Source organism: Giraffa tippelskirchi, chromosome 2 (assembly GCF_054371585.1).
Source record: "Giraffa tippelskirchi isolate mGirTip1 chromosome 2, T2T-mGirTip1v1.2.pri, whole genome shotgun sequence".
In the NCBI taxonomy this organism is placed as follows: domain Eukaryota; kingdom Metazoa; phylum Chordata; class Mammalia; order Artiodactyla; family Giraffidae; genus Giraffa; species Giraffa tippelskirchi.
In genome coordinates, this window is record NC_137276.1 from 138,742,424 (window position 1) to 138,864,319 (window position 121,896).

General features: G+C 39.7%; 4 protein-coding genes and 3 non-coding genes across 41 annotated transcripts; 5 read left to right on the plus strand and 2 right to left on the minus strand.

The window, feature by feature from the left end:
• The first annotated feature begins 35,297 nt into the window (after window positions 1-35,297).
• On the plus strand, window positions 35,298-35,404 carry LOC145539963 (U6 spliceosomal RNA). Its single transcript, XR_014078100.1, has one exon. It is a non-coding gene; the product is annotated as a U6 spliceosomal RNA (small nuclear RNA).
• Window positions 35,405-54,133: 18,729 nt separating this feature from the next.
• On the minus strand, window positions 54,134-56,161 carry ACTRT3 (actin related protein T3). The gene is made up of 2 exons (XM_081570827.1): window positions 55,915-56,161; window positions 54,134-55,267 (listed from the first exon to the last, which is right to left on the minus strand). The coding sequence occupies exons 1-2, from the start codon at window positions 56,112-56,114 to the stop codon at window positions 54,349-54,351; spliced, it is 1,119 nt and encodes a 372-aa protein (XP_081426953.1). The 5' UTR covers window positions 56,115-56,161; the 3' UTR covers window positions 54,134-54,348.
• Window positions 56,162-58,118: 1,957 nt separating this feature from the next.
• On the plus strand, window positions 58,119-58,191 carry TRNAV-AAC (transfer RNA valine (anticodon AAC)). Its single transcript has one exon. It is a non-coding gene; the product is annotated as a tRNA-Val (tRNA).
• A 1,669-nt stretch (window positions 58,192-59,860) lies between these two features.
• MYNN (myoneurin) lies at window positions 59,861-78,556 on the plus strand. Of its 7 annotated transcripts, none has more exons than XR_014077029.1 (9): window positions 59,861-59,938; window positions 60,814-61,110; window positions 64,922-65,712; window positions 66,415-66,574; window positions 70,992-71,170; window positions 72,043-72,126; window positions 72,997-74,637; window positions 75,029-75,349; window positions 77,158-78,556. XR_014077029.1 is itself a non-coding variant. In XM_081570795.1 (8 exons), exons 2-8 carry the CDS (start codon window positions 60,845-60,847, stop codon window positions 75,289-75,291), a joined length of 1,830 nt encoding a protein of 609 aa, XP_081426921.1. In that variant the 5' UTR covers window positions 59,861-59,938; window positions 60,814-60,844; the 3' UTR covers window positions 75,292-76,831. The 7 variants fall into 7 exon arrangements, 2 of the variants coding, with proteins under 2 accessions (XP_081426921.1, XP_081426922.1); XR_014077025.1 differs by having other exon boundaries at window positions 72,997-73,083; window positions 75,029-75,354; XR_014077024.1 differs by having other exon boundaries at window positions 72,997-73,083.
• Window positions 78,557-83,432: 4,876 nt separating this feature from the next.
• Window positions 83,433-100,987, minus strand: LRRC34 (leucine rich repeat containing 34). 11 transcript variants are annotated; one of them, XM_081570826.1, is made up of 12 exons: window positions 100,884-100,987; window positions 96,558-96,607; window positions 95,988-96,102; window positions 95,360-95,388; window positions 95,199-95,263; window positions 93,995-94,078; window positions 91,031-91,156; window positions 88,753-88,848; window positions 87,325-87,479; window positions 86,807-86,962; window positions 86,065-86,191; window positions 83,433-84,510 (listed from the first exon to the last, which is right to left on the minus strand). In XM_081570826.1, the coding sequence occupies exons 3-12, from the start codon at window positions 96,059-96,061 to the stop codon at window positions 84,307-84,309; spliced, it is 1,116 nt and encodes a 371-aa protein (XP_081426952.1). In that variant the 5' UTR covers window positions 96,062-96,102; window positions 96,558-96,607; window positions 100,884-100,987; the 3' UTR covers window positions 83,433-84,306. The 11 variants fall into 11 exon arrangements, with proteins under 11 accessions (XP_081426952.1, XP_081426951.1, XP_081426948.1 ...); XM_081570825.1 differs by having other exon boundaries at window positions 91,031-91,159; XM_081570822.1 differs by having other exon boundaries at window positions 95,360-95,478.
• Window positions 100,988-101,038: 51 nt separating this feature from the next.
• On the plus strand, window positions 101,039-121,388 carry LRRIQ4 (leucine rich repeats and IQ motif containing 4). Of its 19 annotated transcripts, XM_081570803.1 has the most exons (8): window positions 101,385-102,202; window positions 102,287-102,452; window positions 106,437-106,524; window positions 106,636-107,683; window positions 112,582-112,755; window positions 113,993-114,131; window positions 115,632-115,828; window positions 121,225-121,388. In XM_081570803.1, exons 4-8 carry the CDS (start codon window positions 106,664-106,666, stop codon window positions 121,372-121,374), a joined length of 1,680 nt encoding a protein of 559 aa, XP_081426929.1. In that variant the 5' UTR covers window positions 101,385-102,202; window positions 102,287-102,452; window positions 106,437-106,524; window positions 106,636-106,663; the 3' UTR covers window positions 121,375-121,388. The 19 variants fall into 19 exon arrangements, with proteins under 19 accessions (XP_081426925.1, XP_081426928.1, XP_081426935.1 ...); XM_081570799.1 differs by lacking the exon at window positions 102,287-102,452 and having other exon boundaries at window positions 101,039-101,424; XM_081570807.1 differs by lacking the exon at window positions 102,287-102,452 and having other exon boundaries at window positions 101,851-102,029.
• TRNAY-GUA (transfer RNA tyrosine (anticodon GUA)) lies at window positions 102,915-103,004 on the plus strand. The gene is given in 2 exon segments: window positions 102,915-102,951; window positions 102,969-103,004. It is a non-coding gene; the product is annotated as a tRNA-Tyr (tRNA).
• Window positions 121,389-121,896: the final 508 nt, after the last annotated feature.

Here is a 121,896-nt window from a genome sequence, read left to right on the forward strand (position 1 = left end):
ATAGAATGGCTGGGGAGGAGGGTAGATGCCAGAGTGAGAGCAGATACTGTAAGTGGTTTACAGAGTAAAACCATAAAATCTCAGGACTGAAACAGATCTGAGACTTCAATCCCATTTTTAAGCACTAGAGTGAAACTTTTCTTTGTACCAAGTATTAGGTATAGTCATGGTTCAGAAGGGCCTGGGTTTTATCTTTGAAGAGATCATGGTACCCTAGTGGGACTATCAGTCAAGATGCAGTTCTATCAGGATGGCATTTAGTTACATCCAAGTGAAAAATCCACTTACAGTGGCTAAACTAAAGAGAGTTGTGTTCTGGGCTTCCAGTGGTGGTCTGGTGGCCTGGACTACCTGGTGGTCCAGTAGTTAAGAATCTGTCTTGCAATGCGGAGAACACTAGTTTGATCCCTGGTCCAGGAAGATTCCCACATGCCTTGGGGCAACTAAGCCCATGTGCCACAACTACTGAGCCTGCATGCTGCAACTGCTGAAGCCCATGCACAAAGGGCCCATGCTCCACAACATGAGAAGCCACTGCAATGGGAAGGCTGCACACTGCAACTAGAGAGTAACCTCCGCTTGCCACAACTAGAGAAAGCCAGCACAGCAACGAAGACTCAGGGCAACCAAAAACTTTAAAAATAAAATAAATAACATAATTTTTTAAAAGAATAGAGGATTTTGTTCCTCCACAGTTAGATCCAGAAATAGGCAGTTCAGAGTTATCCAGGCTCATCCAGGCTCAAGCTCCAAATACGTCCACCTTCACTAGCATAGGGCTTGTCACTCAAGGCTGCCAGGTAGCAGCTTTATCCTCAGCCTCAAGCCACCTTTAAAGACAAAGGAAGGAGAATGAAGAGGAGAGAGAAAGCTGCCTAAATTAGGAAAATAAAGCTTCTCCTGGAAATCTCAGGTAGACATTCACTTATGTCTCCTGGTCAGAATTGTGCAGCAAGGTCATCCCTACCTGCAAAGTGGTCTCAAAAGGCAAGTATTTAACCTAGGCATATTGCCCCTCCAAACAAAACAAGGATTCTGTTGTAAGAAAAGAGAGAATAGGGGTTGGTTGGTGATAAGTAGTGTCTGCCATAGACTAACAAGTATATTGACAATTATACTACAGTGTGGTTTGTACATAATAAACTTTTGCAGAACATAAGACTATCTATCCTCACATTAGGGGAAATGTTGAGCAGGGCTTCTCTGAGGAAGTAATATTTGCACTGAATTTCGAAGGGAAAAAGAAACTGCCAAAGTAGACAAAAGCAAGGATTGTTTCAAGAGAGGGATAAAGAGGGTTAAGTGGGCATGCAAAAGTGGTTATTTATCAGAACATTTTCAGTTGCCACTGACAGAATGACAGCTTAAACCAAAAGTGCAGAAGTAAGGTTTCAGGTATGGCTGGCTCCAGTAGCCCAGATGATGACCCCAAGGCTCAATATCGTCTCTTTTTTCTTCTCTTTGATTCTGCAACAATCAGTAAGCATCTCCAGGCTTATGTTCCATCCTATCAGCATGCCCAGAAGTTCCAATTAAGTTATGATTATGCATCTAATTGGAAGAACTTGGGACATGTGTCCATAACTCTGACCAATCACTGTGGACAGGAAAACAGGACATGCTGATTGGGCAAGGCTGTGTTCCATATTCAACTCAGGAGCCCTACCCAAACCACTTGAATGAGGAGTGGGAAAGAAGATTCTTTAAGGGAAAAGTGGGGGTAAATAAAGCAGACCAAAGTAGTGAATGTCTCTAACAGAGAGCAAACTACATTAGTGATATTTAGAAGGTGTAAGGCATTAAGGCATGAGAGAACAATTAACTGATTTTGGTGAGGGCCAGAAAAGACTCTGAAATGACACTATAATTCAGGCCTGAGTGTCTTTGTATGATGTTGGTACTAAGCAACCTGATGACCATACATGTAAGACCTGGGTGGAGATGAGGTGGGGGGAGCAGGGCTGAGAAGGTTAGAGGCAATAATAATAATAAAGAACAATTATATTTCCTGGCAAGTCAAGGAAAAGAGACTTCAAAGAGCAGGAAATATAGGTCTAAAATTTAGAACAGACCACTGAACTGAAGATACTGATTTCTTTCAATCTTCAGGCCCATTAAAAAATATATTTACTTAAAATGCAAAGATCTCTGGTTTTGAACTTTTCCAAACCACATCCTACCTCAGTTGTCTCTATCCTACCTCAGTTGCCACTTTCAATTCTATAGTGTTTCCTTGCCTCTTCCTCTGATATAATTAACATCTTCAAACCACTAACCAAAGAGTTAAATTAGCCACAGTTTGAGTAGAGATTGGAATCTGCAGCTTCAATGAAAAAAATTACATTTAAATATTTGAACCTACAAGAAACCAATAAGCTGTCTATAAGTCAGGCTTAATTAATGTGTAGCATTTGTGTACTCCAAAACTGTATGAATAAATCTTCAGAGCCAAATTAGTATTTTAAAATATGAGTTGGCCAATACGAGTCAGCATACAAGCAGAAATATTTCCATTCTGAATCAACATAAAGATTTACAAACTTTAAACAGCATTTCTCGTACACAAATTTGGTCTTTCAGCTGCAACCATTGTAACAGAGATTTAGTGACCTGGTTTCAAAAGAACACAAAAGGTTTTTTTTAAAATATCTTTTAAATTTACATTAGTTGTGTTAATCCCTTAAACTGGAAGTAATTTTGTTTTGAATATATCTCTGGAGGTATATGTAATTGTCAGCAGCTCAATAAAACCACTCTTACATATTGATAGAAATATTACTCAAAATGGATAAGAAATCTAATTTTTATGTATGTTAACAACAGATTATTCTGAAAGTAGACCTGATAAACATGGCCTGTAATAGACATTGTGAGATGTCTAGCCAACAATCATTGTTCCATTTTCTCTTTTCTTGTAGAACTTGGGTTGCTTACAGGTCCCCAGATAGTCTCTCAGTCATGTCCAACTGTTTGTGACCCCATGGACTGTAACCCACCAGGCTCCTCTGTCCATGGGATTCTCCAGGCAACAATACTGGAGTGGGTTGCCATTCCCTTCTCCAGAGGATCTTCCTGACCCAGGGATCAAACCTGGGTCTCCTGCATTGCAGGCAGATTCTTTACCATCTGAGCCACCAGGGAAGCCCTTCCCAGGTGGCACTAATGGTAAAGAATCTGTCTACTGATGCAGAAGACACAAGTTTGGGAAAATTCCATGGATAGAGGAGTGGGGTGGGGGTGGGGGGGAAGAGAGAGAGAGAAAGAAGTTCCTCACTCTTAAAAAGAAGCACCCTTAAGAGAGAGACCATTTGTTATCTCAATAACCACCTAGATAGCAGGAGAGACACTGTTGAGCCGCGAAGTCAATCTTGAAGCCACCATACTGGCGGACTTTTAAATAAGAGAACATTATCTCTCTATTTTTTTTTTTGGTCTTAATAATTTGGAGCTGGGTCTTCTGTTACTTCTTGCCAAAGGGTCCTGTTATATAATTTTATTTTATTTATTTTTTTTTTTTTATAAATTTATTTATTTTAGTTGGGGGCCAATCACTTCACAACATTGCAATAGTTTTTGCCATACATTGACATGAATCAGCCATGGGTTTACATGTGTTCCCCCTCCTGGACCCCCCACCCACCTCCCTCCCCATCCCATCCTTCTGGATCATCCCATTGCCCCGGCCCTGAGCCCTTGTCTCATGCATCGAACATGGAATGGTGTTCTGTTTCACATATGATAATATACATGTTTCAATGCTATTCTCCCAGAACGTCCCACCCTCGCCTTCTCCCTCAGAGTCCATAAAATTGTTCCATGCATCTGTGTCTCTTATTCTTTCTCGCATATAGGGTTATCGTTACCATCTTTCAAATTCCATATATATGCATTAGTATACTGTATTGTTGTTTTTCTTTCTGGCTTACTTCACTCTGTATAATGGGCTCCAGTTTCATCCATCTCAGTAGAACCGATTCAAATGTATTTTTTTTAATGGCTGAGTAATATTCCATTGTGTAAATTTTATTTTTTTTACACTATTAAAATATTGAGAGATTAAGAAACATAATAGCAAAAAGTTACATGATTTTTAAAAAGCAAAATACATTTCTCTTCTAGGAATTTACCTTCAGAAACATTCATGTCCCATGCAGAGAGATATATTAAGGTTCAGATTTGTTCACTGGAGTATTGTTTGTACTAGCAAAAGAGCAAAAATGTAAATGTTCTTAAATAAGAAAGTGGCTAGGGAATTCCCTGGAGGTCCAGTGGTTAGGACTCGGCATTTTCACTGCTGTGGCCCAGATTCAATGCTTGGTCAGGGAACTAAGATTCCATGGTGTGGCAAAAAAAAGTGACTAAATTTTTTTTAAAAAATGAAATAATGTCATTTGCAGCAACATGGATAAACCTAGAGATTATCGTACTAAGTGAAGTAAGTCAGACACAGAAAGACGAATATCATATGATATCACTTACACATGGAATCTAAAAAAATGATACAAATGAACTTATCTACAAAACAGAAATAGACTCACAAAAATAGAAAAAAAATTACATATCTTAATTACTTTTCTGTACACCTGAAACTGACACAATATTGTAAATCAACTATATTCTAATCATATATATATATATAAGATATATATATATATATATATATATATATATAAGATATATGTACTCTTTGGCTTTACAGATTCAAAAATTTGATCTCCACAGTGCACCAGAGTTTTCAGACTCAAGAAGACTACTTCTTGGCAACCAAACACACAGGGAACTGATATGTAAATCATAATGCAATTTAGTTATTTAAATAAGAAATATGACCACGACACATAAAAGAATGCTCATTTTGGCATGTCCTGTACTTTCCCTGTTAGCAATTAATATTTAAATCATATTATAACCAGAAGGTTGCTTGGCGAGCAGTGAGGAATTTGAACTAAGAGAGTTGTTTGTATGATTCAAATATTTAACGGCCCTGGATTTTGATAGTCTAATTCTGTCCTTTTCAATTTCTATTTTTTTATTAGTGGATGGATACATTTTCAGGAAAAAGTCTTATGGGGAGCACATACGTAGATATGTAGGTATATATACACCTCTGCTTCTCTCTCTCTCTGCTCTGATTGAAACTCTGGTAGTCTACCCAGAGCACACATACTCAGCCACACATTCCTCTTCTGGAAGGAGCCAGAAGAGGAGCTGGGAGAAGCATCCTGAGGAAGGAGACAGCACTTGCAGAGACACAGAACCATGAAAAGATGCGCCCCATTCTATAAAGTGCAAGGGGTTCCGTTAAGATTGCTATGCCCCAGTAGGATGAAGCCCCAGCTGCCGCAGCTGCCGTCAGCTTGATAACAGACCCTCTGAGTGCTTTCTCTTCCTTGTTTCACATCCCATTGCCCTATCCTGGGTACTTCACCTCTCAGATAAATTACTTGTACTCCAATCTTCATTTCAGCTTCTGCTTCTGAAGAAACCCAGACTAAGACGTTAGGCCACTGTAGGTGAGGATGACAAAGGTCTGAATAAGGCAAGGAACCCGGAGACAAAGGAAGTGAATAGGATATACATTCAGAAGATGTTAAAACTATTCACCAAGTAAAGGAATAGAGGTGAAGAAGGGGGGTTTGGGGAAAGATGATAGGCTCAGAGTTGAATATGCTGAGTCTGAAACAACCGAGAAACAGCCTAGCGGAGGTGAGAAGTAGGATGTTGGATGTTATCAGCTGGAGCTCAGAAGACTGGCCTGAGATAGACATACATACTCGATATAGTGGACATTGGTCATTTTTGTACTCGGTATCTAAATCTCCTTCCTATTTGGGGAAAATATAAAATGAATGGAGGCAGGAATCAGAGTAACCTGCATGGGAGCAGATTTCCTCTCCCACCAGGGTACAGTCATGTGACCAGGGCTTGGCCAATCAGGTGGCCGGAGCTGGGATTTTTGCACATTGAGGGGATGGTGCACAGAGCCCAGAGCAGTCTGACTATTCAGGGTGGGCAGGCAGAATTGAGAGTCCAGGGCAGCAGATGAGGTTTCTGGAGTGATGGCAGCAGCAATGAGGTCCTCTCTTCTACAGTTTCTGCCAGTGATTGTAGGGAAGGGAGCCAAGAATCTGTGCTAGTTTACCATCATGATAGGAACTGCAAGTCAAATTCCAGCTTTGTTTTTTGAAAAAGGACCAATATTCTTTTTCTTAAGATGAGAGATAGGTACATGAATGTCTGTTTTATTTGTTTTATTGTAAGCATTCTTATGTATTTTAAACACACTTTTGTATATACACTTCACAGTAGATTTTTCAAACAGAGAAATAAAGTTTTTGAACAGAAGTAGCAATGTAGAAATTATGTTAAAGGATGAAAAGGATATAATGTCTTGGATTTGCTTTGAAATAAAGAAGAAAATGAAGATTCACAAAACATTGATAACTGTTGAAGCTGAGAGATTGGTATGGTGGTCTTTGGGACACTTGTTTATATTTTTACATGCTTGAAAATCTGCCTAATTACGAAATGGAAGTATGGCAGGGTCTGGAAGACAAATGAGAAGTGGGGAGAGATGATATAGAAGCATCTCCAGGGCTCACAAAAGCACAAATGGAGGAGAACCAACTCTCAGAAATAATCCAGAGGAAACCAAATGCCTCATATATTAAAAATGACCAATGCTCAGATTTTGATCAACCTCAATCTAGAAACCTGGCAACTGATTAAACTTTGTTGACTCAGAAGACTAAAGCCTTCAGAATATCTGAAGACTTGAGTCACCAACCACCCCAGTTCACTTTCCAGAAATTCAGACTCCCCAGATCTCAGATTCCCCACTCACCTGTGTATCACCAGGGGTTCACAGTTTTCTTTGGTTAACTATGGCTGTTATTCCCCCTCGTTGGTAGCTAGTGTCACTCTGGATTATTAATTCTACTTTTCTTCTCCCAAAGCTGAGAAAATCTTTTTTCTGCAAATGGATTTCTGATCTTACTTGCCAACCTCGGACGGCCAGGACTTTAAGATGTCATTTTATTTCCCTACTCTTTATGCTTTACAGAACCATCTCCACCCCACCCCCACCTCCATCCCTAAGAAGAGAAATTTGGAATGCGTTTTCCAAGGGCTGGCTGGAGGGTATTTGAGTGACACCATCCTGGGCCACTAAAAAGAACCAGCTCCCAGGGGTGAAATGAAATCTCTGCTTTTCCAGGATTCCTCCCCTCCTGTTGAGTCTTAAACGTCTGGGACACACTGCCTCATCCAGTTTTATTCACCCTTTTATCCCAGTGTCCTAAAGGGAATTTGATCAAAAGCAAATCTCAGAATATAAACCGGCCTCACCTGCAAATTTTATTACAAGTACGTTGTTTGTTTGTTCGATGCAGATTGGGGAAGGATGGTGGAAAATCAAGAACTATGGGAAGACGACGGTCCTCACGGCTCCTCCACTGTGGGCTGCTTTCCAGTTGGTGCAACAGGAGATCTGGGGCCTGTGTTTGCTTTTCTTGGCATTCACAGAGGTGGTGTCTGTAGCTGAAGACACTGGGGCTGTTGCCAGAAGCCCTGCTGGAGCTAAGACTGTGTGATTCCAGGTTCCAAGATCTCATCTGCTCACAGCAATGGGGAACATTTTGATCTTGGCAAATGCTCTCATGCCAGAACTCCATGTCCACCCGACTCTTCTCCCTACTTCTCTGACCCCAAGCAGACCCGTGGAGTGACCAATGGACACACACAGCTTGGCAGCACCACCATCTCTGAAATTCCCGTATCTCCCCAGGGAACTTACCACAGTGGGCACAAACATGATGACAAACTGCTAGTGACTTGGCAGCACATTAACCAGAGGTCTTTCCCTGGGAGCTGCCCCCACAGACACCCCCAAGGTGGATGCCTACTCAGACACTGAATGCTTCTGCCATGCAAATTAGCACAGCCTGAACAAAATCAGAAAAACAAAATGCATCCCTTTAAATGGGTGATGCGATCCCCTTCTGTAGGCCTATTCTTCCAGAGTCTGCCTCAGCTTTCTAGGGGAGTTCATGTTCCTTTACACATGGCCCAAAGCCAATCACTAAACAAGATAGTGGTTCAAGGGCCCAGTCATTCCTACTCAAAACAGAGCTGCTCTAACCGGCATTCCTTGTTCTGGAGCTCCGGGTCTGAATGACAAAGGGCTTGTCAGGTCTGTGTCCTGGTCTGATGGCTCCATCTGGCCAGTCCTTCTCTTCTGCTTCTGCACCCATCCTGTTAGCTCCTCAATATGCCTTTTGCACTCCTCGCTCCATTTCAGCACCTTGTCCCCAGAGAACCCAACCTGCAGCAGGACCTGTGCGTCTGTCTATACCTTCTGTCTGTACCCTACCCACATATCTTGTACCTCCAGAAGACTTACCCTTCCTCATCTACACTCAACGGCCTCTGCTAAAATGACTTCTTATCTGCCTTTTGACCTTTAGTTCTTTGACCCTCCCCCATTCGTGGTCCACCACCCACCATTTACTTTCCCTTTCATCACACCTCATCCTGGACCCCATCTTAACCATGACTTCACTAGCACCTGACTTCTCCCCACCCTTAGGCCAATCCCCAGCCCTGGGAAAACTACAGTAAAATGGCCTTTCTTCCTTCCTGCTATGAGGCTACTGAAAATCACGTTTAATGACTTAATGACAAATCCACACTATCTAACTTTAATTGGGTCCTCAGGGCTGCTTAGTGATTCTTTTACTAATCTCTGTAGACTCCCACTGCATGGATGCCAAATGATTTCCTCTCTCTTGACTTCCTAATGTCCTTTCCTCCTAATTTCTCCTTGCACCCTGAGGATGAACTGTTAACTCTCTTCTTTACATGTTGGTCAAGTTTCTAGTCACCAAACTTCCCCTGCAGTGGGTATGTGTTGCTTTTACCCCACTCCCAGATCCAGTACATGCAAATTTTCCTTGGAGGAATACCCCCTTTTCCATGCCCAGTTCCTGCAGCTCCAGTGGGATGGCTCCCACTTCCTCCAAAGCTGGGTATGTGACTCAGGCCTGGCTGCCCAGGGAACAGTAAACACATCAGAGGTGGACATGGGAATGAAGAAAAGCCACCGCAATGAGAAGCCCATGCATTGCAACCAGAGAGTAGCCTCCACTCTCAGCAACTCTCAGCCCCGCCAAGTGCAGCAATGAAGACCCAGCACAACCCAAAAAAAGAAATGTATGTATATGTTTAACTGAGTCACTTTGCTGCACAGCAGAAATAAACACAACATTGTAAATAAACTATACTTGAATTAAAAAAAAAGTGATATGTAATATATATACTTTTCTCCATCTTGTTTTTTGCACTTAATAGTATATCTAGAAATAGTTTTATTGTAACAGTATGTAGAGATAGTCCTCATTCCTTTGTAGCAGCTTAGTACTTCATTTTGTCTATATACCATATTTTATTCAACCATTCTCTAACTGATGGCCATATGGGCTGTTTCCAGTATTTCTTTTGCTATTACAAATAGTATTATAATGAACACCATTGTGTGGTCTTCTTTTTTCTTGGTCAAAAAGTTTTACAAAATATTGTCAAATTTTTCCAGATAGAGATGATGCCATTTTGTTCCCCTTCCTTTAAGATATCCCAGTTCTACAGATTTAATTTGTGACTTGCTTTTTGTGAACGAGGTTAAGCAACTTAACACAAGTTGAGGGGAAATGTATATTTCTTTTTCTGTGAACTGTCTGTCCTTATTCTTTACCTATTTTCCTATTGAGTTCTTGGACTTCTCTCAATTTCTAGAAGTTCTTTGGGAATTCAGGCTTTTTTCTGTGTTCTGAGCAGCGAATACTTTCACTGTCTTTTGACTTGGTATGTTATTTTTGCTACAAAGGCATTTTTTATGTATGTAGTTGAATTTGTCAAATCTTCTCTTTCAGAGTCTCTGAATTTTGAAAGGCTTTCCCCATTCAACATTTATAAAGGAACACATCAGGTTTTTCCTTGTCGTAGCATAGTTTTTTGTTTTTTTGTTTTTAATTTATTTGGCTGCATCAGGTCTTAGTTGTGGCACACAAGATCTTCATTTCATCATGCAGGATCTTTCATTGCAGTGCACGGACTCTCTCCAGTTGTGGTGTGCAAGCTTAGAAGTTGCAAGATGCGGGCTCCAGAACTCGGGCTTCAGTAGTTGTGGCACACAGGCTCAGTTGCTTCGTGGCATGTGGGATATTAGTTCCTGGATCAGGATGGAACCTGCATCCTTGCATTGCAAGGCGGATATTCTTAACCACTGGACCACCAGGAAAGTCCCTACTAGCATAGTATTTTTTGCATTTTTTTTTTGATCCACTTGGAGTTTATCTTATTATATAGTATATAGTTTAAGGTATTAATCCAACTTCATCTTTTTCAAGTGTTTTCCCAATCACTAATTGTTGATCAGGAAAACTGAGGAGTAAAAGTCACCAGAAACCAAGATCAAAGAGAAAAAATCATGAGATGCTTAATTGAAGGTTTTCTTAAGGCTGTGACAGAAGAGTTGACTCATTGGAAAAGACCCTAATGCTAAGAAGGATTGGGGGCAGGAGGAGAAGGGGACGACAGAGGATGGGATGGCTGGATGGCATCACCGACTCGATGGACATGGGTTTGGGTAGACTTTGGGAGTTGGTGATGGACAGGGAGGTCTGGCGTGCTGCAATTCATGAGGTTGCAAAGAGTCGGACATGACTGAGTGACTGAACTGAACTAACACTACTTAATTATCTAGCCCAGGTATACAATGCCAACTGCCAGATATTTTTATTGAGCTGAACTTGAAGAACATTAAAGCCATGTAGACTGTGGTAAGAATATGAGGGTAAATCATTGATTTCAGAGTAATAATGTATGTACTTCTTAGGCTTGAGTTGATGAAGCTTCCCTTTCTCAACAAATGCTACAAAACTTTAAAATCTTAATTGACTTTTATTTTTTTTCCTTTCAAATTCAATTATTTATAAAGGTCCTTAAAGTATTCTGGGTTTAAATTTTATATGTATCCATTTAGAGTTAATATTAGCACTTTGTAAATTGTAGAAGCTTTACAATTACCTAAGTCCCTTTAGCCTTCCCCCTTCTTATGCTGTAGTTGCCATTCACAACATCTACATACATTTAAACCTCCACTAATTTTATATTTTTGCTGTCATAGTCACATATATTTTAAATAATTTATTAGGAAAACCATGCTATTACTTTTACCCAAAAGTATTTGTCCTTCCTTCATTCCCAATGTTTCATTTTTCCCTCTTGAATCATTTCCCTTTAGCTTGAAGAGCTTCCTTTATCATTTCTTTTAGAAAAGGTCTGCTGGCAATGAATTTTCTTAGTTTTCTTCCTCTGAGGATATCCTTATTTCCCCATCACTTCTGAAGGATATTTTCATTAGATGTAGAATTGTTAGTTAACAACTCTTTTCTTTAAGCACTTTAAAGACGTTATTCCACTGTCTTTTAGGCTCTGTGTAATGTGTTTTTTCTGACTGCTTTCAATTTTTTTTTTCTTTACCTTTGGTTTTCAGCAGTTTGATTATAATGTGTCTGGTGTGGTTTTCTTTGAGTTTATTTTGTAACCTTATGTATTTCACCAAACTGGAAAGTTTTCAGCCATTATTTCTCAAATATTTTTTCTGCACCATTCTCCTTCCTTGTCTTTCTGGGACTGCAATGGCACACATGTTATGTCTTAAAATATTGTCCCGTAGGTACTAATGGTTTGCTTATTTTTTTTTAACCTTTTCTCTCTCAGTTAGTTTACACTGGATGAATTCTATTGGTTAATGTTCAGATTCACTGACTCCTTTCTCCATCATCTCAATTCTGCATTGAGCCCATCCAGTGAATTTTTTTTTCACAAGTATTTTTCAGCTCTGAAATCTCAGTTTGGCTCTTCTGTATATAATTTCTATTTCTATCCTCAAATTTTCTGTCTTTCATTCATTTCAAATGTGTTCAATTTCACCTCCTGGAGGAAGATTATAATCACTGCTTTAAAGTCTAATAATTCCAACATCTGGGTTATCTGCACGTTGGAATCTGTTGGTTGTATTTTCACTTGAGAATTGGTCATATTTTCCTGCTCCTTTGAATGCTGAGTAATTTTGGATTGTATTTTAGACATTTTGAATACATGTTATATTATGAAACTCCAGTCCTATTGGAAACCTCTATGGAATGTTGACTTTTTAAAATTTTTACAATCAAATAACATGGTTAGATTCAAACTCTAAGTTCTGTCTCTCCTTCAGTCGATTATTTTCAATGTCAGTTCTATTCTCAGATCTCTTGCTGTGCTGCTTTGTTCTATGCCATATGTGTGCTTCTCAGGGGTTAGTCACTGAATTGTTTAGTAATTTATGTCATAGGTCCTTTTCAATATGTTTGTTATACAGCTTTGGACCTTTTTGTGCATGCAATGCTCAGGCTCAAGTTATGAGATTCTAATACGTTATTTCATTCCATCAAGTCTAAGCACTATTTGGTTGTTATAATATAGTCATAAAGTATATATTTTTTTCCATTACTGTCCTTTATGCCATTTGTTGTTATTCTCCTACCATGTCAACTTAAGAGTGATTTATATTTGAATTACAAAACTACTAAAATTAATTTTCTTTTCACTGTTGTTAAAATAATTTTGTTTAAAAATTTTGTTTTGTTTTTCTTAATACCAAAAGCCCCTACAGATGAAAAGCATTCTTCCCCCACTTGAGTCTCATTTCAATCCAATTTTCCTTCTTAGTCTCCATTTATCTCACTTTTGCTAAGAGTCTTCTTTCTTGCCTTTCCATCTCCTCTGAGGATAACAGATGGATCTATCTTTCATTCACCAAGCATTTATAAAGTGCCTATCATGTGCTGGATACCGTTCTGGACACTGTTCATTTAAAAAAATAACTATGGACACTGGACTACATAGGTTACCAGAGAAAGTGGAGAAATTAATCCTCTGGAATTTTTAACATAATCAATGGTCTATTCAAGATTGCTAACTAAAGGATGGCTTAAGGTGAGAATGGACAGTCTCTTCTCAGTGTTCTGAGTTCAGTGAACTCTCAAGACTGAAAGAAGAGGGCGACACCATCAAACAAATCCAAAGTATCTCTAAGAGAAACCAAATTGTTTATAAGCTATAATCTCTCAAGTTTTAGTCTTCACATATCATTGAAATTTTACATGTTCCTACTTATGCTTCTCCCTAAGGCCCCACAAGTTTTGAAAGGAAAATAAAAGCCATGAACTCTGAGAAGTACAATACTATAAGCTAATGGTCACAGTCCAAATATCCCACCTTGTTGTCTTTGGGGGAAATGTTTCATATTCAAATTGTTCCCATCTTTTCCACACTGGTAAAGACAATGTGAAACATTTATAATGAGATAACTAGGTAGTAAAATAGTTTTATTGTTCTATGAACAAATCCCTGGTAAGTTTGAGTAGCATAAACATTTTTCACATCAAACAGAATGAGACTTCATTAATGAGATGAGCACAATATACATCTGGTGAAATACCAATTGCTTTTTATAAATACATAATAAAAGTCCTGTAAGGGAATATAATTAGCTTGCATGATTCAACCTGAGTTTATTTCCACTTACTATCTATGTGATCTTGGGTAAATTCTTTAACCTCTCTAAGTCTCTCTTTTCTCAACTATAAATTTTAAAGAACAATGGCTGTTATAGTTTGTTGGAATTCAATGCCTAACATGGCAGATAATTAACATTAGATGATTATGAATCCAAAATCAATAAAACTTCTGGAAGAAAATACATGCGTTTCTCAGAAAAGTGTCCTTGGGAGAATTTATCCTTAGCAAATTATATATTTTATTAATTGGATGAAATAGAAGAATTTCTTAAGATGCAATGTAGGACAGAAGAACAAATCTTCCCTTTTAATAAATGTATCCTTACTTTGATATCCAACTCAATTAGATTAGTCTGGATGTTTTTGGAAGGGACCTGACTATAGTAATGCATAAAAGTTTGTCTAATAGCTGGCAATGAGCTTTTGCTGACAATGAAATCTGTTTAATTACTCTAGCAGCTTCTATATTGGCTGCTATGCTAGGGTCATTGGAGAACTCGACCCTATGGTACTTGGGATACAAGAACATCTTCTGCTGATTGAAGCCTGTACCCTGTGGAAATGTTTTAATGTGATCCTTGAAGCATGTCCTAAGAAATGCTGTCAACACATATTCTTCCTTGTCAGGCCTTTATTTGGTCAGGAATACTCAAGAGCTCTGTCTTTCTGCCTGTGGTTTACCACACTGTCTCCCATTTGCTTTCAAATCTGGTGTAAGCTGTGTTCAATGAAGCAGAGGTGGCTGAAATAGAGAGCCATCATCAGCACTGCTCCTCCAGAGAAAACTTCCCATCAGATAAATCACTAAACCAGCTACCATGTTTTGAAGCACAGAAGCCACATCCTTGCACTCTGATCAAGCACTTGCAGAAAAACGTGTTCTCAACATAGTGAGCGAAGGGGCATGCCCAGCGGACCATGAGGAAAGCCGGGGTTGATCACAAATGCCCAGTACAAAGAATTTTCAAAAGAAGGAAAAGGCAACAATAAAAGGACAACTTATTTATAACTCATGCTATCACAGGTGATTTTTTAAATAACAAAAAAGTTAAAAGTAACCACTTTTAACATAACATAAAAGTTTTTTCCAGCTACTATTTTATATAAGCTAAAAGAAATGCCATATCTTCCTCGAAAAAAGTCAAACAAAAAGATTATAATTATTCACACTCCTGATAGCTGTGACTATTCGTATTTTATTTCTTTGCTTCAATACATTTATGTTTGTGCATGTTTGTATTTGAAATAAAAAGAAAAATGAAAAAAAAATTAAATGTATGACATAATCCTTAAAAATCTATAACTGCATATATAAACAGACTGTTGTATACTATGAATTGATAAATTAGGGTAGATAGGTATTGAAAAACATAAGAATTTGTCATTACCAAAAGTGTGTTATTTTTATTTGTTTTTAATGCATAGGAATTCCCAAGGAAGAAGAAATTACTTTAATTGGTCAATGATCATCTGACCGATTAAAAATCATAATGACATTTTTTTACCAGTTCTGAGATTGGAAAATTTCTAGCGCACTGTGCTGCCCAAAACAGCTGGAATTTAGAGTAAAATTAGGGCTTATATTTCTTTGAATAAGGGGTAGATTTCTTAGAAATGTGGTCATTGGAGAAAAATCTTGATTTCATTAAAGTAATTCTAGTTTTACAGTCTATATTAATCCAAGGGAAAACTTGGAAACCATTTGTTAACCTATTTTAACCCATTTGACCCATTTTAACCCACTTGAAGTAAACTGGAATACCTGTACTTCATTTACAATCAATTTTAGGCATTGATTAGTCCTTCCATATTGAGGAATAACACTTTCAGAGTTGGAACTTTCCTTTGAAATCACAGAACGTTAAAAGGGAATGAAACTTCTCAACTTGACTGTAATAAGAGCCACACTGGCCTTTCCCTTTTATTCTTCTTCAGTCACTAACGGCTACATGGGGCAGGATAGTCCATCCCCAAAACAGTTCAGAACGGTTTAAGAGTAATAGACCTACATACCAGAACCCTAGGACATTGAACTAGAGAGAGAGAGATGAAAGGATATTTCTGGACCAAAAAGAAAATGGTCACAACAAAAATTCATAAAATACCTAGAAATAAGCACAAGAAATGTTTGGGACTCCTGTAAACACAACAATAAAACTAACAAACAAAAACAACAAACCTAAGACAGACCTCATTCCTAGATAGGAAATAAGCAATTCTCAAAAATTTTCAAATAATACCAAACTAATCTATATGCTTATTCTGAACTCAAACTGTTCATTGTGGTTACCTCCAAGGAGTTGAAGTTCTCACCCATGTAGCGAATGCAGTGCCTGGAACCCTTTTCCAATTGGGATTCCAGGTGTGCTGTGACACAGGACTTCCTAGTGCTGATTAAGTCTGGATGTTGGTCAAAACCCAATTTACTGATGTATTCTTTGCTTTTTCTATTTCTCTGTTCTTTTAATGTTAGTGTGTTGAAAGTAAGCTAGATAAATTGTATATAACGAGTGGCTTATTTTGTTAACAAATCCTTTGAAACTGAGACGAAAGTGAAAACTTAGGGCAAAAAATTAATTGGCACTGTGAGCAGGATTCGTGAGATAGAAAGCCACTCTTTAAGAAAAAAGAGATTAATGTTGATGGAGTTTTTATTCCCACATGGGAAGATTCACCTTATCGCTCCTTAGCTAGTGAATGAGACGTATTCACTGGATTATGTGAGAATTGGAACCTTAAATTAAAGCAGGCCAAACCTTTAGAGGGCTTCCCTGGTAGCTCAGCTGGTAAACAATCCACCTGCAATATAGGAGTCCCCTGTTCGATGCCTGGATCGGGAAGATCCGCTGGAGAAGGGATAGGCTACCGACTCCAGTATTCTTGTACTTCCCTATAGCTCAGCTGGTAAAGAATCCACCTCCAATGGAAACCCAGGAAGACCTGGGTTTCTATCCCTGGGTTGGGGTGATCCCCTGGAGAAGGGAAAGTCTGCCCACTCCAGTATTCTGGCCTGGAGAATTCCATGTACGGTATAGTCCACGACGTCACATAGAGTCGGACACCACATAGCAACTTTCACTTTTCCAAGGAGTTGAGGGCTTCCCTGGTAGCTCAGATGGTTAAGAATCCTCCTGCAATGTGGGGTTCGATCCCTGGGTTGGGAAGATCCCTTGGAGAAGGGAATGCCAAGGAGTTGAGCTGAGGAAAATATTTGCAATATGTATGATATTTCCTGAATGAAATATGAAGTATGAAATTTCCTGAATAGTATTGATAAGAAAACTAACTCCATAGGAAAATACAGACAAAACATGTGACAGGTCACAGAGGAAGAAATACAAATTGGTCTTAAATATATGAAAAGAAGCTTAGCTCATTCATAGTAGGAAAATGTAAAATAAGCATCTAAGATACCCTTTTTCACTTACCAAATCGGCAAAAACCAAAGTTTGATAGCGCCCTTTTGGTGTGACTGTAGAGAAATAGGAACACTTGTATGTTAGCTGAATATTATGACATTCCTTGCATATTATAAATTAGTTACATTTCCATGGAGGGCAATTACACGTCTATTAAAATTGTAAATGCATGTATTCTCTGATCCAACAATTCCACTTCCTACAGATATACTCACATACATGCAAAACAACACAAAGTTAATAGCTAAAACACTGTTTAAAAGGGCAAAAGATTGAAAACAGCCAAATAACCTTTGATTGGGGACTGAGTAAAAGACATGGTACAGCTATACAACTGAATATTATTCAACTGAAAAAAAAGGAAAAAATTCTTTATATACTAACAAGGGAAAAGTACCATGACATATTATTAAGCAAAGAAAGCAAAATAAAAGAGAGTGTTTAAATATGCACATATTTATGTATGCATGCTCAGTAGTTCAGTCATGTCTGACTGTTTGTGCCCCCATGGACTGTAGCCCGCCAGCCTTCCCTGTCCATGGAATTCTCCAATGGAGTGAGTTGCTACGCCCTCCTCCAGGGGATCATTCCGACCCAGGGATCAAACCGGCGTCTCTTAAGTCTCCTGCATTGGAGGGTGGGTTCTCTACCATTAGCACCACCTGCATTACCTACTGAGAAAATTTAAACTAAAATTTAATTGGACTTTTTTTTCCTCTATGAATTATTTGGAAATGAGCCTTTTTATACCAGGAAATACTTTGTAAATATATTTATGACAATCCCTATTTTTTAGGAGAACCATATTACAGAGCATCATATTTCATTTAGAAATAGTCATTGTTTTCTCATACTTAATTTTAACAAAGTTTATCACATTATTGTAATTTGGAAAACAAAAAATTTCCAGATATTTTGAATATACTAACCCCTCTTTATACTGAGACAGGTACAGGAAGATAAAGAGGAAAATAGATTTCATGTTATATTATATATATATACACAACCTATATTTATAAAGAAACAGAGGTTAATTTTTAGACAATATTGCATTACCTCAATCCCTTATCGTTGATTTAAACTCATCGCAAGGCCAACATATCCCACAACAAACTGATTCTTGTTCAGGTATAAAGAAATAATATGTATTTAAATAATGCTCTCTTTACTGACAAGGGGGGGATATTAGCACATTGAAGTCAATGGACTTCTGCCCTTGAAGAAATGTACTGACCTTGTGTATGGAGAAAATTCCATGGTGCCTAATGGTGAAGGGCACTGGATTTCGAAGTAAGACCCATCTAGAGTGAATCCAATGCCTATGTGGTCTTGGGTGAGTTACTTCAAAGGGGACTATTTCCAAAATCACTGCAGATGGTGACTACAGCCATGAAATTAAGACACTTGCTCCTTGGAAGAAGAGCTATGACAAATATACAGCATATTAAAAAACAGAGACATTACTTTGCTGACAAAGGTCCATCTAGTCACAGCTATGGTTTTTCCAGTAGTCATGTAGGGATGTGAGAGTTAGACCATAAAGAAGGCTGAGCACTGAAGAATTGATGGTTTTGAACTATGGTGTTAGAGAAGACTCTTGAGAGTCCCTTGGACTGTAAGGAGATCAAACCAGTCAATCCTGAAGGAAATCAGTCCTGAATATTCATTGGAGGGACTGATGCTGAGGCTGAAGCTCCAATACTTTGGCCACCTGATGCGAAGAGCCAACTGATTGGAAAAAAACGCTGATGCTGGGAAAGATTGAAGGCAGGAGGAGAAGGGGACGGCAGAGGAATGGTTGGATTGCATCCCCGACTCAATGGACATGAGTTTGAGCAAGCTCAAGGAGATGATGATGGACAGGGAAGCCTGGCATGCTGCAGTCCATGGGGCTGCAGAGTTGGACACAACTGAGCGAGTGAATAACAACAATTTCCTATCACACAAGTTCCTCATTTGTGTGAGTTTTTATTAAATAAAATAATACACATAAATAGGTAGCCTAGACATCAACTTAAACTCTAATTATGAACTCTGTGTTCTTTAAATGTTTCCACATTCCTTTCTATGCTTGCAGAGAGAAAAATAAGGAGACCACAAGACAGGTAGAATATTGGAGAAATCAGTGGCTTCTATGATACAATTTGTGGGGCTTAAAAAGTTTCTGCTAGTCAGACACCTCTCACCAAAGGGATCCATAAGTAGTCTAAGTCAGCCAGTTCCTCAAGCTAATCCCCTGTGAACGTGCAAATATCTCCAGAAGGGGATTATCCATTAACTATTCACATTCAACATAGCACATTAAACAAATACTGCTTTAACTGCTAGTATCAGAAGTCATCTTAGAGAACAGACTCTGTTTGGTGAAGACAGCCATTTCAGTTGTGAAAAGAATCCTTGGGGCACAGCTTTAATGAGGCAGGAAAAGACCAAGGAGCAAGTCTGTCCTGCATAAGAGCAGACAGGGATTTGTGGACTTCGGGAGCAGGCACTGGTCACAGGAAAAAGGAAACTTAGAAGTAGGGAGAAAGGGAACTTTGCATCCTCCTAGTCCAGAAGACTGCAGCTGCCCGGAGGCCACATGCTGCTGCTAAGTCGCATCAGTCGTGTCTGACTCTGTGCGACCCCATAGACGGCAGCCCACCAGGCTACCCCGTCCCTGGGATTCTCCAGGCAAGAACACTGGAGTGGGTTGCCATGTCCTTCTCCAATGCATGAAAGTGAAAACTGAAAGAATTCGCTCAGCCGTGTCCGACTCTTTGCGACCCCATGGACTGCAGCCCACCAGGCTCCTCTGTCCATGGGATTTTCCAGGCAAGAGTACTGGAGTGGGTCGCCAGTGCCTTCTCCGAGAGGCCACATAGCCAAGGGTTTTTGAGTACAGGAACATCTGAAGTTCACTTGTAAGTGATTTGCATGCCTTCATGGCCCCAAGCCCTTCATAAGATCTCATGCACAACCCTGAGTTGTCAGGACTTTAAGCAGCAAAAGATTTGAGTGATGTCCAGGAAGATTACACTTACAGAAGCAGACAGAAAACACAGAGAGAAGGATAAATGCACAGTGGAGAAAGTTTTCAGAAGCAGAAAGGCAAAATCCAAGGGCCTCGGTCTGGAGCACAGCCACCACAAGAATCCTCAGACACTCTAGGGATGGGGTGGGTCTAAGAGATGCCTGCATTCCCTCCATGTATGGGGTTAGAGGTTGAATCCATTTAATTAAGTCTCAGAGGATGGAGTGATCTGTCTGCATGTCAGTTGCACTAGCTTTTTCTTTCCAACTCTTTAACTACTAGGGGTACAGCTAAACACAGCACACAGAGGGCCTAGAACCCAGGGCTAACAGGAGGAGGGCAACACAATTCAAGGTTAGAGGAGAAAACTTGGGAAGGATATCTAAGGGACATAAAATATGGACACCTTGGCAGGAGATAGTTGCTCTAAATAGAGAGGATGCCTGTGATTTGAGTAAGACTTGTGCAGATTACAAATTAACATTTCAAATATTATTCACTTAGAGTTAAATTTGGTATATCCCATGTGGTAAGTGACCAAAAACCAAATGACTGTGATAAATTACTGAGAAGAAACTACTAAATCTCTTACATGGCAAATACAATGGGAGAAAAACTGGATCAAACAAGCAAACACGAAAATTGTACTATTTCTTCCCAGCTCTCTGTTTAAAAGAGCTAAATTAAGCCATGAAATGATAGTATCTGTCTTAATTCTTTTCTGTTATTAATTGAACACCTTCTTGGAAACATGTAGATAAAAGTCCCACCTTGGAGAATTTGAGATAAGAGTGAATGGAAAGAAAATGAAATTAACAGGCTTTACCAGTTCACACTCATAATCATCACTCTTAGTTTGTTCAAGCCTACAAATGGGTAATATTAAATTGAATCTTTAATGTATTCTAATGTGGGGAGCTTACAATCATAAGGCCTATTCTTAGGTCCACACTTTTCTTTGTACATAGTAAGGACCATAAAACCAGGTGAAGAGCAAAAGGCTGTTGTGAAATAAGATGAGAGTCTCATGTGTTATATAGAAATTCAAGCTGCTTCTTGTGATGAAAAATACATAGACATACACTGCAGATTGTCTTCAGCTACATGTAGTAGACCCCATAATGCATTAGTTTACAAGCATGTTAATATGATAAAAGAAAAGATGAATGTAGTTTTTTGCCTGGAGGAAGACTTCTCATAAATAACAAAATTGGCCAGATGTGCAGTGATCCTAAAAACAGGTAAGCTTCTGCTGTGAAACCCATCACTTCACAGGAAATAAAGAGAGAAGCACAGCGTCTTCTATGGGAAAGATCCACCAAGAAATAGCCAAAATAATTTCCTTCACTTGACCATAAACCCATCAAAACTTCATGGAATGTGGTCACTTTATTTATGCAGTAACTGCGTTCAGTTAACCACACACGCCATAACCTTCTTAAATAATAGAGAGACAGACAACCATGGGACCTGTTCTTTAATAGGAATTCTTTAATAGGAATTCAAGTATCAGAATCCTAAGGAATTTTCTTCTGAAATCAATAGTCACCAACACAGACTGACTTAGAAATATTGAGATTATATCTTTTTTTTAAAATAAATTTATTTATTTTAGTTGGGGGCTAATTACTTTACAATATTGTAGTAGTTTTTGCCATACATTGACATGAATCAGCCATGGGTTTACATGTGTTCCCCTTCCTGGACCCCCCTCCCACCTCCCTCCCCATCCCATCCCTCTGGGTCATCCCATTGCCCCGGCCCTGAGCCCTTGTCTCATGCATCGAACATGGAATGGTGTTCTGTTTCACATATGATAATATACATGTTTCAATGCTATTGAGATTATATCTTATTTCTCCTTGGTGCCTCAAAACATTTATCTCCAAAATCTTGCTACTTCAAGTGAACCATTTTTTTCTACTTTGTTTATTAACTGAAGGATAACTGCTTTACAGAATTTTCTTGTTTTCTGTCAAACATCAATAAGAATCAGCCATAGGTACAAGTGAAACATTTTTTAAAAAGAATCCAAAAGGACTATAATCAGATATTGATTCTGAGAGGCTGATTGTCAATCATAAGACAAGGAAACAGTCATGTCCTCTGTTATGAAAATTGGCCCAATATTAATGTGGGCCATAAAAACATTTGAAGCCTGGGTCAGTATGATGTCATGGGAACTAGACCTATTTGACACAAGGTATAGCAATGCAGAAGACTCAAGAGATGCAGCTTCAATCCCTGAGTTGGGAAGTTCCCCTGGAGTAGGAAATGGCAACCCATTCCAGTATTCTTGCCTGGAGAATCCCATGGACAGAGGAGCCTGGCGGGCTACAACCCATGGGGTCTCAAAGAGTCGGACACGACTGAGCGACTGAGCATGCATGCATGACTCATTTTGTCTTTTTCTTTGTATGTCGTACATGGCTTGATGCTTGGTGGTGCAGTAGGAGACTCTTCCCAGCAGTCCTGTCTGAAAACAGCTGCCTTCCCATCCACAGTCCTCCAAGGGGCAAATTCTCAATGGCACTAGTTTGACAAAAGGACAACTTATTTTAAAATACAAAAAGGAAAGTTATAGGGACTTTCCTAGAAATCCAGTAATTAGGACTCTGAGCTTCCATTGCAGGGGGCTGGTATTCAACCCCTGATCTGGAAACTAAGATCCTGCATGCCGTGTGCGGTGAGGCAAGTTCAATTCAGTTCAGTCGCTCAGTCCTATCCAACTCTTTGTGACCCCATAGACTGCAGCACCCCGGGCTTCCCTGTCCATCATCAACACCCAGAACTTACTCAAACTCATGTCTATTGAGTTGGTAATGCCATCCAACCATCTCATCCTCTGTCGTCCCCTTCTCCTCCAGCTTTCAGTCTTTCCCAGCATCAGGGTCTTTTCCAGTGAGCTAGCTCTTTGCATCAGGTGGCCAAAGTATTGGAGTTTCAGCTTCAGCATCAGTCCTTGCAATGAACATTTAGGACTGATTTCCTTTAGGATTGACTGGTTGGATCTTGAGAGGGTAACAGGCAGGAAGGCCAGGGGTCTCCAAACGGAGGAAATAGGCTGCAAGTGTCAGACATTTTTTTCTCTCTCTTAAGTGGCAGGAGGAAACAAACAAGTGTTAGATTTTTTCCCCTTCTCTATAGAAATTTAAAAAGAGGTTTCTCTTAAAATTCTGTGTTGCCAATACAACACCTGGTTCCACCTGAACTTAACTTTTCTCAAACCTTGAGCTAACCAATACGTTTTTCTTATGGAAATGTTTGTTTTAAGCTATGTTACTGAACTATGAATTTACCCTAGACTCTGTCTTTCTTCAAGTCAGTTTCACCTAAGACTCAGAACCTACTTGACAAATCTGTATGTTTTACTCATACATTGTTCTCCTAATCTATGTTAATGAAACTACATATTTACTTGGAAACCTGCCTTTCTTTAAGATTTATGTCAATCATTTTATGGCCTGGGATGACTCACCTGGTGCCAATGTTATCTCAAAATGCACGTTGTGGCTGAGGGGCCTGTTGCCACTTTCAGTTTTGAGACATCTCCTTTCTACAATTAATAGCTATAATTAATAGCTTGGTAGTAACCATACAACTCCCAGCTAAAATCTAACATCATTCTGAAAGATGATGCTGTGAAAGTGCTGCACTCGATATGCCAGCAAATTTGGAAAAGTCAGCAGTGGCCACAGGACTGGAAAAGTTTAGTTTTCATTTCAATCCCAAAGAAAGGCAATGCCAAAGAATGCTCAAACTACCGCACAATTGCACTCATCACACACGCTAGTAAAGTAATGCTCAAAATTCTCCAAGCCAAGCTTCAGCAATACGTGAACTGTGAACTTCCAGATGTTCAAGCTGGTTTTAGAAAAGGCAGAGGAACCAGACATCAAATTGCCAACATCTGCTGGATCATTAAAAAAGCAAGAGAGTTCCAGAAAAACATCTATTTCTGCTTTATTGACTGTGCCAAAGCCTTTGACTATGTGGATCACAACAAACTGTGGAAAATTCTGAAAGAGATGGGAATGCCAGATCATCTGACCTGTCTCTTGAGAAACCTGTATGCAGGTCAGGAAGCAACAGTTAGAACTGGACATGGAACAACAGACTGGTTCCAAATAGGAAAAGGAGTACGTCAAGGCTGTATATTGTCACCCTGCTTATTTAACTTATATGCAGAGTACATCATGAGAAACACTGGGCTGGAAGAAACACAAGCTGGAATCAAGATTGCCGGGAGAAATATCAATAACCTCAGATATGCAGATGACACCACCCTTATGGCAGAAAGTGAAGAGGAACCAAAAAGCCTCTTGATGAAAGTGAAAGAGGAGAGTGAAAAAGTTGGCTTAAAGCTCAACATTCAGAAAACTAACGTCATGGCATCTGGTCCCATCACTTCATGGGAAATAGATGGGGAAACAGTGGAAACAGTGTCAGACTTTATTTTTTTGGGCTCCAAAATCACTGCTGATGGTGATTGCAACCATGAAATTAAAAGACACTTACTCCTTGGAGGGAAAGTTATGACCTACCTAGATAGCATATTAAAAAGCAGAGACATTGTCAACAAAAGTCCGTCTAGTCAAGGCTATGGTTTTTCCAGTGGTCATGTATAGATGTGAGAGTTGGACTGTGAAGAAAGCTGAGCACTGAAGAATTGATGCTTTTGAACTATGGTGTTGGAGAGGATTCTTGAGAGTCCCTTGGACTGCAAGGAAATCCAGCCAGTCCATCCTAAAGAGATCAGTCCTGGGTGTTCATTGGAAAGACTGATGCTGAAGCTGAAACTCCAATACTTTGGCCACCTCATGCAAAGAATTGACTCACTGGAAAAGACCCTGATGCTGGGAAGGATTGGGGGCAGGAGGAGAAGGGGAAAATAGAGGGTGAGATGGCTGGATGGCATCACCGACTCGATGGACATGAGTTTGGGTAAACTCCAGGAGTTGGTGATGGACAGGGAAGTCTGGCGTGCTGCAATTCATGGGGTCGCAGAGTCGGACGCGACTGATCGACTGAACTGAACTGAACTGACTGAAAAACTAACAGAGGGGCACTCGTTCTGCTCCCTTCTGATGTCTATGTCAGAAGCTTTCTCTATCTCTTTTATACTTTAATAAAACTTTATTACACAAAAGCTCTGAGTGATCGAGCCTTGTCACTGGCCCCGGATTAAATTCTTCTCTGAAGGCCAAGAATTCTGGTGTCTTTTGTGGCTCAGCAACAACCTTTCAATCTCCTTGCAGTCCAAGAGACTCTCAAGAGTCTTCTCCAACACCACAGTTCAAAAGCATCAATTCTTCAGTGCTCGGCTTTCTTTATAGTACAACTCTCATATCCGTACATGACTACGGGAAAAGCCATAGCTTTGGCTAGACAGATCTTTGTTGGCAAATTAATGTCTCTGTTTTTTAATATGCTGTCTAGGTTGATCATAGCTTTTCTTCCAGGGAGCAAGTGTCTTTTAATGTCATGGCTGGAGTCACCATCTGCAATGATTTTGGAGCCCAAGAAAATAAAGTCTCTCACTGTTTCCCTGTTTCCCCATCTATTTGCCATGAAGTGATGGGACCAGATGCCATGATCTTAGTTTTCTGAATGTTGAGTTTTAAGCCAACTTTTTGACTCTTCTCTTTCACTTTCATCAAGAGGCTCTTTAGTTTTTTGCTTTCTGCCATAAGGGGGGGTGTCATCTGCATATCTGAGATTATTGATATTTCTCCCAGCAATCTTGATTCCAGCTTGTGCTTCATCTAGCCCAGCCCATTTCACATGATGTACTCTGCATATAAGTTAAATAAGCAGGGAGACAATATACAGCTCTGACGTACTCCTTTCCTGATTTGGAACCAGTCTGTTGTTCCATGTCAAATTCTAACTGATGCTTGTTGACCTGCATACCAATTTCTCAGGAAGCAGGTCAGGTGGTCTGGTATTCCCTTCTCTTGAAAATTTTCCACAGTTTTTGTGATCCACATAGTCAACGGCTTTGGCGTAGTCAATAAAGCAGAAATAGATGTTTTTCTGGAACTCTCTTGCTTTTTTGATGATCCAGCAGATGTTGGCAATTTGATCTCTGGTTCCTCTGCCTTTTCTAAAACCAGCTTGGACATCTGGAAGTTCATGGTTCACGTACTGTTGGCTTGGAGAATTTTGAGCATTACTTTGCTAGCATGTGAGATGAGTGCAATTGTGCAGTAGTTTAAACATTCTTTGGCATTGCCTTTCTTTGGGATTGGAATGAAAACTGACCTTTTCCAGTCCTGTGGCCACTGCTGACTTTTCCAAATTTGCTGGCATATCGAGTGCAGCACTTTCACAGCGTCATCTTTGAGGATTTGAAATAGCTCAATTGGAATTCCATCGCCTCCACTAGGTTTGTTCACAGCGATGCTTCCTAACGCCCACTTGACTTCACATTCCAGGATGTCTGGCTAAAGATGAGTGATCACACCATCGTGGTTATCTGGGTCATGAAGATCTTTTTGGTATAGTTGTGTGTATTCTTGCCACCTCTTCTTAATATCCTGCTTCTATTAGGTCCCTACCATCTCTGTCTTTTATTGTGCCCATCTTTGCATGAAATGTTCCTTTGGTATCTATAATTTTCTTGAAGAGATCTCTAGTCTTTCCCATTCTATTGTTTTCCTCTATTTCTTTGCATTGATCACTGAGGAAGACTTTCTTATCTCTCCTTGATATTCTTTGGAACTCTGCATTCAAATGGGTATATCTTTCTTTTTCTTCTTTGCCTTTAGCGTCTCTTCTTTTCCCAGCTATTCGTAAGACCTCCTCAGACAACCGTTTTGCCTTTTGCATTTCTTTTGCTTGGGGATGGTCTTGATCACTGGCTCCTGTACAATGTCACAAACCTCCATCCATAGTTCTTCAGGCACTCTGTCTATCAGATCCAGTCCCTTAAATCTATTTCTCACTTTTACTGTATAATCATAAGGGATTTGATTTAGGTCATACCTGAATGGTCTAGTGGTTTTCCCTACTTTCTTCAATTTAAGTATGAATTTGGCAATAAGGAGCTCATGATCTGAGCCACAGTCAGCTCCCTGTCTTCTTTTTGCTGATTGTATAGAGCTTCTCCATCTTTGGCTGCAAAGAATATAATCAATCTGATTTCGGTGTTGACCATCTGGCGATGTCCATGTGTAATCTTCTCTTGTGTTGTTGGAAGAGGGTGTTTGCTATGACCAGTGTATTCTATTGGCAAAACTCTGTTAGCCTTTGCCCTGCTTCATTTTGTATTCCAAGGCCAAATTTCCCTGTTACTCCAGGTATTTCTTGACTTCCTACTTTTGCATTCCAGTCCCCTATAATGAAAAGGACATCTTTTTTGGGTGTTAGTTCTAGAAGGTCTTGTTGGTCTTCATAGAACCATTCAACTTCAGCTTCTTCAGCGTTACTGGTCGGGGCATAGACTTGGATTACTGTGATATTGAATGGTTTGCCTTGGAAATGAACAGAGATCATTCTATCGTTTTTGAGATTGCATCCAAGTACTTCATTTCGAACTCTTCTGCTGACTAAGATGGCTACTCCATTTCTTGGAGATTCTTGCCCACAGTAGTAGATATAATGGTCATCTGAGTTAAATTCACCCATTCCAGTCCATTTTAGTTCATTGATTCCTAAAATGTCAATGTTAATTCTTGCCATCTCCTGTTTGACCACTTCCAATTTGCCTTGATTCATGGACCTAACATTCCAGGTTTCTATACAATGTTGCTCTTTACAGCATCGAACTTTATTTCCATCACCAGTCAAAAAAAACCCAGAAAGGTATAGCTAATAAGCAACCAAATTAGTACCAAATGCTACTTATTAAATATAAATTTTAATGATGATAATACTTATCCTGGGAATTCCTAAAGTAAAAGCTGGAGAGTATATCAGTATGTTCCTCCCATCATGGTGCACAACACTATACATTAGCACTTCCAAAAGGACAGATGATGCTAGATGCTTGGGAGGATACAACTGCATATTATCCCTATCTTTAAGAAAGCTTGAGAACTTCCCTGGTGGTCCAGTGGTCAAGGTTCCAAGCTCCCAAGGTATGAGGCCCAGGTTTGATACCTGGTTAGAAAACTAAGATCCCACATGCCTCAGATAGGCGCTCACATGCCACAACTAAGATTCGGCACGGTCAAAAAATGAAATTAAAAAAAAATTTTTTTTTAAGAAAGCTTATCTATTGATTTATCACAGAAGTAGTGCTGTGAAACCTGTAAAGTACAATTCTGTTAGGCCATCAGTTGGAATTTTTGAAAATTTTTAAGTTGCAAGGCCATTTCTTCAAATAAACATTAGAAACTCACTTTATAAGAAATGTTCCAATTGAGGGGATCAGAGGAGCATTGGATCTGTAAGAAACCTCTCCCAAATCCTAGTCTCAACCCTCTACCCCTTTTCTTTCTGGAGAAGGAAAGTGTAAATGTGGACCTTGGGTACAAAACTGGCATTGTTTTCTTTCTTTAATTCTTACTTTATTTCTCAAAAAAAAAAAAGTATAAGTTTAAAATTTTCTAGGCAAAAACACACTTTGAAATTTAAAAAAAAATAAGCAAAAAACCTTTGTGGGTATGTAACAGGATCTGCGCATAAATTTTAACAGAACTAGCTACAAACTGTTAGCTTAACCTCTCTCATTCCTGCCTCGGACTGTCTACCTCTCTGTTCTCTTTGTTCACTGAATCTAGCAGCCTTTTCTTGGCGCTGCCAGCCTCTCTGCCCTGGAGTGAAAAAAGGCATAGTTTCATCTACTCATATACTTCTGTACTCCTTCAACCAAAATTTTTAAAGTAAGATTATACTGGCAAGCAAACTGTTTCTGTGTTCAGTTTTACCATTTTAAATAGACTGATTTCACTCTACAGGGTGAAAGAAAAATATAAAAGCTAAGTCTATAGTCGTTACTGTGATTGAAGTTTTTGCTACAGGTGAACAGATATTGCCATCTACTGTTGAGAAAAAATAAAATGGTTAAGCTCAAAGTTTTCAGCCTCAAGGTTTTGACAGAGCATAAATTTAAAACAGAAAAAAATGGCTTTATGAAAGTAGGATTTGGTATTCATAAGTCATTTGAGAACTAAGGAGAATAGAAAATATAACAAACAAACAAAACTTTCTTCCCTAAAATCAGAAAAAGTGCTATGTGCGATTATTCTTATTTCTGATTAAAAGTTAAAAGCAAATCATTGTTTTATCGATTTCTATTTGGCTCACCATTTTAGATACTAAAGTGAAGAATAAATAGAAATATCATCCCTTTTTAATCATCTTTCTTCATTTAAAAATTTAACTTGTATGTGTGGTTAGATGCCCAGTTGTGTCCAACTCTTTTGGACCCTTTGGACTGTTGCCCACGAAAATTCTCTATCCATGGGATTTTTCAGGCAAGAATACTGAAATGGGTTGCCACTTCTTCCTCCAGCAGATCCTCCCAACCCAGGGATCGAACCTATGTCTTCTGTGTCTCCTGCACTGTAGGCAGATCCTTTACTTACTGAGCTATTATGGAAGTTTTAAGGTACAGATTAATTTATTTCCTTTGTTTTCTCACAAAGCCACTGTAAGTGCATAACACAATGTCAGCTTTTAACTTCAGATTTAGCTATAAATATGCTTCAGAAAAACAGGATAGTTAACAATTCAGCCTTTTAGGGCACCTCTAACAGTACATAGTTAAACTCAAATGTTGGAGGAGGGCATGGCAACCCACTCCAGTATTCTTGCCTGGAGAATCCCACAGACTGAGGAGCCTGGAAGGCTACAGTCCACAGGGTGGCAAAGAGTCGCACATGATGGAAGCATGCAAGTTCAAATGTAGAGAAGGCCCCTTTAGGGCAAAAAGCTACCACGAAGGAGCTCAGCTCTGTGCTCTGTGATGACCTAGAGGGGTGGGATGATAGGAAGGGAAAGAGGTCCAAGAGGGAGGGGGTAGTATGTATGCATATAGCTGATTCACTTTGTTGTACAGCAGAAACTAACACAACATTATAAAGCAATTATCCTCCAATTTGAGAAAAAGAAACAAAAAAAAACCTACCAGGAAAGCAGTGCATCTGAGTCAAGAAATCCAGCCACATTATAGCTCTCCTGTGGTAAGGGGAGATAGAGCTCTGTGCCTCCAGGTCCATCAACATGAAGAATGACCTGTCGCTTTGCTGGTGACGAGCTGGAGGAAATGATCTGGTGGCTGAAATTCAGTTGTTTTTGCACCTAAGAAAGTATTTTTCCCTTTAAAAAGTATTTATTTAACTGTCAACAGCTGAGCACTATGCGATAGCCTATGTCAGCTATCTCCTGCTGAAGAGAAGTGGATGTGAAGGGTGATATATGGATGGTGCCAAGCAAGCCCCCAATAAACGAAAGGAAAAGAGACCTTTACACTTTGCAGTGTGTTAATCCAAGTATGAAAGCTGACTACACACCATCCACTGTGTATGATGTGTATCTATGTATATTTGTGTTGTGTATGTCTGCAGAGGACTTAAAGTTTGTAAAAATTGTTAATTGATTTTGCTTTATCAATCTTTCTGGTTCCAACCATTATGGTTTATTTTGCTGGATTCTTTAAGGTATTTTCATCATGTTTAATATTGGTAGAGCATTTATTGCTTTTGAGGGGCCCTCATTCAAGTCACAATTTATTTGTTCATTTAACAAATGTGTACTGAGCACCAGCCAAGCGCAAGCCTCTCGCAAGCATCAGAAATGCAAAGCTGGAAGACAGACTCGCCTGTCCTTCAAAGAGCCTTGAAGTCCAGGTGAGGTAAGAAGGAAGCAACCTCACAGCTGGGTCTACAAAACACTGTTAGAAGTTTCCTGACAGAAGAATGAAGAAGCACTAGGCATTAATAACATGAACAATACCAGATCTGTTTCTGCTTGGTGGATGCGGCAGGAATCAGGAAAGTGCAGGTGATAGAAAAATGAATAGTACATAAGCCAGCAGAGAGGACACTTTCTGAGAACTGAAGGTCATTGTGGAATGCCACATGCTCAGCAGGCACCAGCAGGTGAATCTAGAGAGGAAATGTCATGTGGGAGCCCCAGGCATGTATGCATAGTGTCTTATATGCAGGGAAGATATAAAGGTTATAAGGAGAACAGCTTATAAGCAGAGAAGTGGTGTAGTGTCATAATCCCCTGAACTCTCATTATCCAAGAGGTTAGGCCCTGCATAGAAAGTCCACCTCCCCAACAGCTAACATCCCAATAGAAAGGGGAGTTACCGCATAATGTTCTGGGGAACATGGAATGTCTCCACTCCCTGCATGCTCCCTGGACAGAGAAGCAACCTTGATGGAAAGGGTGGGCCTCTAAAGCCCACAGGTTGGTATCAGCCTCTTCTTCTGCATGCAAACTCTGCCTTGCTAAACCAACCATCTACTAATCTACCAAAAACAGAGAGAAGAGCCTCCAGGACACGCAGATTTATTGCTCCCAAGAGGAGCAGAGAACAGAAACTGAAGGCTTCTGTTGGTCACCCTGAGTTGATTTGAAGCTATGAGCATCAGGGAACTACCAACTGTTCGTGGGCAGAGAAGTAACAGGATCTGATTCATAAATTACAGAGGACACTAGCATTGAGAAAGATAGGTAGGGGATAGGAGGCCAGTCCAAGAGCTATTGCAAAAGATCATTCTAGAGGATCTGCCACAAAGCAAAGTCAGAGAGGGCAGGAGGACAGTCAGAATGCAGAGATGCACAGTCAGAGTGGAACCAACAGGACTTCAAGGCTGGTTAGATCTGGGGGGACAGAAAGAAGAGTCTAATGTTACCTAGTCTCTGGCTGAGTTACAAGCTGGATTGGAGAAGAGAGAGTCAGGAGGAAGATGAAAGACAATCTGGCTATTTTTTTACCTTTCTATTTTGAAATATTTATAGATGCACAAGAAGTTGCAAACATAGTACAGAGAGCTCCCATACACTCTTCACCCAGTTTCCCCTAATGGGACCGTCTTACACAGCTATAGCAGAATATTAAAACCAGGAAATTGATATCGGTAATGTATGTGTATAATTCTTTGTCATTTTATCAAATATGATTTGTATAGCCATCAATGTAATCAAGACTTGAAACCATTGCACAAAGATGTCCTTCATGGCACCCACTTGCAGATACATCTACCCTTACTTCCTTCCATCATCCCTATTTTTGGCAACCACGAATCTGTACTCTATAACGTTGTCATTTTTAGAAGGTCGTGTAAGTGGGATCATATTTCTATGACCTTGTGTTACTGCCTTCTTTCATTCAGAATAATGCCGGAGATATATCCAAGCTGTTGCAAGTATTGGTGGTTCCTTTTCACTGCTGAGTAACATCCCATGGTATGGATGTACCACAGTTTGTTTAATCATTCACCCAGTGGAAGATATTTTAGCTTTTTTCCAATGTTTTGGCTCTCAAAAATAAAGCTGCTATGATGCAAATCTGCTCAATGCTTTGTGGCAGCCAGATGTGGTGGGGGGAGTTTGGGAGACAATGTATACATGTATATGTATGGCTGAGCTCTTTCCCTAGTCACCTGAAACTATCATAACATTGTTAACCAGCTATTGTTGTGGTTAGTCATTAAGTCGGTCCGGCTCTTTGGTGACCTCATGGACTCTAGTCTGCCAGGCTCCTCTGTCCATGGGATTTCCCAAGCAAGACTACTTAATGAGCTATACTCCAATGCAAAATAAAAAGATTAAAAAAAAAAAAAGTTGCTATGAACACATGTACTGGTTTTTGTAAAAACATAAGCTTTCATTTCTCTGGTATAAATATCTAGGTGTGTCATTGCAGGGCTGTATGTTAAGTACGTTAAGTTTTTCAAGAGTTATATTTCAACATAAGTATAATTTTATTAACCTTTTGAAAGTAAGAAATAAGAAGCATGGTAATTAGCAGCCCAGGCTTTAGAACAAATAGACTTGGGATTCGATATGGCTCTGACATCATCAGCTGTGAAACTTGGTAAATTAATTAACTCTGCTATATTTACATGTCATTTTCTCTCATGTGCAGATTTCTGCAATCTTCGAATGGCTTCAGAATAGCACCAGATTGATAATTTCCTGCTTTACTTGAATACCAGACAGGTAGAGTTCCTAGGGAAAGATTGAAGGCAGAGGGAGAAGGGGACGACAGAGGATGAGATGGTTGGATGGCATCACCAACTCGACGGACATGAGTTTGAGCAAGCTCCGGGAACTGATGATAGACAGGGAAGCCTGGTGTGTGCTGCAGTCCATGGGGTCACAAAGAGTCAGATACGACTGAGTGACTGAACTAAACTGAACTGAGAATTCCTAGGTATGAAATGTATAAGTGTACCAATTATCAAGTAAGGAAAAGAGAAGCTGGGCTAAATACAACTGAGAATCTAGAGAAGATGAGTCAGTTTTTATTTAAGATGAGCGGGGAGTGTACTGGAGACAGACAAGAAAGGAGAATGAGGAATTGGCTAACTCATAACTGGGCAACTGAAAAAGAATCTAGAAAAACCCAGTCTCAAGGCTCACAAAGGGGAAAAAAAAAAGGAGCTTCCCAGGTGGCGCTAGTGGTAAAGAACTGCCTGCCAATGCAGGAGACATAAGAGACATGGGTTTGATCCCTGGGTCGGGAAGATCCCCTGGAGGAGAGCATGGCAACCCACTCCAGTATTCTTGCCTGGAGAATCCCATGAACAGAAGAGCCTGGCAGACTATAGTCCATGGGGTCACAAAGAGTCAGTCACGACTGAAGTGACTTAGCATGCACACAGGTGATTTAATGAAAGACACACAGTCCAGGAGGGTTCTATGGCTGGTGGTTTTTTAAGCTACAGGTGTTGTAAGGAATTCAGGGGTAGAAGCAATGGGGAAGACAAAATATTTGTGTGTAAGATCAATACAGCAAAATTTATTTTATTTGTTTTGGCCATGAGACACGACGTATAGAATCTTCCTTGACCAGGAATCAAACCTGTGCCCGTAAGAACTCAGAGTCCTAATCGCTGGACCACCAGGAAATTCCCATCAACAGAATGTATGACTCATGTTCCATATATGGTTTAAAGCTAAGATAAAAAATAACTGAACTGGGGTGGGGATAGCATTGATGACATGATTATTTAAGAGGGGCCAGATCTAGGTGGGAGTCTAGACAGCGGGGTCAAATAGAAGCAGAGGTCAAATTGACAACATATAGTCAAGTTCAAGGAGGCCAGCAGAGGCAAAAAAAGGCATAAATATACCTAAGTCCAGGCAATGAGAAGTGACTATCAGGAGATCGCAGAATAGATAAAGCACGTGAGGTGGGTGAATTTCTGATTCTAGACCATAAGCTTTTGTTTTTATCTATTTTCTGCTGTGTGCTGCTTCTGTGAAGCCCTGTGCCTTTGGGTGTTAGTTCTAGCCAGGAAGAGCTCAAAGACCTGCTATAATAGCCTAGCCTGGGACTTCCCTGGTGGTCCCCTGGTCAAGACTCCTCACTTCCACAGCAGGTGCACAGTTTCCATCCCTAGGCTGATAACTAAGATCTCAAATGCTGTATGGCAGAGCCAAAAAAGAAAAGATTCAAAAGGAGAAAAGTTAAATAAATTACATGGGGACATAGTGATGTTGGAAGTACAGAGGCAGCATTAGTTAAGTGAGGAGATCACAGACCTTGCTCACTCTCAGTTTTACCCTATATAAAATCCAGATGTAGTAGTTACAATAGTAGTTTTTGTACTAATAATCATTTTAAAGTATTCAACAACTATTAGTCTTGTACTAACAAAACAATTGTTTTAAAGTATTCAACAAAATGTTGTCTGAGTATGAGAAGAATGAAGGAATCCTTGCACATAACCTTGGCTCTGACATCTTATGGAGGAGTCGAGGGTGGTGGGACTGAAAGTTTCAACCCCCTGATCACCTGGTTGATTCCCGTAGCAACTTTAGGTGCTTTCCAAAAATCAACTTATTAACATAAGCTCAGGTGTGGCTGAAAAGAATTTCTTGTGAATATCAAGACATCTTCATCATTCTTACCACTTAGGAAATTCCAAGGGTTTTCAGAGCTCTGTGGCAGGAACAGGAAGGAAGACTAAATATATATTTCTAATTATAAATTACAATATCATACTTCCGTAATCCACCGAAACTACTTTCACCAATACATGGGATGACCGTGTAAATATTGTATAAACCAAAACTTTTGAGAATGAAAGGTAACATTAATAATTACACTGGATGGTGCTCGCTTCGGCAACACATATACTAAAATTGGAATGTTACAGAGAAGATCAGCATGGCCCCTGCGCGAGGATGACACGGAAATTCATGAAGAGTTCCATAATTTTTGATGTATGGTGAAAACCAGCACAATATTGTAAAGTAATTAGCCTCCAATTAAAATAAATAAATTAATTTAAAAAATAATTACTCTGGTTGGTAGAAACAAGCAAGGCCTGTCCTATACACAAACTAAAACTAATGACAACTGTCTAAATATTTTCACTTGGATGTTTCACATCTCACTCAAGATGAAAACACTGAATCATTGACATTCCTACAACACCTATTCTTCCTCATATTATTAAATCTCATCTACATTCATCCCATTTGCTCAGGAAGAAACCTAAGAATCATGACCAATTCACCCTTCCCCGCTCTCATATGCATGTCATAAAATCCCTATCATAGACCTACCTATAAAAGATCATCTGAAAATATACAGTCCTCTCCTCCTCCATCTACTACCTAAGTCCTTCTCCCCTACTCATTATTTTCTAGCATAACACCCCGTTCATTTCCTTTACACTCTGTAATTATATATTTATTAGTTTATTTGTCACTGTCTATCTTCCCTAGTTTACTGCCTGGGACCCTGAGGTTTGGTCACCCAGTGCCTGGCATTCCTAGCATTTAGCATGATGATGACACATAGCAGATACTCAATAAATATTTACTGGATGAATGAATACATGAATAAACAGATGCAAAAAATAAGCAAATACCTGCAAAACACCTTCAAGAAATATTAGCATAAATAGTGTGAAATTCAAAATATTATAGCTGAGTCTTTGTGCCCTATTAAAAAAAATCAGCATTTGAATCTCTAAGACAAAGACCAAACAACCAAGTAAGTGGGGAAAGGCAAGAAAGAAGACAGGAGAGGAGAAAAGCAGGGAGAACTGGTAAATTCAAACCATTGCCTCTACTTACTATGATAACTTTGAGGTCCATCCATGTTGCTGCAAAAAGCATTATTTCATTCTTCTTTATAGCTGAGTAACAGACCATTGTATATATATACCACAAATTCTTTATCCATTCATCTGTCAACAGATATTTAGGTTGCTTCCCTGTCTTGGTTATTGTAAATAGTGCTTCAGTGAACATTGGAATGCATGTATCTTTTCAATTTATAGTTTCCCCCAGATCATATGCCTAGGAGAGTGATTACAGGATCATATGGCAACTCACTTTTATTGGGTTGGCCAGAAATTTCAATTGGGTTTTTTCCATAACAATAGTTTTTTAAGTTTAAAAAAAGAAACAGCCATCCCCTCTAGTCTTCTCCTTTGCCCTCCATATAACTCTGTTTTAATTGCATATCTTGTGCTAGCAGAGAAAATTACACTGTTGAACAGGTAAGAGCAATTTTTCTGGAACACCATCCTGTCTGATAGAGAAGGGAAGATGTGTTGACTTGAAAGTCAACAATTCAGAAGCAGTACCATCAACAGTACTCTTCTTCTCTAGACTCAGGTTGTTGTGATGAATGCCAAACGAAAATTTGTTCCACACAGAAATAGTACGTTAGACAATCATCCAACAGCATGTATTAACTCTTTTTAAACGTTAACTTTTGTTTTTGTTTTTTACCTGTACGGGGTCTTTGTTGCTGCGGGTGGACTTTTTCTATTTGCAGTGAGCAGGGGCTGCTCTCTGGTTGCAGTGCTCAGGGTTCTCATTGTGGTGTCTTCTCTTGTTGCATAGCACTGGATCCAGAGCAGAAAGCCTCAGTGGTTGTGGCACACTGGCTTAGTGGCCTTGAGGCATGTGGAATCTTCCCAGACCAGGGATTGAACCTGTATCTGTTGCATTGGCAGGTGGACTCTTAACCACTGGACCACCAGGGAACTCCTAAACATTAACTTTTAGGTAAAAATTAAAGTAGATGGATATCCTGACTTCAGATATAACATTATTCATAGGAACTTCTCTATAATAAACAACCAGCCAAATAAAGGTAGAGCCTTTCCTGAGAAAAGGAAGGAATGGGATTGAGAGATGGAAAAATTCAAGTTTTCATGACTGTATATCTCATTATTGAAAAGCTACACATCAACACAGAGGACACACACACAGAAGAAAAGATTCTTTCTTCTCTTAGAATAAGCAGACTAAGCATTCTTAGGAAGTTGGCTCCAACTTCCTAGTTTTGGGGCCTATATCCCTGAATAGCATAAGTCTCTTGTCAAGATTGGTGCTGCCTCTGCATTGCAGCATCTGTGCCTCTGCTGTTTGATATTATAAATAATCACATGCCACATCCATGGTAGTGGTAGCTACAAAACATCCCTAACAGGAGAAAATTTATTTTCAAATATAATATCTGAAAGTTGCAAGTCCTATCTTTAGAAAGGGCAATGCCCTCATCACTGGGCATCCAGGCTGTGGGAGTTCCCAGTGGAAGAAGAACAGGCCCCAGAGATCTCCGAGGCAGGCCTCCTATGTCATGGAGAACATTTTCTTCTAGGACGGAAGCCACCTAGAACAGGAATACAGTACCATTACTTGGCAAGATAGAAATCATACTGCAATCATGCCAGTCCTCCTGCATCATTACACTGATTTTAGTAGAAGCAACAAGAACCTCGACTCCAACCAGCTTGAACAATAAAGTGATTCATCAGCTCATGTATTTGAAAAGTCCAGAAGTAGGGCAAGCTTTTCAGTACAGTCCATTAAGGACTCCACCTTTCTCTCTGTGTGTCTCTGGGTTCTGCTTTTCTTCATGTGTTGACTCTGTCCTCAGAATGGCTTCCCTCTTTGTTGCCAAGAGAAGCTACATCAGTTTCTTGCTCCTCCGTTCCCATCGGAAGAGACCTTTACTTCACTCAACCACTAAACTGAAGTGCGGGACTTGTGTCAGCTGGACCATCCTTGAACCATCATGATGACAAGGGAGATGGGATTAGAACCGTTCCAGAAAGAGGCCAGGGTCAATCTATCCCACCTGCAATGCATGGCTGCAGCTGAATGCATGAGTCAGGTGTGATGTAGGAACAGCATCATTGTCTCCCTATCCAGCCTCTGCACCGATGTTCTTTGTCCCTGTAACTTAGAACATCAGAGCCATCCAAGAAAGAGACGCATTCTGTTCTTGGTTATTCTCTCTCTTTCCACTCTTTTCCTCTCTTTCTTTCATTTTCCACATCATCGTTACCTTCTGCCTTGTAAAAACTGATTGGTGGTGAAAGCAAGTGGGAAAGGGGATAAGTAAAAGACAAAAAAGATATAATATGTCCTTCATTTTAGTAGAAGGACTCTAGAAAATTTCTAGACTTGAGGAATGAATGATTAAATCTACACAGCTACCCAAAGTCTAAAACTGTGGTCCGAACTAATGCCCTAAATTAGCTAAGTGTGTGGTGATCCAGAAATAAATTTATTATGGAAACTTTAGACAAGAAAGCAAAATAGGTAGATTACCTAGAGGTACTATACCAGTCTGGACAATTCTGCTTCAAACCAATACTATTGCTTGTGTTAGTCATGCACTCTCAGTAATTAAGTAAATGAATAATCTAAAAATGTTCCCTGGTTGCCTAGTGGTTATAATTCCAGGCTTTCACTGCTATGGCTCAGGTTCAATCAATGGTCAGGAAACTGAGACCCCACAAGCTGTGTGACACAGGCAAAAACAAAAATAAAGGTAAGATATTAGGGATTTCTCTGGTTGTCCAATGAATAAGACTCCATATGCAGAGGACACAGGTTCAATCCCTGGTCGGAGAACTAAGATCCCACATGCAGTGCAGTGTGGAAAAAAAAAAAAATTTTTTTTAAAGAAAAAAATCAAAATATGGCAAATGTGCATAATAATTATTCACAATAGCAGGAAAATAGCTGAAATTAACTTAAATATCCATCAGTAGATAAAATGTCATGTAGATTATGGTTCAACCATTCAATGGAACATTAAGTAACAATATTAAATAACAGTTCTGAAGGATCTGCAATATCAAAAAGCAATGCCTGTGATGCCTTTACTACCAAGTGTCAAAAGCAGAATTTGAAAAATAATTCTGTAAAATTTACATGTCAGATATAATTATGTAAAATATACAGTCAAAAAGAGACTAAAAAGAAGTATACCGAATGGTACTTGAGTTTTACTGAAATACTGTTATCTAGTTCTCAATGTTTCTTGTGATACTGTTACATTCATTTGCAACTGAAGGAAAAATTAGAAAGCATTATTACTTGGCAGATATCTACTTAGCATTTGGCCTTTGTGCTGATAAAAGAGCAGTTACAATTGGTGGTCTGTGGTCTGTCCCAACAGCACTCATTCACTTACTCAACAGTTGTTGAGTAATTATTCACTACCTGCTATGTACTAGACACCAGGGATATTTCAGTGAGGTAAATGACTTTGTCCCTGCCCTTATCCCTACAGCCCAGTGAGGAAGACAGACCATAAGCAAATAATTTATTATATATCAGGAAAACTTGCTATGAAGGTAACCAACAAAATGTCATACAAGGAAGGGGAAGCTGCTTTAAAAGGGGGTCAGAGGCTTCCAAGGAGTTAGTATCTAAATCGAGATGAGGATGAGAAGGTGCCCAAAATTCCAAGTGCCGGGGCAGAGCAATGCAAGCAGAGGAACTATGGTGAAAAAGAGCTTGGCAAGTCCTGAGAACTGAAAAGAGGAGGCCCTGTGGGGCTGGAGCACAGAAAAAGAAAGAAGAGGGGTGAAAATGAGGTTGAAAATGTAAGAAGGGACCAGACCATGCAAAACCTTGATAAGAATTTTGGATTTTATTCCAAGTGCAATGTGAAACTATTGAAGAAAAGAAACATGGTCTGGTTTGCATTTTAATAAGTTCACTCAGGCTGCTTTGTGAAGAATGATTTGGTGGTGAGCAGGGGACATGATAAGAAGCAATGAATAGTCAGAAGGTCTCTGCAGGAGACAATAGTGAACTGGATTAGGGTGGTGGTAATGGAATGAATTAGAGACAGACCAGAGGATATGGTGAGGTGAGGGGAGAATGAGTCAGGGGTGATGCCCAGACTACTGGTTTGAGCAGTTGAATGTACAGCAATGGCACTTACAGAGATGAGAAAAGTGAGCAAGAATTAGGGAAATAAAATGAAGAATTTAGTTAAACTTAGATAATACTGGGAACTTCCTGGTAGTCCAATGGTTAAGATTCCACTTTCTTAATGCAAGGGGCATGGGTACAATCCCTGGTTGGTGAACTAAGGTCCTACATGCCATGTGGCATGGCCAAAAAAACAGATGCAATATATAACCTGTTTATATAATTTTACTCTCCAGGAAGAACTTTGAGGAGGAGAACTCACCTTTGAAGTCTCAACAATGCAACATGTTACAGATGAAGCATTTACTAAGTGTGAAATGAATGTCACAGTTTTGCAAATATTTCATTCCTTCAGTGTAATAAAATTCTACTTATTGTGAAAAGCCTGATTTTAGACAGTTTCCCTTACCAAGGCAGACAAGGAAAAAGTGATTGACCATTAATTATTCTTTAATTGAAAAAGAGAAAGTTTAAGATGCTTATTTTTGTAATTCCTTGTTTGTTTAGTTTTCTGTAGTTAAACTAAAATGGGAGTTAAAAGCTTTAGTGTGTATGTTTAAATTCTTGGGCCTGCTACTGACCTTCTTCAAGTGATTTTTATCTCCCAGTGTTTTAGTTTTCTCCATTTGCAAAAGGGAGATAATGGTAGTTGCCTTATCTCACAAGGATGTCATGAAAATAAGTCAGATAAATTGCTTTGCCCTCCTTAGAGAAGGGCTCTAGAAAGTAAGCATTATTACATATGATGATGAATACCCACAACTTCAAAGATATTTTTAAATTGTCCCCCAAGTCTTTGAACATGTTAAGCCTATGAATAGCACTGTGTTAGGTGTTTATACATTTCTGGCAAGCTTTCACCTCTTGTTAAAGCAGTAAATGGTCTTTGAACAAATGTATTTCTCATTCTTTGATAACTGTGCTTCCTTGTTTGTACACTTGAAAGATGATTATCATCTGGCATATGAGGTCAAGTTGAACTCCTTGGTGCCATTACAGTTCATCTGAGCTTTAATTGAGTTTTTCTCCCAAGGCTGAAAATAAGTCAACGCTTCACTTTAGTAAGCTACTTACATTTTAAATAATTATGAGATGAATTCAACTATTTTCTGCAAATGATATGTACAAATAATGCTTTTCATTTTAGCTATAATATCCTCACTCAAAACTTGATATAAAAATTCAGTATTTATATTTCTTCTTTAGCTGTGTTTTTTTTTTCTGATGGGTTCTCCTAAAATAGAGTTTAATAGCTATAATTATTCTTTTAACATTTCTAACATAGACAGCCATGATGCACACATAAATATCATCGAAGTAAAGACCTACAGCCCTCAAGACAAAACATAGGATAGTAAACATCTTCTAGAACAACTTCTTTTCTTTTCTTTTTTTTTTTTTTTGCTGGTCATGCAGCATGCAGGATCTTACTTCCCCCTGTTCAATCAGGGATTGAACCCATTCCCCCCTGCAGTGGAAACATGGAGTTATAACCATTGGACCACCAGGGAAGTCCCTAGCACAGTATGTCTTATTGCAGATGTGCATCAAGTTCATAATCAGTGTGATATAAAAAACCTGACATTAGCACTTCCACCCTTATACATCCTTTACCTGTACACCCAACACAAATCAAAATCACTTTCTGCTGGAGTAGACACAATGCTCCCAACAGAGTGCTATAAAATCATTCCTTGCACACTATGAGAATAAGACCCGTCTCTCCTCTTAAGTAAAACCATTTAAGTTAAGTCTTAGTATATCCATTTGATAAATGTGGAGTCTGCAGTTGGATGACTTACACTAGGTTCTTTCCACCAGGTTAGAACCCAGGCTTAAAATGTTTGAGTATTTCTTCCTGTTTCCTTCTTCTCTTGGGGAAGAAATGAGAATTTGAAGATACTGTTACTGGACAAATTTTGTGTGCCTGATGCAGAATGAGGTCAAATAAACCAAAATGTCAGAGTTTGGAGCAGAGAAAGGTTTACTGCAGGGCCAAGCAAAGAGAGTGAGTGACTTGTACTCAAAAACCTCAAACTCCCCAATGGTATTGGGGGGAAAGTTTTTATAGGCCAAACTTGGGGTGAGGGCTGCAGGGTGTGTGACTTTCTTCTGATTGGTTGGTGAGGTAACAGAGCAGTACTCCAGGCATCTTGTGGTGAGCCTGAAGTTGCCGCCCTCCACCTGGGTGGGGGACTTAGCTCTGCAGAAGAATTCAAAGATGTTGTTAGAAATATTCCTCGAGGACCTTGCCCCATGGCTACAGAACTCTGCCTCATGGCTAGGCTATCGTTTCTTGACTGCCCCTCCACTGTTTCAGCATTCCCTCTCCTCCCTGATTAGCCCTTTGAAGCTTAGGGAAGGTCACAGAGGCTGAATGAAGTCTATTTCCTGCAAACTAAACAAGGGCAACCCAGAGAGGAGTTGTACCTGGGAGCCCCACAGGGTTCTACTCGGTTTCAATACTGCACACTTTGATGACTTTCTAAGAAGGGAGATCTAAACCAAGGTGGAGAAAGGGTATGGGGGAAATGCCCTCAACCTCACCAAGAGATGGTAGAAGCCTCCTCACACCCCACCAGGATCTGACAGATGGACACTGAAGGACAGGCCTGTCCTTCAGGCTGATGCACGAAACAAATATCCTAGGTGTCCTAGGTCCTAAAAGTGGGGAAGGAGTTCCAATTCTATTTTCACACTGTTATTAAAGTTTTATTTTGAAATTTCTGTCTTTAGTGATATTTCCGGGGGCCTATAAAAGTTGCCATGAGCATAGCCTCCTCTCAAATACAATTATCTTGCATAGGTCTTTAGCTGGTGGGATGGCCCAAACAGCTCTACTTCTGGGAAAATCATTCCTAACTTCTGGTATTGTAGCCATGCGTTCCGGGAAACAAACTCACTCAGAAGGACAATGCAGATAGTGGAGTGCAGTTTATTACACCAGGAGGCACAAGGCAGAGTCTCCTCTTAGCCAAGGACCCCGATCAGTTTTTGTGAAAACCTTATATACCCTAAGTGTACGTGCACAAACCCACCTCCCCAAATTCCCTGACAATCAAAGTTAATCCGTGATTCATGTGCCTTAAGCCTAGGTAGTTAACAGTGGACAATAATCAATAGGCCTGTGGTCATACCCCAATAAGCATAATAGAATGTATGATTCTATTCAGTTACACAGATAATTAGGGTATTCTTTTAGCAACGGAGAGCCCTGGGGCTCTTTCTTCCTGGGGCCTGGTTTTCCAGTTGGTATGTCGTTTCCATAGATACTGGGCATATAGCTCAAAGTCCACAGTCAGGCCCAAGATGGAGTCCTGCTTTCAAGACAGAGCCTGTTCTGTTTCCTCCTTCAGTTCAGTTCAGTCGCTCAGTCATGTCCAACTCTTTGCGACCCCATGAACCGCAGCACGCCAGGCCTCCCTGTCCATCACCAACTCCCGGAGTCCATCCAAACCCATGTCCATTGAGTCAGTGATGCCATCCAACCATCTCATCCTCTGTTGTCCCCTTCTCCTGCCCTCAATCCTTTCCAGCATCAGGGTTGTTTCAAATGAGTCAGCTCTTCGCAACAGGTGGCCAAAGTATTGAAGTTTCAGCTTCAGCATCAGTCCTTCCAATGAATATTCAGGACTGATTTCCTTTAGGATTGACTGGTTGGATCTCCTTGCAGTCCAAGGGACTCTCAAGAGTCTTCTCCAACACCACTGTTCAAAAGCATCAATTCTTCGGTGCTCAGCGTTCTTTATAGTCCAACTCTCACATCCATACATGACCACTGGAAAAACCATAGCCTTGACTAGACAGACCTTTGTTGACAAAGTAATGTCTCTGCTTTTCAATATGTTGTCTAGGTTGGTCATAACCTTCCTTCCAAGGAGTAAGCATCTTTTAATTTCATGGCTGCAATCACCATCAGCAGTGATTCTGGAGCCCAAAAAAATAAAGTCTGACACTGTTTCCACTGTTTCCCCATCTATTTCCCCACAAAGTGATGGGACAGATGCCATGATCTTAGTTTTCTGCACGTTGAGCTTTAAGCCAACTTTTTCACTCTCCTCTTTCACTTTCATCAGGAGGCTTTTTAGTTCCTCTTCACTTTCTGCCATAAGGGTGGTGTCATCTGCATATCTGAGGTTATTGATATTTCTTGATTCCAGCTTGTGCTTCTTCCAGCGCAGCATATCTCATGATGTACTCTGCATATAAGTTAAATAAGCAGAGTGACACTATAAAGTCTTGACGTATTCCCTTTTCTATTTGGAAACAGTCTGTTGTTCCATGTCCAGTTCTAACTGTTGCTTCCTGTCCTGCATACAGGTTTCTCAAGAGACAGGTCAGGTAGGTGGTCTGGTATTCCCATCTCTTTCAGAATTTTCCACAATTTATTGTGATCCACACAGTCAAAGGCTTTGGCATAGTCAATAAAGCAGAAATAGATGTTTTTCTGGAACTCTCTTGCTTTTTCAATGACCCAGCGGATGTTGGCAATTTGATCTCTGGTTCCTCCGCCTTTTCTAAAACCAGCTTGAACATCTGGAAGTTCATGGTTCACGTACTGTTGGCTTGGAGAATTTTGAGCATTACTTTACTAGCATGTGAGATGAGTGCAATTGTGCGGTAGTTTGAGCATTCTTTGGCATTGCCTTTCTTTGGGATTGGAATGAAAACTGACCTTTTCCAGTCCTGTGGCCACTGCTGAGTTTTCCAAATTTGCTGACATATTGAGGACAGCACTTTCACAGCACCATCTTTCCGGGTTTGAAATAGCTCAACTGGAATTCCATCACCTCCACTAGCTTTGTTCGTAGTGATGCTTTCTAAGGCCCACTTGACTTCACACTCCAGGATGTCTGGCTCTAGGTGAGTGATCACACCATCGTGATTACCTGGGTCATGAAGATCTTTTTTGTACAGTTCTGTGTATTCTTGCCACTTCTTAATATCTTCAGCTTCTGTTAGGTCCCTACCATCTCTGTCCTTTATTGTGCCCATCTTTGCATGAAATGTTCCCTTGGTATCTCGAATTTTCTTGAAGAGATCTCTAGTCTTTCCCATTCTGTTGTTTTCCTCTATTTCTTTGCATTGATCCTTCAGTATTTCCTTTAGTTTCCTCCTTCAGTGTTGTTGAATTTACCTAGGCCAAAGGTCACAGATTAGTAGGTACGGTGGGCCAGATTTTTACTCAAAATGTTTTTTGAGTGGCCCATTGCAATGACTTCTGACACCAACATCCAAGTTAGGCCAAACTTCACAGGTTAAGGGCACAGTTCTCCATAAGGCTGCCCTTAATGATATAAGGGCTGATACAGGAGTTCCTCAAGCCATCCTCACTTCTGACCAGATGGCTACAATTCAGTTGACTACTCCTCAGGTTAGATTATTCACTAGAATGACTCATAGAACACAGAAAAGTGCTATACTTATGATTTCAGTTTTATTACAGAAAAAAGATTCAAATCCAAACCAGTCAAAGAGAGAGATGTGTATGGTGAAGTCTGGGAGGGTCCCCAAAGTGAAGCTGAAGGAGGAAACAGAACAGGCTCTATCTTGAAAGCAGGACTCCATCTTGGGCCAGTTTGTGGACTTTGAGCTATATGCCCAGTATCTATGGACATACCAACTGGAAAACCAGGCCCCAGGAAGAGAAGAGCCCCAGAGCTCTCTGTTGCCTAAAAGAATACCCTAATTAATACCCTAATTATATGTGTAACCGAATAGAATCATCCATTCTATTATGCTTATTGGTGTATGACTACAGGCCTATTGATAATTGTCCACTGTTAACTACCTAGGTTTAAGGCATATGATCACAGTTAACTTTGATTGTATCTTTCTTTTTCCTTTGTTCAGACTAGTTTCAGAGAACCTTAAACACTTTGGGTGTATAAAGTTTTCACAAAAACTTGTCGGGGTCCTTGGCTAAGAGGAGACTCTACCTTGGGCCTGCCGGTGTGATAAACTGCACTCCACTGTCTGCATTGCCCTTCTGAGTGAGTTTGTTTCCTGGAACGCGTGGCTACAACAAAGCTTCCTTGCCCAAGCTTCAAAATGTCCAGAGTATTTATTGGGACTTCATTACGTCAGCATGACTGGTTGAATCATTGGTCAGTCTCTAATCCCACTACTCTCTTGAGAGGTCTGGCTAATGAGGATATGTTTGGGATTGCTGGTGTAACCAGCCTCCATCCTAGGTCATCCCATAAGCTATCAGGTGTGGTCTGAGGGGCCCACCATGAATAAGAAAGGCATTCCTAGGAAATCCCAAGGATATAGAAGCTACTTCTCAGGATTCAGGAATAAAAAGCCATCCAAATTCTTTAGTGGAGCTTTCCCAATGGCTCAGATGTAAAGAATCTGCCTGCCAATGCAGGAGACTCAGGTTCCATCTTTGGGTTGGGAAGATCTCCTAGAGAAGGGAATGGCAACCCACTCCAGTATTTGGATAGAGGAACCTGGCAGGCTACAGTCTATGGGGTAGCAAAGAGGCGGACACAACTTAGCAACTTAACAATAACAACAACAAATTCTTTACTATACAACCATACTGAAATGGAGCAGTATGGTCCTTCCCACAGCCCCCCCACCCCCCCATGTCTTCTGCTTGCCTTTTGCCTGTGGAAAACTTTAGTCAAAGAATAAGTTTAATCTGAGAAGTGAGAAATGCAGAAACAAAACAGAGAAAGAAGACCAAATAATAATAATGTAGTCATTAAGCATAGTCAAGGGCCTTTAGTTTTTTCTCAAGGGCTATAGATAATATTCTGAGCCATATCCTGTGAGCAAAACACAGCAAAACACCAGGTGGAGAAGTTAACTACAAGATGACCAGACTTTACCCACGACACGAGCTGCCACAATTCTGAGAACTGGCTTCAAAGAAATGGGAACAAATGGACCCTGGAACTGAAGCTATTAACTGTACCTGAAACAACCAAGATTACGCTGGTCAGACCACCGATGACCAATTTGAAGATGATTGTCAGAGCTGACTGTTCTGTTTTTGCGGGTAGTCCCTTCCTTCTGTCTTTCAAACAAAGCTCTTGCCCCACCGGGTTGCCAGGGCTGGAGTTGGCCTTTGGACAGATATTTGCCTCCCCCGCCTCCCTCCCCAGTTGCCAGCATCTGAAATAAAGCAAATTTTCCTTCCCACCAACCTGCCTGTTTATGAGTCTTTCAGCAGTGTGCAGCTGGACCCCATACTCTTTCAGTAACAATATTTAAATTTTATTTTAAATTAACTATCAACATTTTAAAATCAGTCTTCACATAAATATCTCTACTTTTTGTCTTCCCCTGAAATATTTGCAATCTGGGGACTCCATTCCCACAAGGCCACCTCCCCTTTAAAAGGGATAGTTTCCCCACTCTATCCATAGTCTATTTTCTTAATCTTGATGTGATTCATTCCTTTTGTTTCCTTCTGGTGCACTGCAGAGATTTAAATTGCGAACCATGGCCTAAGTCTTGGATATTTTTGCTGTTTTTAACTTCCATCACACATTATTACCTTAAAAGAATAAATGGGGAAGGAATGGCAATTACCTTTTGTCATTTCATTCTCACCTGAATCTAAAACCACTCTTTCTCTACATTTTGTGTGAGTGTGGGTGCAGGTTCCTTCTGTTTGTCTCTTACATCTTAAGCCAGGCCAATGTGAAATTTTTGACTGCAGAACCAGGAAAAACTAAATTAAAACTCATGACATCCTCAAATCAAAAACATAGCCAACCCAGGACCTTAGAAAAGAAGACTCTCTTTCTAAAGACAAAACAAAACCCATGTTTCTCTGTAATTTTAAATTCTCACATTTCCCTTTATAACTTGAAATTCATTGTAAGTAATTAAAACTAAGCTCATAGGTAAGTAATCTTTAAGGATGTTATTTTATTTTAAGCCAGGAAACGATGGTGGGGCTAACACTAATAATCATTGCTGGCAAGCCAATGAAGCATTAAGGTGCCACATAGTAAATACAACACTGGACTTGAAAAGTTCAAGGGGCCAGATGCTGATCCCAACTCAGCAAAAAATAAACTTAGATAAGGGAGTTTCTCCATCTGGTGAAGGGACTAAACTCTTGTAGGAATAAGAAGTCATATTTGTCATAATTATTATCTACAAAACATTGTCATGTAAATTATTTCAATGGATATCAAATGTTCATACTACCGAGAATTTTCCTTTGGAATGTTTATAAGACATTTGTCAAGGAGAGGATTTCAAGTGTAAGAACAAGAAAATAGTGCAGTATTTTTTGAACTGTATTTATTAAATCACTACTTTCCTTTTTAAAAATGAGAGAGGGGCCTATTATACAGAGTGATGTAAGTCAGAAAGAGAAAGATAAATATCGTATACTAATGCACATATACGGAATCTAGAAAAATGGTACTGAAGAATTTATTTGAAAGGCAGCAATGGAGAAAAAGATGTAGAGAACAGACTTATGGACGAGGGGAGGAGAGGGTGAGATGTATGGAAAGAGTAACATGGAAACTTACATTACCATATGTAAAATACATACCTAATGGGAATTTGCTGTATGTCTCAGGAAACTCAAACAGGGGTTCTGTATCAACCTAGAGGGGTGGGATGGGGAGGGAGATGGGAGGGAGGTTCAAAAGGGAGGGGATATATATATACCTATGGCTAATTCATGTTGAGGTTTGACAGAAAACAAAAAATTCTGTAAAGCAATTACCTTCAATTAAAAAATATTTTTCTTAAAAAAAGAAAAAAAAAAGAGAGAGAGAGAGCGGGACTTCCCTGAGTGTTCAGTGGTTAAGACTCTGCACTTCCACTGCAGGGGGCATGGGTTTGGGGAAACCCACTGATTTACAGAGCAGCCAAAAAGAAAAAAAAAGAGAGAGAGAAACAGCCTCCCCAGCAGGAGGCTCGCTTCAGATCAGCCTCCACCACAATTTTGTAAATGTGGAGAAGCAAAAGTACCACTAGATGGAGCAGGAATAAAAGACATCTATTTATTTATAGTTCAAGGAACCCTGGCAGTCTTCAAAAGCGATCTTAACAGATCCCTTTCCGAGTAAATGCAAGCTTAGTAAAGCTAGCTGAGTTACCTAAAAAACCTAGAAAAATCTTTGGCAAAATCAGAACTAGAACCTCATTCACTAATTTACTCCATGTTCTTTCCACAAAACCATGCTGATGGGAAGATTCTTTTTCCTTCTTACACAGAGAACATTACCAACAATGGTGCAGTTTTTTTCACATTTCTTAACTGAAGGATAAGAATTGTATTGGACAACACTGAGGGACCTACTTCAGGCAATAAGATGAAATGCTAGACATGTTCATAAATACATATACTCCCGTGGTCCTCCTGATCTATCTTTTCAGGGTCAAGATCCCAACAGGGTATCACCCTGATTGCCTTTGTAATTCAGGCTGCCTACTACTCTCTCTCCCAGCAACTGCTGCCAGAATAGCTGTGAAAGTGAAGGCCTCCAGTCAAAATGGCCCTCATCAAAAAGTCTACAAACAAAAGCTGGAGAGGATGTGTAGAAAAGGGAACCCTCTTGCACTGTTGGTGGGAATGTAAATTGATACAACCACCGTGAACAGTATGGAAATTCCTTGTGAAACGGAATAAAACTACCATAAGATCCAGCAATCCCACTACTGGGCATATACCATGAGAAAACCACAATGCAAAAAAGACACATGTACCCCAATGTTCATTGCAGCAGTATTTACAATAGCCAGGACATAGAAGAAACCTAAATGTCCCGATGAATGGATAAAGAAGGTGTGGTATATATATACGTGTGTGTGTGTCTGTGTGTGTGTGTGTCTATATATGTATATATGTATATGTATATAGATATATAGATATGCAATGGAATGCTACTCAGTCATAAAAAGGAACAAAATTGAGTCATTTGTAGTGATGTGGACGAACCTAGAGTCTGTCAGAGTGAAGTCAAGTCAGAAAGCGAAAAACAAATGTCATATATTAACATATGTATGATACCTAGAAAAACAGTACTGAAGAACCTATTTGCAGGGTAGGAATCTGGAGGTGGGGGGTGCAAACTGAGAGAGCAGCATTGACGAACACACACTACCATGTATAAAATATTAATAGATAGCTAGTGAGAAGCTGCTGTATAACACAGGGAGCTCAGCTTGGTGCTTTGTGGTGACCTAAATGGGTGGGATGTGGGGAACTGGGGGAGGTTCAAGAGAGCAGGACAGATCTATACGTATGGCTGATTCACTTCTCCTGTACAGCAGAAACCACTATAACACTAAAGCAATTACTCACCAATTAAAATTTTTTTATTATTACAGAAGAAAAAGTGAAGGCATTGACTTCAGATGAATCCTCACATAACTTGAAAGTTAGGTTTTATTACAGGAGGGCAGAATGACTTGTTGGTTGTTTCCTAATGGGCCTTTTTTCTTTTTTTTCCTTCCCTTTTGGCAAAGCAACCTGACCTAATTCTTGCGGGTGGGGGCATAGATATCTTCTTAAATTCCTATCACCCCTTAATACTCTGCATCCAAAGATGGAGATAAAAATGAAAAGCAACGAATATTAAGGAACATGACTTCCACTGTTTTGAGAACACACTAGATCTTCCTGTTAACAAATATGAATTAATGATCTCACACACAGAAAAAATCACCGCTGTCCCACATCCCAGGACTGATCGGGATTAAGTTCGGCAGAGGCAAAAACCTGGACAAAATCCGCAGAGCAGGAACTAGGTTGTGATACACTGATAAAGGGCAATAAAACCAAAGGAGGGGGAGGAGGAAAAAACCCTATACGATAGCCGACTACTCGGCTCATTGCCCATTCACTTGGACGGATTTTGGAGCTGCCTCCACTTGTCCTTCTGACAGTTTATTTGCACGCTCTCCGGTCCAATCTGCAAGCTTCGAGGTCCACAGGCTCATCACTGATGGCAGGGAAGACAGACGCACACAGCCAGACCCCCTCCACTCAGGGAGAAAACAGATCCCCCCGCTACCCTCCCCCTTTCCGCCCCCCGCAGTCCCTCAGGCTGCAAGTGTCCGAGCCGAGTCCCGGGTGCAAGTCCCACAGCTCAGGGAAGCGCACCGCGCGCGGGGACCCCGCTCCGTTCCTTTCCCTGCGGTTTCCAGCCATGCCTCGGCCCACCGAGCGACCCGCGGCTGACAGAGCCCAACTCTTCACGGCGGCAATGGGCACCTCCGGAGAAGCCCCGGGCCGACCGCGGCCTCAGGCGGGGCGCTGGGGCTGGGCGGGCGGGCCACCGCAGGTTCCCGGGAGAGGTGAGCGAGCCAGCGGCTGACATTTTTTGTTTGTTCCAGACTGGATGGTGGATGGCGGTAGGCCGAGGCTTTTCCGCCCGCTGAAAGTCAGCGAGAAAAACAGCGCGCGGTAAGCAAAAGCACAGCGCCTACGCCCGTCTCAATTAGGGTTAGATGAGAGATGGCTGCCACCAACCCGGGGCCCACCCTCCGCAACCCGCCGCGCCGCCGGCTGCGTCTCCTTATGAATGCAGCAGCCGGCGCCTACGCGGATTGGCCGAGCCCGTCCATCGCGGCTCTCGCGATAACCGGTCTCGCAAATTTTTTTCAAAAGTTCTGTTTCCGGCTAAAAGGACAGTCGCCGCCCCACCGCACGTTTCTTATCCGCAGATTTGAATATTTTCTTCCGACGTGTGTCCTTGCGACTTGAAAATTAACTTGAGTGCTTCTGAGCGCTGTTTTCCACCTCTTAAAAACCAGGTACGGCGCACGATATCATCTTAAAGAAATGAACTTCATAGGAAAAATTTAGGGCCAATCAGTGATTCTCAGTTCTGATCATCACAGAGAACTCTCTGTGGGAACTCTCACAGAGAACTTTAATAGAACTAATCCAGGATCTCCTGCATTGCAGGCGGATTTTTTTTTTTTTTTCTTTTTTACCAAGTGAGCTATCAGGGAAGCCCAATTAAATGGGAAACATGTCAAAAAATGAAATGCACCTCTTCACATATGTTTCCTTCAGGCCAATCTGAATTACTGCCTGCTGCTTGTACATACCATCATTTTTACACCTTGGAGCCTTTGCCCTAATGTTCCCTCTGCCATCAGTGTGCTTTTGTCAGTTCCAAATATCTGCATACCTACCATAGAAGTCATGAGGGAAGGGGACAGAGATGAAGAGAAAGCTCACAACCCGTCTTCTAAGAACGTATCTAGTAACGGAGAAAGACAAGCAGACCAAAAGAAAAGCCTGCATAAATTGTGATCAATAAAAGTTCAAGTAATATAATGTGCGCTGAAGGACACAATCGATTTTTGACTCTGCAGAGGAATTAGCATGAACTGGACCTATAAATTGTCTAATTCTATAAGCAAAGTAACATTTTGAAAGTGCTTGTAGAAACATTATCTCGTTTGTATTTCATAAGGACCCTGTGAAACAGATAGGGATTAGGATTAGCAACCCCACTTACCAAAGAGGAAATTGATATTCAAAATGTTTAAACAATTTGTTGAAATGCAGCTGGTAGGCTGCCAGGGCCTGGACCTGAATCCACATATACTGCCCCTAAATTCAGAGGGATGGGCAATCTATTAGGTTTAAATTCCAGCTTCAAGTTCAGCCCCAAAGCCAAATCTATCAGAAAGTCTTCCTGAGCATTCAAGGTGTTTTCCCTCCTACGAAACCCCATTTCACATTTCTCTTAGGACACTAGCTCACTTTCCATCTTATTGTAGTAGGTATGAATTTCATCTCTCACACTGGACTGCTGGATTCCACAGGACATAATCCTGCTCCTGATTTAGCACTTACTGCACTTAGCACAGTGCTTTGCACAGAGCAGATACTACACTTTGAGTTATGTCAACACTGCCAACATCCTCTCAGCCATCTTGGTCATTTCAGACCCTTCTTCCCCCTTCGTAACTAATTAAGCACCAAGACTTGTCAGTTTTTCATTTCTTGCTTATAATCTTGAGTGCAAGACTTGACTTTTTTTATATCTAGACTAATAACTTTTTAATTGATCATTGAATCTACAGAGCCTTTCCGAGTGTAATTTATCCTCCCAACTACCACCACATTCATCTTAATTTCTTTATGTCTCCTGTTTTCAAATCTTTTTTTTTTTTTTTTTCAAATCTTTTGCCTATACGACATTTAAAACAAAGCCTTCCAGCCTCTGGCCTTAATTTACATTCCTAGTCATTGGTCTTAGTCTGCTCAATAAGAGCTCTTCATTTTAACTAAACCAGTGTATTAAACATGCCTTGAATATGCTTTGTTCATCCTCATATCTAGACTCTTGCTCATTTCCATTATGCTTTTCTGAATATCTGCCCTTTTTTTTCACCCTGCCATGCTCATCCTAATGCTACCTCATTCATGATGGCTTACCTATGAAATCTTCCCTCATAGCAACCTTCCTTTCATAAACTTCAACAAACTGAAAGCTATATCCCTCATTTGGCACATACCATGTTGTACCACAAATTGCTCTCTCCCTCTAAAGGAAATGTGAGATCTCCAAGGTCAAAAATAATGTCGCCTGTAGCATTTAACTTGCTTCCCAGGTAGCGCTAGTGATAAAGAACTCACCTGCCAATGCAAGCCATATGAGACGTGGGTTCAATCCCTGGGTCGGGAAGATACTCTGGAGTGGGGCATGACAACCCACTCCAGTATTCTGGCCTGGAGAATTCCATGGACAGAGGAGCCTGGTGGGCCACAATCTATGGGGTCACAAAGAGTGAAGACACAATTGAAGCAACTTAGCACGAGCATTTAATTTGGTTCAACTCAGTAAGCATCTGTTATTTGACTGCTTCTCCATTATTTTCCCCCATTATACAAATGCAAGAGAGACATGGACATTCCAATAATTGAAATATTTTCTGTTTTCCCAGAAACATATAATATCCAAAGCTATCTGTCACATATACTCAAAACATTTTCTCCTAGCCATGTTCTCTGTAGTCAGAAGCATCTCTGGTGTACTATATTGGGTCCAACTTCTTTATATTCTGCAGCAGTGATCCACATGTCCTGGAAGGCAGACAGGGATGCAAGAATAGAGCCTCCCATCCACACGGATATGTTCCTTTCTGGGGGAGCAATAACCTGCACAGGGGTGTTGGCAGGCACCATCTTTGCTATATCCTTAACTAGACGTTTATCTAAACCAGGGAAAGAGGTTGATCCCCCAGCAAGGATAATATTGGAGAAAAAAGCATTCCTCAAATCTGCATCGCATTTCATTATGCTGCTGAAGCACATCTTATCAATGCCAGGGGTCTCAAGGTGCATGAGACTTGGAGAGAAGAGAGCCTCTGGACAATGAAAGAGCTGGTTATGGAGCTTGAGCCTCTTCCCATCAGGTAGTTGGTAAATCTTCTCTATACAGTCAGCTTTCTTGGCCTTTTCTTCTTCAAAGTTCATTGCCACATAGCAATGGGTTTCCTTAATGTCCGTGACAATCTTTCTGTCTGAAGCACGAAGCAGCATGATGCCGTTCTCCTTCAGCAGCATCATGAGGTAGTTGGTGAGGTCAAGACCTGCCAGATCTAGCTGCTGGACACCATGAGGCAGACAGTAACCCTCAAAGATGGGTACACACTGGGTAACCCCAGCACCTGAATTCAGCACAAAGCCAGTTGTGAAGCCAGCAGCAAAGAGAGCTAGCACCCCTTGGATGGACATAAAGAAGGCAGGAACCTCCAGATGCTCAAAAAACACCTCAGTGACCCGTTGCCGGTTGGCCAGTGGGTTCAGTGCTGACTCTGTAATCAAGACTGGGCCATCACAGGGCTTTAGCCTGAGGTTATCATCATAGATATGCTTCCACATGATCTCCATGTCTCCCCACGAAGTAATGAGACCACGTTCCACTGGGTAGCTGTAAAAAGAGCAATAAGATAAATGGTAGCTTTAAATTTTTCCAGTTTTTACACTCTTCAAACCTGGGTTAATCCTCATATTTATTACCAGTATCCCTTTATGGGCAGTGACTGCCAGCACCTCTAGAGATAGTAACTGCCAGCAAAAGATAGCCTAGCTACCTTCCTCTGAAATTTTTTGTTGATTTCCATCTCCCCTGCCCCTTTGGAATACCCTTTTTATTTTTTTATTTTTTTATTTTTTTGGAATACCCTTTTTAATTAAAAAGAAAGTAGGGAATACCCTTTTTAATTAAAAAGAAAGTAGGGAAATCTTCACATAATAGTACAGTTTTCATATCAGTTGGTTGAAAACAAATGGCCCAAATGACAAAGATACCAGGAATTAACATTTCTAAATGAACTTGTATTTTATGAACGATAGTGTTTATACGTTTGAATATATTCGAATAGATACAAAGAGCAAGTAATGTTCACTCTTTAGGTATGTGGTACCCTCAGAGATTTGTGCTCAAGGGTTTGTAATAACGCCGCCTGGCAGAGACTCTCGTTTCTCGCTTTTTATTCTTTCTCTAGCCTCGGCCCTTCCTCTGGGTTCTCCCGCCTTCCCCTCCACCGGGTCATGTCCGGCGGGAGAAGGCGGTACCTGATGGAAAGCGAGCTTCTCTGCTCCTCCGCTTGGTCTCCCACGCACACTTCCTGCGCGCCCTCGACGCCCCAGGTCAGGCTTTTGGCGCGGCCCGCAATGTCCGAGTAGACAAACTGAGGCTCCCGGGACCCGGCCAGGCCCGCCTTGATCACTCCTGAGCCGTTGTCGATCACCACTGGTAGCTGGTAGTAGCTCATGCCGTCGCTGCCTCTTGTCTCCCAGCTGCTCGGACTGCCCTGGCTGTGGGCTGCGCGGGGAGCGCGGAAAGTGATATAGGGGGTTTCAGCTCCTGGAACCCCGCGTCATAGAGGCTCTGGCACCGCCCCACCGGGACTGAGCCGGGCTGGCGAGGGAACGGGTGTGGGGGTGTGGGGGTGTGGGGGAGCGGGGAAGCGGGGGAGCCGGGGAGGGGTTGGGGGCTAGAGAGTCCCAGGCTCTCTAGTCCCAGGATGCTAGAGAGTCTCAGTGGATGCAAGCTGCGCTCTAAAGTGCCACCCACAATTGCGTCTCACTCGGCCTGGACCACTCCTCACCCCCTTGGAAACCAGGAATACCAATATCAGGAATACCTGACTTTCTTCCCTAAAAGCTTAATAAAAAAAGGCTTCACAAAAGGCTATCTCTAATATCTCCATGAGCTGTAAAAACTTTTATTTCTCAGCGTCATTAAAGTGAAGTCGCTCAGTCGTGTCCGACTCTTCGCGACCCCATGGACTGTACAGGCTCCTCCAGCCATGGAATTTTCCAGGCAAGGATACTGGAATGGGTTGCCATTTCCTTCTCCAGGGGATCTTCCCGACCCAGGGATCGAACCGGGTCTCCCGCACTGCAGGCAGACTCTTATCTACATCCCGGTTAATAGATATCTGTCCAGGGTTCTGCAGGAAGCTCTCAGATGCGCCCTTGAGTCCCGCACAAGGTGCAGAGATTTGAACGGGGAAAGTGTCGTAGGAGGCGGGGCACGGTTCACGCTTCTTAACCTCTTGAAAGAGAACTTTGGGGGAAAGTGCCAGGATTTAAAGTGGGTTTAAAATACTTTTATTATTATATCTATATATAATCAGCAATACTTTCTTTCCCCGTGGTTTCTAAACAAAGTGTACCCAAAACCGAAATAGTACCATCTCACTTTTACATTTTTTTAGCAATCCCATCAGATTACTCCCCCAATCCCCGCCCCCGGTGTAATATGGAAGCTCACACTCATTCCCTAAAAACTATTGATTTTTTAGGCATCAGCGTGTATCTGCCTCTGCAGGGTAAACGCTATTCCTTAGGTCATAAGAAGTTCAGGCTTAGAAAATTTATGCACATTTTGCTGTGCGGTAAAAAGTGCATCTTGATGTCTGATTTAAAAAAAACCCTGAATTTTGCACATCCTATAGAAAATTTTAAAACTAAGTACTGTCTAAAACTAATACAGAAACAAGGGAGGAAATTCAAAAGCAAACTACACGTCATTCCACGAGAGGCTGAAAGCGTTTCTTTCTCTAGAAGCTAAGTTCACAGCTAGAGAGTTTGGTGCCCCTCCCCCCAACGCACCCCCACCCCACCGACCCCGCGTCAGCGAGGACTCCAGGATCCAAGCGCAATCTCCTCTTCCACGCCAGCCAAAGCCCCGAAACACACCCGAGACACTCAGCAACAAAGAAGCTGCTGCTGCTAAGTCGCTTCAGTCGTGTCCGACTCTGTGCGACCCCATAGACAGCAGCCCACCAGGCTCCGCCGTCCCTGGGATTCTCCAGGCAAGAACACTGGAGCGGGTTGCCATTTCCTTCTCCAGTGCATGAAAGGGAAAAGGGAAAGTGAAGTTGCTCAGTCGTGTCCGACTCTTAGCGACCCCATGGACTGTAGCCTACCAGGCTCCTCTGTCCACGGGATTTTCCAGGCAAGAGTACTGGAGTGGGGTGCCATTGCCTTCTCCCAACAAAGACGCTAATATACTTCTTTTCCGTAGAAGAAAGTAAACCTCAAAGAAGGGCCAACTAACGGATGCCCAGTTTCTAACTAGGGGCTTTGAAAACAATGTACGAAAATTCCAACTTTTGAAATGGTAGCACTGTTTAACTGGACATATGGTTATTTCCCGTTGGGGTTTCTTTGCTCTTTTGTTACAAGTTACTGCTAACTTTGTGAACTGCATGTTACAATAGAGCAATGGAGAACTATGAGGGAGTTTCTCAACCCTCTTTCCCAGACAGGTTTCCGTAGTGTAGTGGTTATCACGTTCGCCTAACACGCGAAAGGTCCCCGGTTCGAAACCGGGCGGAAACAGTTTTCATTTCTTTTTCCCCTTACAGGAGCCTGTGATCCTCCTTTTCTTACCCGTTTAAAAAGCAAAATTCTGATAATAATTTGCAGTACCTTGAGAATGTGAACTTTCAACGTGGATGTTATTTGTTTAACAAATATTCTTATTAATGGCTTGCACGTGGAAGAAGTGTTCCAGACTTTAAACAATTTTTTTAAATTCAACACACAACCTGATACTGAAAAAACAACGTACAGCCTAGTAAGAGTAATTAAACGCAGGGTAAAATCTGGTAAGCCCTGTCACCTCAGCACTCTTTGTATTACAAGTCATTTGGTTTTCCATTAGTTTTCACATTGAGATTATTGATTTTTCTAAATGCCAGAGACCATGTTTTGCGCTCTTTCATATACTTCGTATCTGACACCTAGTAGAGACTCACAGCTATCCCTGAATTAATAAATTACCGAAAAGGATTCCGATAAAAGTAAGTATCATCAGAAAATTATACTCAAAGACAAGACGAAATCAAGAAAGAATCAGCCTCAATTTTTTTCCCTTAAAAACCTAACGGTTGTGGGGCTTTCCCCCCACCATAAACATGATTCTTACCTAGAAGAAAGAATAAATTCTTTCTTTGTAAAATTCTTTGTAAACAAAGAGAGCAAACAAAATCTGGTTGTAAAAAAAATCTCGAGGAAAAAAAATAAATTCAAGTTCTCAATGTTCTTTAAAATAAAGCCGTGGGTAAATTTCCCATGGTCCTGACACAACTTTTAACAAGAAAAAAATGCTTAAGTTTTGATTTTCTTAGATTTTCGATGTCCGCGAGTAGCATAAAAGAACTCACCCTAACAAATCAGCACGTACCATTTGTACGTCTTTTTAAATCACGGAGATAACTAGCACACCTTTCCCTCACTGCGTGCTGAGTCCTGTCTGACTCTTTCCGCCCCCATGGACTGTATGTAGCCTGCCAAGCTTCCCTCACTGTACAAAATCTGAATAGAAGGCAAATAATTGTATGAAATGTTTTCTAGTCCACAGGCAGAACCTTTTCCGGAATAAAGCCCACCTTCCCCCAAACGCATGCCCAGTGTGCCCTACTGCTTTGCGCCGCTTTCTTGCATCTCAGACTTCTATCACCAGGTAAGGGTATCCTGGATACTGGGCTCCAGTTGGCTGATGCAAACAAGACTCATATTTTCCCAAAAGCTTTCGGGTAGTACCTAAAATAAAAAGGGGTGATCAGTCTCAGCTCCAAAATTCCCATGGCCGAGAGCCAGCTTAACACAAAGCAGCTGCTCCCAACCGCGGGGCCTCAAGGAAGTGGAGGATGAAGGGAGAAGACGAGCAACTAACTACAAGCCCCAGCATACAATGCACAATTTGGCTCCTGGAAAGAGGTCCGCAGGGCAGCGCGGCTGAGCCTCCGCACAAAACGCCGGCCGAGCGCGAGATGCTGACTGTCTAGAATGCTCACGGTGAGGTCGACAGGCGTGGCTCCGTAAGCGAGCCCTCACGACTCTCCCTGTTTCCGGGTGCTCCTGGCATGCTAAGTAGCGGGGTCTCTATGCACCAGCCTGCTGCCCTCAGGCCGCTGTTGGACCTCCAGGGTCCTAGAGCCTACCGCGTACCCGCGGAACGCCCGGAACCGGATGTGACGTCACCGTGGAGGAAGCAGGGAAAGGCGGAGCGTGGCCTCGTGACGTCTTTCCAAGATGGCGGCGAGAGGGTGAAGAAATTGTGTTCCCCTTCGGGTTTCTATAGGTGAGTTCTGTCTTTGCCCCAAGGCCGCTATTCCCGCTGTCTCCAGACCTTGGGGCATTGGAGGGCAGGCTCCGTGGAGTTCGCACTCAGGCCGGAGTGATGGTGTTAGGGTGGAAAGCTAGGGCGAGGCAGCTCCGGTGTTGGCCTTGGTGACACTCTCTGCCGTGGGAATTGGGGGAGTGGGAGCTGGCCAGGAAGGCGGAAGGCGGGAGAGATCGGCTTTTACTGTCACTCTCCCTTGCCGCCTTGAGTGGACGGGGGTCGTGGTAGGGAGGAGTGTGGCCTCCTCGGGGCGGGTGACCAGATCTTGGACAACTCTTGGCCCTGCTGGTTCTCCGCCCCCTTCGGCACCCGCCTTGCGTTTAACACTGCGGGAGCTAACGGGTTTTGGAGATTTGAGAGCAGTTTTACACCTTAAACTTAGTCGAAAGGCAGAGAAGCAGTTGAGAAAATTTTAAAGAACTCGTACCATGTCCTTTGACCATTTGTCCCAAGGAATCATTTCTTAGTGGTTTATTAATTTTTTTTTTCGTAATTTACGTGTGCCTACTGAGCTTGAAACTGTGAAGGTTCAACTCATGTAGAAGTGTTAAATTTTTTTTTCACTTTGTGGAAATGTTTTCACACATCGTCATTTGTTGATGTGTCCAAAGGATTGTGTTAGTTGACCAAGATGAAATAAAAACTAGGAAGGCTTTTTATCACTTAGGTATTTTTATCCGTATCTGCTTGGTAAGAATTTTCTGGGGGCGTAAAATGAGAACAGACTTTGTTCTTGTTTGGATTCTATGTCTCTTTATTCACCAATGGCTTGGGAGAAAAGTTTGATGAAAACTTAGTGGTACTGATTCACTCTTTCTCTCTCGTTTTTTTAGAACAAGGATAGAATTTGATTCCGATATCAAAATGCAGTATTCGCACCACTGTGAGCACCTTTTAGAGAGACTGAACAAACAACGGGAAGCAGGTTTTCTTTGTGACTGCACCATAGTGATTGGGGAATTCCAGTTTAAAGCTCACAGGAATGTGCTTGCCTCGTTTAGTGAATATTTTGGTGCAATCTACAGAAGCACTTCTGAGAACAATGTCTTTCTTGATCAGAGTCAGGTGAAAGCTGATGGATTTCAGAAACTGTTGGAGTTTATATACACAGGAACTTTAAATCTTGACAGGTAAGGTACATATGTTATTTCCACTTACAAAAGCTGGTCAATAGTCTTGAGCTAAAGCCGATTAGTATTTTTTCCATTCAATCCCTGAACTCTCAGTCTTAAAACACTGATGTGCCCAGTGCTGCTTTTAATAAAGAGGTCAATATCACTGGTTTGCGCTAAACAGACTACATTTCATAAGCACAAAAAGTACAGATGTTCATAGGATTACAGCATGGTTTTTGACATATTTGACTTATCTACTGAAACAAAGTGTGTGTTTTGAGGAATGGAGACTTAAAAGATTGAAATCAAAATACAATGAATTTTCATTGAATTCCAATTTCCCCTTGCTTTTTGGCCTTCAGGTTCCCTCTGGTCTTCTCTCTCACTTTTCATCCCCTACCTCATAAGATGTTTGGGTGGGAGGTATAGGTGGAGAAAGAAGAAAGAATCTGTTCCTTTAATAGTGCCCCTTTTCTAGCCATAAATAGCAACATGTAGGACCTCTTCCTGATCTTGAACCAGAAAAATGCAATGCTTAGGTCGGCTAGAATGCTTCTCTGAGATGTTGATGCTGTCACTGCACTGACGAGAAATAGGTTCTGAAGAACCTGATAAGTCAGGCATTTCATCTTTCATTTGCGATGAACTGTGTAGTTAGATTAATACTAATATGTTTACTGGTTGTCGGAGAGAAAGGCGATGGGGATAAAAGGAAAGAGAAACCCATCAAATTACTCCTGCCTTCTTTTCTCCAGCTTTTTTAAAAGTGTAAACATGAATAGGTCACCATCTGACATAGCACGGTTATGAGCTTTAGAATTAGATCTTACGTGTCAGTCACTATGTCTCTTTGATCAATATACATCCTCTTTAGGCCTCAGTTTCTCCATCTGAAAAAATGAGATAATAATAACTACATGGGTTGTTACTGTGAAAATTTAGGATTTACTATCTACCAGTGAACATTAGTTTCCTTCCTTTATTTCTTCTTTTCTATTCCACTCTCCAAATCCTTTGAATCCACATTTATTGGAGAAAAGTTAAGGAAAAAAACAAAAAAGGAAACATCTGAAATTCTGCCACCCACCAATAATCACTCTTAACACTTGGATAAATATTCTTTCATTGTTTTCCAGATGATCTCTATAGATACATACATGTACACATTAAACAAAATCCTTCCCTCTCTTTACATTGCAGCTTATCATGAAAATATATTTCTCTGAAAAGCTGGAATCAGGATTTTCCTTAATCCTATTAAAAAAGAAGCATTCATGCTATTTGGAATTACTTTTAAATTTTGATGTAATGAAATTTTTGTGTCAGTTCTGTGTAAGTTGCTTAAAGGAACAGCAGTATCACAGATAAATGTCACATGGTATTTAAGTTTACTGAATATTTGGCTATACAAGTGCCTTTGATCTAAAAATTTTAAATGCGTAATATAAAACAAACAATCACAAAACCAGTGAATTTTGGTTGATCTTTAATTTAGTGATTTCCCTTTCTCAGTTAACTTTACCAGAAAAATCTTGAATTGATTTGAATACATTGAAGGGCAGCTTACATTGAGCCTTCATGGAGAGAACTGGTGTGAAGAGCCAGATGTTTGGTTCAGTCTTTTTTGATACGCATCTTTCCTGGAGAGCTGGAGAGTTAATTGTTTGAGCCCAGCCACAAATAGAAGATATATACCAAAAATAGAAAGTCTGTACGACTTATTAAGAAAACAGAATAATAAAGAATTAAGTGGACTCAGAAGCTAGTTTCCCAGCTCAAATCTTAGTTCTAATGCTCTGATCTTGGACAGGTTACTTCTTTGAACCTCTGATCCTTTGTATGTAAAATGGCGATTACAATTATTCATATAAAGCAGTTAGCCAGTTATCTGGCATAGATAATTAAATGATTTTCAGTGACTGTTCAAAAAGTGAAAGCAAGTTTGCAAACACTTTTAACTTCATGCTTGTAAACAAAAGCAAATCAGTTATTGACATAAACAAATGCTGATTGATTCTCTTAACTGTAACTGAGCTTATAGACTATCAGTGAAATAGGTAAATAATTTGTATGAATTACAGTTTCAGTTCTGAACAATTCGTGTGTGATTCAGTACTAGTTTGTAGTGGTCTTAAAGGTTATCTCACCTATTTTGTGGTTCATTTACTAAGAACAATTGTAATTTGAGACCTACGTATAATAAGTGATAGAATAAATTTGGGTTTCATTCTAGTAGTGTCTCTCACTTGTAATTTAATAATAGACTAACAAAAATCCATAAAAAAATGTTTAAGAAACAGTGTTTTTAGAGACTAACAGTAGTATATACATGCAAAGAAATTCGTATGGAAGACTGAGTGAAAAGTGAAGACGCTCAGTCATGTCTAACTCTTAGCGACCCCATGGACCGCAGCCTACCAGGCTCCTCCATCCATGGGATTGTCCAGGCAGGAGTACCGGAGTAGGTTGCCATTGCCTTCTCCGGATGGAAGACTAATAAGATTGTATTTATTTTGGGGGCATTCATACTGTACCTTTGCAAACAGTTAACTTGATTACAAGGATCTTTCCTTACTTGTTCCAAAATTATAGGCAAAGGCCATAAGAAAAGAGTGAGTAATGTATTCTTAGCTAAGGAAGTCAATTTGCAAACAGATGATTGTCCAAAAGTTTGTTTGTAGTATATTTAGGAATTTGGGATGGATTTTCCCAGAGAATAAAATGTTCACTAAAACTGGTGATTAGGTTTCCAGACTAGTCTATAAATCTGCTTAATTTTTTCTGAAAAAAATTTTTTTCTGGGAAAAATGACAAACAGGAAGGTTACTTGAGAGTGTATATGTATGTGTGTAAGTATATAGTCATCCCCAAATAATTAAAAGGGCGTGTTTTTGGTATTAATACCAACTCAGCTTTCTAACTTTACATTGAAACCCCCAAAGATGCTGACTTACCCTAATTAAGTCAGCTGGTAGTCCAGAGCCATTGCTAACGTAATTGAACAACCAGCCTTCCACTGCACTGTAAACTTCTGAAGGGCAGAGACTATTTGATATGTCTTAATATCCCTCTGAGTACCACACATGGTAGATGCTCAGTAAATATTGATTTGAATGTTGAACATTCAAATTGAACATTAAATTTTTCTACATAACTCTAATATGACATTCTTCAGTTAATTTGTGTTGAATATCAAACACAAAAAAGCTGGGAAGGTTGCTAGAGAGAGCTTAGTGCATTCTAAAACCTTGTTCCTTCAGCTATGATCCATGGACCAGCAGCATTGGCATCACCAGGGAGTATGTTAGAAATGCCGATGCTTGGGCCCCAAAACAAACCTACTGAGTCTGAATCTACATTTAATAAATCCCTTGGTAATTCAAAGGCACAGGAAGTTTTGAGAAATACTGTTCAAGTTCCTCATAGGGGAGCAGAGGAAGATAATAGTTTTTTAAGACTCTTCATACAAATAAGGAAAAGTTGGTTGCTATCTGAAGAGGCCTCAGGATAAGTGGGAGGAGGCAGTAGGTTACCAACAACTATTTTTGTGTTCCAAGTGTTTTTTTTAACAAACAGAGATACTAACATTTCATTTTTCCATGGTTGTACATATGAACGATACATTAATTTTTATCTTTTCAAGTTCTGTAAAACTGAAGATTTTTTCCTAAACATTCTGAGTGAATAAATTTTAAGTTTGTTCTGTTAATCTTTTTTCATCATTTTACTTCATTAGGTCTTTAAAAGACAAATATTTGTGTAGCTGTGTTTCAAAAACGTTTTTTCTTTGATCAGAATATTGTCATTTAGCCTTGTTTCCTTACAGTTGGAATGTTAAAGACATCCATCAGGCTGCTGACTATCTCAAAGTGGAAGAGGTGGTCACTAAATGTAAAATAAAGATGGAAGATTTTGCTTTTATTGCTAATCCCTCTTCTACAGAGATATCTAGTATTACTGGAAACATTGAATTGAATCAACAGACTTGTCTCCTGACTCTGCGAGATTATAACAGTCGGGAGAAATCAGAAGTATCTACAGATTTGGTTCAAACAAATCCTAAACAAGGAGCTGTAGCAAAGAAGTCATCTCAAACTAAAAAGAAGAAGAAGGCCTTCAATTCCCAGAAAACAGGGCAGAATAAAACAGTGCAATATCCCAGTGACATTTTAGAGAATGCATCTGTTGAATTATTTCTCGATGCAAATAAGTTGTCCACACCTGTAATAGAACAAGTTGCACAAAGAAGTAATTCAGAACTTGAGTTGACATCAGTTGTGGAAAATACTTTCCCAGCACAAGATATTGTGCAGACTGTTACAGTGAAACGGAAACGTGGAAAGTCACAGCCAAACTGTGCTCTGAAAGAACACTCTATGTCTAATATAGCCAGTGTCAAGAACTCTTATGAACTGGAAAGCTCTGGGGAAGAGCTGGATCAGAGGTATTCCAAGGCCAAACCAATGTGTAACACATGTGGAAAAGTGTTTTCAGAAGCCAGCAGCTTGAGAAGGCACATGAGGATCCATAAAGGAGTCAAACCTTATGTCTGCCACTTGTGTGGAAAGGCGTTTACCCAGTGTAACCAGCTGAAAACTCATGTAAGAACTCATACAGGTAAGACTGTTTGTGGGAAGGATAGTTGTTTTTATATTGTGACTGAAATATTTTTATAGGCATTAATATATAGTGTTGACTAGGTCCAAAATTCAGTATACACTTATATTCATAAAAATATTGAGCATGTTAGACTTGAAAATACCTTTGTAATTGTGACCAAATATTTAATGGCTCACTGTTTTGTTGTAATTGGTACTCTGAAGTCCCAGTGCGTGAACTCTAAACCATTTTTCCTCACAGTTAAAATAAGCATAAACTTAGTTCTAGCTTGCTAACTGTTTAACAGACAGTATATTAGAACTGATAAAGAGAAAAAGTAATTAAAACTCAGGCTGATTCTCAGATTTTGCCAACATATCTCACTACCTGCTTCCTTAGACTTTGTCAACTTCTGAACGTAAATTATATGTACATTCCTTCCTCAACCTTTATTGGTATACTAGATTTGTCCTTTTTGGAAGCATTATATATTTCTCTCATCACCTTTCACTGTTACAAAATAAGAAACACTAATTTCTTTTAACTCTATTGGTGTTTCCAATAATCTGGAAAAAGATCCTATATGCTCTTTTACTTCTAGCAGTTAATATTTTCTGAATACTGAAACTAATACTGTTGATGAACTCTTTTGAAAGTTTGTATGACTTAACTAAAACAATATTTCCTTCTAAATATAAATTTTATTTACTTCTCTTTTAGGTGAGAAGCCATACAAATGTGAATTGTGTGATAAAGGATTTGCCCAGAAATGCCAGCTAGTCTTCCATAGTCGCATGCATCATGGTGAGGAAAAACCCTATAAATGTGATGTATGCAATTTACAATTTGCAACTTCTAGCAATCTCAAGATTCATGCAAGGTAAAAATAAAAGCAAAAAAAGACATTTGATCTTTAAGTCTGTCATTCACTGTAGCCTTAAATAGACTATTACATGAGAACTCAGGACAGTAGACTTCTAATTGTGGTACCGCCACACAATATTATTAGCACAGTTAAGGAACCAGAAGGGAGCCATAATGCCTGGAGGGGAATAAGGTCTGAACGGTGTTAGGGTGTTCAGAAGGTGAAGTTTTTGTAGGCCATTATGAAGCTTTTATGTTTGAGAATGAGAAATAAGTGATGGGAGCTTACTTGCATTGTAAGATCACTCTGGATGCTTTGTTAGCAAAAGATTGTAGGATTGCAAGAATGGAAGCAAAGTTACCAGTTAGGAAGCTATAGATAAAACCCTAATGAGAGGGATGATGGTTCAGGTCAGAAAGGTAGTAGTGGGAGAGATAAGTGGTAGTCAGATTCTGCATGTACTTTAAAGTTATAGCAAACAGAATTCGCTGCACATTTGGATGTGAGGTATAAAAGAAAAAGAGAATTAAAAATGATATGTAGGTTTTGAGCTTGATCATATGAAAAGATGGAATTACCATTAACTGCAGTGGGAATTTGTGGATAGAGCAGTTTAAGTAGGAGTGTGGGAGTTCAGGAGTAGAGTTCTGATCATGTTAAGTTTGATAATGACTATTAGATACCTGAATGGAAATGTGTAAGAGATGGTTCAGTCTGGAAGTCAGGGGACTGGTTTGAGCATGTCATTGGCATGTAGGTAGTATTTGGCATGTAGATAGTATTTAAAGTCATAATGTTAGAGATGAGGTCACCAGAGGAATGAAGATGGACAGGAAAGAGATGAAAGGATGGAGTCATGAGGCACACTAACTGAGTTCTGAGAGACAGGCAAGAACCAGCTGAAGTCACTAGGAAGGAACAGCAAAAATAGGGACAAACCAGAATGTTGGGCAGTCTTGGAATCCAGGTGGAGGAAATGATTTCAGAAGGGAGCCGTCATTGTGTCAAATTCTGATGATAGGGAGATTAGGACTGAGAATTGACTATTGGATTTGGCAAAGTAAAAGGTTAGCAGTGGTTTTGACGAAAGCAGTGTTAGCAGAGACTAGTGGGGAAGAAATGAAAGTAGAACTGTTGGAGACTCAGGATCTTAACTAAAAGGAGAGCAGAAAAATAGAGGAACAAGCAAGGTTGGGGTCTTTTTTGTTTTTTTTAAGATGGGAGATGTATCAGTATATTTGTATTCTATAATCCAAAGGGATGGGGGGGAATTGATGATACAGGATGAAAGAAATTTCAGGAGTGAACCTGGAGTAGGCAAGGGGGATAGTGTCTTAAGTATACAAATAGGAAGAACTACCGTTCTTGTATTAGAGTGAAGAAAAACAAACTCTGTAGATACAAATGCCTATAGGTGGAGGTTTGTGGTGGTAGAAATTTTCTTCTGATTGCTAAAATTTTTCTTAGGAAAACAGGAAGCAAGGACATCAGCTGAGAGTGAGGATGGGTGCTGAAGGTTTAAGGAAAGTGAATGGACAAGCAAAAATAATTGCCTGTGGTATTGTGGGCATACTTGATTACCACGTATAGCTGATGGGAAAACTTTGAACTAATCTCAGAACTAATGTTTTCATAACTGAAACATTTGTTCTTGATGTTATACATTGAAACTGTTGATTTTATTTTTTTAATTTTTTTTAAACTTTTTATTTTGTATTGGAATATAGCCAATAAACAATGTTGTGATAGTTTCAAGTGAACAGGGAAGGGACTCGACCATACATATACATATATCCATTCTCCCCTAAACTCCCCTCCCATCCAGGCTACCACATAACATTGAGCAGAATTCCATGCTCTATACAGTATGTCCTTTTTGTTTATCCATTTTCAGTATAGCATTGTGTACATGCCCATTCCAGGCTCCCTAACTATTTCTTCCCATTCTTCCCCCCGCCCTCTCCCTCCCCCACCAGGACCATAAGTTCTTTCTCTAATTGTGTGAGCCTCTTTCTGTTTTGTATCATTTCTTTTTAGATTCCACATATAAGGTATTTCATATATTTCTCCATCTCTGTCTGACTGACTTCAGTCTGTGTGACAGTCTCTAGGTCCAGTCTTATTGCTGCAAAAGGCATTATTTGATTTTGTTTGATGGTTGAGTGATATTCTGTTGTATAAAAGTATCACATCTTTATCCATTCCTCTGTAGATGGACATCTAGGTTGCTTCCATGTCTTGGCTACAGTAAACAGAGCTGCAGTGAAGTGAATGAACACTGGGGTGCATGTATCTTTTTGGATCTTGTTTTTCTCTGGATGTATGCCCAGGAGTGGGACTGCAGGGTCACGGTAGCTCTGTTTTTAGTTTCTTAAGGAACCTCCATACTGTTCTCCATAGTGGCTGTACCAATTTACATTGCCACCAACAGTGCGGGAGGGTTCCCTTCTCTCCACATCCCCTCTTCAGCATTTGTTTATGGATTTTTTGATGATAAGACATTCTGGCTGGTGTGATGTGATATGTTGTAGTTCTTTTCTTTTTATGTCGTAGTTTTGATTTGCATTTCTCTAATAATTAGTGATATTGAACATCTTTTCATGTGATTTTTGGCCATCTGTATGTCTTCTTTGGAGAAATGTCTATTTAGGTCTTCTGCCCATTTGTTGATTGGGTTATTTTGATGCTGTTAAGCATCATATCAGTTCAGTTCAGTTCAGTCGCTCAGTCGTGTCCGACTCTCTGTGACCCCATGAATTGCAGCACGCCAGGCCTCTCTGTCCATCACCAACTCCCGGAGTCTACCCAAACCCATGTTCATCGAGTCGGTGATGCCATCCAACCATCTCATCCTCTGTCGTCCCCTTCTCCTCCCGCCCCCAATCCTACCCAGCATTAGGGTCTTTTCCAATGAGTCAACCCTTCGCATGAGGTGGCCAAAGTATTGGAGTTTCAGCTTCAACATCAGACCTTCCAATGAACACCCAGGATTGATCTCCTTTAGGATGGATTGATTGGATCTCCTTGCAGTCCAAGGGACTCTCAAGAGTCTTCTCCAACACCACAGTTCAAAAGCATCAATTCTGCGGCGCTCAGCCTTCTTCACCATCCAACTCTCACATGCATACATGACCACTGGAAAAACCATAGCCTTGACTAGACGGACTTTTGTTGGCAAAGTAATGTCTCTGCTTTTAAACATGCTATCTAGGTTGGCCATAACCTTCCTTCCAAGGAGTAAGTGTCTTTTAATTTCATGGCTGCAGTCACCATCAGCAGTGATTCTGGAGCCCAAAAAAGTAAAGTCTGACACTGTTTCCACTGTTTCCCCATCTATTTCCCATGGAGTGATGGGACCAGATGCCATGATCTTAGTTTTCTGAACGTTGAGCTTTAAGCCAACTTTTTCACTCTCCTCCTTCACCTTCATCAAGAGGCTCTTTAGCTCTTCTTCACTTTCTGCCATAAGGGTGGTGTCATCTGCATATCTGAGGTTATTGATATTTCTCCCAGCAATCTTGATTCCAGCTTGTATTTCTTCCAGCCCAGCATTTCTCATGATGTACTCTGCATATAAGTTAAATAAGCAGGGTGACAATATACAGCCTTGACGGACTCCTTTTCCTATTTGGAACCAGTCTGTTGTTCCATGTCCAGTTCTAACTGTTGCTTCCTGACCTGCATACAGGTTTCTCAAGAGACAGGTCAGATGGCCTGGTATTCCCATCTCTTTCAGAATTTTCCACAGTTTATTGTGATCCACATAGTCAAAGGCTTTGGCATAGTCAATAAAGCAGAAATAGATGTTTTTCAGCATCATATAGCTGTTGGTAAATTTTGGAGACTAAATCCCTTGTTGGTCACATCATTTGCAAACATTTTCTCCCAATCTGTGGGTTGTCTTTTTGTTTTGTTTATTGTTTCCTTTGCTATGCCAAAGGTTTTACATTTAAGTATGTCCCATTTGTTTATTTTTCTGCTTATTTCCATTATTCTGGGAGGCAGATCGAAAAAGATATTGCTGAGATTTATGTCAGAGTGTTCTGCCTGTGTTTTCCTCTAGGAATTTTATAGCGTCTGGTCTCACATTTAGGTCTTTAATCCATTTTGAGCTTACTTTTGTGTATGGTGTTAAAGAATGATCTAATTTCATCTTTTTAATGTAGCTGTTCAGTTTTTCAGCACCATTTGTTGAAGAGACTGTCTTTCCAACATTGTGTAATCTTGCCTCCTTTGTCACAGATTAATTGATCATAAGTGCGTGGGTTTATTTCTGGGGAAAACTATTGATTTAAAATACATATTCTTGATCTGTTCAGATGAAATGAAACAAAATGCTGCATGAAAAATTGTACAAAAAAGTTTGCTCTGTAGCATGATCCTCAGATTGTTTTACTTGCCATCATATATCTCTATAATTATTTACTAATAGGAAGCATAGTGGAGAGAAGCCATATGTCTGTGATAGGTGTGGACAGCGATTTGCCCAAGCCAGCACATTGACCTACCATGTTCGAAGGCATACAGGAGAAAAGCCTTATGTGTGTGATACCTGTGGGAAGGCATTTGCTGTCTCTAGTTCTCTTATCACTCATTCTCGGAAACATACAGGTAAGACTATGACACAGAGATTGCCTAAAATAAGGACAGTTGTAAATAAAAGAAAAAGGGAAATTGAGCCTTTACAAAAAGTAGGTTACAGGCTTTTGTGTTTGTACTTCTTGAAGCTTTTTATGTTTCTGATTTTCACATAAATATTAGATGTAAAAACAGACTTATTTTCTAGAATAATACACAGTGGGTGAAATTTTTTTTATCATGTAACTTATGTACATGAAAATCAGGTAATTTTGACAGTATATAAGTTTGAGTTAAGACATTTTTTATGGTGTTAGAAAAACTCCTTAGCATCTTGAAGCTTCATTTCCCTAGAATAAAGCTGTAAAGTTAAGGGGTTGGGATGAGTTTGGATAGAACATCAATTTAGTAACTTCTTAGGACTTTTTCTACAAAACATTCTAAGATTTGTAAATTAAATAGATACTTAAAACCCAAAGTATCAGTTTTGAAGCAAAATCTGTTGTTCAAAGATTTTCTTTTTTTTGTAGGGTAATTTTTTAATAGATTCTTCCCTAAGTTATTTTAATTCCCCTTTAATAATCTTGTAGATAACAAGAATTGAAATATGGATTGATGAATTTTCATTTTTTAAATTTTACAAAAATCAGACTTCTTGCCCATTTTTAGTCTACTGGAAGGATATTTGGAGAAAGTTTTATTATATGAAAAAGTATCAGGTTATATGAACAATGTAAAATAATTACTAATGTTCATTTAAGTTGGATCACACTGAAAATACCTCTAAAATACAGTATAAAGAGGTCTTAATTTAAGTAATACTTTAGCTTACTATAAATTATTGTAATTGATAAATATTATATTGGTATAGTACACCACTTCGCTATCTTTTATTTTCCATCTAGGTGAAAAACCATACATATGTGGTATTTGTGGGAAAAGTTTTATTTCCTCAGGAGAGCTCAACAAACACTTTCGATCCCATACAGGTCTGTGTTTAGGGAGAACGTATTATTTTTTGTTCTCTCTAATTTCTTTTTATGTAAACATTGACTTTAAACCATTATGGATTATATGGTATCTAGTCATACTCTTAGCTATAGCTATATTTTAATGTATGAGTATCAGTTTTATTTGTTTATTTTTTTGTTGTTTGGAGTATGGATTAAATTGGGTCAAGAATTATGTAGATTTTCTAAGACATGTTCCAGGTAATGAGTAGTTTTTAAATGATTTGGATAAAATTGCACAGATATGCCAAAAAATGAAAAGGGATAGGTAATATCAGATTTTCTTATGAAACAATATTCAGTATGCAAGTTTTGGGGATATATTCTAACAATGACATGGTTATTCTAAAAGGTAGTATATACATAGTATGAAGAAAATATTAAATGTTCAAAGTTTTTTTAAAACAAAGGAAAAGACCACTTGAAAATGTACTGTTACTTTTCTTTCTAAAAGTTATTCCTCATAATTGAAAGGATTTTCTAATTTATAAGCTACCTGAGTAGAAACCATAATTATACATTTTTTCCCCTCAGCTACATCTCTGGCATAGTCTGGCATATAATTGGCACTCACTAAATGTCCGATAGAATTAATTTTTTAGTTTGAGGTTTCTGTTAGTGAAAATGCTTGATTTTTCCTTGAAATAGGGAAGCTTTGCATAAAGGAAAGGAGTGCCTATGTATGGAAGTTTTTATTTCGCTATGTTAGAGCCAGCAGAGTAAAATGGTAATTTGAAAGAAATTAAATTTAAGTAATATAATAATATTAGCATTGTGTTCATGAACATTGATATTTTGCCTTAGCAGTTTCTAAAATTCTGAGGCTTTGATTTTTAACTTATTTTTCAGGAGAAAGACCATTTATCTGCGAATTATGTGGAAATTCTTACACAGATATTAAAAATTTAAAGAAGCACAAAGCAAAAGTACATTCTGGTAAATGCTTGTGTTTTTTAAAAATTTGGAGCTCTCATATTTGTGCTATTCCTTAAAATGTTGAGATACACATTGTAACAGTTTAAATTAGATATATATTTTTTAAAACAAGGTGTACCCATATGAGGAAGGTAGCTTTATAATGTGCAGGTGAGTTCACTCTTTCTTTCCATATTGACCTTGTAATAAACATTGCTTTAAAATATTTTCTACTTTAAAAACCTGATGTATGAACAATTTCAAGAATGAAAGAATACATAAACAACTGTATATCACTCTTTCCCATACCAGAATCTGAGTTATCTGGGGTTTATTGTAGTTATGCAGAGAAAGGAGCATCATGAACACTAGTCCAAAAATTGTATGAGAGGAAATAGGGAAACAGATATCCCCAAATTGTCATAATATGTGAAGTGGAAAACCGTACTACAGAATTTTTAGTCTCTTGCTTAAAAATGAATCCTTGAAAAAGTTTCAACGTGCTTACCATTCTTTTATGCCTAGAAACAAAATTAGTCTTCCTCACTGTAGAGATGATAGTAAGTAAGTTTTTGGTAGTAAACATAAACATCATAAAGATTAAGGTAGTAATATCTGAAAACTTCAGTGAGTCATAAATTCGACGAGCATTTATTAAGTACCTCTAAAGTACACGTAACCATGCAGGTACTAGGAAGGTGTAGTCCTAGTCCTCAAAGAGCTTACAGTCTAGTGTGGGAAACCAGAAATCTAAATAAATAACTATGATTACAAAACAAAATGTAGGATATGGTAAAGACATAAGAGTACTGAAGAAGAGATTAAGTCCTTCTGACAGGAGTATTGGGAAGGCTTAATTCTGGAGAACCTGAAACATGGAGGATGGAAATGGGAAAGGAGATGTTCATCCAGGCGGAGAGAACGTTGTGAAGAGAGTCACTGCAACAAGAGACGCAGGTTGTATTCTTGACTGGTTGAACTGAAGAATAGTTTGGCAAAAATAGAGTTATAACTTTACAAAAGTATGCAAGTTTGTCTAATGAAGGTAGTGAGATTAAAATCATGTTAGTACTTTTGGAGTGACAAGAATATGGGAAAGCTAGTGGAAATTTTGAAGAGAAAAGTGTGTCTTTAGTCAGTGGGGTAATTAATCCCTTGAGTAATGCAGAATTTCTTCTGAAAATAAATGAGAGCGCCATACTTCTGAACTTGAACTCACAGAATGATATGAATTACTCACTAATACATTCAGTGAATTAAAAAGAGTACTTATCTATGTAGCACTATGCTGCTGCTGCTGCTAAGTCGCTTCAGTCGTGTCTGACTCTGTGCGACCCCATAGACAGCAGCCCACCAGGCTCCACCGTCCCTGGGATTCTCCAGGCAAGAACACTGGAGCGGGTTGCCATTTCCTTCTTCAGTGCGTGAAAGGGAAAAGTGAAAGTGAAGTTGCTCAGTCGTCCGACTCTTCGCGACCCCGTGGACTGTAGCCTACCAGGCTCCTCCGTCCATGGGATTTTCCAGGCAAGAGTACTGGAGTGGGGTGCCATCGCCTTCTCCGTGTAGCACTATGAGGTACTTGTAAGTAGAGAAGTATAATTAGACATTTGCTCTAAGGAATATATAGTCTGTTAAGCATTCAAGGCATACCTAAGTAGGATGTTACATAGCAGTAAGATAGATAGCTAGGTGTCACAAGGTGGTATATGAAGTATTGACAAATCAGTGATTAAGAAACAGCTTACCCTGGTCTAGAGCAATTAAGTCCATTTTTATAATGGAGTTGATGCGTAAACCTAGTCTTGAGGCCCATAATGGTTTTGTGCAAGTAATGAGAAGGGCAAATCAGGAAAAGAGAAATAGTGTGACTAAAGGTGGGGTTAGAATGTGAATGGTAAGTAGATGAGTCTTCCTCGGGGTTTTGTTTTGTTTTTAAAGATAGTGAATTTTTTCCCTTCTCCTTCAGGTACAGATAAAATACTAGATTCTAGTATAGAGGATCATCCCTTGAGTGAACAAGACTCCATACAAAAAAGTCCTCTGTCAGAAACTTTGGATGTGAAACCTTCTGATATGACTTTACCACTAACTCTTCCACTTGGGACTGAGGACCACCACCTGCTACTGCCTGTCACAGATAACCAGTCTCCTACGTCAGATACACTACTGAGGTCGACCGTGAATGGGTATTCAGAACCACAGTTGATTTTTTTGCAACAGCTGTATTGACTTTGTGAGGAATATGGAATTGCTAAGACGTCTCTGGTAGTAAACATAAACATCTCTGGTAAGGTGCATATATTCATATTAAATTAACCATTCATTTGAGTTGTGACCATGATTTTCATTCACTGAAGTAAAAGCACCTGATGCTGCATCATAGCTGCAATGCTTGTTTTGATATTTGGCTTTTATGTCTAGGTTATACACACAGCTTTTAAAGGAATGAATTATACTGCAATAGCACTATTTGGGGTGAATAAGTATAACTTTGTTTTAGAGCTGCCTTAATTCCATTTCTGTGTTTCACTTCAGAATTGACTTTCATTTACTGAAGTGAAATCTATCAGTTTATGATTGCGTTTTGACCTGTAGAATATATTTATTTTGTTCTCAAAATTTAAACAAAATCCATAATAGTATCAGCCCATGACAGTGCTGTTAGCAAGCTCCATAGACCAGTATATAAACTATGAAAGTCACTCAGTCCTGTCTGACTCTGGCGAATTCTCCAGGCCAGAATACAGGGATGGGTAGCCTTTCCCTTCTCCAGGGGATCTTCCCAACCCAGGGATTGAACCCAGGTCTCCCACATTGCAGATGGATCCTTTACCAGCTGAGCCACAAGGGAAGACTTTCACATATAAACTGTGAGGGGGGAAATTGATATTTCTATTATAAAAATTGAGGTACTGAATAAGAATTGTGCTATTTCTCTATTAATATAGTCCACTGAAGGTAACTTTTCTAATGAAACAAAAAGTGCTTCTCTTAAAAACTAGAAAACTAGATATAAATTTTATTGTGTAGAACTCAGAATTCTGGAGAAAACCAGTGGTCAGTACTTTTTGATTTGAATTATCTGAGACTACATTTTCAAATGAATTTTAGATAGATATTTGGTGTTTTTATCTTATTAAAAGCAGTTTCAAATTTGATGCAGATTGTTTTAATAAGTTTCTAGATTACTGGAGATGAGGGAAATATACTGAGTTTTGAAAATTTTTGATAAGCTTCTCTTATACCTCTTATGCACTTTAAAAAAAATAAAATCCTAAAGAATTTTCTAAATAGAAACTTAGTGCATAGTATAAAACACTTGACTTCTGAATTTGGTACATTATATTCATAAATAATTAAAAAATTAACTTCAATTATAAGTAGACATTTGAGTAATCAGAAAGCCAGTTTATTAGACATTTTATACTTGAGTTTTTTATAAGTTTCAAGTTTGAAATTTTTATAGATTAAACCGTAAGAGTTGGTGGTGGCTGTAGTTTCACAGTAGTCCTTTTCCTTCTTAATGAACTTAGAAAATTCAAATTTATCCTGATACTTAACTACCATTTGCCCCTTCCATTTTCCCCACGTATTGATTTAATCTCACTGCCTAGTCTTTGGACATTAAATTTTTAGTTCCACAAAGTCTGTTCCTATACTGCTGATCAAACACCATGATGACATTATTTCCTATTTCTGCCATGCATTAGTTATGGCTCATTTGTTTTCTGCTTTTAAACTACACCTGTAATAAAATTAATGTATTTTCTATTGGTATTGATTTCTTTAATTGTATTTTCTCTGGGGTCCTAGTCATAGGAACCAACCAGAAGACTTAATAAAACTAAATTCTTGTAAACTGTACAGATCATCACCATTTCACAGCGCACTCATCATTTTCACAATAAATTGCCACCAGCGGGATTGACTTAAGAGTTTGAAATACTGCCTTTGTACAGTGTACATCAAACTTAGTATTTAATTTATCTAAGAAATCTAATTATTCGTGTGTATTAATTTAATATACAGGGTTTAAATACAATTTATAAAGTTATAAAAATGTTCAACTAATCTATTCTGGCTTAAATTCAATAGGAATTTATTGGAATGTGAAGAAATTAAAGAAAATTAAGACTCAGCCTTTTTAAGAAGTCTGCTGAAATGGAGAGGCTATATTTAATTCACATCTTCATTAATCCAAGCATCTAATGAACAAAATTTCTTTTTAAAAACTGCTACAGTGATGTCATAATTCTGTAAGGGTAGTAGTTACCAGATTTCCTCTAACATGATGGTAATTAGCATTTTGCCTTTATATAAATTAGCCTTTAAATTTATTATTTTTAGGATTAAAGGATTGGAGTGGCTAAGGTTGATTTATTGTTTTTCTTCATCACATTATCTGCTTCTTAGCTAAAATAATTTTATTTTAAATTGCCATGGCGTGACGCTCTTCCAGAATGACTTGTAAAGAAAGTTTGAAGACTGAGTTTGTGTCCTGTCATTCTTCTAATGCTGTATTACTACCATATGCATATATTTTAGTTGTATCTGCTATCATTGCAACACTCACAATTGTCAGTTAAGTTCATCTTTAAATATATTTGTAACAGTGCAGTGTTTTGGGAAAGGTCTATTCTAAATTATGTAAGTATTGCTAAGTTTTTTGAAAGTCTTTTAGAATGCTGAAGATCTTACTAAGAAATTATTTTCTAAGTTAATTTTGTTTTGTATTTGTATTAGATAATTCCTTCTGTATTGTTAGATTTTAGGCTTTTTAAAAAACGATAGATTATATATAAAGGATTTTTTGCTGGTATTTGTTTTATGTTTCATTTCATAGAATGATTTTGATAGATTTTAGAAAAGTGTTTTATTTTTTTCCAAAAGAAACAGTCCTGTCAGTTCTGTTGCAACAGTAGTTTGTCACTTTTCTGTATGTTTCATGTCTACAGAAATTGTACAAATGATAGTTGAAATGTGCTTATATAAAGATAATTAATCTACATGTACTCATGTATCATGTACTACATGATATCCTAGCTCTATCATTTGATACACATCAAAAACATTTTTAAAATAGTGGTGTCCAAGCCCCACTACTCCTTGGGCCCTCTGGATCAGTCTCCACAACATGCCAGAAAAGCTCCATAGGTGGTCTTAATGCACACCAAACATAGAAAACGATTATCCTAAACACTTCTTGGTGTTCTTCCTTTCAGCTCTTGATATGTGGTATGTAGGCACTATCATTGTTTTTGGTTTTTTTTGGCTGTACCCTGCAACTTGTGGGATCTTAGTTCTCTGACTAAGGAATGAACCTGGGCCCTTGGCCATGAAAATGTGGAGTCCCTAACTACTGGACTGCTAGGGAAGTTCCTATATTGTCTCTTGATAAATGAAGCTCTTAATATGACTTTCCACTTTTTACTCAGATTTTGAGTCTTTGGAATTTGGCTAGAAATACCACCAAATAAATTGTATTTTAATTCCATTTCTGTAAAGTCTATGTTTTTACTCATTATTTATGAACATTATTGATAGTTATCAGAGCATTTCTTGAGACAGTGATATGTTTTACTTACCTGTCCTCTGCAACCCCCACCCCACTTCATTCAGCAGAGATGTGGTGTATTTGCTTAAGGGATTTGGATAATTATCATGTAAACATAGCAGTCATTCAGAAATAGGGTATTTATTTTCAAGAAGTATATACTGAAATAAACACCATGGATATGAATCAGGTATTTGAATTAAAATATCTGGCTATTACTTGAAATGCTAGAAAATTATTGAAATCAGAATACATAAAGCTGTAAAGATGCACAAGATGATTTCTTCTTCTAAGTTTACAGTCAAGTGGGAAAGACAGGCCTGAATGCCAAGTGTTATAACGGAGGAAGGCAGGAAAGGAAATGTCGAGCAGTCAGTGGAAGTTGAATGGACAGAGAAAGGGCTGTTGCTTCCCTGGATAGGCAGGTAAGAGGAGATGGCTATTGGGAGGGATTTGTTCACAGCTGACTGAGGTAGGGAAATGGAGAGAAAATCTGAAAGGTGTTGGCAGAGATCAGAATCATCAAAGACACATCTACCACTATACCTCTACCACCTTGAAAGAGTCCTCTGCCTTGCACTTGTGCTGGAAGAATGGGATTAGATAGCCAGGTTTACACTCCAGGATCTCACACCCTCAACTACAGTTGACTGCTAAAGGGCAGGGAGTAGATGGCCACATTTGTAAAATGCTTGTGATTCCATGCTTGTGATCACAGCTGATGGAACACCTTACCAGGAAGAAAATAGTTCTTAGCCCAGACAAGCTACTTCAGACACTTGGTTTACATGTACATAAAAAAGATAGTTTAGATCTGGTCCATAGTCAGTGAAGCAAGCCAAAAATCTAAAGGAAATAGTGAAGAAGCAGAGAAAACTGATCTATAGAACAAAGCAAGGGGATGAAGTAGGCTTGCAGAACCAAGCGACCATGACCGTGTGAGAAACCGAAGTGGCCTGGGACTTTGCAGTCCCACTCAGGGTGGCATAGCTATGCTTCGTTTCCTTGTGCCTGGGGATGCCCATGATTTTTGCCTATTAAATCCTTACAGTAAATCCCCCTTTTCTTTTTTTGGCTATGCTGCACAGCTTGTGGGATCTTAGTTCCCCAGCCATGGATTCAACCTGGAAATTCCCTAAATCCCCCTTTTCTTAAGCAGGCTTGAGCCAGTTTCTCTTCCTGCATCCCCAACTTAGTAACCTAAGTTTTGATCCTTAGTGATTGAGTAGATGGTGACTCGGTTAATTATGATAGGGAGATAAGATGGAGGTTTATGGAAGAGAAGACTTTTTATCTGCTGGATTTGATTGGTGCTGAGACACCTATGTGAAAATGTCTAGCAGTGGTTGGACATGGGGACTGAAACCCAGTCGAGGTTAAAGCTAGCGATACAGATCTTGCAGCATAAGGCTAATAATTGTGACAGAAATGATTTAGGCAACCCTGAGGATAGTATAGAAGAACAAAAGATGAGGACAAAATCATGGGGGAAAATACATTCTTAAGAATGAGCAAAAGACAGAACAGGAGATGGAAATTGATAACAGGAAGAAAACCAGGGTGGTGCAGATTTCACGAAGACAAAAGTGGCTTTGTACTGATCACATAGTACAGAGAAATGGGACTCCAGTCAAAGACAACATTGGGTTGGGTAATTGGAGCATGATGATCCTTTGAGAAAGGCAGCTGCAGTAATAGTAGTGGGTAGAAGCCAAGTGGATACAGTTTGAGTAGATGTAAGGACTTTTCAAACTACTTAGTTTGAAAAGCAGAGTGAGTACAGCAAACAATCATTTGATCAAATATCTGAAAAGTATAAACCACTTTCTTTATTGCTTTCAAACTTGAAACATTGATAAGTGAGCATAATAAGTCTGCCACACTGTAATAGAAGTCTAGATTTGCATTGGATCTTAAGGGATGTCTGCTAAGAAGGAAATGGAAGAAAACATATAACAGTATATGGTTGCAAATTTACTCATTACAATTCAGATGTGCAGAAGAAGTAGAGTTTTCCTACAGAACATATTTGTCCCCTTGAGCTCCCACCCAGTGGGAAGCCTGGAAAAAAATTAATTTTAAAAACCTAGTCTGATATAAAGAAGACAATTTATATCTTAAGGGAGAGCTTAAACACGTTAAAAATTGTTGTCTTATCTCTACCCTTCGTCTTCTCTCTAAAATGGTATCCACCTATGTGGAGGAGAGGAGGCTTATATGACCAAGGGGCATGAGGGAAGACACTGTTCGTTCTTTTCCATTTTCTGGACATCCTGCTGGCCTCTGATGCAGTAGGCAGCAGCTTATAAAATGTGTGATCAGGTTTTTCCTAGCCTGGTCAGAGCCCAGTACTTCTTGGCTGACCTGGCTTCACTTTAGTTCTCTTGGATGTTAAGAGAGCCCTGAGACTTCTCCATAAATGCCTCAAACAGTCCTGTTTGGTTGCAGCTGTAGTACATGGCACCCCACTGCCGGCTCCAGATAAGCCTCCTTTCTTCACATTCACCTATTTGCTTCCCACTCAGCTACCTTTGAGTCTCCCCTTGGGAGAATATTGGAACTTGTGGGTCCCCTCCATAGCACAGAGGAACAGATAGTAGCCTGGGAAAGTAAACTGCATCACAAACATTTACTTTGATGTGACTGTGTCCTAGCCTGGGAGAATCTCTTTCAGAATCCTGTCAACACCCCTACTACCCAGCATATTATGGAATATTTCAAAACAAAAGCTGAATGGATTACTGCTACATTAAACAACATGCATGAATTGCACTAATGTTGTACAAAAGTAGTCTGATACAAAGACCATATATATGATTCCATTTATATAAAATTCTAAAACCTGCAAAACTACTTTATGGTGTTAGACATCACGATGGTGGTTGTTGGGGAAGATGGTTGGAGGCAGTTCTGACATTTACTCTTTGTCGTGGTTAACACAGATGGGTTAGCTTTGTGATAATTCATTTAGCTATTGACTTAGATACTTCCATTTAAAAGAAGTATATATTAAAAAAAAAAAAAATTTGAAGAATGAGAAAACCAGAGTATTGGTTTTTAAACTTCAGTGAGATTAAAGATGACCTGGATTGTAAAAATGCAGGTTCCCCAGACTGTTTGGAAATTCTGATTCAGTAGGTCTCTTAAGAATCTATTTTTAACAGTTCCCCCATTTGATTCTCATTCTCCATACTTTTAAAAAACGCTGATTTAGTATCTTCAGTTTAAACTATACTCTGGACAGATGTTCGAGCATAAGACGTCTGTCATACTGTTACACAAGTCTGAGTTTATTGGCTCTCTTAATTGTTAAGAGTAGCATTTCCTCATCAGCTTAATGTTTTCCAAATGTAATGACAATTGTTAAAAATGTTTTTTTCTTATAGCTTGGTTTTCTTACACATTGAATTCCGTGGCTTTTCAGATTTGATCAAAAAATTTTATTTCCTATTGCATTTTTAACAATATAGAAACCTGACTTTCCTTTGACATGCAACTTTTTTTTAGATGACAGTTATTTAGTTCTAGCTATATTCAGCATATAATGTAAAAGTGCCAAAGAATTGATGCTTTTGAACTCTGGTGTTGGAGAAGTCTCTTGAGAGTCCCTTGGACTGCAAAGAGATCCAACCAGTCCATCCTAAAGGAAATCAGTCCTGAATATTCATTGGAAGGACTGATGTTGAAGCTGAAACTCCAATACTTTGGCCACCTGAGGCGAAGAACTGACTCACTTGAAAAGACCCTGATGCTGGGAAAGATTGAAGGCAGGAGGAGAAGGGGATGACAGGATGAGATGGTTGAGTGGGATCACCGACTCAATGGACATGAGTTTGAGTCAACTCCAGGAGTTGGTGATGGACAGGGAGGCCTGGCGTGCTGCAGTCCATGGGGTCACAAAGAGTCGAACATGACTGAGCAACTGAACTGAATATAAGAGAACTTTGTAAAAAACAAAGTCTTTATATCTTCAAAGAAGAAGCCTTAAAATGAAAAGAAAATCTGAAACATGCAGCGAATTGGAAACTAAAGTTTGATTAAGAACTAAACTAAGAATAAAATCAGTAAGTCAAATCAGTCATTATAGGTGTCAGGATACATAAAGTCACTTTTAGAATTCTGTAGCCTGTACAGTTTTTTTGGTTCCATTGGAAACATTTGGTGACAGCAGATCTTCAATAAGTATTTTTTGCAAACAGTGGAAAGTCATGTTATTTCTAAAATTCCATTATCAAATTGTAGTACTTTTCTTTTAATATAACATATGAACGACACTTATTCCAAAAAAAGCCCTGAAATCCATTTCACACATTTTGTTATTATTAACATCAACTAATGAGTGTATTTCTCAAACAATTCCAGATGTTTTTAAGATTTTGTTTTTCAGCACAGACACAACCTGATAGCAACCATCTGTCCTGGATGATTCAAATTCATCTCTCTGAAAGCATGAGAATGGATTTGGTAAGGCATTTAGGTCTTTTCTGGCTCAGTAGCTCAGTAACTCTAGAACATTAAGTGAAAAATAATGGCTTGTATAATTTACTCAGATGTTCTTCCCATTTCATAACCGTTACCACCATCTGTGCCTACCCCTCAACACCCCTGCACGCACATACACTTCCCTAGGGAGTATGGAAATGTGGTATTAGGTGATGAATGTAAGGAAAAGCCCGATAAATTTTAAAAATAATAGGAAATTTTTATCTTAATTCTTTATCCAAAGAATGGAGAATAACAGATTTGGGGTTTTTTGTAATGTTAAATTTTTGGAATAAATACAGCTATGAGGAATTCACAATACTTAAGGCAATACTTTGACAACTGTAAAACTGACCACCACCTTTATTTCACCTCATCACTCACAACATTTAGAGACAGATGGTTTTTCCTTTGAGATGCAAAACTTAGAGTAACCTCTTTAAATTGTCCACAGTTTTTTTTCTTTTTTTTCTCCCTCACACTTGGCCTGGCTTTAGCAATAATAAATCATTCAGGTTAAACAGTTAAGTGGTATATATGAATTAATAAATTTGTGAACATAAGTCTGTAATCAAAGGATCGTAGTCTCTTTTGCCGCTTTGTAGAAATCTTAATTTGAAAACAGTTGGCCACAAACAAGGGTAATTATTTGCCATCAAATCATTAAAATGTTAGTGGCATCCTCCAAAAGAGAATTATCTTTAAAAGTTCACAGGCAGCACTGACATGTTTGGAAAGTATACATTTATATGTATACTTGTGTGTGTGTCTGTTTATATATATATTTGCCTGTATTTGTGAAATTGTACCAAAACCCATCTATAAAATACCTTAAATACTTTTTCAACCTCTAAACCCCTTGATGGTCCCTGGATTCTGCCCTCCAAAACCTTTTTACTTCATGACAACTTTCAGTTAGGATACCTAGAATGACCTTTCCTTCTATACTGCTTTACTGTTTGGATGTATTTTCTTTATAAAAGGAAATTAGTTCCTTGATTTCCTTCTCCAAGTGTTCAAATTTTGGTCCCTATTTTGTAAAATTTTTTTGAAAAAATTCCTCAGTTTTTCACAATGTACAGTTATTTAGAATTTAGCATCTTTCACCTATCTAACAAAAGTAACAATTTATGAAAGAATTTAATAGACAATAAAATATTAATATCTGAAAAGTAATAAGACACATAGATGAAAATTACTTTAGTTTTTCATAGATGTTGACCTACTGGTACAAGAGAAAAACCTGCATTAGATGACAAGCTGCAAGCTTCTCCATAACCTGGTGTCCAGTAATAATGCCTTTTAAGGCCATTGGAGACTTCTGCAAGGTACACGTGTCCATCCACCACAAACGGCTCCACATCTGTATTGTCTGATTCTAGACGGCCTGTGTGAATTAAATCTGAATATGCCTAGGATTTTTAAGAAAAACTGTATCATTAAGAAAATAGTTTACTCATTTTACAAATTTCAACATTCACATTTAAATGTGATAATTTATAGTCTGAAATATTCTGACCAACTGCTGAATTTTAACATTTTTCAGGTATTGTTCACACAGTGTAGAAATTACAATCTCATAAAACTTATTTCTGCATTTTAACTTTAAGTATGTTTTGTTGTCTTATGACTCACTGAGATAACAATTCTATATATATTAACCAATTTTGTGGACCAGAGGTTTCATGTCAAAATTTTCAAGTCCCAAGGTGACTCATAAATGAGGGTGGAGTGCTATTGTATATGCCCCTGAAGATCCAGTGATAGCTGGGGATCCATTTTTTAGAAAAATAATCACCCACAGATTTTGGCATAAACTTTGAGTTCACGGACTCCCTGAAGGTAACCGACAGATTTAGGCTGAGAGACCATTCCCTTAGTATTAGATGCTGGCGTAGCTTGCCACATAATTATTTCTTCATTGTAGAATTTTCTTTGTATATCTTGTATGGATCATTGGCATCTACATAAAGGTGTCATACAAACATGTTAAACTAATTTGTCGGTAAGGTTGTGATTAGTATAGAGAAAAGCAGAAATTAGTAAAAGATTCAAAAGTCTAGTTGCTTTCTGCTATAGCTTGTCATTAGTCCAACTCAACTCAGCTTCTAGTGTACAGAATTTGGATGTGGTGTTTTTCTGAAATCAAGGGTTTTTTTTTAAATAGTGTACATGTTATTAATCTTTTTAGTGATAGAATTCTGATTAGTCTTTTGGCAGTTTTTGAGAATTCTGACACCTTATTTTTCTTTCTATTCTTTCTAATTGAAAACTATTTGTTATGATGCTTTTTGTGTGTTTTGAAAGCAGTATTAAGGGTTCTATATATTTACATAAGCAACATACCAAATATTTTGACAACTTGTACTGTAACTTCAAATTCTGTGTCTTGGTTTAATTATTGGGTAGCAGATCAGAGATTGTGCCACATCAAATTTATAATCAACAATTGTGATTTTTTTTTAAAAAAACTTAACTTTGGAGTAAAATTGGGACTGTATAATTTATCATTTTATTTATTTTCAGCTGCAGTAGGTCTTTTGCTGTGCCCAGGCTTTCCCTAGTTGCAGCGAGCAGGGGCTGCTCTTCATTGGAGTGTGCATGGTTCTCATTGTGGCGGCTTCTTTGGTGGAGCACAGGCTCTAGGCTCACGGGCTTCAGTAGTAGTGGCACATGGGCTTAGTTGCTCCATGGCATGTGGGATCTTCCCAGACCAGGAATTGAACCCGTGTCCCTGAACCACCAGGGAAGTCCCTCAGTGATACTTAGACTAATATGTAGTATTTGATACCTTTCCCTGTTTCAACCACAGAACTTTTCAGAAGCTAATTTTTAGAATGTATGTTAAAATTTATCAAAACTGCAGTGTCTCACTATACTTTGTAATCCTGACTGACTCATTGGTAAATAACATCTGATGTTGTAGGGAAAGTCCCAGGAAAAAACCTCAGTGAAGACAAACTTACCACACATGTAGCTTCATCAAATTTGTTTCCCCAGATGTAGATATGAGAGAGTGTAGGATTTGTTTTCATTGATAGTGAAAGTGCAACAAGTCCTTTTCCCTCTATGTTGTTGCTCACCACTGACAACCTGTGGAGAAACAAAAAGTAGTAACCCTGGAAACAGTTCCACAGACAGAATGGATAAGCTACCAACAGCATTTATTACACACATCTTATTGTGTTGTCTTAGCATTAAATATATCCATTGTAGTAGTCAAAATACTGATCTTCTAATTCCTGAAATCCAAGAAACTTTTCTAATTGGATTCTTCATGTACATAAGTAGAGCTACCTACCATTTTGGAAATAAACAGACTATTGTTCTACTTATTATTCAGTAAAGGTTTGGAGTGGATTACAGACATATTTTTCAGGATAAAGTCATCCAAGTAATATTTTCTTCTTGATTCATTCTTATTTTAAAGTCATTATCATAATGAATGATTATAACTTTTCTGTTAGAATTCAGGATAAATAATATAAGTGATAAGAATTTTCCCATTAACCTTAAGCAGTCATAACTGGTATCAATCTAATTTTAAAAAGAAAATAGAAGATACTGAAATGTTTCCTGTAACTTAATGTCAGTTTAGAAACTGAGTTTTCATATTTCACCATGAATCTTAAGCGGTAAGAGGTTTAAGGTTAGTGTTCTAAACAACTTTTTTTCTGTTATTTTGATTAAATGTAAAACCATACTAACGCTTTAAGAGTCCTGTTGTGTGAAGCAAGAGCGTCACTGAGATAGTTTGCTCCTGCATTTTCCATTCTGTTAAAAGAAAGATCTATTACTTCCAGGGTAGTATTGCTTTTCAGAACATCGGCCAAACACTTCATTCCATCCTGAGTTATTTTATTGCTGGGAAAGGAAAAATATGTAGTTATATTTGAAAATATGAAGTGTCCTTTTATTCATAGAGATCGCAGGCTTAGAAACTTAAAAGCAGTACTTTCTATTTTAGTTAAGATTTATTTTAATCACCCAATTTCCAAAAATGTTAATGAAAATTTGCCATAAAATGTTGCTTCTATTCTGGTTTACATATTTAAATTGCTCACTCCAGTTATTAGGAGATACTATATCAGTTTAAACTGAATAATAACTGAAGCTCAAGATAAAAAGATAAAAATGGTTGTATTTCCTAATTTTTGGAATTAGTGTCTAACAGAGAATCATACCTACTATGAATCTTTACATAGATTATCCAGATTATCACTTACCAGCTTACATCAAGGTATCGTAGGCTCCTATTCAGATACAGTGCATCACATAACTGTTTCATACCACAGTTTTTTATATCATGTTTACACATGTGTAATTCAACAAGGCACTGGTTTTCTTTCAACATGTGGCCTAGGTGAACTGTAGACTCTTCCTAAAAATAGATAGTCTTTTTCTCTAAAATATAATTTTAAAGCAGTACATGTTTATTTCAAACATGGTCAGTTATTTAAATTAGCTTTTCAACAAGATTATATCAGTTAAGACTGTTAGTCTACAGTTTGCTATTGTTTAGCATGGCTTTTAAAAAGAAATCATTTTGTCACAGATGATACCTTTACCATCTTAGAAACAGGCAGCAGGCACTTGTAAAGTACAATGACTAAGTGATGTAAAAGAGATTAGTTAAAAAGGCTGAGCGCCGAAGAATTGATGCTTTTTAATTGTGGTGCTGGAGAAGATTCTTGAGAGTCCTTTGGACTGCAAAGAGATCAAATCAGTCAATCCTAGAGGAAATCAACCCTGACTATTCATTGGAAGGGCTGATGGTGAAGCTACAGCCCTTTGGCCCCCTGGTGTAAAGAGCTTGACTCACTGGAAAAGACCCTGATGCTGGGAAAGATTGAAGGCAAAAGGAGAAGAGGGCAACAGGATAAGATGGTTGGCTAGCATCACCGACTCAACGGGCATGAGTTTGAGCACACTCTAGGAGATAATGAAGGAGAGGGAAGCTGGCGTGCTGCAGTCCATGGGATTGGCAAAGAGTCAAACATGACTTTGCAACTGAACAGCAACAACAGAAACCATTATTTAAAAAACATCAATCATCCCAGAGGGAAAAAAAAATCACAATAACTAGTACCATGGTTGAGCATGAGGGAATTCCCTGACGGTCTGGTGGTTTGGACTTGCTTTCACTACTGAGCCCAGATTCAGTTCCTGGTTGGGGAATGGAGATCCCACAAGTTACAGAATGCAGCTTATCTATAGGATGAAGTCCAGACCTCCCGGACTGCTATTCTTAGGCAGTATGCCATTATTACTTATGACTTCAAAGATGCAGTGGTTCATCACATCAATATAACCAAACAAATGACAAAACAGTTCACATTGGGCTCTTATAATTCTCCAGCTCTTAAACTTGAATCATTTATGTGTTCATCTTAAGCACTCTGCCCCTCACAGGTTTACCCACTGAGAAGTAGTTTATAAGAACAAAAGACGACGTATTTGTTTAAATAAGCAACATCTAAAACCATATTTATATAACTCTTAGCAAGAATTTAAAATTTTTCATTCAAGTTTTCATTTGTAAATGGTAGTTTACAATTCTAAAAATATAATGCATTCATGAACCTTGACATAACCCTCAGTACCTTCATTTTATTCACATATAAGATTATTAACTGCTCACTTAGAATACATACCTGTTCACCATACAGTATGGGTCGGTTTAGGTTTAATCCCTTAATTGTTTGGTTTTGAGTTAGGACTGTAGCAAATGCTATCACACTTTGCATCCCCTAAAAACAGATAAATTCATTAAGGAAACTGACTAAAAGTATATAAAGTAACCTTAATATTTCAAGATCAGTAAAACTGGGCTCTGATAAATCAAAATTGTGCTCTTAAACATTTAATTTCCTAGTCATGGAATGTAGGTTGATCAAATTTGGAAAAAATCCATCTTTAACATGCACGGGGAGTTTCTTAAGGTTTTCTCGGATATTTACCTCTAGGTTTGCTCCTAAGTCCTCAAGATTCTATATGATGCAGACATCAGACATGCAGACACACAAGTGGATCCCAGCTAGGGCTCTATACTACTTATATATCCTTAATGCAAACTTCCTTTTATATTCATACTGCTGCTGCTGCTGCTAATTCACGTCAGTCGTGTCCGACTCTGTGCGACCCCATAGACGGCAGCCCACCAGGCTCCCCTGTTCCTGGGATTCTCCAGGCAAGAGTGCTGGAGTGGGTTGCCATTTCCTTCTCCAATGCATGAAAGTGAAAAGTGAAAGTGAAGACGCTCAGTCGTGTCCGAATCTTCGCGACCCCATGGACTGCAGCCTACCAGGCTCCTCCGTCCATGGGATTCTCCAGGCAAGAGTACTGGAGTGGGTTGCCATTGCCTTCTATATTCATAGTAACACACTTTAAATGTGTGTTTATGGCAGCAAAGCGTTACTAATCACATTTTTCACAACTCCAGCAGGCCCCCTCTGCCTTTTGGAAGGGCCTGATCCTCTCGCATCTCTGTGATGGGTACATACCTAGTTGTTATACCAGAAAACCTGGGCCTCCTCCCACTCCACCAGTCCTCTTACCTTCCTATCGGTTGATTCCCAGATCTTAGAAGCACATCTTACAGATTCTGCTTCCAAAAGATGTCTCTAATTAGTCCATCTCTGTAGCTACCACCTCACCCAGGTTCTCATCACCCACCTGAGCTAGTGCAGCAACTTCCGAAAACTGTGTCACTTCCATAAATAGGAAACCATAAATACTTGAGATAAATAGAAAGCATTTGTAAAAATAAATACATGAGTGTTAAAATTACTTCAATCTATGTCAGTCATGCTACACTTGGGGAAGCACTCTTAGCACCATACCACACTTGGGGAAGCACTCTCTTAGGGTCTGCATGTTCTGGATCCCCGGCCTGGAATATTTTGCCATGTCCCGCTTGAAGGCAGCTCTTTCTCATCCTTCACAGATGAGGCAGTTCTTTTCATCCTAGTATTACTTCCTCAGGTCTTAGGGATAACCATCCTATCACACAGATGACCTCCTCCCTACCCATTATCAGAGTACTTTGCCATCTTTGTAGGACTTTGCTCTAATTTACTGACATTTTCCCAACTAAAATATAACCTTTATAAGGGCAGAGACTATATCTGATGCACTCTTGTATCCTTAGGATCTAGGGTTGTGACTAGTATGTGCAGAAAATATACAGTTGACCCTAAAGGGTCAGGGGTGAATTGTATACCTTGGTATCCATGGATTCAAAGAACCTTGAATCCTGTAGCAATTGTAGTATTTACTATTGTAAAAAGTCTGCATTTACCTGGTCCCAACCCATGTTGTCAAGTCAACTATATACTGAATTAATGCTTTCCCCATTCCTTACTTACTATATCTACCCACTTAAACTTCAGAGCCTATTGTACCAGAGAGCCTCCTTGACCCATCTTACTGTCATCCTGTCCCAGTGATTTGCATTAACCTTTTAACAGTAGGTTCCTAACAGTAGGCCTGAAGGTTTGAAGGCATGTTTGAGAAAATGAAGCCTGGACTTTGAAGACGTATCAGGTCAGATGAGAGCTCTTAGAATTGTCTTAGGTTTTATGCTATAACTACTCACTGAAAAATGTTTCCACAAATAAAAAATTTATATTATACAAATGAAGTATTTAATTAAAAGGAATATAAGATTCTTCTTTAGAAAATCCCATGTAAGTTAAGAAGGGTAATAGATAGAAATTTAGGAAGATTTTTATTACACTGGATATTCTTCCATAAAATTATTACCTGATTTTTACTTAAAAATTTTTTTTCTCTGATACCAGATCTTAGAGATGAGCTTAAATCATTCATAAGACTGTCATTTAGCTGGTCTCTCTCTTGACACTTCTCTGTGGTAGTTTCCAGGGAGAATGATCATATACGTGAGTGACTTGCATAACCAGTTTAACTCACCAGATCACAGTCACTCAGATCTAATTTCTCTAAGGATGAATTAATTTGTAGCATCGCAGCAAAAAACATTCCACCCTTATTTTCAATCTTGTTTCCAGTCATTCTTAGGTGTTTCAGAGTTCTATTCTTCTGAAAAGGAAAAGAGGCAAAACTGGATTAAAAATTTAACTCACAGAATTCTCTTCAGATTACATGAGTTAGGAGACTGTATTACTATTTGCAGACTCAGTCAATTTTTCATGGATATTGAACAGAATATATTCCATAAAAGTAACATTCAATTTCCCATAATAGGTAAAAATATAAAGTGTACAATTTGGGAATTCCCTGGTGGTCCAGCAGTTAGGACTCTGCACACTCACTGCTGAGGGGTCCAGGTTCAATCCCTAGTCAGGGGACTAAGATCCTGCAAACCACATTGTGCAGCCAAAAAGTACAATTCACTGGATTTTACTACATTCACAGTGTTCTGCAGCCATCACCTCTAATTCCAAAACATTCTCTTCACCCTTAAAGGTGACCCTATACCTGTTAAACATTCACTTCACATGTCCCTGTATTACTTTGAAAGTGACACAATTTTTCAGACATTTGCAAAGTTAACGCCTTCTCGTAATTCATTCTTTTGATAAATCATTCACAAAATTACAGACATTTCATTGTCCTAATGAATAAATATTTGAACCGTAAGTGCAAATAATTACCTTAAAATTAAGTCAAACTCCTCCTGCCCCCCCCACCACCACCAAGAGTGGGAAGAGGGAAAGGATGTCCATTCTCACCACTTCTATTTTACATTGTACTCATGGGGCTAGATAAGCCAAGAAAAAAGAAAAAAAGGCATACAGGTTGGAAAAGAAGTGAAACTCTTCGCATATCATAAATCTTATATGTGGAAAATTCTAAGGAATCTACCAAAACAAAGACCTGTTAGAACTAATATATGAAGAAACACATCCCATGTTTCTGAATCAGAAGACAATATTAAGACGGCACTATTCCCCAAGTTGATCTAAAGATTTAAAGCAATCGCTCTCAAAATCCCAGTTTCTTTGTTTGCTTTGCAGAAATTGATAAACTTATCTTAAAATTCATGTGCAAATGCAGGGGACCCAGAAGAACCAACACAATGTTGAAAAGAACAAAGAAGACCCACACTTCTTCAAAACTTAACTACAGGACTATAATAGCCAAGATAATGTGGGACTGGCCTAAGAACAGATATATAAATTAATAGAATAGAGAGTACAGCAATAAACTCTCACATTTACAATCAACTGACTCTTGACAAGGATGTCAAAATTAATGGGGAAAGAACAGTTTTAACACAAGGTGTTGGGTCAACTAGATAGCCACATGAAAAAGAACGAAATTACTCCTACATCACTTCATATACAAAAAATTAAAATGTACCAAAGAACTAAAAGAGTCAAAAACTGTTAGAAGAAAATATAAGTGTAGATTTCTATGACTTTAGGTCAGATATGACTTTAGATATAACACCAAAATCATAAACAACAAGAAAAACATAAAATGCATTTTATTGAACTTCTAAAATGGTGTGCTCCTAAAGATACACTAAGAAAGTGAAAAGGCAACCTACAGAATGTCAGAAAATATTTGTAAGTCATCTCCCATAAGGGACTTATATCCAGAAAAGGCAAAACATTTGAAAAGAGAATTTTCCAAAGAAAATATAGAAATAACCACTTAGCATGTAAAAAGATGTCAACATCATTATTCATTAGGAAAATGCAAATCAAAACCACAAAACCTCTTCATACCCACTAGGATAGCTCAAATCAAAAAGTACCAAGTATTGGTGAGGATATAGAGAAATCAGAATACCCATACATTGTCAGTGGAACATAAAAAGGGGCAACCACTTTGAAAAACAGTTTGGCAGTCATTCAAGGTGTTAAACAGAGTTTCCAAATGATCCAGGAATTCCACTCCAAGGTATATACCCTAGAAAATTGAAAACATAAGTGCACAGAAAAATGTGTGCAAATATTCATAGTAGCACTATTGATTATATAGACAAAAAGTGGAAACCCAAAAACCCAAACACCCGTTAACTAATGGATGAATGAAATGTGCAATGGACTATTACTTGGCAATGAAAAGGAATGAAGTATGTTACAACATGGATGACATTTGAAAGCATTAAGCCAGTCAGTAAAGGCCACATGTTATGATTCTATTTATATGAAATGGTCAGGATAGACAGGTAGAAAGTAGATACGACTGCACGGTGCTGGAGAGTGAGGGAGAGAAGCATAGAGAGGGATTACTAACAGGGTCTCTTTTCTGTGGGGAGAAGGTGTTCTAACAATAGTGATAGTGGTGATGGTTACAAAACTGCGAATATAGCTGGTCATTGAACAATACAGGGGTTAGGAGCAGTGACCCTCTGTGCTGTTGAAAATGAGTTTAAGTTCACAGTTGGCCCTCCATATCCAAGATCCTACACTCTCAGGTTTGACTGACCATGGATTGTTTCATACTGCAGCATGTATTTAGTGAAAGAAACCCATATATGAGTGGACCCATGCAGCTCAAACCTGTGCTGTTCAAGGTGTCCATTATATACTAAAAAAAGCCACTGAACTGAACACTTCCAAAGGGTAAATTTTGTATGTGAATTATGCCTTAATAAAACTTGATTTTTTTTTATTGAAGTATAGTTGATTTACAATGTGCTAATTTCTGCTGTACAGCAAACTGACATATATACATTTTTAAAATATTTTCCATTATGGTTTATCCATAAAACTGTATTAAAAGGGAGTTCAGAAGTACTCATGTGATGTCTAAATGTTAATGAATTGAAGCGCAGCAAAAAATATACATTTGCACAATATTAAAATAAGTTGACATTAACATTTGTTTCTCTTGGTTTCAAGCTAAAATTAAAGAAATTAAAATCCCCAAAGTGTTAATTTGAGGTATACAAATGCTTACATGTAGGGCTTTAGCAATCAGTTCTCCACCTTCAGGCCCAATGTCATTAAACATAATATTTAAGTAAGTGAGATTACATTTTTTCTAAAATAAGAGAAAAGAAGCTATTATACATGTATTATTAGAAATCAATCAAGAATATATAAGAGCTGCTTTTTAAGTACAAGGGTTTACCAGCAAAGGAAATCTTTATAACCAGGAAATTTCAAGGTCCAGCAAAACAAAGGAGCATTAAGAAAAAAAATCAACATTCTCATTTAAACAAATATAATTACAGTATAAAGAAAAAGACTATATTCATTTTTTTAGTTTTTTTAAAATTGGAGGATAGTTGCTTTACACTGTTGTGTTAGTTTCTGCTGTACAACAATGTGAGTCAGCTATTAAGTATACACATATCCCTCTTGAGCCTCCCTCCCACTACATTCATTTTTCATCAATGATTCAAAGTATGGATGTGCTTTATGTACTGAACCATAGTGTATCACTTTGCAAAAGATGACTCAAGAGGCTCTAGGTATGAGCTCTACTGAGACCATATACACAAATGCGTTTTTACTGTATTTCAAGTGTTATAGCACAGTCAAGACCCTTGATATTTTGCAAAACTATGTTTTGGGTATATGTCACTACACTAGGTGATTTCACCATAAACAGATCTGAGAAGATTTTGGTGGCTATGATTTTTGCAGCATTTTGATTTGTGGTTGTTGAAAATAACTTAGTTCTTTTTTGTTGTTGTTAAATCTTCACTCCATCCTTGTATTCTGTGCCATTTCATGGGTATGAGAATTTTAAGATCTTTTTTGGCTCAATAGAAACATATGCAGCACATGAGAATGGGACAAATAGCTAGGAAATGAAAAAGCCAATTTAAGGGAAGAATAAAAGATGATATATGCTGCTTTAAACATTTTATTTTAACTGAAAATACAGACACACACGTATATGCCAATCTTCTGAGGTTGAAACAGAGCCTTTTCTTTAAGGATACCTGTTCTTATTGGTGGACCACACTACCTTTCTTAAATAAAATGCAACCATAAAACAGCATTTCAGTTTGGGTATCTCCAAAGTGAAGCGTACAATAAAGGGTTAGCTTAGCAGGCTAGGGCTGCTGAAACCCTGCACATTCCAAAGAAAAGACTGGTTCTTAACTCGGTCCTGGAAGAAAAAGAACAAAGAACATTTTGCAGTAAAATACCTGGAGCAGTTTTGCAGCATAGTATGCACCAACATCACTTAGGAGGTTGTATCTAACATCCAAACCTGAAGAATACAGATGAATAGAAGCTGATATTCCTCCTAATGAATACTTAATCAGGAGAATGAGAGCAGGAAGGGATGATTCTTAAGGAGACATACCATTTATATATGAATTCTTCTTTAAAACTCTGCAAAGAATCCAGAAATCTTCACCTGTTACTCTTTCTCCTGATACTGAGGGACTGTTACCAGCAATATTTAATGTGATTCCTACCAATCTGTTAAAATATTAAAAGGAAATCCAGTAAAGAAAATATTTTTCCTTCATGTTTGGTGACATCACTGGATAGTATTTACTGGAACCAAGTACCACAATACAGATTTTTATCAAGTCACTTAAAACTACTGAATATATACTACAGCTTTTGAAAAGCACTTTAATATATGTATAATTTAATTTCTCAACCACAGAAAAACCAACGTATTCCCACTTAATAGGTAATGACATTGAAGACTTCAATGGTTTGCATAAATAAACCCAGCTCACAGGAGTTAAGGACCAATCTGGAACCCAGACTTGGAGAATGCTGGCCTAGTGCTTTTTTTTTTTTTTTTTACTAAACTCGACTACTCTAACTGTGTCAGTCATCTATGCTGAATCAAAAAAGCATGTCCATTTCATCCAGCATTTGCAAATGGCTTTCAAATCACTCAGTATTCCAAGAGTTTTCACATAGATGAGTATCAGTGAATGTTCCTGATGTAATCAAGTTTATGTCTTCCTTACCCTTTTTCAATTTCTTCATCCACTTTTTGGAGTATTTGCAGTATAAAAGATTTAATTTCCTGGGACTTTTCCATACATAGCTCATAATAATATTCCTGGAGACCACCAATAGATTCTGTAATTTTTGAAAAATAAATGCAATACTTTTCATCACATATAAATTATCCCAGGAGCTTCCTCCCACCAAAATTAGACTTCTTTCAAAGATTCAAATGTGTGTGTGTTGAGTCGGGGGTGAGGGGAAGAAAAGGAAGAATAGAGAAAGTAAAAAAATAAGGAATGAGAGAGAAGAAAAATGCTGTTTGGAAAACTAGGGCCATAGAAGTACCCACTGAGTGTGGGCAGATACTTAACTTGGAAGTGACACAAAAGGAGAACTAACTTCTGTTAAGTAACAGGCCTGGCAGCTGAGGAAAATGACATCCAGAAAAATTAAGTATTTTGTCTGAAATCATACAGCAGAGTATTGAATCAAACTTGACTGCAAAGCGTCTTTCCATTCTGCCGTAATGGATTAGAAGAACAGGTCTCTCCAAGTTGAGACCTCATTCATAGAAGTGCTTTACCTACCATTGTCTTCTATTTCCTCTTTCTAAAGGTGATTTTTCCCTGTCCAGTCGCTAATAAGGAAAACAGAAACAAAACAGAAGGTGAAGTCTTCTTCCTCTGTTACACCTGCAGCTTTCCCTGATGCATTGTCTTATTATTTTCGATACTACTTTTTAAAAAAAATTTTATTGGAGAATAGTTGATCAACAGTGTTGTGTTGGCTTTAGGTGTACAGAAAAGTGAATCAGTTAAACATTGTGTGCTCTGTTGTTTGTTAATTGCTCAGTCCTGTCCGACTCTGTGACCCCATGGACTGTAGCCCACCGGGCTCCTCTATCCATGGGATTTCCCAGGCAAGAATACTTGAGTGGGTTGCTATTCCCTTCTCCAGGGGATCTTCCCGACCCAGGGATTGAACCTGAGTCTCCTGCATTGCAGGCAGATTCTTTACCATCAGAGCCACCAGGGAAGCCCACATACACAGATATCCATCCACTCTTTTTTTAGGTTCTTATGCTTCGGTCACTTGTTCATTTCTGGCTCGAAGGAGGTGCTGGTTGCTTTAGGCTTCCCTTGTGGCTCAGCTGGTAAAGAATTCGCCTGCAATGTGGGAGTCCTGGGTTCGATACCTGGGTTGGGAAGATCCCCTAGAGAATGGAAAGGCTACACACTCCAGTATTATGGCCTGGAGAATTATTACATGGACTGCATAGTCCACAGGCTCGCAGAGTCAGACACAACTGAGCAACTTTCACTTCACTTCACCCATATAATTCATTACAGTGTATCAAGTAGAGTTACAGTAGGTCCTTATTAGTTATCTATTTTATATGTAGAAGTGTGTATATATCAATCCCAATCTCCCAATATATCCCTTCTCCCCTCCCCTTTGGTATTATTTTAAAAGCACCTTTTTCCAGGCCCAGGCCTCCTAGGGTAGAAGGTATGCTAACACTTTTCTTACAAGCACATACCATTCCCTGTCTCTTTTCTGTCCTAGCTTTTGTGTTTGTATGTCTCTTTAAGAGAGCTCAGCGATCTCACTACTCAACCACCCTGAGATCTTGAGGAACCAGCTTCTCTAAGTCTCTTCATCTCAAAAATGTTCCTTCATGAGTGGATTTCTGCACTATATGAACTAAAGAGTTTGCTAAACGAATATGCAAAACAAGATTCAAGAGAAAGATCATTATGTTAAAAGTGAAAGCAAATAATCTTTTCTTACAGTTTTTTTTTAAATAAACTTAAAAAAAATAAATTTGGGGGAATTCCCTAGTAGTCCAGTAGTTAGAACTGTGTGCTTTCACTGCCAAGAGTCCTGGTTCAATGCCTGGTTGGGGAACTAAGATCCTGCAGCTGCATGGTGTGGCCTAAATAAATAAATAAATTTAACCTAGTTCAAATAACTTGGAAATTTCAATATCAAAAAGAAAATTAAAAAAAGAAAACATTGATCAGCAATCCCACTGCCAAAGAACTACTGCAATTGAGGTCTGGGAATGAGTTCCCTATTATTTTTCTTTTTCTATTTCCTTTTTCCCTTTAGTTAACATTATGAGCATTAGATACCCTCTGAAAATTTTTAACATCAGCATAATTGTACATTAGAAATCTTTCACTTACTAAGCATAAAATAATAAGGACCTACTGTATAGCACAGGGAACTATACTCAATAGCTTGTAATAACCTATAATGGAAAAGAATCTGCAAAAGAACATACATATATATTCTGTATAACCAAATCACTGTGCTGTATACCTGAAACTAACACAATATTGTAAATCAACTATACTTTAATTTAAAAGCAATTTTTAAAGAAATCTTTGACTTATTTTAGGACATTTTCATGTATTTAAATACTACTTTGGCACAATATTTCCCAAACTGTGTTTTGTGGAATACTAATCTACCGCATGATCAAAGATACTCTAAATAGAATGAGGTTTATTGTAAAAATAAGTTTGAGAAATGATGAGTTAAACAATGCTAAACAGATTCCTATCTACAGTAATTCTCAGGACATTTAAAACTCTCAGGTGCACAAGGACTCCTCAAGTTGTTGAGCCCAGAGGGGACAGAGGATAAAAATACTCCTAGACTTAGGATTTAGGAGACCATGGTTCACATGGAATACAATCCAAAAAATGCTCCTTTAGCATCCTCAACAGAAAATAAAACAAGTAGACCTCAAACAAATTTACTTGTTGGAACTGGGTTCCCACTGGGTTTCTTCCTTCTCCTCTGGCTCCTACCTTCCTTGGTATTAAAAATGTTAAACAAAAATCTCAGAAATGGAGACCCAATTGAAACAAAGAGGTAATTATCTGGTGTTTGTTAAAAATGCAACCTAGGAGACACAGATCCAAGAAGCACTTGAACTGTGTTCCACCAGACTACAAAATGATGGCAATTTACAAAGGCAAAAAACCCAGGAGGTTACATAAATGGTTCATCAAGAACCGGGATTGGGGTTGGAGCTGGCAAGAAATGAGGTTGCTTGTTAAGCAAGGAATGACTGGGAGTCTGAAATGACTACAAAGTTGCAATGGTGGGATGAAATTTAAAACTATAAGGGTGTAGCTAGCAGCTATTTTGAAATCAGCTAGTAGTGTCCTTGAGTCTGACACTCTGCTGTACAGTGTCAGCACAGTGGACTGGAGCCCACTAGGCTCCTCTGTCCATGGGATTTTCCAGGCAAGAACACTGGAGTGGGTTGCCATTCCCTTCTCCAGGGGATCTTCCCTACCCAGGGATCGAACCCAGGTCACCCACTTTGGGTGGATTCTTTGTCATCTGAGCCACCAGGGAAGCCCAAGAAAACTGGAGTGGGTTAGCCTATTCTTTCTCTAGGGGACCTTCCCGACCCAGGAATCGAACTGGGGTCTCCTGCATTGCAAGCGGATTCTTTACCAGCTGAGCTACCAGGGAAGCCAATTCAAGTTCTCAGTGATGAAGGAATGTATCTGAAATCATATACACAACAGCCACCTGGCTCCATTTTGCATGCCTGAACCACAGTTACTCCATTTTGATTTTTAAATGATTTTAAATATGTCATCAAAGAGAAGAGAGGGCTGCCTTGAGAATTTCTCAGGTTCATTGCCTGCCCTCAGCAGGCAGAACCATATCCAGGACATACAAACAGATGTAGACTTACAAGTCATGTTTATGTGAAGGCATGAAAGAATCTTAGGTTACAGGCTAAACAAAGCCAAAGAATATGTATATTTAACTACCTGATGGATTTAAAGTATTTTTGAGCATCAGCTATATTTTTCTGCTACTCTTTTATTTAAAATTCACTCAAGTATTGTATGTCAGGATTCTATGGCACCAATAATTTATTTCCTATACTGTATTCATATTAGGAGAAAATAAACCAGTTTTCAAATCGTAAAACAAAACCTAGGAATAACCAATTCTACAAGAAAATGTCAAGAATTTAACCTAGATTCATTTTTAATCCACACCTGACTCTTGAATTCCAAATAATTTTTACCTAATATCCTGTTTAAAAATGACTAGATAAGGGCTTATTTTGGAGGTGGTTCCCAATACCCTCTTCTACTGGAACAGTCAAGTGCTGGGAGATTGAGGACTGAGGGTCAGTCAGACTTGGGAGCCAATCCGGAAGGGCTGTGTGATGTCGAACAACTTACTGAAATCCTTCGATCTTAAATTTACTTTTACGCTAAAAGCAGAGCATATCAATGCCCATCTCACAGTGCTGTGTGGAATACGTAAGGCCTGTGGCACAATTCCCTATCTACAAGCACACAAGCATCCAAAATGGAAATAGTGAAGGGAGAGGGGTGTACACATTCCGCTTAACACGAGAGTGAAAGTATTAGTCACTCAGTCGTGTCTGATTCCTTGTGACCCCATGGGCTGTAGCCTGCCAGGCTCCTCTTTCCATGGAGTTCTCCAGGCAACAATGCTTAACATGCTACCAGATAATTCACGGGTGCAGAAATACTTAAAACCGTGCAGGCGTGAACGTGCAAAGAGTGGTCTCCAGAGCCTCTCGCCCACTTGGGCCCTGCTCTCTGGAGACTTCACAAAAAGGGGCCTAAGTAGTGCATGGAGACAGAGAGAGCGACACACACACTTGAATTTAGGACAACCCACCGCGAGAACCGCGCACCCACCGCGGGAGCTTGGGGCTGCCCTCTCGCCCACGTTTGGGGGCGCCCCGAAGTTCCGGGCTCAGCTAGGGTTCCTAGGGGCCCTCTCCCGCCGGGCAACCTCTGGCCCAAAGTCTGCTCGGAGGACTCGGCCTGGCCATGACGCCCGTCGCGCGTTTCCTCCGGGCCAGGCTGGCGCCGAAGGGACCCCCTGTTTCTTACGGCTATCGTCCGCCGCAGCCCAGGCCGGAGTAGGGGTCCTAGAGGGAGCGGGAAGTGGGGGCCGGGACGCCGGCCCGGCCTGCTGGCTGAGCTCCATGCTCTCTGCATCCGGCCGGCCTCAGCGGCGTTGTCATGACGACCGAGCGCGTGCTCCTGCTCCGCGCGTCGCAGCGGAAGAGCTGCGAGCGGTGTGGACCCATCTCGCTACCCTGAGCGCCTAGCCGGCTGGCTCTGCAAACCTCTGCCACTACCCGCTCGGTCCCGGAGGCCTGGCTGGGCAGGTAGTGACCGCCGATGCTGTGGATGCTCCTTGTTCACCATCTGGGTCCTGGTCCCCTACCGTGGGTTAAAGACACACGGAGGCAGGGCATCCCGGTTCTTTTGCAGAGAGAAGTTCTCCAGGTTTAGGGGGCATGGCTGATGGACTAGGGGCCAGGGATACAAAGATGATTATGACACAGTCCGCTCCCCAAGTTGTGCTCATACCTGCAGAGGCTAGGTGCAAAAGCTGAGTCGCCCACCACAGCTAGGGCGGACGGAGGTAAGGGAGCATAAAGGGGCTTGTTGATCAGCCTTGTGGAGGGGCGGGGCCATCAGGGAGGGCTTCTTGGAGGAGGTATCGTCCTGACCGGTCCGGTTGAACTTGCCAGAGGGCGCAACTGCTTTGTGCGTTTTAGAGATGAGCAGGTACTTAGGGCTGCCCAGATGAGCAGACTGGGTGTGTTTTAGAGGGGAAGCAAGTCAGACCGGATCCACGTGGAGTCCTGTGCATCCTCTGAGAAGCACAGCTGTTACGGGGCAGGGAGCTCTCAGATTGGGAACAGCTGATGGAGGAAGGATTTGGTGGCGCTAGTGGTTAAAAAAAAAACAACAAAAACAAAAAACCTGCCTGCCAATGCAGGAAGCATAAGAGAGGCGGGTTTGATCCTTGGGTCGGGAAGATCCCCTGGAAAAGGAAATGGCAACCCACTCTAGTATTCTGGCCTGGAGAATCCCATAGACAGAGGAGTCTGGCGGGCTACGGTCCATAAGGTCGCACAGAGCCGAACACGACAGAAGTGACTTCGCACGCGGGCAGAGGAGAAGAGGTCTGAAGCATCTCAGGAGTTTAGGAATAAGGAGACAAAACCCAGCGTTAGTTACCAGGTAAATGGATCAGGATTTGATACTTGGGCCTGGAGGAGAGAAAAGGAAGGAAGAAAGGAAGGCCTTCTGTTTGGGGTTGCCACAGGTCAAAGAGAAGGAAGTGAAAGGGCCTTGCAGATGACTCTGGAGCCAGAGACTCCTTGTCTGAAAAATGTGCGAGGAAGATCCTCAAGGTAAAAACAGGTCATTTATGATGTTTATTATTTTCAAAGGTGAAAAAGAAAATATCTGAGTCCTCTCTCCCTCCCACTACCCAGCCAGGCATTTCCAGACCATGCTCCACTGCCAAGAAATTGTTCCAGGCAAGGCAGAGGTCTCTTGAAACACTCTGTAACCCACAGATTTTAAGCATCACTGCAAGTATTTCTTCAGATTAAACATGAGGATAGAAAAGACCCCATGTGTTACCAGCAAAGTTGAAAGGTAGCCTGAAATACTGAAATGTGAATGTAGGTACAGTTCAGCACACTCCCTTCCCTGGGCTGCTGTTGTTTAGTCGCTAAGGTGTGTCTGACTCTTTGTGACCCCATGGAATGTAGCCTGCCAGGCTCCTCTGTCCATGGCAAGAATGTTGGAGTGGGTCGCCATTTCCTTCTCCAGGGGATCTACCTGACCCAGGGATAGAACCTGCATCTCTTGTCTCCTGCTTTGGCAGGTGGATTCTTTACCACTAGTGACACCTGAGAAGCCCCTTGAAGAGTAATTCCACTCAGAAACTTCTCAGTAATACTGAGTTGTAAAAGTACATCCAGAAAGCAATCCCTAGTTAAAAATAGCCAATAAAGAATCAATCTTCCCTATTCTTACTTACTGGCAGCTGTTGTAAATCCTGGCTTTACAACCTCCTTTTATTAAGTCCACTAAAAATGCATACACAGTGCAATTCCTTCGATAGCTCAGTTGGTAGAGCGGAGGACTGTAGTGTGAAGTTTGTCAGGCATCCTTAGGTCGCTGGTTCGAATCCGGCTCGAAGGAGTTGACATTTTGGACTTCCCTGGTGGCTCAGAAGGTAAAGAATCTGCCTGCAATGCAGGAGACCTGGGTTTGACCCCTGAGTTGGGAAGATCCCCTAGAGAAGGGAATGGCAACCCACTCCAGTATTCTTGCCTGGAGAATTCCATGGACAGAGGAACCTGGTGGGCTACACTCCATGAGGTCACAGAGTCAGACATGACTGAGCAACTAACAACAATGCATATACAATATAAATAGCTTTCATAGGGTTATCAACTTGATTCCAAACACATGTGGGATATGATTCATGTGCTCTAATACACACATAGAGACCTTCTAGGCAGGTCTCATCATGGAACAGGATGAATGTTAAGAGAAATAAGTTCTTTTATGTGTCTGGAAGCCCAGACATACTTGTGCTAACTAACCCTAATTAGAGTGGCCAGTGCACACAAATTTCCCCCAGATAGCTCTGTTGGAAGACTGAAAAAGAAAAATCAAGCCTGAAACTTCACATCTAAGATTTTAGTTAAAACCAGGTTTCTGGAGAACAAATGATGTTAAAAGCCCAGGTGAGGAAGTGAGTGCTGCTGCTGCTGCTAAGTCGCTTCAGTCGTGTCCGACTCTGCACGACCCCATAGACGGCAGCCCAACAGGCTCCACCGTCCCTGGGATTCTCCAGGCAAGAACACTGGAGTGGGTCGCCATTTCCTTCTCCAATGCATGAAAGTGAAAAGTGAAAGTGAAATCGCGACCCCATGGACTGCAGCCTACCAGGCTCCTCCATCCATGGGATTTTCCAGGCAGGAGTACTGGAGTGGGGTGCCACTGAGGATGTGAGTGAGGTTAAGTCAAATGTTCTGCTCCTTCTTCCACTTCCTCCTATGGTCTTGAGAAGAGCCTTTCGGTTGTTTCTTTACTTGTGAAACAGGGATTGTAATAGTACCTCCTTCTTAGAGTTCTTGTGAGGATTAAATAGGTTAAGTAAAACCTGGAACATGTAACTGTCCTTGGTATTCTCTCTTTTATTTATAATTTCTTATTTTTATTTATATTTTCACCTCAGTCTGAATACTGTCGATCGCCTAAAAGCCATCAGCATCGTCAGTCATTCGTATTTAGGAAATGAGATTTTATCCTGCAGGACTTGACACTATTAGATAAAGACAAAAATGTTAGAGACAACTAGCCCTAGACATAATTTAATCCATGATACATCGTCTCTCTTTTTTGGCCACGTGGCTTGTGGGATTCCCTGACTGGGGGATCAAACCCAGGCGCATGGCACTGAAAGCAAGTAGTTCTAACCACTGGACCACCAGGGAATTCCCCATCTTTTCCTTTCTTTAAATAACAGAGAGCCACACCATCTCATAACTCTTTCGGGGGCTAGGCCTATAGAAACAAGGATCTGAATCACACACTGCTATGCTGCAAGCAGCAAAAACATTAAGTGTGGGACTGGAAATTCACCCCTCTCCATCTTGACTGGGCCTCTATGCTGGATGGAAGGCCTAGTCCTCCAGCAGAAAAGACCCCACCCTAGAAGGCAAGTCAGAGGTGCCACAGTCAACCCAGCCACCATCATGTCATAGTCTTTCCTGCCTTCCCCCTTAGGCTGTGCGTGTGTATGTGTGTGCGTGTATTAATAACCAACGGCTTGGTTTGGTTTAGTCTCTAAGTCATGTCTATCTCTTTTGCAACCCTGTGGACCTATTGTTACCAAGCCAGGTTCATTTGCCTGAGAACAAAGCAAGCCAAACAATGAGAGGTGGAGGTTTGTAGCAAAAAACAGGTTTATCATGAATAAGTCAAGTGAGGAGAAAGAACAAATCACAAATCACCTCCCTAAAGACAAGGGACTTGGGATATTTATGAGACAAGCAGGGTGGCCTGAGGTCTGGGGAGTATGGGGAAAGGTAATTATAGATTTTAAAAAGTGAGATAATTGTCCTTCTGTGCAGGCACAACCGGAGAAGGCAATGGCACCCCACTCCAGTACTCTTGCCTGGAAAATCCCATGGACGGAGGAGCCTGGTAGGCTACAGTCCATGGGGTCGCTAAGAGTCGGACGACTGAGCGACTTCACTTTCACTTTTCCCTTTCATGCACTGGAGAAGGAAACGGCAACCCACTCCAGTATTCTTGCCTGGAGAATCCCAGGGACGGCGGAGCCTGGTGGGCTGCCGTCTATGGGGTTGCACAGAGTCGGACACGACTGAAGCAACTTAGCAGCAGCAGCAGCAGCAGCAGGCACAACTAAGCTACACGCTGCCTCCTGGGATACATGCTCAGAATTTGGTGACATTAGCTCACCCTGGGGGCAGAGTTCTTGAGCTTCTGATGGCAAATGGTCACCGATCAAACACACATACCCAGGTACAGGCTCAGTACTGCCAACCAGTCTTAACTGGCTGGAGTGCCAACTGGTCAACAGCTGACTCCAAGTTCCTGAAAAACACACTGGGCAAACATCTCAAGACTCTTAGTGAGCGATACTATCCATAGTGGTGGTGAAGGGTCTTTTAACATTGTTTAGGCTACACAATGCTTTTTGTTAAAAAACAAAACAAAATGAGCTTGGTCCGTGAAGGCAGGTTGCTGCTGCTAAGTCACTTCAGTGGTGTCTGACTCTGTGTGACCCCATAGACGGCAGCCCACAGGCTCCCCCATCCTGGGATTTTCCAGGCAAGAACACTGGAGTGGGTTGCCATTTCCTTCTCCAATGCATGAAAGTGAAAAGTGAAAGTGAAGTCGCTCAGTCATGTCCGAATGTTAGCAACCCCATGGACTGTAGCCCACCAGGCTCCTCCATCCATGGGATTTTTCCAGGCAAGAGTACTGGAGTGGGTTGCCATTGCCTTCTCTGGAAGGCAGGTTAGTTTTTTATTTATTAAGCAAGTTATAGTTTAATGGATCTAACTGGTAACTACCCTCAGTTTCACAGATTATAATTCATCATGCCAGCTCACATATGGCTGTTACCTATGCCTATGGAAGGCTTGATCCTCCACCTGCCAGTCCTAAAATTTAAAAGTTCCACCAGGCACGAAAGTGCCCACTGGTCTCTCCGTATTTAGAAGGCAGTTCATCTCTTGAATTTAATTCTATTGGCCTTCTTTACATCTACAACTTTATGATGGATTTAAGGGAAAATGCAATTTTTGTTTTGTTTTTTGGCTGCTTGGCTTGCAAGATAGCAGTTCCCCACCCAGGAATTGGACCCCGGTCACAGCAGTGAAAGCCTGGAATTCTATCCTCTAGACCACCAGGGAACTCCCTCAAATGCAATATTTTAAAATGCTATTTTTCCTAGTGTTTTCTCAGTGTTTATGGTAAGAGCAATGATCTTTTGCAGCCTTCTATACCCCCAACCTGAAAATAGAATCAAAATAGGCATTTCTAAAAAGTGAGACTAGACAAACCACACAATCTTTTTTTTATTTGTATCAGTCAACCTAGGTTAGGAGAAAGAGGAATCTACACTTCGATTTATCTTCCAACATGAAACACAAAAACCTACATTTTATGTTGTGTCACGGTGAGCACTAAATTTAATCAACTAGATTTTGATTTTATTTCTCTTGAAGATACTAAATCTGGTGACAGGTACAACTCTGATACATGTTTCTTCCTTTTCACAATATTTCAGATTTTGAATATTTGAACTTTCCATCAGAATGTCAAGTGACAGCACAAAATGCGAACATTCGTCTAGAATTCAGCAGAAAAGTGATCCACAGCAGGTCTCTGATAGGATATTTTTCATTGACGCTTCGAATCAGAACTTGCTTACTATTCCAGCAGACATTTTAGCATTAAGAGAATTAGAGGAAGTGCATTTGGAAAACAACCAGATTGCAGAAATCCCCAAGGATATTCAGCATTTAAGGAAGGTCAGGGTTCTCTACCTGAACAAGAACAAGCTGAAGAATCTATGCCCGGAGCTGGGAAAGCTGAGCAACCTCAAGGGCCTGGACCTGAGCGACAACCCGCTAGAAGCCTCGTCCCTGCCGGTGCTTAGCGGCGTCCGCCAGCTCCGCGAGCTCCGCCTCTCCCGCACCGACCTGGCGGACATCCCCATCGTCATCTGCAAACTCCTTCACCACCTCGAGCTGCTCGGACTGGCTGGAAACCACCTGAAATCTCTGCCCAAGGAAATAGTGAACCAGACCAAACTGAGGGAGATCCACCTGAAGCAGAACCAATTAGCAGCGTTCCCTCTGGAGCTGTGTGGTCTCTACAACCTGGAGATCATCGACCTGGATGAGAACAAGCTCACGGCCATCCCGGAAGAGATCGGGAACCTGACGAAGCTGAAGAAGTTCTATGTGTCCTACAACAGCCTGGTTGTTCTCCCGGAGTCGCTGGGCCGGTGCACCAGGCTGTCGGTGCTGGACCTCTCTTACAACCGCCTCCACGCCCTCCCGCACACCCTGGGCGTGCTCTCGCAGATGACCGAGCTGGGGCTCAGCGGGAACCACCTGGAGAAGATCCCGCGCCTCCTCTGCAGGTGGACCTCGCTGTTCCTGCTCTACCTGCGCAACACCGGCCTGCGGGTGCTGCGCCGCTCCTTCCGGCGCCTGGTTAACCTGCGGTTTCTCGACCTCAGCCAGAACTTTCTGGAACACTGTCCGTTGCAGATCTGTGCGCTGAAGAACCTGGAAGTCTTGGCCCTGGATGATAACAAAATATGCCAGGTACTGATTCCCTTCCTGGCTGTCACGTGCTGCCCGGCCCTACATTGGTGTGGGTCCATGTCTAAACATCAGAAAATTTGAGCTGAGTTTCTGGGTGAAAATCGGGATTGACAGACCTATCTAACAAGGTCATCATTTATGTTACCTTTCCCGCCTGAATAGCAGTGGTAATCATAATGGTAGCTGATGTTTATTTGCAGTATGTAGGTGCCAGTCACTAGGCTAAATGCTTTTCATGTATTATCACATTTAATCCTCACAATGACTTTTTTTTTTTAATAGCCTTTCTTTTTTAGGTTACTTTCAGATTTACAGTAAAATTGAGAACATATTTCAGAGAACTTCCATATATTCCACCCTGAGATTCCCCAACAATTAACATCTTAGATTACTATGGTACATTTGTTACAATTAATAAACCAATATTGATACACTTTTATTCACTGAAGTCCATAATTTATCCATGTTTCCTTAGTTTTGATCTAATCTTTTTCCGTTCAGGATCCCATCCAGGTTTCTACATTACCTTTAGTTTTTGTGTCTTCTTAGGGTCGCTAAGAGTCGGACACGACTGAGCGACTTAGCTTTCACTTTTCCCTTTCATGCACTGGAGAAGGAAATGGCAACCACTCCAGTATTCTTGCCTGGAGAATCCCAGGGACAGGGGAGCCTGGTGGGCTGCCGTCTATGGGGTTGCACAGAGTCGGACACGACTGAAGTGACTTAGCAGCTCTTCTTGGCTGTGAGAGTTTTCCAGGCTTTCCTTGTATCTGATGACCTTGCTAGTTTTGAGGTGTACTGGCAAGATACGCTGTAGGATGCCCCCACTATTGGAATTTGTTTGATTTTTTTTTCTCATGATAAGACTGGAATTATTGGTTATTGGGAGGAAGATTACTTTATACATTTGTAATACAGTTAAACTGTCTTGTCACACTCTGCTTTCCTTCCTGAGATCTTCTGACTTCCTGCATGACTTTTTTCTTAACTTGCATACATTACTCACAATGACTTTCTGATATGGGTGATATTATCCTCAATGATATAGGAGAATGAGGCATGGGGCTTTTAACGTGTCAAGGCCACACACCTGTACCTGGTAGAGTCAGAATTCCAATCCACAGCATTGGACTGCAGGGTTCATCTTCCAGAGTTCTGACATGTGCAACCTTAGGCCCTAATGTTCCAAAACCAGATATCTGCAAAACCAGATTAGTCCCCAGAGAAGTTCTCCCATGTGTGTGCAGGGTGGTGTGTTCAAAATCATTCATCATAGCATTGTTGATAATCATGGCTTATAGGCGATAATGTGAATGTCAGTTGGGAGAGGAATTTGCAAGTAAATTGTGGTATATTTATAAAATGGAATAGTATACAATAATATAAGTGAACTGGAGTTATATGTGCCAGTGTGGATAGATCTCAAAATTGTGATGTTTATTAAAAAGTAAAACACCTAATTGCAGAATATTATGCCACATAGAAATCTTTAATCACACAAAACTACATATATACAACATATAACACATATTTTATGCCCCCTGCATTGAAAGGCAGATTCTTAATCCTTGGACCACCAGGAAACCCCCTTGTTAATTTTTAATATTTGAAATAACAGAGTTATGTTAAAATTAAAAGACTGTTCTGGAGAGAAAGAATGGAAGGTTTAGAAACCAACAACGGTAACCAAATATCATGTCTGTTTTTCCTGGTTGAGAACAACACTCTCAATGTGTATCTCATACATTATAAAAGTCCTAGCTTTAAAGTTGTTTTTTGTTCTTTTCGAATCTTTTACTTGATTTTCAACTTTTAGAACTTTGGGATTTTGGGTGTTTTTTTTTTTCCTCATTGTTAGAGGGTTTCAAAACTGTAAGTAAACATTTTGATGATGACTTTAAGATTTAGGAAGAGAATCTAGTACTTAATTTCAACTTATTATAGGTAGCAACCCATCTTGGAGGATTTTAGAGGTTCTATGATAAGCCCTCTGCCCATCCCCAACTCTTCTGCTGCTGATGTAAGAATTCCTGTTACAGTGAGTCAAGTCTGTTATTCCATAGTGGGAGTGAAAGTATCAGAATATAAAGTGCCCTTGGGAAGTATAACACAGTTCACTTAAATCCTGTTGAGTCATGAATGATACCTAATCCTCTCCTGTGAGACTTTTTAAGATGTCAGGGTAGAGGAGAGACTCACACACAGATGGCCCCTTAGCAAAGATTAGCCTCATCCAATACCAAGCTTTACTGCAAGTCAGACTGCACAGAAACATGGACATGTTCAGTGTTATTATGTTGAACGTGGAAATTTCCATGTACCAGTACTTACGATTCTTCAGTTCTTATGATGGTATTACTGTGGTTTTTGTCTTCCTTTCTCAATTTCCTATTATGCCAGTCCCTCTAGTAACCTCCCAATCATTTCTCTCTCTAATGACAAGTGGCCTTTAAGCCAGCTTCTTCTCTCTCCCACCCCCAAATTTACCTCATGGACTTTTGGCACTTGAAGCCTAGCCGGTAGCTTTTTCTTGCCTGGATGGAGGCAAAAATAGCTGACTTTTCATGTATACCTAGATGGATTTTATGTGTATGGTCCATTCCTATTGTTGACTGAAAAAGTGATGCACAACCTAAAAGTTGAGAACTGTGTTTTATTTGGTGGGCAGAACTGAGGACTTAAGCCCAGAAAGCAGCCTCTCAGATAGCTCAGAGGGACTGCTCCACGGAGATAAGGGAGGAGCCAGGATATGTAGGACTTTTCATAACAAAGACCAGGTAGTCAGAACTTAAGATTTAACTGTTAATTAAAGAAAACCAAATTCTGACTTCCCTGGTAGTTTAGTGGCGAAGACTCTGTGCTCCCAATGCAGGGGGCCCAGGTTCGATCCCTGGTTGGGGAGCTAGATCCCACATGCCACAACTAAGACCAGGTGCAGCTAAAAAACAAAACAAAAACATTCACCCCTAAAGAAAACCAAATTCTCAAGTTAATGAATTCAGTACTTTTCTATATATGGGAAGATACAAGAGTCTGGGTTCATTGAAATCATGTATTTCAATGACTTCATTGAAATCATTTTTTTTGATATAAGCCTTAGCTATCTAAGGCCACTATTCTGTTCTTCCCATCCTGAGTTCCCTCAGGGTTCATGGTCCAGTGGCTGCAGTGGCTCAATGGTTGCTACATCCTTTGTTTACTGATTTGGCAGGCAACATTTTACATTCACACTATTAAGGGAGAGAACTCAGTTTCAGAATGGCTACAGCTCAGTTATACTGTCAGCAATAATTGTTCTCACCTGATGCTCTGCAGGCTTTCTGTACATCCAAATTTATTTCTGCTATAATATGACTATGATGGTATTAATTATTGGCTCTTGAGTATCCTGGAAAAAAAATCTTTAGACATTCAGTGGGCTTTTGAAAAAGTAATGCAAAACCTATGAGCTAAGAATATAACAATACGAATGAAATGACTGGTTTATAATGAAGTGCTTAGGTTGATAAATCTTTCCCTGTTATTTAGGACTGCACTAAATGCAGATACTTTGCATTGAAGGGATCTAAGGGCCTGATGATGAATTTTGAAATAGCGAAGTTTCTCTGGAGGTTGACTTGTTCTGAGTTTTCTTTTTCTAGATGTAAATAGATAAATAAAACTGGAAATGTTTTATAACTTTTTAAGAAAATGAGCCCTCACCCTACATAACAAAGAGGAAAATGTCTTATGGTTTATTCCAAGTGTTTGAAACTTTTGCCTATAGATTAAAAGAAAGCCTACTATGGAGATAATCTATTCACTAATTATTTACCTATTCCACCCATCTAGGGAAAGATTGGGTTGAGCTGAACTCTACTAACCATTCTCATGAAAAATAGGATGGCAGGTTAGGGAATGGGTGGGAGGAAAGCCAAGGGTTACGCAGGGACCTGTGAGGAAAGGTTGCCCAGCGAAGTATAGAGCCAGGTAACAGAAGTGGTTCGAAATGAATTAAGAAGTTATTAACATTCAGAGTTGGGTTTCCTACAAGAAAATAGGCGTCTATATAACTTATTCAGTAGGATGATTGTGTCATGTATTTAAAGATTGAGATTTTCCATGTGGTTCCAGAGAGCCAGCAAGAGGTTAATAGGGGATGTATTAGTGACACAGATTTTGACAGGAGAAGGAAATCCGAGTATGTAGAAGGAAATCCGAGTGGTCTTCATCCAATGATCTTTTCATCCCAGGAGGTAGTGTTTAAATAAGAGCTGGATGACTCGCTATGGAACATATCCAACCACCATATTAGAGGGTAAGAACAGGGACCTTTTTAAGGCCTCCCAACTCTGAAAGTCTAGGAAGCTGTGCAATGCCTGCCTAATACCAGGGCACATAGCCAGGGGATTCACTGCAGAGCAGAAGATATGATTATAATGGTCTTCATTGTTTCCTTCCAACTGGTATTTTAACTAAAGTTTCAAAATTGCTGACCTAAAGCCTTTTAGGATGGAGGTCATGTCACTAAATTGATCAGTGCTAATAACTGAATTAATTATGAATATTATAGTTGCAATAGTATACTAATAAGCTTTGTACTTTTTCTTTCAGTAATGTCAAGCATTTGCTACACCATAGTTGAAAAATTTGCAATAACATAGGTTAAAAATTGCTCTAACTTTATCCAGAGCATGAAAGTAAGGAGTACAGAGGTTGGGGAAAAAGTAGAACTCCAGACTTTAGATCTACAAGTACAAATACTATATATGCAAACATATGGGCCAACTTTGCATCTGCAGGAGATGCTAAATTGCTCCCTTTAAAAAAAAATTTGTCTCAAAACTAAAAGCCCAATTTATTTTCTTACTTTTAAAAATAATCCTGATCTGAAACTTACCTTTCTGAAATATTTCCAGTTACCTTCAGACTTCGGTTTACTTTCAAAACTGAAGATTCTTGGACTAACGGGAAATCAGTTCTCTTCATTTCCGAAAGAGATCCTTTCTTTAGCGTCTTTAGAGAAATTATACATTGGCCAAGATGAGGGAGCCAAGCTTACCCATCTGCCAGAATGCATTAGGAGACTACAGGTAAGCCTCCCCAAACAAACAGGCAAAGAAGTATATGCCCACCGATTCCTTGGCTGATACTGAGAAAACATGGTTGTATTCTCACAGGTTGCATGTGGAATCATCTATACTAGATTTCTAGCTCCCAACAAGAAGTCATTATTACACTGTGAGGCTTCCACTGTCTTCCTGAACAACCGCAGGATCCACACTTGAAGAACATTTTATTGTGACTGGTCTTGGATATGTCAGGGCGTACTCATTCTTTCTGTGTGGTTTGGCAGGTTTTATTTGCAAAATTGAGCCATACCACTCTCCAATTAATTTCCACTTTTTAAAAGTATTCTCTGAAAGTGGTACTACTTTGAAGTTAAAGTATCATACAGATGATGTGGCCAGGAATCTGCATTTTGCATGAGAGAGTCTGATTCCACTTCCTGCATGGTGGAAAGCATATCATGGTTTATTTAACCATTGCAACAGGTTCATGCTGAAGATGGGTCCACAGCACTATGCTAAACCCCAGCAAAGATAAAATATAACATTATTCAAAGTAGCTATACCAATGTGTCTTTATGTATGCATGCTTTAAAGCATGATTTTTTCATGTTCCTGGTGCTACACTTTTAATAATAATAAAGTAGGTGTAAGCCACTACATAGCTCCCAGTCATGGACCTGAGTAATGACGTACACAGCATGGGTACTTCTCACCTATTCCTAATTCTTCATTCCTTTGCTCTGTGTTCACAGAACTCCTTTCATCAGTTTGCTCCTTGTACGTGTCATGCCACACTCTCCAGAATCTTAGGGTAAAAGGGAAACATTAAATTTTTACCCAGTGAGTCTGAAAATAGTCAACCTATTCTCTGTACATTTTGGCTAATTCCACATGGGCGATGTTGGATTGATAATGGAGGCAATTGCAGTTCTATAGCAACTGCCACGGATAATTAGCTATTGAAAGGGAACAAATTATATTTGTAGTTAAATGATCCAAATTGTTTTTCTGCATTAAGTTCTAGTGAAACAAATAAACACTAGATTCCCATGTTCTCTTTTCCCTGCATACCTGGGAACCATGACTAATGGCTTAATTCAAGAATAATTATATTTTTTGTTGATGATTCTTTAAATGTGTTTTCCCCTTAATCCTAATGAATAATATTCCCATTGAAAGAATATGGGAACTCATAGGTGATTCTAGTTACCATAATTCTTTTATTATGGTATGATAACATACTCGTCTGTTATTTCAGAATCTTAAAGAGCTGTATGTTGAGAACAATCATCTTGAGCACTTGCCTGTATCCTTGGGATCAATGCCTAACTTGGAGATTCTTGATTGCCACTGCAATCTAATTAAGCAACTCCCAGATGCTATTTGCCAAGCACAAGGTGAGAAATCTTTGTAGATCTACAACCCAGTGGAGTTTGACTAGCATTTCCCATGATGGAAGGCATCCTTGTACTACTAAAGATCAGTCTCAATGTTGAGGAGACTTCCCTGGTGGCTCAGATGGTTAAAGCTTCTACCTACAATGAGGGAGACCTTGGTTCGATCCCTGGGTTGGAAAGATCCCCTGGAGAAGGAAATGGCTACCCACTCCAGTACTCCTGCCTGGAAAATCCCATGGACGGAGGAGCCTGGTAGGCTACAGTCCATGGGGTCGAAAGAGTCGGACATTACTGAGCAACTTCACTTTTCAATGTTGAGAGCTTAGACCCACCCCATCATCTCCTTTCAGAGCTTCTTAGTTAGTGATATGGGGAAAGCAAGGTACCTGATTGGTACAGCTAAAAGCCTCACAAAGGCAGTTAGTTTATTGGGAATTGAAAAGAAAATAGCAACTTCTATGAAGATTGGCATTCATCCTCATAGCTATTATACTGTGAACCAGAACTTACTGAATACCTATTATCTGCCAGAATTTAGGCTTGGGGGTCCTGTAGTAAATTTGCATTAGATCACTAAGTCACTTATGAGAAAAAGGAAAAGGATTGACCCAGAGTAATGAAATTAGCAAGGCAGTTGGGGCTGGGGAGGTTGGGGGTGGACCTATTTGATTGACATGAAAAATCATACATCATTCATATTTGAATATGCAAAGATTTTCCACTAGACTAAGCCACTCTGTATTTGTAAAATTAACAGGTTTCTGCTGAGATCCTCCTAGAACCAGACTTTTTAAAATGTTTCTTTGCCATATTGTGCTGAATCTTCAGGTTTATAGATATATTTTCAAACTGTGACTATTCTTTAATGAAAGCAAGATGAAGGAATATGAGTGTATTCTGTTGCCTACTCACGGGACATTCCAAGAGTAGCAGCAGGACGTCCCTGGGGGTCTTGTGGTTAAGAATCCACCTGTCGATGCAAGAGTCACGGTATCAGTTCCTAGTCTGGGAAGATCCCACAAGCAACTAGGCCCACGCACCACAACTATTGAAACCCAAGCTCCCTACAGCCAGTGCTCTGCAGCAAGAGAAGACACTGCAATGAGAAGCCCACACACCACAACTAGGATGTAGCTCCCACTTGTTGCAACAACAGAAAGCCCACGTGCAGCAACCAAGACCCAGCACAGCAAAAGATAAAAAAAAAAAAGAATGGCCACAGGGTTGGATCTGCAATACTCCTTAGTCATCTCCTGATTCTGTCCTTAATCTCTGGAAGAATAGAACGTTCTCAACATTTTTTAGTATTTACTATTTTCCTGTCTCTAACACTTATTTACACTGACTTCAACAACTCTGAGTTGTTATAAAACATTAAATTTTTTTGTTACATGGTCTAACAGGAAATAAACATTTCAACGCGTTTTGACTAAGCAATGTGTGCTTTAATTTTGCTAGTTTTTAAGACAAATTCATTATTTTTTAAAAAATTCATTTCAGCTTTGAAAGAATTACGGTTCGAGGACAACTTGATCACTTATCTTCCTGAGAATTTGGATAGTCTAGTGAATCTGAAAGTTCTGACACTAACGGGCAACCCCATGGAAGAACCCCCAATGTCAGTGTGTGCCAAAGGCACTGAGGCTGTATGGGAATACCTTAAAGAAAGGAGAAATATGAAAGAATTGACAACAAAGGTAAAATAAGCAACGATTTTGGATAACGTATTCACAGTTGCTCGGAGTAGGGTATTGCTAAACTTTACAGATTATCCTATAGGGTTGCTGTTTGCACATCTACACTTTGAGAATTGTGATTCTTATTGAATACTTTTACATCCCCAGGGCTAAGCAAGAGATTTTTGAACAAAAATTCTAGGATTTTTATGTCTTTTATGTTCCTTTTCTCTTTGTCAGATAAGAAGCCAACAAATAGGCAAAAGAAACCAAAACTTCAAACCCCCAAGTGATCTAAAACTGGAGTGAAAGGCTTATGTTAACTCAGTCAGATAAGCCTGAAAAGTTACAAATGAAAGCATTGTGGAGCACAGGTCTAGAGGCCAGGGTTCTGCTCTGCCACCAACAAAGCATCAGAGGGTTAAGATCCTCATTCCCCACTAAGCTGGTGGAGACATAAGGATACCCCAGAGCCCAGGAATGTGTCCACTACAATCAGTGTTCAGTATTCTCCATTCATCTGGACCAAGCCTGCATCATCTCACACCCAGATGACTGCATTAGCCCTCCAACTAGTCTCCCTTGTTATTGCCTGCTTCCCCTACCATATATATTCTTCCACTGAGCAGTCAGACCTACGCTGTTGAAACCTAGGTGAACTCTTGCTGCACTTTTGCTGAAATCAACAACTCTCCATTTTACCCCAAATAAGAACTAGTCTTTGGTCTGTAAGACCCTTTATCAGTAGCCCTCAATAAAATCAGACTTCTATAATAAATAAATATTCTTCTAATAAATACTTCTCTAATAAATATTACGTGAATCCTCCCTTACTTTTTAAATTAGACTCATAGATAACATAAGCTACCACAAACATAATTTTAATAAATCAAAATAATACCCAAACTGTAATGCGAAAGAAAAGTAGTTTATATTGAAATATTAATTTTAATATGTATATACTCAGGGATGACTACACTGGAAAAATGAAATTACTTACTACTTTTAGGATACTTCCTAGAAGTATTTTGAGCAATGTACCCTTTTGCACATTTTAAAATTGATATTAGACCTTTTTTTGCCCTTAAGTTTAGTCACTGCAAAGGATTTACTTTCCAATGAATTTTACATATTGTCATCTTAAAATATTGTTGTTAGATCAATATTTTAAATGTATCTAATGGAATCTAAATACCATTATGATTTGATATCAGTAAACATCAATTTATAAAATATTTGAACAAACTCTTACTTTACATGCAAAAATTTTGTCATTTATTTTACTTCTTGAACATGTATTTCCATTCTACTTTCCCTTTAGAATTGACCTTAATATGTGTGTCTGTATATATATATATATATATATAAAATCTAAATAATTTACAGATCACCTTTCATATTTCTAGGCTACAAAAATATTTATGTAAATTAAAATTTTTTCTATGGTCATAGCATTTTAACATTCTGGATTGAGTGTGCAGTTAGTATTAGTATAAAATTGACCACAACAATATAAAATCTAGTATAAATTTTGATATTCAATTATTTGACATAGGATTTTTGGAAAGATTTTTTCACATAATTTATATGTTGTTGTTGTTCAATTGCTAAGTTGTGTCCAACTCTTTGTGACCCCATGGACTGCAGCAAGGCAGGCTTCCCTGTCCTTTATTATCTCCCAGGGCTTGCTCAAATTCATGTCCATTGAGTTGGTGATGCTATCTAACTATCTCATCTTCTGCTGTCCTCTTCTCCTTTTGCCTTCAGTCTTTCCCACCATCTGGGTCTTTTCCAATGAGTTGGCTCTTCAAATCAGGTGGCCAAAGTATTGGAGCTTGAGCTTCAGCATCAGTCCTTCCAGTGAATATTCAGGGTTTATTTCCTTTAGGATTAACTGGTTTGATCTCCTTGCAGTCCAAAGGACTCTTAAGAATTTATATATCCTTGCATAAATATTACTTATTGCTAGAATGAAATAGGTTTTGGCATCAGTTCCATTCCTATTTTTTATTTTACAGATGAAATGCTGAGAAAGCTTGTTCAAATTCATAAGTTGACAAGAAAAAGAATGGAAAAAACTTGTTTGCCTGTATTGTTTTGCTTTAAATGGCAGTGCTTCACAGATCTCTGAACTCCTTCCAGATATAGCCCCCGAAAATTAGATAGTAGGCTCTCAGATGACAAATTAACTTCAATTTTCTTGAAGGCAAAGAGCTGGAAACCACCTCTCTTATAAAAGGATTGGTTACCCAGTCCTTAGAGCCAACATCAATACTACTATTTTGAATTACCCCTTTTTCAGTGAACCAGAGGTTTTTGGAGTCTTGGGCAACCCATCCTGGGCAGATTCAAATGGATGAGGGGCTGCCAAAGGGGCAGTTGGGAAGGGGTAGTGGGACTGGAGGATCAGCAGTTGTGTTCCTTGGCAGACACATTTTAGGGAGGGGGACGGATGAGAGTTGAAGCTCTGGAAATGAGTTGCTTCCAACCTATCCAAGCCTGCACACGCTTGGAAAGTCTCTGTGGACCAGAGTAAGTGGCGCACAATTGAACTCTGTTAAATCTTAACACGCAAAAAGCCTTGTGAATTTCCGGAATCCCTCTCCTGGGCACTGCTGCTTCCCTGGAAAGTCACCACCTTAGCTGGTCTGCTGCTTTCAGGCTCTATATCATCCTTCCCATTTTCACTTTACTTCAAGGCTCATGTGTGCTCCTGCCTCTCTGTCCAGAGGTGCTTCCCCCTGGGTGTGGGCAAGACTGTGGCCCTCACTTAGTTCAGTCTCTGTTCAAATATCCACACACCTGTCCTCAAGCCCCCTTATATAAAACAGCGTACCTCCACCCACATTCATTCATTCATTCATTCAACAAATATTTATTGAGCTGCAGCTATGTACCTGGCACTGTTCTAGGCACTGGAAATACATTACTGAACAAAATGGACAAACATTTCTGTCCTCATATTGCTTAAAGCCTGGTGTGGTGAGAGTAAGAACATGAAGTATAACACATGATATATGTTAGAAAGTGATTTCTAAGTGATGTTAGAAAGTGATTATGTTGTTTCTAGCATAATCATATTTTAGAAAGTGATTAAGTGGTATTAGAAAAAAGTTCAAGCTAAGGGGAACTGAGGTTGTGTGTGTGTATGTGTGTGTCTGTGTGTATTATAGGGGTTTTATTTTATTTTTTGGTCAAAACATGTATTTAGATAGGAAAACCTGGTAGGGTTCCGGCTGCTCTTCCATTTCCCTGGGCTACTAAAGTAGCCACTTACTCTATTTAGTCTCCTTCCATCTGATCTTGCTCTGTTAGCTTCTTCTTCCTTTTTTTTAAATTTTTATTTTATATTGGGGCCTAGTTGATTAATAATGTGTTAGCCTCAGGTCTACAGCAAAGTGATTCAGTTATACATATACATGTATTAATATCCTTTTTCAAATTCTTTTCCCATTTAGGTTGTTACATAACATTGAGCAGAGTTCCCTGTGCTATACAGTCGATCCTTGCTGGTTATCTGTCTTAAATATGCAGTGTGTACACGCCCATTCCAAACTTCCAATCTATCTCTCCCCACAACCCTTCCCCTCTGGTAACCATAAGTTTGTTTTCTAAGTCTGGGAATCTATTTCTGTTTTGTAAATAAGCTCATTTGTATCTTTTTAAAAAAAAAGATTTATAGAGGTTTCAGTTTAATGAGATGGTCAGTGTAGGAGTCTTTGGGAAATTGACTGTCTCAGGCAACTATTAAAATATAGCATAGACTGGGTGGCTTGAACAACAGAAATTTATTTTCTTACATTCTGGAGGCTTGAAGTCCAGGATCATGGTGCCAGCATGGTGAGAGCTTCCCTTCCCGCCTCACAGATGCTGCCATTTCACTGCATCCTCCTATGACAGAGAGAGCAAGCTATCTGTCTCTTCTTGTAAGAGTACTGATTCCATCATGAGAACCTCACCCTTACAACCTTATCTGCACCTCAATTACCTTATAAGGCCCCGTCTCCAAATACCAACACACTGGGGGTTCAGACTTCAACACATGAATTGGGGGCAACGTAACTCAGTTCATAGCTGTGACAATCGAGCAAGTTCTTGAAGAAGTGGAGGCATGAACGATCTGAATATTAGGAAGAGTGTTCCAGGCAGAGAAAGCAGCAAAGGCCAAGGCCCTGAGCTGAGATGGTGCCTACGTGCATCTGAGCAGCAAAGAGGCCTGCATGGCTGGGGCGGGTGAGCAAGGGGAGAGTGAAGAGGTCCAGAGGGTGGGGGAAGATCGACAGGGCTTTGTAAGCAAATGCAAGGACTTGAATTTTGGTGTTTTGTTTGTGTTTTTAAGAAGTGGATTTATTTAGAGAGATACACATGCCAGGTGGTGCAGTGGTAAAGAATCCATCTGCCAATGCAGGAGACACAAGAGACACAGGTTCAGTCCCTGGGTTGGGGAGATCCCCTTGAGAAGAACACAGCAACCCACTCCAGTATTCCTGCCTAGAGAATTCCATGGACAGAGGATCCTGGTGGGCTACAGTTCGTGGGGTTGCAAAGAGTTGGGCGTGGCTGAACTGACTGAGCACACACATATACACATTCCACAGACAAAATGCTGTTGGTCTCAAAAGGTGAAAAAGACCTTGGGAGAAACACTCCACAGAGAAAGCATGGGCTGTCTGAGAAGGCAAGAGACCAGGACTTGAGTTTTATTCTGAGAGAAATGGGGAGCCACTGGCAGGTATGAAGAGTCTACTAGAGAAGCGATATTCCTGAGTGGGTGTTAGGAAATAACACAGGATCTCAGGAACAAGTGAGGGCTGTATAGCACAGGGACTTTGCTCGATATTATGTGGCAGCCTGGGTGGGAGGGGAGTTTAGGGGAGAATGGATATTTGTATACGTTTGCCTGAGTCCCTTCGTTGTTTACCTGCAACTATCACAATAGTAATTGGCTATACCCCAATATAAAATAAGTTAAATGAAAAAGAACAAATGAAGATGGCCTGTAGGTAGGAGCACAGGTGGTCCCGGAACAAGAGAGAAGGCAGAGTACAGGCACACCCATCCCCCTTGCTGTGCACTGTTACCTCCGTGGCACTTGTCACCATCTGTCAAATTAGACAGTCATATGTTTCTTGTTTATTGTCTTTTCCCCTCACTGGAATGTGAGCTCCACCGACTCAGTGATACTGGTATTCAACTGCTGTTTCCCTAGAACCATGCCTGGCATGCAAAAGCACCAAATACTTTAAAAATTCTTTGCCTGGATGACTGGCCAACTGAGAAAGAGAGAAGATAAGGTTTAGAGTTCTAGCTATATTCCATTCTCCATATTTTGAAAATCACATACCGCATACCTGAACAAAGAGCTGTAACCGTCCCCAGTCCATTGAGATATGAGCTGATGCTGTTCTTACTTTCAGATTCAGGCTTGGTGGCGTGGAATAATGGTACGCAAAGGATTTGGGAGATTTGAAGAACTGCTAAAATTGCAAAAGAAGGGAAGAAATTCTCCAAAAGATAAGAAAGGAAAGAAAGATGTAAAAGGAAAACCTGTAAAGAAAAATAAATAATTCTATAAATGTGATGAAACCTGGTGGATTAAGAAGGCAAAATCTCTAAGAATTAGATGCCTATCATACAAAAATTATTCACAGAGTTACAGTTACCTATAAAGATTCTTTTACTGAAATGTTTATGGATAAAATGCTCTGATGTCTGGGAATTGCTTCAGAATAAGATCAGAGAGAGATAAGTGTAGATGATACAAATGAACCAGTATGTGTGCTTAGCCACTCAGTCATGTCTGACTCTTCACGACCCCATGGACTGTAGCCCACAAAGCTCCTCTGTCCATGGGATTATTTTCCAGGCAAAAATATTGGAGTGGGTTGCCATTTCCTTCTTCAGAGGATCTTCCCTACCCAGGGATCAAACCCAGGTCTCCTGCATTGCAGGCAGATTCTTTACTGACTGAGTCACCAGGGAAGCCCTAAAATGAACCAAGATCAGCCATAAACTGGTAAATGTAAAAGCATGTGATAGGTACATGGAGGTTCACTATACTATCATGTCTGCTTTTAAAACTCTTAATT

Bases quoted from the DNA above. Each gene is read 5' to 3' on its own strand.
- MYNN (XM_081570795.1), top strand. From the start codon at position 60,845: ATGCAGTATTCGCACCACTGTGAGCACCTTTTAGAGAGACTGAACAAA. The intron at 65,713-66,414 runs GTAAGACTGTTT...CTTCTCTTTTAG, and splicing joins TCATGTAAGAACTCATACAG to GTGAGAAGCCATACAAATGT. The intron at 71,171-72,042 runs GTAAGACTATGA...TTTTCCATCTAG, and splicing joins TCATTCTCGGAAACATACAG to GTGAAAAACCATACATATGT.
- LRRIQ4 (XM_081570802.1), top strand. From the start codon at position 106,664: ATGTCAAGTGACAGCACAAAATGCGAACATTCGTCTAGAATTCAGCAG. The intron at 107,684-112,581 runs GTACTGATTCCC...AAATATTTCCAG, and splicing joins ATGATAACAAAATATGCCAG to TTACCTTCAGACTTCGGTTT. The intron at 115,829-121,224 runs GTAAAATAAGCA...TCTTACTTTCAG, and splicing joins TGAAAGAATTGACAACAAAG to ATTCAGGCTTGGTGGCGTGG.
- LRRC34 (XM_081570816.1), bottom strand. From the start codon at position 100,980: ATGGAGCTCAGCCAGCAGGCCGGGCCGGCGTCCCGGCCCCCACTTCCC. The intron at 94,079-95,198 runs GTATTTTACTGC...CTCTTATTTTAG, and splicing joins ATGCTGCAAAACTGCTCCAG to AAAAAATGTAATCTCACTTA. The intron at 88,849-91,030 runs GTGAGTTAAACT...ATCTGTTTTTAG, and splicing joins ATCTGAGTGACTGTGATCTG to GGGATGCAAAGTGTGATAGC.
- ACTRT3 (XM_081570827.1), bottom strand. From the start codon at position 56,114: ATGAGCTACTACCAGCTACCAGTGGTGATCGACAACGGCTCAGGAGTG. The intron at 55,268-55,914 runs GTACCGCCTTCT...CTCTTTTTACAG, and splicing joins AGAAGCTCGCTTTCCATCAG to CTACCCAGTGGAACGTGGTC.